Source organism: Malaclemys terrapin, chromosome 1, assembly GCF_027887155.1.
Source record: "Malaclemys terrapin pileata isolate rMalTer1 chromosome 1, rMalTer1.hap1, whole genome shotgun sequence".
Taxonomy (NCBI): Eukaryota; Metazoa; Chordata; order Testudines; family Emydidae; genus Malaclemys; species Malaclemys terrapin.
In genome coordinates, this window is record NC_071505.1 from 338,486,470 (window position 1) to 338,630,648 (window position 144,179).

Below are 144,179 nucleotides of genomic sequence, written 5' to 3' on the forward strand. Positions count from 1 at the left end.
TGTGGGCAAGAGTCTCCAGCCTGACCCATGTTAGTCATTATACTATTTACCTGCTATTGCTCGGTATTCCCCACCAATTATGTTTTACCATTAAACCATTCCCTCCATAAACGTATCTAATTTAATCTTAAAACCAGACAGGTCCCTCGCCCCCACCGTTTCCCTCGGAAGGCCGTTCCAATATTTCACCCCTCTGACGGTCAGAAACCTTCGTCTAATTTCAAGCCTAAACTTCCCCACTGCCAGTTTATATCCATTCGTTCTCGTGTCCACATTAGTACTAAGCTGGAATAATTCCTCTCCCTCCCTGGGATTTATCCCTCTGATATATTTAAAGAGAGCAATCATATCCCCCCTCAGCCTTCGTTTTGTCAGACTAAACAGTCCGAGCTCCTCTAGTCTCCTTTCATACGACAGGTTTTCCATTCCTCTGATCATCCTAGTGGCCCTTCTCTGCACCCGTTCCAATTTGAGTTCATCTTTTTTAAACATGGGAGACCAGGACTGCACACAGTACTCCAAACGAGGTCTCACCAGCGCCTTGTACAACGGAAGCAGAACCTCCTTATCCCTAACTAGATATACCTCGCCTAATGCATCCCAAGACCGCATTGGCTTTTTTCACCGCCACGTCACATTGTCGACTCATAGTCATCCTTCGGTCTACAAGAACCCCTAGGTCCTTCTCCTCTTCCGTTACTTCTAACCAATGCGTCCCCAGCTTGTAACTAAAAGTGTTGTTAGTCATCCCTAAATGTATCACCTTACACTTTTCACTATTAAATTTCATCCTATTTCTGATACTCCAATTCACAAGCTCATTCAAGTCTCCTTGCAGAATATCCCTATCCTCCTCCGAATTGGCAACGCCTCCCACCTTCGTATCATCCGCAAACTTTATCAGTCCACTGCTGCAATTGGTTCCGAGGTCAGTTATAAATAGATTAAATAAAATGGGTCCCAAAACCGAACCCTGAGGAACTCCATTGGTAACCTCCCTCCAACCTGACAGTTCACCCTTCAATACGACCCGCTGCATTCTGCCCATTAACCAATTCCTTATCCACCTCTGGATTTTCATATCGATCCCCATCTTTTCCAGCTTAACCAATAATTCCTCATGGGGTACAGTATCAAACGCTTTACTGAAATCCAGGTATATTAGGTCCACCGCATTTCCCTTATCTAATAAGTCCGTTACTTGCTCGAAGGAGATCAGATTCGTTTGGCACGATCTGCCCTTCGTAAAACCATGTTGTAAATTATCGCACTTGCCATTAACCTCAAGGTCCTCAACTAGTTTCTCTTTCAGAATTTTCTCCAGCAAAAAATTATGCCCAGGCTGTTCCGAGCCAGCCAACCCTAACTCCATCAGGGCATGGGGCTCTGAGTGAGACAGGCATGTTGGGTCCCCTATCACTCCAAGAATCTGCAACTCTGCCACAAAACAGCCTGACCAGGAGAGACAGATCAGATCAGGGTGAGACTCTAAGGATGAGGATGACTTCATCTAGCAGGCCCAGGGAATAAGTCCTTGGGCAATGCAGGACTGCAAAGATAAATCCCTTGTGAAGCTACCAGTCTCCCCATAAGCCCTAAAATGGGTCTAGAATTCTTTGGAAAGAGAAGTAGGGGTAATAAATAGCCCTCCTCCTTCCCAATCCAAATCAGGAGACTTGAATCTTGAAGGGGAGGACACAGAGAAATGTCTAAAGGGCTTTGTGTAAGGCAAACAGCAAAAGACTGCTCTGGCCACAGCCATGTAGCCACGCCCAAAAAGCATGCCAAAAAGTAAAAAAAAAAGCCCCAAAAGAGAAAAAGGGAATGAAATAATACAAAAAATTCAGGAAGCCTCTAACTCGGACCCCTGCTCCTGTATTGAAGGAGGAGAGCTTTTGGACTCTGAATCTGAGCAGGACTTGAAAAAATCCAATACATTTTCCCCTCCTCTCCAAGATGTTTGAGGCCATGCGCAAAATGATTGTGTCCAAAATCCAGATCCAAGCTGAGCAAGCTCCTGAGGATATGCCTCAAAGCAAATATCTTCCCTCAAACTCCTCCCCTGAGGTCGTGATTCCCTTGCACTCCTCCTTAGAGGATGCGATCAGAGTAGTGGGGAAAACCCAACAAGGGTATATGCATTAACAGGCAAGACCTTAGATTCTATAAACTGCAAGAGACAAAATATAATATTACCAAAGTCCCAAAGGCTGGTTATTCCATCAGAAGGAAGAATTCTTCCTAAGAATCCAACGGACAGGAAGCTGGAAGCTACCCTAACAAAGGGACTTTGAAGCTTCATCAGCACATCTCTCACAGCCACATGCTTTGTAAGAGCTACCATATCCTGGCTGGAGTACCCTAGGAACCTGGAGGACCAAGATCACCCTAGCTTCAGCTCCATTCTTAAGAAAACTTCCCAGGCAACAGTATTCTTGGCGGATGCCTCAATGGATGCAATTTTCAGCCTTGGCTATAGCATCCTGCTCAGCAGCCATTCAACACCTATGGCTCCACCCCTGGAAGGTACATGCTCACTCCAAACAAGTCCCATGTTCCTCTAATTTCACAGGATCTCTCCTCTTTAGAGAAAAACTAGGTTACATAGTGGCAGAAAATGCTGCTAAATCTAAGCTAGGCCCTCCCCTCTCTGCTGAGTGCTCTAAGAAGAGAGTACAAACCTGCTTTTAGGCAGAGCCACTACTTTTGCCTATTCTCCTCAGAGGAGTACCAGAGGAAGAATAGCAGCTTTATCAAGGGCAAGTCTCAGAACCCAGGATTGAGGAGAAAACCCACAGTTGATCCCACAATGTCCAAGAGCCCAGCATGACGAGGAAATGTGCCTCTAGCCAAACTTGAATCTAGAAGGCAGAATTTTCCACTTTTCAGAGGAAAGGAGTAAATTGACTATAGACCAGTGGATAAGAGGGAGAGTGAATCAGGGATACTCCCATAAACTACAGGCTCCATCCCATTCCTTTTTTATCCAGTTTCCCAGCTCCAGTGACTCTGCCAAGCACAAACTGTTCCGGAATGAGATCTCCTGGACATAGCAGCACTAGAAGGAGTTCCCTTATAAGAAAGGTTTTCCGGGATCTACCTCATCATCTTTATTGTTCAGAAGTGCACTGGGGGGAGAGAAACCATTATCAGCTTCAAGAGATTCAACAAGTGGAAGACAACAAAATTCCGCAAGGAGACCCTAGAGATTCTACAGTCTCATCCCTAATTTAAGGGGACCTCCTAATCTTAGTGAACCTGGCAGATACATATCTCAGTGTTCCCATATGCCAATGCTCCACAATCTACTGAGATCTCCTTAAGGCACAGATCACTACCAGTACCGAATGCTCCCATGCAGTCTCTCATTAGCCCTGATGGTCTTCACAAAGATGCAAGTGGTGATCATAGCCGGACTCAGGTTGCAGAGTACTCACCATTACCCTTTTCTGGACAACATTCTGATCAGAGCTGTGACCCAGACTGGAGAGCACAATGCTATGATTTGGACTCGATCTCCTGTAAGTGCATGGCTTTATAATAAACATCAAGAAAAGTTCCTTGATTCCCTCAACAAGGATAACTCACCTGGGTGTGGACATAGACAGCTTGGAGGCAAAAGTCTACCCATCATTTGACAGATTCCAGTAGATCCAGTATCTCATATCTATACTGCAAAAGAGCATGAGGCCAACTAATGCTCAACTGTCCTCAGTTAGTGGGCCCCCCGGTCGCATAAATATGCATAGGGATCACCCCAAGAGTGTGATTGCACATAAAGTGTCTGACATATTACTGAAAGTATGGGACCACTCCCTGGAATGCATGATGGATCACATGCTGGTCCCAAAGCAGGTATTCAAGACCCTAAGATGATGGGCAGTCCCAAGGAATGCTCACGAGCATATTCCCATATGTCTTCCAGACCCTCTGGTTCACACAACTGATGCCAGCCTGTAGAGCTGGTGAGCACATCAGGGACCCGGAAACACTCAAAGCATCTGGAGCCGCAACAGAAAGCGACCACAGGATCAATCTCCTAGAGCTCTGCGTCTTCAGACTGCCCCTATGAAGGTGCCAGAATCATCTAGTAGAAAATCATGTCCTGGTCCAGTCAGACAACACAATTCCAGTTGCATACATAAATAGGTTATAAGGACAGGGAACTCAGCACTACATGCAGAAATAATGACAATAATGAGATGGGCAGAAAAGTCTCTCCCTTCCCTAAAAGCGATTCACACAAAAGTGGAGCTGAACCAAAAGGCAGACTGGCACAGCAGATGCAAAGTCAACAACTCAGAATGGTGTTTGAACCAGAAAGTCTTCAACTGATCTTGCAGTTGTTTGGTCTTCCAGCACCCGAATACAAAATGTCTAAAGTACTTTGCCAAGGAAGCATACCCTAAGTTCTTAGGAACACATGCCTGCAGTATTCATTCCCACCTTTCCCATTCACAGAGCAAATGATCCAAAAGATACAGTGGGAACAAGCAAAGATGACAGTGCTAGCTTTGTAGTGGCCAAGGAGACCCCAGTTTGCTGGTCTGATAGAACTGAAACTGGAATCACTGTCACGGCTACCAGCAATACCAGACTTCTTTTTCTGAGGTATATTTCCCCAACTGGACCCAGACCGTTTTCATCTAACAGCTTAGCTTTTGAAAAGAAAGCATCAGTAGCACTTGGCCTGTCTTCCAAGGTGACTGGGACTTCACTCTCATCCAGGAATCTCTACCTTAAATACCCATTCCTCCATCTGGACCAAGTTCTGTATCTGGTGCAGGCGCACACAGACCCAAGAGACCCAGGGATTCCAGCTATCCTGGGTTTTTTCCAAGAAGGTGTGGATTGATGTCTTTAACCCAGCACCATAGCACGTCAGGTATCAGTGGTTACTAGCATTCTATTCACAGGATCCTCAGGATCCTCGGTAGTGAACCCCCAGGTTTCTAGATTTTTCAGCAGTCAGACTGGCCAGACCAGCCATCAGACCAGTCTTCCTTCATTGGGATCTACCATTAGCATTAAACACCCTGACCACTCAAGCCTTTTGAGCCTCTGGCTTCAATATCAGCGTTCTTCTCTCCATCAAAACCAGTTTTCTGGTTGCCATTGCATCTGCTAGGCAAGTTTCTGAGCTGGCAGACTTACCTGTGCAGGGACATTACTGCATGTTCCACAATGACAAAGTGGTGCTGAGAACTCCAGAATCTTTTCCCCCCAAACTGAAATCTCCTTTCCATACCTCACAGGAGGTTATCCTTCATTCTGCTCAACGACCACAGCAGCTGACCAAGAAACTGTGGCACACTTGAGACATCAGGAGGGTGCTGAAGAGTTATATCTAGTATACAGAATCCACAAGGAGATCATGCACCATTTGTCTCCTTCCATCCAAAGTGTCAAGGACCCAGAGCCTCCAAGCTATCCCTCAGACTGGATCAGACTGTGCATTATTGAGGCCTACTAGGCATCAGGCATTTCGCTCCAGAAGGAATCAAGGCACATGCCACAAGACTCATGGCGACCTTGTGGGCTGAATAAGCACATTCTTTCACTGCTGAGATATGCAGAATGGTCACTTAGTGATCAGCAAACACCTTTATAAGACACTATAAAGTGGACTTCATGTCTTCTGCAGAGGCCTTCGGCAGGAAGGTGCTGCAGGTTGTGGCCCAGTAAAAGCAATCTTTATGGGGGGAGAAGGAGTGTCTCCTTACCTCATTCTGTTTCAATCTATCTTTATCCCTCCTCACTCCAGTTCACGGCTTACTACTTCCCATGCATAGCAGAATTGTGGGAGACGTTGGGCTGCACAACGGAAAATGTCTTGCCCGATAATTTCCTTTCTATTAGCAGCATCTCCCACAATTCAACCCACCGTGGATAGCTTTACAGGCAAGGGTCACCATTTTATATGGATTATTACTATGCAGGCAGTCATCTGCTGTACATAATGAATTGGCATGTTATTGTTACTAATATTCTTCTATGAGTTTTACACAGCTTTGGAATGACTAATCGGGCAGCAAGCAGAAGGAGGCATAGCCAGCAAACACTGTGCTGCAGCTTTGAACTACCGCTGGGAACTGCAGAGAGGAGGGAAACAGCCCATGGGTAGCAGAATTGTGGGAGATCCTGCTAACAGGAAGGAAATTATTTGGTAAGAAACTTTCCATTTCTCTCATTACAACACACTAATTATTAATATAAATAAAAATAAGCAATTCTACACAGCTCATTTTGAGCTATTCCATTGCGAAGACGGACAGGAAGTCAAATCTCTTCCATTTAAAGAAGATAAAACGTATCTAGGAAGAGTAAACTGAAAATAATTTCAAGCACATACCTTTGGCAGGTAGCGACAGATTGTTTGTTGAACATGGGAACTTAAAGAGTACATGTTTTATTTTAGTAGAGCTATGATAAGGATATGAAGCGTAATCACGAAAGTAAAGGAAATGTAATGGATGACAATCTACTTTCAGCTACTGTAGCTGAAACACAAAACATAGTCTGGACTTCAGGTGCAGTATCAAAAACCTATTATCTTGTAGATTTCTTTCTAATGAAACCAGTTACCAATTCCAGCATATTCACCAAAGATCATAAATCAAACAATTTAGGGCCTCAATTCACAACTGTTTTGGGAAAGGATTAGGAAAGAAGAAAATCTGAACTTAAGTTTAATGCAGAGAGGTGGGAGTTAGGATATCAGCATTCTTTTCCTATCTACCCAACAGTCTTCGTGCCTCAGTTTACCAATCTGTAAAATATTTACCTTTCATAACAGAGGTGTTGTGAGCCTTCATGTTTGTAAAGGCTCAATGAAAGGAAGTGACACTATGTAAGTGCAAAATATAATTTCACTACAGATATAACCCTTAGTTTCATGGACCTCTCTAAAAATTTCTTTGCAGCTATCTTAAAACAAGAACACCACAATATAAACTTTTCTGTCAAGAAACCAAAATTGGGCCAGAACTTAAACTGTAATATGCTATGAGTATTAAGATAAATGTAACACTTCATTTGTTTTTTTAAAATCTGTTTGTAGAAAAGAGAGCAGCCATCTAAAGTTACATAGAGATAATAAATTTAGTGGGGAGCCATACTTTATGGCAAAGTTGTAAACGTCTAATAGTGTAGCAACAGAAATACTGAAAGGGGCTTTCTTCTCTCCTCCCTTTAGCTCGGCCTATGACAGGGACATCCAATATATTGTAAGACCACGAGTGACAACAGCTTGGCACAAGCCACTGGGTTTTATCTCATCTGCATAGAATTTGAAATCCACTTTTATGAACAGTAAATATATAGACCAGCTCATACTAACCCCTTCAATGACAGATGACTAGAAAAGACAGCTTGCCTGAATCTACTAGCAATAAAATCTGCAGCTGATAAGCTTTGTTGTCATCTTTCTTGTCAAGCTTTGTTGTCACAGCCTTTGGGGGATGGCCATACTTTAAGTATCTCTGTTCTAGAAACAAACACAGCTATTAAAACTGAAATACCATCTAGAATGACTGACAATATTTCTGTATTAATTTTTAACTAGAAAAAAGGCATAAGGTATTTTCCATTTCATATATTCTCTCTTCTCTCCAACCTGAGTGCTTCTAATGTTATGTAAAATAAAGTGGAGGAATAAGTGCTTGACACAGTATTCAATGTTGTAACTTAAAGGTGATGCAGAGAAGACAATCCAATTCTTACCCAACTATGTACAGCTTTTCCATAATATTCAGGCTGAACACTTCTCTTTGCCATTTAGGCTTATAATTAACAGACAAAACAAACATAAAAATGAAAGTCACAAGGACTTTATAAATGAAGTAACTGCTAACAGAGGCTAAAAGGAGAACCAACAGCACCATCTACAGGAGACTGCAGTGTTGTTACGTACATAGATGTTCAGGACAAATATGTTCAGCTTTTTAGGTTCTGTATGTTAGTCTGATGAGCGTTTCTTCAGTTGGAATTTAAAAAACTACAATATCAACAGTAAAATCACATCTGAAAAAAGACTGACACAAAACCTGTATTATACTTTGGATGAATTATACTTACAGTAGTACTTCAGCACCAAAAAATGGGCAGTTATGCTGATAGATGTATGTACAATTGAATGAGATGTCAAAGTCTTAAAATGCTTAGTTATTTATAATGAAATCTATACAAAATGGTTAAAAAACTTTTCTATATACATTGTTTTAAAAAAAGAAAAGTATTGTCTTCATTACCAGAACGTATTAAAACGGCTTCTCGTCATTCCACCTGCACCCAAATCTCTCTCCGTGGCTTGTAACAATCATAAAAACCCAACATATTGCTTGAACAAGTCAAGTCATAAGGCTGAGGATTACCTCTGAAACATACAACTAATCAATTTAAGCTTTTAAACCCCCCAAATGGTCATTTTAAAAACAGCATGTAAGAGTAAAATATAGATTTTTAAAAGCCTCAGCTTGCATCTGAATACAGCAGGCTGAAGTTATGAGATAATGAACCAAATATTTCCAAACTCTGAACATTTGTTTTAAACCAGAATACATTTCTGCTACCCCACAGCATTAGAATGAAAACATTTGCCTGTTTAACAGGAACTAGTTAAGCAACTTGGCCTGGTTTTAAATCACTGCATTTAAATAAATTATCAGAGGTTAATTAATTAGAGTAAATGGGCATTTCATATGCTTGTGGCACAAAGAAATGTTTTGCACATTAAATTAGCATATTTCTTGTAATATAAGAAAACAAAATCCACCAAACCATGTTACCTGTTAGTGATTTTGCTTATGTTCAAACATTCACCAACAAGTAATTAAAAAAATAAACTATATTTTACGCTTATTAAAAATATGAACATTAATTGAGCTCAAGTGCAAGAAAACTAACCAATTCAGAAATTCCTGGGGCTTTTCCAGTACTGTCAGAGACACCTTTTATCTCACATGCTATTTAAAAATACAAATATCTACTAAACATTCTTTGTGATGGTGTTTTGCTCTATAGCTACAAAAAGAAAGACACAGCAAAGTAAAAGGTCCCTTTTTACTGAAAAGTTTCAGTATCTGGTCAAGAGCTTCATAGCAAGAACTTCTACTCAATCTTTTCAATTCACTATAGCTTTGCCCCCCCCCCCCCCCTTTTTTTTTTTAAGACATACATTCCACTGTCACATGTTTAATGTATCTTGGTAACCATCTTTTTTGAAACAATTTTAAGATGTCGTTTCTGCAATACTGTCTTGTTAAAACACACGGATGCTTCAAGGGTCCAATGAACAACTCTAATAGGCAAAGTGCTCTAATACATCACAATACAACGGCATCTTGGACACTCAATTGCCAAGATGAATTTAAAGTGCACTCCAGTGTCCCAATTCATTAGGATTGTTCAGCAGAACTTTGAGAGGGGCTGGGCTCAGTGCCTTCCTCAGTACTGCTGTCCACATCTTGTTCCATTGCTGTCTCCTCATCATCAAGACGTTGACTAGTAAAGTTATTGAGCTCCAGGAGCCCACTGGGTTCCACTACCACATTGGAGCTGGAGTGACAAGGGATGGAGTATTGAGGGATAGTCTAAAGGAAAGAAAAAATGAAGTTTTAATACATAGTTTTGACAGGTGAGTTAAGGATTTGTATGTTTAAATGAAAGAGATACTCATGCCTATTAAACAGTTGTAAGAATCCCAGAAACACTTTCCCAAAGTCAATAAATTTGTTTTCAACCTATTGTTACAATATTGCTAAATTAAATGTAGCATGAAAGGATCATTTTGCAGGATTTTTTCATTAAAGGATAAGTTGAAATAATTACAATTAAAGAAAGGATAGTCTTGTGGTTAAGGCTGATGGCTGGGACTCAAAAGATCTGGGATCAACTGCCAGCTCTGCCAGACTTCCTGTGTAACTTTTGACAAGTTACTTAATCTGTTTGCTATCTGGCCCATCTGTAAAATAGGGGTAACACATACTCTCACCCGCTGTATGTTCTGTCTATTTAGACTAAGTATTTTGGGGTCGAGACTTCTTACTGTTGTATGTACAACATATTGCACAGTGGGTCCCTGAAATTGGTTGGATTAATACAAAGAAAGAATAGATTTAGACTGATAAAAGTACCGCAATAACAAAGGAATACAGTAAATGACTAAATCTTTTTTTGTTTTTAATTTCTAGATCGTATGGAAAATATATCTACATTTTAATTATTAAATTGATAATCAGATAGGTATTTTGATTTTGAAATGGCCCAGATATCATAACCACACCTAAATACTATGGTGATTAGCATCATATAAATATCTATGATATACTGATTATTTTACTCTACTACATCTATCTCTTAGCCCTCACTCCTCAAGAGATGCAAAATCCTGAGTATTCCTAGAAAAACTACTTAGTTTCAAGGAAAATATTACAAAATAATTCAAAGCATTTGTAAACTTTATAAATAAATCAAAGTTAGCATATTTGTTTCCATCACAATTACACATTTTTCACCATAACAAGAGTATATAATATACAATAAAATCTCTAAGTCAAACACTGCATACAAACACAATGGCATTCTGTCCACTTCTCTGCAATGAGTCACTATCATCATAGAAGTGTAGGACTGGAAGGGACCTTGAGAGGTCATCTAGTCTAGTCCCCTGCACTTATGGCAGGATTAAGTATTATCTAGACCATCCCTGACAGGTGTTTGTCTAACCTGCTCTTAAAAATCTCCCGTGATGGAGATTCCACAACCTCCCTAGCCAATTTATTCCAGTGCTTAACTACCTTGACAGTTAGGAATTTTTTCCCTAATGTCCAACCTAAATTACCCTTGCCACTACGTAAGCCCATTGCTTCTTGTCCTATCCTCGGATGTTAAGGAAAACAATTTTTCTCCCTCCTTGTAACAACCTTTTATGTACTTATACTTATGTATAATTAGGGTTCTGTAAGTGAGATTTCAGAGGACTAAAATTTCAATGCTTTGACAATCCGTACTATGGAATACAATAATACGTTATGAAGTATCAAAATAAAACTAAATTTGAATAAATGAACATTTTCACATTTGTTCACTTAGGCCCTGATTCATCAAAGCACATAAGCATCTGCCTAATTTAAGGATGTACATAGTCCTGTTGACTTCAAATCAATGAAACTTACTCATATGCATGAAGTTAATAATGTACTCAAGTGCTTTGATGAATCTGGCCCTTATTTACTATTTTGCAAAAGGTCTCCCAGTCAGTTCGAATTAGTGAAATTCTACTAAATCTACTTTATGCTGAAGAAAGTTTTACACACTAAAAAACAGGTAAGACTGTTAGACACTGTAAAAAGACATGGCACGAATCATACCTCCATGGTAACAGCAAAAGTTGCATGTTCAAGCATTTCAGTTAGAAGGTGATTTGGAATATCTAGCAAGTTTGGTTTGTTTCCTTAATGGGAAAGCAAAGCAGAACACTTAAAATGCTCAGGAGACAGACAGTAGGAATGCAGTGACCAGCATGTTTGAGAAATTGTATTTAACAACTTATTGCCAATTTAATAAAACAAGTGCCCAACATTTTTATATTCTTAAATCACTTACTGTTTTGGGATAGAGGAGAACCAAAGTAAGAAAGGGGAAAAAAATACTTGAACATTGTTCAGATGCTATTAAGGCTTTAGACAGGCAAACCTAGAAAATATCTGCTTTCGTTTTTTTTTCCTTTATTTGCTCTGCTCTTCTCTTACCTGGATAATAATTTCAGATGAAATCTCTTCAGCTTTCTTTTGGGATATATTCTGAATGTGTATAAACTGGTTTGTTGAAGGCACTCCTTGTGCATCCACTTTCTTCTCTGTTAAAGCAGGATCAGCAGCAGGAGGACTTGAACAGGACTCTTTACATTTCAGTTGCTGAGAGATGGAAGTTGCCGTCATCCCTACTGCAGTCACCCTTGGCACCTGGATACAAGGTGATGATTCTGCTTCACTAGCGAGTTTACTAGTGGACATGGCTTTGTTTGGGGGATCCACTACCATATGTTCTATGTTTGTGTCAATCTGAGCTTCCATCATAGACATTTTCAAAATGTCTGCTACTGCTGTCTTCACAGATGCCTGCATGGGTAATAGGCTTGTAACTGGCGATGCCAGTTTGGGCACAGAATTGCCGCCTGCTACCTTTGAAACAGTAGGAGGCTGTCGCCCCTCAAAAGTTATCTTTGTAACAGTGGATCCTTGAGTTATAATTGGCTGCTGCACCTGAAAATCAAATTTTTGTTGTGCATGTTACAGCTATTTTTTTATTTAAATCTAATCAATATTTATCTGGACAATACGGCACAAACAACATACTTGCTATTAGGAAGACAGTTGAAGCTCAGTGTTTTAACAAAGGAATCAGCAGTGATACGATAACATTTAATTGAAGCCGGGGGAAGGTAGTTTTTGGACTGCTAGACAATGTTTCTAGCAGAATATCACAGCAGCCTCATTTTCCTTTGGGATTTATATCCCCATGTGATGTATATTAATCCCTTATTATTTTATATATGCTTCATGGGGCAGGGGAGTAGTAGGTTTTTGGAGTTAGTTAAAATACATATATAGTATTTCATTTTTCCTCAGTCTTTACATCTTCCCCTCCCAAGGAAAGTAAAATTGCTCCTCTGGGTGAAATTATTTAACTGAAGGGTGATGGTGATGTAAACTACCAAGGAAGACGTACAATGGAGATCCTTGGGAGACTGCAGTGTATTCATCTTTATTTCTACAGAATTTTTTAAAAATGTTACGGGAACGGAAATCAATAATATGTTATACCCAAAAAAATAAAAGAAATTAGGGGCAAATTCCATGCACTGTTGGTTGCAGAAATTCACAAAAAACTGTCCAACAAAATTGATTTGTGAGCTCTATGGATTTTTTTCCCCTATATAATAACATGTGCTTCTCTTTCCTAGTGTCAACCTTCTGATGGGGAAATTAATACCAGCGTAATGAGGAGTTCTCTCTTGCCAGGAGAAAACACGGCTACAGCAACTGGGTTGGTGTTTGGATTTTTCCTTGAACAGCGACGTTTTATTTTGCATGCTATCAATATTCTGTTACCTGGCTTGCGGGCTGTTTCTCTGAAGAGGCAGGTAGCTGCAATTGACTCTGGGGGGGTTGGGGTTGCACGTAGATTTTTTGTGCCGTTGGTGCCTGTTGCAGTTTGGGCAGCTGCTGCGTGGTTTTTACTGCAAGCACCTGTACTACAGTTTGCTGTGGCTGTGCCACTAAGGTAGGGAGTTGCCTTTCTTTGGCCATCATGTGGTGTGGGATGTGCTGTGCATCTGGTTTGGTCTGTGCTTGCTCTTGCTGAAGTGGGGTTAGCTTTTGATGCCGGATAGAAAGCTGGGGCATTTGTGGGAGTTTGTGCTGGATCTGATCAGCCTGCAGGTGGATGGTTTGCTTTTGTTTAGTCTGGAAGCACTGCAGAGTTTTCACTTGCAGTTGAGTCTGTTCCAGCTGTGGCTGACTCAGTTTCTGCTGTTTTTGTGCCTGTGACTGCGTCAGGGCAGATCTGTAAAATAGACCAGTCTGAGGATCTAGGGTATCCATCTCTTCCACTTCTCCTTCCTCAGTTCCAAGTTGTTCACTGTGTTTGGTAAATGCAGTGTGGCTGCTTAAAGCCTTAATAAAAAAAGTTACAAATGAAAAAGTAATGAGACATCATCTAATTTACTGCAGAATACACAAATCTAGTGACATTACAGAATATTTAAACTGAACTGTTTTAAAAGCAGAATAGGTCACAGGATTTCAGGCATACAACTCATGTATAAAAGTAGAAATACCCTAAGATGCTGAGTTCCCAAAGCCATAGCACTTCAATGGCTATTTCCATACCATAACAAACTAAGCCCTGGTCTGCCACCCACTACCTGCCTTTTAACTGTAGATGTCTTGCTCTCAGTGGAGCTTAGGTTGCTCTTACATTTGAAAGATTAAGATTCAGATCACCTCAAACTCCATGATGTCTGAATAGGAAATGGAAGGGATTGGCTGATCCAACAGAGATCTTAGGCTGGTGAATAGATGGTTCCTAGGTTTAACAAGAACCTCGTATCTTAAGAGATTTTGATTCTGTTTCCTAACACTGTCTCCTCGGATGCTACTTGGTGACTTCTTCTACACCACTTTTTACACCTGGAACCTGCCCCATTTCCCATGCACCAAAGCATAATCTCTCCCTCCTTTTCAGACCCAGTTCTTCCTGGGTTGATTTCCTCACCATTGCCATGTCTGTACCGTAATACGCATCAAAACTACTGTCCCATATATCACGTTTGAGTTGGACTAAGTTCCTTAGGGGGCAAGAACACTGTCTTATTACACAATCCTAAATAACTAAGTAGCCTCATTCAGCAAAATTCTACCTCTACACATGCTCTCTGCAGAGGCTTTACAACAAACCTTATTTAAATATGAAGTATATAGAAAGTGAGTGGTGTACATTTACCCAGGGGACCTCACAAAATTAGAGTAGCTTTATTTTTGTTACTGCTGAGAGATAACAGAAATGCTAATTCTTGAATTAAATAAGAAAATTAAACTATTTAAACAAGAACACACCAGAGGATACTTCCTCTTCTTTTTACTGGGTTGTCCCTTTCACTTGGGCTGTTCACCACACATTTTAAAGCAGTTGTGACTTCGCAAGTTGAGAATTTGCCAGAGGTCTCTGCAGTTTGGCACCTTACAAAGTCAAGCTTCAAATCAAAGGCATCCTGCTTCTTTATTGTCTCCAATTCTACTCCTTTTCCTTCCTCTGCTTCAAGACTAAGGTCTTGTCTATACTACAGAGTTTTGTCAACAAAAGTTATGCCGCTTTAATTAAAGCGCTGTTGTATGTCCACACTGTGCTCCTTGTGTTGGCAGAGCGCATCCACACCAGCAGCTCTCACATCAACAGAGAGAGAAGAGCACTGTGGATAGCTATCCCACTGTGCAACTGGCCACAGGGTGCTTTGGGAAGGGTTTGCAATGCCTCGTGGGGCAGGCACAGCATCATGTGATGCAGGTTTCTCAACCCCATCATTCCATGGGCATCCTACTAGATTGCCAGCTGCTTTTCAACTGAAGTGTGGGTGTGTGTCGGGGGAGAGAGAGTGTGTGTGTATTGGGGGAGTGTGTGAGTGTGGTGAGGGAGTGTGTATGTGAGAGAGACAGAGTGCGTGTTGTGGGAGAGTGAGTGTGTCAGCATGCAGTCTCCAAGTTCAGACAGCAGCTGGAAACATCCAGTCCTGAGGCACAGGGAGGGGGACACCCCTGACATCAGCCCCCACCTCTGCACAGCACTGCAGTCTCTCTCTCTCTCACACACACACACACCCCTTCCCCTGCCTGCCACTGTATTCCTAGTGCTGGGGGAGAGCAGAATTCCATGTTAATCATTTGCTTTTGCTGCTGGCATGCTCAGAACTTCCCGGAACTTTGAAAGGGGAGAGCCGCATGCCTGTGTAGTTGGAATGCAGGGCAGCCAAGTTCAAAATAGCAAGCAGAGGCGTCATGGCAGGCATTATGGGATACTGGGAGAGGCCAGTTATGGCGACATAACGAACGGCAGCATCTACACTGACGCTTTGTCACTTTAACTTTGCTGCAAAAAGCTCTATGTCTCTTGTTGAGGTGGTTTTATTTTGTCAGTAAAACAGGAGAGTTTTTCTGCCTTTTGCTGACAAAACTCTGTAGTGTAGACAAGGCCTAACATAGAACCTTTAGGGCCCTTCCCCCTTTCATTACTGTGTACGAGACAGGCAAGTCCTACACCGCTGTCAAGTGAACTCCACACAAATGGGGAGGGATCATGTAGGCTGCAACATCCTTTCAAAATGGCCAATAGCAAACATGTAGCATATATAAAACAACCCCTCTAATTACTAGACAAGGTACATGAGGTAATACCTTACTGGACCAACTTCTGTTGGTTAAAGATACAAGCTTTCAAGATAAAAGATATTACCTCACCTACCTTGTCCCATGTCCCGGGACCAACATGGCTACATCAACACTGCAATCAATTATAGAAGATGTTCTTAGATAGTCTTTTTTTTTTGTCCCACGCTCAAGGAACAGCAACTCACAATGGGCCAAATTCTGTTCTTATGCTTGGGTTTCCACTGACACAAACCAACATGACACGTGCATTCAAATCGAGACCTGGCCCTACATAATTCACATTGTCTACTTATGTTCACAGAGTGTTTGGAAAAGAAAAGGTACAACCTGCTGCATGATATGGGTAATTGCGCCTGTGGAAGATGCAGGGATAGATTTCACCACAACAGAAGTCTGTGTTGCTGTCTGCGATTGAGCCACATGCTGCAGCAGAGTCCTCTGGGGCTGGGATGACGGCTGGTGGGGCTGAGCCCGATGACTGACTGAAAGGAAAGAGGTCAATGGCATTTCCCCAGAACTAACTGTAGTAGCTGAAGCTACTGGCTTCGTTGTTTTACCTTCAAGTGAAAGCAAATATGGATGAAATAAAAATCTGAGTATGAAATAAGTCCTTTACTGTATGCTAGCTTCAATCTTAAAGTGTAGATCTACTCTGAGAAGGATCTTAAAAATAGCATCATGGTGTCTGGTGTTTGTCTGAGCAAGCGTGTGCTCCGTTTGAAAATGTCCCTCACCTCCCAAATGCTAGTCCTGCAAACTGAATTTGTGCTCACAGTCTCAAGCTGGGTTCTTTCATACATCATCAGTATGGACCATTCTGAAGTCCGAATTATGCTGTTACATTTTTGCAACTCCATTGAAGGCAATGCGGTTGCACAGACATAACTGAAAATGCCAAGATGTGATTACAGAAAGAAGGAGAGAACTTTAGGACTCTCAACCCTTACATTAAATGTACAGGGCTGGCAATTAGAAAGTGTTTACTTGTAAAGAACTTGAACAAATTTGCTCAGAAGTCAATGAGACAACAAACACGGACCCATCATACCTGTTTTTAGAGACACTTAGAGTAGAACCACATCAACTTTGGGGCTATAGTTTTGGATCCATAACTAACAAGATGGGGGGGCAGAGTGAAATAGTCCTAACGTCAGATAATGATTTATTCTATTATCTAACAAAGCAGTCAACAGCATAAGACAACAGCATCAATGGAGAACCCAAATTAGCTTATACCAACTCATACCATTAAGTAGATATTTGCTTTAATTAGCTTATTCCTAAATGCATCAGGTACTGGAAAATATGGTATGGTATTGGATGGATCAGAGGAATATAATTATATCCAGATGAAACTGACTAGAAGTCATTCTTTTCTGGGTGGTTAGAAGGGAGGCCAAAGTTTGGATGAATATGGAAACTTAACTTGCCACTCCTAGAGGGGGTTGGATAAAGTCAGCATTGCCTTTCATGCTGTACCAGCTATTAGTGGATATCCCCAACAGTTTCTACAGAATTTAAAACTTCATTTAAAAATAAAGTTTCTAACCTATATGGTTGTGAAGAAATTCTTCCGAATGTGAACCAATACAGAGTTGTCTTCCTGAGTCTGCAGACAGACAAAAAATGATAATACTAAGAGGTGTGAACTCCCCCATTCAATTCAATGGGTGTTAATACTGAAGCCCAGCAGCTATTTAGATTTATTTAAAATGTACCTAAACCTTTGCTCTAGGTGCATGTATAAAAATTCACAACATATAAATGTCAATATAGTACATTATTTCACTGCTTATCATATTAGCAGAAAATCCACCTATTCTGGGATTAGTGGCATTCTTTTTTGTTTCATATACACATTCAATGACCACCGTTCCTTAAATTCAAGTGGGAAGGAACTGGAGAAGTAACTGTAGTTGTATGCTGTTACGAAGGCTGCTGCTGTCCAACCCATGGTTGGTTGCATTTAATTGGTGGGAAAAGCAAATGACCCCAACCATGCACATTCCCTGTAATTCTGTAAATAACTTTGAGCTCTGTAAAAAAAAAACAACCAGTTTTAAGTTACTGATTATTGTAAGTTCAGGGAAGCGTTCGTTGCTGTTGTCTGGTATCCTGGATCTATAGATAAAGAGGATTTCGAACTACATGAATATTGAACGGGCATCTTTTATAAGTACTGATTTAAAATATACGTATAGTTCAACTTGACTTTTCCAGTAGATCTTGGAGGAAACTGGAGACTCGAATACAAGGTACCACACACAGTGTATGGTGATGTCAGGGAATATGACTGATCTTTAAATAACTGGTGATCAGTTTAATAATGTTATAATGTACGCTTACTTGTTATTAAATACTCATCATACTACTTGTTATCCAAACAACATTTTAATATTAAGTCAATGCTTTCCCACCAGGGATCCATGGGAGTTATGACTCTCTCACTCAGAATTGAAGCCAGATACAGTAGGCAGTATAAAAAAAAGTTCCATCCAACTTAAATCTGAATAGCAGGGGGCGAAAGTGGTGGGGAAAATTAAAAATGGAAATACCAGATTAGACGTTAACAAATACTAAAAACACTGAAATCAAATTTTAAATGTATTTTAATATAAACAAGCTTTATCCTGTTTTTAAACAGACATTAAACCACAGTTAAAACTTAATTGGGAAATGCGAAATGCAAGCATGTAGAGTATTAATTCAAATGCTGAATTTAAAAAGCTAAACATACTAACCCTTTCACACTGAATTTATTAAATGGTGCAAATGTCTAGGGGCAGATGAGTGTTCCAGTTTGTGGGAGATATAGTTTAATTAGACACATGTCCAGAGAAAAACACTGAAGGAGTGGGGCAACATGAGGACTAGAAAGATGTTTTAGACAGAGAGTAGGTCAGTTAAGGTTAGGGAAAGCTGAATCCCAATAATAAGTGTGATGTGCCAGTTTGAAGCATTAATTTGGCACTGCAAAATGAATATAGAAAACTTTATTAGCCCAAACACAAAATGTACTTGCCCACTATATCATAAGGATGGCAATTATAATGGAAAATGCCCAACTGGCCAAAAAAAGGCTACCTGCTCAGTACCGGTAAGTGAGTTGAATTCCACAAAGTTGGGTGAACTAATTCTGCAAGAAGTCTTTTACCCTTTCACAACAGATAAGTCATATAATGAGAATCCCGAGCTTCATTTTCTACCTTTCCTTCCCAAGAGTTTGCCCCAAAGACATCAACAGGGGCACTTTGCCCTTTTACCACCAGATCAGAGTATGTTTAAATGATTTAACTTGAAACAATGACCTTTTGTTTCATTTTACACCAGAAACAGATAGATGCACATTCTCTGACCTACCAGGGAAGAGCAGAAGCATCCCATGCCCCTTAATATGTCCTCAAAGTAGGGGAAGAAGACTAGCATGAATTTCCTTTACAGAAATACTATGAGGAAAGGAAGACAAAAAATACTGTTACCCTCCCCCCCCCCACCACATGCAACAATAAAAAAACAACAACAAAAAGGCTTTCCACTGAAAACCAGCCATCCTAATTCTAGTATTCATAGTATGTTTTTGTAGCCACTTACCAGTTGTGATATATTCAGCAACTAATTCTGATTCTACCACAGCAATGGAAGGGCTTTCTGGAGAATGCCTCTTCTCCTGAGTCATCTGAATAGGAACTGCCATTTGGCTCAGGTCAATGGTAGGTTGTCTTGGTTTTGATTCTAACTTCTCCTTCACTGCTTAAAGATATTTGGGCAGAGGGGGTGAGGGGAGAGAATGCACCTTTTAGTAAAATAGACTCCAACTGAAGTTAAATACACAGAATGATAAGAGAATCAAACCGCCCCAAGAAAGCGGGACATAATCAAGATATACTGTACATCCAAACTGAACACTTGCAAGAGCAAAAATACTGAATTTTCGTCTAATAAACAATGCAGTTGGCTAACATGATTCAAAGTGATCCCAAACACCCACACACCTGTTGTCTGCTGAAGTTCCAACAGTGCTTTTATTGTAGAAGTAGCTGATTGCGATTCATTGGATACATCTTGATAAATTATTGTGGGGCTGGTGTCTACAGCAATTTCATGTTCTGACCAATCCTGACTTCTAGACGCGATCACGTGAACGACAGACTGGGAATCTGTTACACAGAAGAATGAGGACAAATCAAATCAACGAACTGCAACATTTTTATTCAGTGTTTATTACAGGCGGAGCTGGTAGCAACACCTATTGTTAAGGTTGCCTAAATTTCCATTATAAAATATTATTTTCAGTTGCTTTTAACTTTGCCAAATTTTAACCATTCAAACTGAAGTTTTTCCGAGTGTCTGCCTCAAGCTGACTTTTTTTGGAAAATTTCAGCTGTTCACATATTCAAGTTATTCAGTATTCAAATATTGAACAAAACAAGCCTTAATTTCTTTAAATTTGATCACATTAAGTTCCTTGAAAACCAGGAGTTCCCAAAAAACACTATCAATGTGGAAGGAAAAGTTACTCACCTTGTGCAGTAACTGGAGCTCTTGGAGATGTGTCCCCCTGTGGGCGCTTCACTTTGGGTGCCCATGCATCCTGCACCTTTGATTGGAGATTTTTGGAGCAGTGCCTGTTTGCTCTGTGTACGTGCCCTACACATCCTAGTACCCTGTGCTGAGGCTATATGGCGAACCACTTTCAATTCCTTTTCCACCAAAGTCCCCCAAAGGAGATTCTGAAGCAGAGGTGGAGGAGGGCAAGTAGTGGAGCACCCACAGGGAGACATGTCTCAAAGAACTCCAGTTACTGCACAACGTGAGTAACCTTTCCTTTTTTGAGTAGTGTCCCTGTGGATGCTTGACCTCAGGTGACACCTAGGGAGTATCCCCTAAGGAGGCAGGAGATTCAGAGCAGAGTCCAATATAGGAGAGAGAACTGCATTGCCTACAACAGCATCTGACCTTGCAGCAGGCACCAAGGCATAGTGATTAGAAGTATGAACAGAGGATTACATTGCCGCTCTACTGATGTATACAATTGGTACATCCTTAAGTTAGGTTATAAATGCAGATAGTACATTCCACAGGAGCACTATCAGTCTCACAGGGGGCTGAACATGAGTTCGATCATAACAGATCTTAATACATTCAGAGATCCACTTTGATAACCTGTTTTGAAATTACCAAACCCTTGTTTCTGTCTGCGATGGATACAAATTGTCTAGCAGATCTTCTAAAAGGTTTGATCCTATCTAGGTAAAAAGCTAATGCCCTCCTCTCATCTAGGGTACAGAATATGGCTGTTTCATTAGACCAATGTGGTTTTGGGACAAAACATGACCTTAGTTAAAAATCTTGGATAGGCCCATAGTGATAATTTCTCTCTGGTGAACACCATAAATAGAGAGGCTCTGCCATTAACATTCCCAGTTCTCCAACCCTTCAGGCAGAAGCAATAGTCACCAGAAAGGCTGTCTTCATTGATAAAATCTAATAAAGAACATATAGCCAGTGGCTCAAAAGGATGCTTTTAAAAGGCAATTAAGGACTAGGTTTAGGTCCCAGCTAGGCACAGAATCTCTTATTTGTTGGGAGAGATTTGACAAACCTCTGGCTGGGTGAGCAAACCCTCTATGGGTGTGTGAAAAGCTGTTGTTGACACTAAAGGTATCCTAATGGAGTTCACAGAAAGACCTAATGTTTTCAATTCCAATAGGTAATCCTGTGCTAGCGGCAGCAGCGTCCTGAGCCCCGGGCCCTTTTAAATCGCCGGCGCCAGAGCAACTACTCCCTTTGGGCCCCCCTTCCCCCCCGGCCCATTGGCGGCTGCGGGGGGTGGGTGGGTTGGGGGGGGGAGGACAAAAGAGGCAGGGACATTAAATGAAACTGTGATGCCTCCACCACATTCTATGGCCAATGACTTCAAGCAGTTTCAAGAACTGATGAAGCAAATTGCTGACCTGTTACACATTCCCTTAGAGGAGGTTCAGGAGTCCAGCTATAAACTCCTAGATATTTTACACACCTCCACATCTATGAAGATTCCCATTCTGGTCAAGGAAGCTCTTATGGAGCCTGCTAAGACTTGTTTGGCAAACCCCAGCTACTGCACCACCTACCTGCAGAAGTATGGATAATAAGTATTCTGTCCCTGCCAGAGAATCAGAGCTTCTATTTTCTCACTCATCTCAAAATTCCCTGGTAGTGAAGGCCGTTAATGAGTGTGATAGACAGCAGAGCTCAAAGTCCACCTCGTATAGTAAGGACCACAAGAGGCTCAGTCTTTTTAGTTGCAATATTAGTAAGAGGTGTCACCTCTTTACCACCCTTGTTTCTTGCTCCTTAAAGATCTCCTTCTTTGACATAGATGATAGATGACGTTGAGAAGAATGGGCCCTTCTCTGCTCCCTCCAGCGGTATGGAGACATAATTGAAAATTGTCAACATCAGAATGCCTACAGGCCTCAGCAAGACCACTGAGAGGGGCCAAATGGCATAGGTAGAGGCATTCATCTGTGTTCCCGCCACGGGTGTATCATTTGAGATCTATCCTAATGAAATATGTCAGTGTAGGAGGGAGAGCGATGTGACCTAGAATACCCAGGGGAACCCAGGACCAATATTTGAGAGTCTGAGGAGTGCTCTTCCACATGCTCCAAGGGAAAGGGTGGGGAGGGGAATAGTTGTTCTGCCTGCGAAGTAGGCAAGAGTGCATATGGTACTCTAGTAGACAGAGGGGTCTGTGACTGAGAGAGTCTTGAGGCTGATAAACCCCCAGCACTCGTTAACAGAGGAGACTCTGGCTCCAAAGACATTATCAGGTCTTCAGGGTACCTAAATTTTTGCAGGACCAAAGGTATCAGATTGGGTTGAGCGAGAACCTGTGAAGGATGGCTTCAGTACCGATACAGTTGGTACCAAGTGCTTGGCATGGGACTGAATAGGCCCAATCTGTAAACAGAAAGTATATGAGCAGTCTTTGGTACCACTGACTTTCTAGTGTTATTCGGGGATGGGCTTAGCCTTTTTCCAACTGCATCTCTGCCACTCTAGGAACTCAGTACTGACTTTGGCTTAGATGATTGACTCCTCTTCACCTTTGTAGTAAAGACGCTCCCCGGGTTACGCAAATCCGGAATGGAACTCTTGCGTAATTTGGGAAGCGTCTGTCCTGGCATCACTGCATAGAACTCCCCTTGGGACCTGAGGTCTCCATAGTCATCTTGTGTGTTGGTGACAGATTTTCTTGGAGATTTATGCCTTGCCTCCTTTTGCTTAGAGGCAGATATTGAGATTAATCTCCGCTGACCAAGATCTTGATGCGGACGCTGCACCAGTGGTACACCAGGAGGTCTATGTACATAGGTTCCTCCACCCCCTGGATCCGAAGCTGATCATAAAGCTGGCTCCATTATCAGGAGCTTAAAGTTGATTTCCCAATTTTTTGGGGCTCTACCATTGAAGGAAGTGCAGATCTTGCACTTACTGGAGACATGAGCACCACCCAGACAGTGGAGGCACTGGGAATGCCAAGACACTGACTGGAGTAGCCTCACGGCAGGATAGGCACCTTTTGAATCCCTGGCAGCCCAGCATTCTTGAACAAAAACTGATCCCCTATGAAGGGGAAACATCTTAACATCTAACTATATCTATGAATAACTTGGCGCAGGGGTTGGTTTTTTTCTTTTTTTTTCAGTGAAAGGAAAAGGGGAATATCTGTTCCAACAACTAAAAACACTAAAAGGTCACAGACTATATGCTAACTAGCTAATTGTTGAATACTTGAGAGAACAAGCACAGGTAAACAAGCCATCTCATGTTGATTGTGGTTGAGAAGGAACTGAGGGGCAGTTTGCCTGTGCAGCCTCTCCTAGCCTCGGCGTGGAGCATAAACACGTGTGAGGCGCCCAGGCGAGCCCGATGGGAACCACCACCAAAAATCTCCAATCTAAGGCACAGTGGCACCTGAAGTGGAACGCCCACAGGGACACTACTCGAAGAACAACAAGTTTTAAAAAGTTATATTGAAGGGATGAATGGAAGAGGAGGGCGGCTAGGTATATGAAAAAGATAAAACGTGTTTGCAGATAAAAAATGACCATTTTGCCTTTGTCTAAAGGACATGTTTAAAAATACTTGTGTATATAGTCTCTTAATGAGTGCGCAAATCTCCTAATGTTACAATGGATGCCACTGCCCAGGTTAGCTGGGGATCAAAGGAAGACCTGAACAGTATGATTTTTTTTAAAAAGTAAATTATTTTATATTTAGGGAACTGATGATTTTGAGGTGAAAAGTAAAACATTTCTGATTAATACTACATACTTCTCCAGAATATGTCATCAACAAATCTCAAAGTGCTTTCAGAAGTTAATCCTCAACACCCCTGCAAGTAGTAATATCCTCATTTTTCAGAAGGGGAACTGAGACACGGGGTTACAGGACTCACAGAAAGTCAGTATTTAGAAGCAATTCTCAGGAGTCCTGATCTCCAGTCACCTAACCAGACCAGATGACCATGCATTTAAAACATAGTAAAGAGAAACAACAGGGGAGGATTAGCTCAGTGGTTTGAGCACTGGCCTGCTAAACCCAGGGTTGTGAGTTCAATCCTTGAGGGGGCCACTTAGGGATCTCGGGCAAAATCAGTACTTGGTCCTGCTAGTGAAGGCAGGGGGCTGGACTCGATGCCCTTTCAAGGTCCCTTCCAGTTCTAGGAGATAGGATATCTCCATTAATTTAAAATTTAACAGGTTATAAAAAAAACTAGCTTACATCTTTGGGAGAGGAAATCAAAGATTATTTAGCAAACAAAGTGATTATATTTACCCTGGGAGCTCTGGGAGGACTCTGTAGAAGAGGAGCTGCTATCAGTGTAGCTCTGTGGTTCTTCTTTCACTTCTGAGAGAGAGGCGTTTCCTGCCTCTGCCACCCTGGATGCCTGCTGCAATGTTTCAGTTACCAACTGCCTTGTCTGCTCGCTCACAACCGTAGCTTGAAATGTCACTGGCTTTGGTTTTATGAGAACCTAAAAGAAAAAACAATGTCTCTATTTACAGTAAGAGCACTCAAGAAAGGATCAAACATCTATCAAAGAGTTTCTTGAGCTTCAATTGCACACTGTCTCCTGATATGTAATCAAGACAGCATATACAACCCCTACAGAATCCTCTTTTTGTATGTTCCTGTCCATACAGAAGCATGGCAGAGTCCTACACAACCAATTAGCATCTGTGAATACTAAGAACTATATAGATCATCTAATTTAAGGTCTATTCTTAAGGTCACAAGCTCCTGATTATTATGCTATAAGGAACTAATCCAGTAAAGTACTTAAGCATGTGCTTAACACAAGTGATATATGGGATTGGGCACTAATTTATTTAGACATGCAACAGGTTTTTCTAGTCCTGACCAATTCAGATAGATTCTGAAAGCCTGTATATGAATATAACTTACTTTCTTTCATTTATCAGGGGGAGGGATAGCTCAGTGGTTTGCGCATTGGCCTGCTAAACCCAGGGTTGTGAGTTCAATCCTTGAGGGGGCCACTTAGGGATCTAGGGCAAAATCAGTACTTGGTCCTGCTAGTGAAGGCAGGGGGCTGGACTTGATGACCTTTCAAGGTCCCTTCCAGTTCTAGGAGATGGGATGGGATCCAAGATTAAACATGAACTCTGTTTAGATTTATAGAGTGCCCAGAATTAGGATAGATTCAATAACATAGGGTGCAGAGGGCTAACATACTAGTCTTTTAACTCTGCAGTCTAGAGTTTATGCCTAAAATTAGAGTATTCACTTAAAGTTGAGAAGCCCAGTGACCATATTACGTGCCTCTGTACTACAGCTGTCAATCTGTACTCAATGGCATAGGGCCAGAATAGCAGGAGCCAGGACTAAGGTTCATTAGAAGAATTGAAGTTTGCAAGGACCTTGCCTACTTTGTACTTGGCTCAAGCCACTGCTATTAAGCCATCAATTTTATGAGCACTAAATTCATACATAAACATAACAAAAAAGGCATCAAACAAAGGTATCTTCACAGGACCTAAATTCCTACATCTAATCACATCGGATTGTTTTGAACAGGTTCTGGCCGACAAAAGGAAGATAAGAATTACCATCTCAGAACAGACTAAGAGTCTAACTACTCTGATATCCTGTTGATGCCAGATGTTTCAAAGTCACTCCATAGGGCAGGATTCACCCTGTTTCTTCCCAGTCCCTCCGATTGACAGATTATGGAGAGATTCCTCCCATCTTTCATGGCCTCAAGCCCGGCTACGTATTTTCTTTAGGCTACAGTTGAAAGCAGTAGCTTCCCTTCAGGAATATGAGCAGCCCTGAAGAATGAGGTGATTTTTATTCCACACAAAATGTGTTCTTAAACGTGCCATTTTTAACCATATATGATTTCCCTTACTACTCTGAAGCAGTGAATTCCACAAGTTAGTCATACATTGCTTAATAAGTATTTCCTTTAATGTTTAAAATGTGTTGCCTTTTAATTTCATCATGCACTTCTTCTATCATAAAACACAAGACTGAAAAGTGCCTGACTGGCCTTCTCTATATATTTCTACCACATAACTATATCTCAGTCCTTTCAATCTCTCCTCACGTGAAATAACCTTCCCTTCCATACCTGTAATCCTCTCTCCTCCTCATTATAGCTTCATGCCTTATGTGATTTTGGGACCTTTGTCGCACAGAATATTTGTTCAACTATATAAATCTTCCTGAATGATTCAATCTTAATATATTTTGCTTGAGCTTTACAAATACAGTCACTGGCCTCAAAGGTGGGAGTTGGGCTTCTTCCCCTGGAAAGTAATATGCTTAGATACCCATCTAGAGTGCTAATGGAGCACCAAACTGCCAATCTATGTTAGGCTCCAGGGAGAGACTTACGTCATGAAGTGCGTAAGATACACATTTACTATAACCAGATCAAATTCACCCCACACCAAAGGCTCTGAAGCGCAAAGGACTCTCAACACCATGAAGGCTTGTTTCTCTTTTTATAGAAATCTAAGTGTGTTTCATAAGACCTAAGGAGACCTTGCTGTACCTGTGTTTTCCCTTGCTGCCCATAAACAATTTTGGTTGGGATGATTTTGGTGGCTGGCTGGACAGTAGATCCTATTCCTTTTGGCTGTGTGACGATCATTTTTGTGATGGGTCTGGTTGCAGTGATGATGGCAGGCTTTGCTCCTGCTGGCACTGCTTGAATAGTTTTCTCCCCCTGAAGTAAAGGCAAAATGTACACGTTAACTTGCAATTCAATTTCTTCAGTGATATAGAACACCCTCTTATCTAAACAGATGTAAAACTCATGTAAGAGGCAGTACAGTGGCTGCTCTGTAACATGCCAACCAATCTCTTTCATCATCAGGTTGGTTTCAAGGAGTAGGTGCATTTAATAGGAAGTAAATTCAAAAGCCAAGTACAAAAATATCTACTCATTTAACCTCACTATAATGAGGAGGCTGATGATGAAAGGACTAGTAAGAATTTATGTGGCGTTAAGAAAAAAACTCTCTTTTCTGGGAAAGTAGAATTTTACAAGATGTTTAAAGCTACACTCAAAACTTTTAAGAGTTGTTCTTTGTCAGTAGCAACATCTTAGATTATTAAAATGGACAATACTTTAATATTTTATTTACCTTTTACAATTTATGCTGTTATGAATTTATTTTGGTTTCCACAATGAAACTAGTTTGGCCAGTTTTATTTCGAATTTTCGTGTGGTTTTCTTGCGGGTGTGGTGGAGGGAAAAGGTGGCTTTCAACAGTGCCAGGGAATGTTCACTTTTAATTTGTTAAGCACATACAGATGCTATATAAGACACAGCTATCAAGATAATCTCTGCTTCAAAGAATTCACAAAACAGAAAATAGAATCCTCTGCAACTCCTTTGCAAACATGCTTTAAAAGCAAGTTAAAAAATACCAAATCTTTATTAATATTAATTTTTATAAAGAATTTTACCAAATCTAAATCTGGAGTTTACAGTGTTTTGATAGTTTGTTCCTTTAATCTATCTTATGTTATTATGCCTATCACCGGGGTATCCAGTACAGCTGGTCAGGAATTTTCCAACAAAAAAAAATTTTTTTTTAAATCAGAAAATGCCGATTTGTCAAAATTGAACCTTTTCATGGGAACGGTTCTATTTCAGCGAACTTCCAATGGACCCCAGGCAGACCAGACTCTTGTTAACTTGACAACAAAAGTCTCCTCAGTTTCACTGCTGCCATTTAGTGATTGGCAGCAGTAAAACTGTCAAGAGTCATTCAATTTTATTCAGCAGCTGCCAGGGCTTCCAGGGTCCCTGGCGCTGCTGCAGGCGATGCTGGGGAGCATATTTTGTTTTGGAACATCACATTCTGGTGTTTCCAAAATAATGCAGGATTTCAGTTTAGTGAAAATCTGAGTTTTCAGCTTTTCATCCTAATTCAGGATTGCCGTGAAAAGCTTAGAAGGAAAGGGTATACTTAACTAACAGATATACAGCCGGATATAAAATTTTACAAACGACATTAAATGTGCAGAATATTTGAAAAAGGACCCTCCCTTCACACATTGGATCAGATGAGATCCCATTCTCACATTAAAAGAACTGGTACAAGAATCCAGTTATTTTGTATGGCTCCTTCCTTTTTGGATTGGACAGCCTCTGAACCCAGAGACAGTTGGACTGGGAATTCAAAGAAGGAGAAGATATGAGGCTTTAACCCACCTTTAACAGTCCCTAGTGAGCCTCCGCTTTTGTTAACTGCTCTAGTCCCTGACCTAGGCCCACGCTACATCTGCTAGACAGCTAATGAGAGTTCTGCTAGCCAGGACCACTATATGAAACTAAGTTTATTACAAACAGAGAAAGGCAGAAGGCAACACACACTCTTACTTGGTCTATGGATTCTAGACTTAAAACTCTTGCTTACCCCAGCATTTAACAATGTTGTAACAACATTTTTGCCTGGAAGTCCTTGAATAGTTGTTCCTTTTCCAGTAGTCTTTTGCACAACAATCACATTGGGCTTGGATGTCATTGGGATTGTTGTAATTTTGGTTGTAGTTCCTTAAAGCAAGTGGGAAGAAGAGAGGCTTGGGTTAAAAGTGATGATGCTCATTTATTTTTATGTATACTCTAGAATCTTTATAAAAACGCTTTGGGTACAGCATAAGGAAGATAATTAGGGCTTCTGATTTTCAGTTTTAATCAGTAAACACCAATAAAACACCCCGGATACAAAAAAATAAAATAAAAATGAAAACAGTGTTTATCCAATAAACACTGGAAAAACACCAGAAATGGATACTTGTATATAAGGGCTTGTTTATATAGAGCAGTAATACGGACAAGGGATGTGACTTCGAAAGCATGCTAATATGTTGCACATTATGTGGTCCGGGTAGACCCTGCTGGTGCGCACTAAAGGTTCCCTAATGTGCTTTAATATAGTGCTACTATGTTAAAGCACACTAGGGGACATTACAAAGAGATTCATTACTCATTACAATATGTACAAAGAGAAAGTCCTGAACCTCCCCGATTTTTGGAAAGCTATATAAAACTTGAAAATTGCTAAACAAACCCTGAAAAATGAAATTGATATAAACTGAAAAACAGAAGCCCTAAAGATAATCCTACCATCATGGCAGGTTTAAATACAACTGAAAAAAGTTAAACTGCTAAAGAGATGACATTTAATGCGTGACCTGAAGCCAAGCATGTAGGGTGCACAATAACTGCAGATCCTGTATGGGGAGCACAGAGCTGAACAGTTTTTATGGTTGATACAAACCAAAGGACAATTTCTGAACAGCTATCATGGAAGGTACAGGTACAAATATTATGGTTGTGTGCATTTTTCTTTGACGTATTCTGTAAATATACACATTAGCTCCGCTCTCAGTGTTGCAAATTTTGGGCATCCCTGTGCTAAAAGAAAGTTGTCTACCAAATAAATTACTTCAAATAGAAATAAAGATTGAGAATTGTAGATCAAGCAATTCTATCTGTAGCAGATTTTGCAAGAGAAAAATCTGAGAGTTTACATCTTATAAAATGGAGGTTTCCCATTCAGGAGAAAGCTGTTCATATGCTGAGAACACCTTAACACTATTTTCTCTCTTTTCCATCAAGGGAGGCCAGGTTTTTACTATGGATAATGTATGGGAATACAGAATTCTGTTACTGGAATTATAAGACAAACTTTTGGTTTCTTTCACAGCATTTTTTTTTTAAATGCTTTCCTTTTGAACCCCAGAGTTCAGAAGACATTTTTCTACTGATGAACTTCTTGTTCTTCTTCCCTCCTACCATATACTAACTTGCCTTTAGTGGCTTCTTGTTTATTTAGAATGACCCTTTCTGAACAGCTTCTCACAATGGCTAACAGAACATACAAGTCACCAGTGGTATCAATCTGCCCATTTTAGTAATTACTTTTCTGCTCAGATAACTACCACTTCTGTTTTTCCCTAAAAATAGTTCCAACTCTCTGGAAATACATCACACCTAGCTGCTGAAGTGCGTGCCAACAAAGAATCCTGGTCATCAACTTCAACCCATCATTGATACCTGGCAGCTACTTCATAACACATTCCAGATTTAAAAATACATTTAATTTGTACCAATTTTGAGAAAGGGAAATAATTCTAAGATGGTGAAAGTAGGGTTTCTCTCAATTCTAACCTGTTATGAACCTATGAAACCCCTAGTGAATGCTCCACTTAGATGCCCTGCTCAAAACCTGCATTATTTTCAGCACCTCATGTACTATGCTCCCTTGGAATAAAGGCCAACTACTGATCTCAAGGGCACAGGTTGGTATCAAAGGACAGTGGTGCATATGCCATTCTATGAAACCTCCACTAGATCTAGAAATCTCATCAATACTCTGCAGAGATGCTCTCTGCAGGCTACAAAAAAAAACTAATTTTTTTTACTCCACCTGCATTTCCAAAGGAGCTGATATAACCCTCCCTGCCTTCTACAATGTATCACTAATCGTTTTTCCACTCATCAAGATTTCTTCTGACTTCCCAGGATCCTCTTACATTAAGATGCTAAAAATTTGCTTCCTTCCTAAATCTAAGGCATGCCCTAACCCCTGACAATATCTCCTTCCATTCTTCAACACCTTCACCTTCCTTCTCGTTCCTCTCTTATCAATCAGCCATTTCTGATATGTCTAAAGGAGAATAACTCTTTTACAATAATTGGTCCTAAATGCAAGATATTTTCAAACATGTACCAAAACTATTTGTCTGTGTACCCACAGAGATAAATCAAACGTGAGGCCTAAAGTATTTGCGTGTCTCTAGAAGTTTTGTATCTCAGATAAGGCTTTATATCAATACACCTACCAGAAACAATATTACTGCTTATAATCTTGCCTCCCAGTGTAGCCAGCGATTTTGGCACTACAGTAATAATGCTGCCACTGGTTGTTTTCACATAAGTGGCAGCGCCTGGAGTTCCAGCCATCCGAGCCCCAATAGAGGGGCTTACCGTTGGACGAGTATATGTTGCTTGTGTCCCTATTTCAAAGGGAAACAATAAAAACAGGCTTGCAATTAAAATATGAAACACTATGAGTATTGCAAATTGTGAAAGAAGGTTTAGATCAAAGAGAAGTATTTAGTTCCACTATAAGAAATTGAACATAGGGACAGAGGAGAGGAAGGGACCTCTCCTGGGTCATCAAGTCCAGTCCATTGCTATCACAGGCAAACTCTCCATACAATCCTATTAATAAATTTATCATGCTCCATTTTAAAACACTAGTTAGGTTGTTCGCCCCCACTACTCCTATTCGGAGGTTGTTCCAGAACCTCACTCTTCTGATGGTTAGAAATCATCTTCTAATTTCCAGTCTAAATTTATTCATGGCCAGTTTATACCCATTTGTTCTTGTGCCAACATTGTCCTTTAGCTTCAACAGCTCTTCTCTCTCCCTGCCATTACCCCTCTGATGTATTCATAGAGAGCAACCATATCCCCCTTCAGCCTTTGACTGGATACAGTGCTATTTATCATTACCCTTTAAGATCCTCCAGCTAGTTTTCAGTCTGCGTCACAATGTTCAGATACATGCTAATTTAAATTAAATGAAAGATTTCATAAAGCACTGTCGCAAACGTTTTGTCTATCACATTTCAAGTTAAAACTATTCTAGTTGGTAATGGATTTGCTCTTTATAAACTAATGACCTTTATGTTAATGGCTCTGTTGTTCACAAGGTGTTTAGATTCTCTCTCAATATTTGTCCTTTATTTTATTATGGGCCAAAGTGAGGATGGAATTTGCTAGAACTGATCTCTTCCTCTTTAAGAAGAGTGGGGAGAGAGAGCATATAAACCAATAGAAGTGGCTTAAAAGAATTGATGTCCAGCCTAAATTTCACTTTGTGAAAGTTATACCAACATTCTTTACAATACAATAATTACTACAATAATAAATACAACTATACATTTTAGAAGTATTTATGAATTCAAGCTAATCTTCTCACTACCCAACAGATAGATAGACCTGGTGTCTGTTTCCTTTCTCCTATTAACTTCAATGGGAGCAATACAGGGCCCACAGAGTTAAGGAACTCACTCAAAGTCACAGAGTGAGTCGGGGGAGAGGTAGAATATGAACTCAATTCCTCACTACCAGTCCCATGCTCAGTCCTCTCAACCACTACGATTAACAGGTATTAGTTATACTTCTGCACATATCTATGATTCTATGATATTGCAGACTAAACATTGCAGACCTCTTCTTTGTATAATAACTTTTAGCAACAAAACAGCTAGATTTAATTGGGAAACCTAATATTCAAAACTGGTCTGAAGAGAGAAAACAAATGGCCTATTCAAGATTTACCAATTAAAAATGAAAAAAACCTCACAAAAAGTTATATTCCAAACACTCGCTTTCACTTGTTTAAAATATATCAGGATAATGTTTTATCTGGGTAAAGAATTTAAAGGTGAACTAAAAAGCTAGACTAAAAATTGAGTTAAGCACAGATTTATACCACCTATCCCAACATGTGTGGCGCACTTAGCAAAGAAATTAATTTTGACCAAACTTTAAAGAAAGTCAGCCTTGCCCCTAAATCTTCTTCATACATCCAACACTACCCTAACACATCAGTCTGTAACATTGCTGATATAGAAAGGAAGTGTCTCTACTGGTGAATACACAGAATAGAATTGGGGGATCTGGGTTCTATTCCTGGCTCCCCTATGGACTTACTGTGAGACCCTGAGCAAGTCAACTGTCTCTCAAATCCCCCATCAATAAGACAGGAATAATGATATTTACCTACCTTAAAGGAATGTTGAGAGGCTTAATTCATTTGTTTGACATCCTCTAATACAAGGTGCTACAGAAGTGCAAAGTATCATCATCATCATCATCGGTTTCAGTGACATTTCTCTCTCAACCAGTGGGAAAGGAATGATTATACTTATGTGTGCCAAGTCAAAGAGAGTACAAGAGAGATAAAAGACCACTCAATGGTAAACTTGAGAGTTTATAATACAGTATTTTAGTATGACAAGGATAAATGTCCTAACCTAGTATGTGACTATCAAAAGGTTTACAAATTTGCTGTTATACCCTTTTTTTAAAATAAACAATGAACAAAATGCTATTTAACCATGCTAAACAGGGTTTATTATCGGTATTGCTGGGTTTACCCTCCCTTACCTTCTAAGAACAGTAACTTACCAGTGGGAGTAGTGACCAGTTTAGTTGTCATGATAGTCCCATTACTGCTAACCACCATAATAGGTGAATTGCTACTGCTGGGCAAAGTCGCTGTAACTGGTTTGGGTAGGATTTTACTGGGTTGCACCTGTTGAGTGATAATTTTAACACCTAGGAAAGGAGAAAAGTCACTGTTAATATACAGGCACAAAAAGTTACTTGCTGAAATTTTTCCCCAGACCATACCCTAATGGGCAAGTAGCTGCACAAGGCTTTCATTTTTGAGCCAATATATTCCTAAGCCTAAAAATAATATTTAGATTTTTTGCTAGTACCAAGACAACCACCACCTTCACCTTTCTTAACTACTCCGATCACCACCGGTGCTTGTGGCACCATTAAGTCATGTGATCTAGTGCAGAGGTTTTTAACCTTCTTTGGTCCATGACCAAATTTATCTCCCCAGGACCCACTATGTTAATCAATATCAAGTTGGTCCCAAACCAATGAAATATCTAAAAAATGCATCCATATATTTGTCAGTTTAAGTCTCTTCATTATCATATACTTTATTAAGAATTGTTAAGTTTCATTTTGATAGCAATCAAAAATATGTAGAAATGAGAGTGCTGTTGGGAGCAAGGGTGACACTGGATTCAGGCGCTCAGGGTGAGGAGGCTTCTCCCTCCCACTCTGAACTCGTCTCTTGAGCTAGTGCTGCCTTGGAGCTGCAGCGGAATTGGGATGAGGACAGGGGCTGACCACAGACAAAGAGTGAGGGAGTGAGCAAGTCGCTCCTCTCCCCTTCTAATGGACCATATTGTCTAGGAGGATTTGTCTTCTCTTCCCCACTCCTAACCTGTGGGGCATGACCCAGCAAACACCTCTTTGAGATACACTTTTGGGTTGCAACCAAAGGTTTCAAGTAGTCATGATCTAGAAGTCAGAGCAAGAGTTTATCCAGGCCAAGTGGGTCCTGAGTTCTACTCTATGCTAAATAGACGCACTGATTTGTTGGCTGAGTTATTTGACCCTCATTGAGTCAATACAGAGGGAATACTAGATAAAAAGCAAAATCTCAGTTAAAACATCTGACCTAAGCTTTCCACAGCAAATACGTATTAGAAGGTAGGCTAAAGGTGACTTTATGTGAGTGATTTTAAAAGGTGATAACATCTTGAGTTTAAAAGCATAGTAAAAGACAAAGAATGAAGCAAGACAATGCAGCTATTTTAAATTTGAACTTCTTTTGTGCTTGCTACTCCTGTACCAGTTCTTTGTATGGAGCAGACACAAAAATTATAGTTACTGATTAAGTGGTGAGCAATGACTGTGGAGTGGAGGCATTTTATAGTGTTCATTAATGGACTTTTTATCTAAGCTATGGTCTCATAATCCACGGGACATTTTATCATAGATTCCCACCACCACCCTGCGGTCCTAACTTTTTTAGTTACTCTGACCTAAAGGGTCTTGAACTGAAAAAAAATATATGTTCCCTTACTACAGTGCTGATTTCACGTGCATTAATATAAACCAAACAAGGACTGAATAATACTTTGCACTTTTATAGCACTTTTCCTTAAAAATTTCTAAGAGCTTTACAAATATTACTTTGCAACACCCCATGAGGTAGGTATTAGTAAACTATTTTACAAACAGATCGAACTGATGCAGAGAGACTAAGTCACTTGCCCAAAGTCAACTGTATTAACCAGAGCTAGAACCAGAATTGGATATATCAAAGGAATCAGTGTTAGAAACAGAATCCAGTCCAACTTTCAGTTCTAAGTACTGCATTTGCTATGACAAAAGTCAATGTAACTTTTTGGTTTTTGAACCCAATAGTAGCAGTAAGAGATGGGTGGATGGATTACCTTTAAGCTTAAGTGATACAGCTGAAAAGCTGTTTGCTCAAATGTTTAAATCTTCAGAAAACTGCCATCTTCCAGGTTGCCCACCAAACTATTGTTTACAAGAGCATGCGTATACCTTTATAATCTCTAAAGGTAGAAAGAAAACTTCCTACTTAATAAGAGATTCATTCTCTTTTGTACCAGAGGGAACAGAAAAGCACTGAAGCACTTTTCCACAAAGGTAAACTAAAATTATTACCTACACATGCTCTGTTAACCACCTTTTCCAGTTTCAGAGCCAAATTCTGCCCTGAGGTGCCTCCCAGTGACGTCGAGAGCTGCCTGTGCACATTCCAGGGCAGAATTTAGCCCTTTTAGTTCTTGTATGGTAGTCAGACTTCACTCATTACTAATATTGCCCAAGTTTAATTCCAACTACCTGATTCTTGTTTGATCTGAATGGTGGGCTTGATGCCAGGTGGCAACTGACATTGTTGTGATTGCTGCTGATGTGCTACAGGAGAAGACTGTGACAGCTGCTGCTGGGTCTGTTGTATTTGATGCAGCTGCTGTTTTGGGGTCTGCTGATGCTGTTTGGGAAACTGTGTTAGAATCTGGGTTGGGGTCCCCACCAAGCTTTTTGGGGAAGGTAGTCTGGTGGATGCAACTTTAATCGCCGACGTGGACACACCTGTGAAAGAGCAAACAAATGTGGATTTAACAATGAACCAAGTGAACAAATTTCTGTTCTTTAAATGCAACATAGCCACTTTTCCATTGCCTTTAATACTGTGAAAAGCACATGTAAGCATGCACAGGATCTGACAAGATGCAATGCCATCTTTCAATTCCAAAGTACCCGAATTTAGAGACAAAGAAAACTTTACGCAAGTTATCAATGTGTCAGCACAACAGGGTAAGATGGTTCTCAACTAGGGGTACGCATACCCCTAGGGGTATGCAGAGGTCTTCCACGGGATACAGCAACTCATCTAGATATTTGCCTAATTTTAACAACAGGTTACATAAAAAGCACTAGCAAAGTCAGGGCAAACTAAACTTTTCTACAGATGACATTTATACTGTTCTATATACTATATACTGAAGTGTAAGTACAATATTTATATTGATTTATTTTATAATTATATGGTAAAAATGAGAAAGTGAGCAATTTTTCAGTAACAGTGTGGCTGTGACACTTTTTATTTTTAGGTCTGATTTTGTAAGCAAGTAGTTTTTAAGTGAGGTGTAACTTGGGCTATGCAAGACAACTCAGACTCCTGAAGGAGGTACAGTAGTCTGGAAAAATTGAGAGCCACTGAGATAGTTAATGTAGGATCATGCTCCAAAGAGCTTGCAGTCTACTCTGTGCTTTTTGAAGTATAATTAACATAACCTCTCCCTTTCAAGGTTGACCTTTTTTAAACTGCAAGACAATAAAACATTTACAGTGCAATAAAAACTGTTAGAGGTTGAAAGAAAATATGGGGCCATCAAGAGCATTAACACTAACCGAGAATGTTTGTCAATGTGAGTGGTAGTCTTAGGAAGGATAACCAGCTAACGCCCTCTATTTCACAGTATGTGTTTAATACATAACGTGGAAATCAGAAGCAGTCTTGAACAAGGTAAGCAAATCCAAGTCTACTTATCTAGGTATAACAATCCTGTATAGTAATAACAACAAAGAGTCTGGTGGCACCTTAAAGACTAACAGATTTATTTGGGCATAAGCTTTCGTGAGTATAAACCTCACTTCTTCAGATGCATAGAGTGAAAGCTACAGATGCAGGCATTATATACAGACACATGGAGAGCAGGGAGTTACTTCACAAGTGGTGAACCAGTGTTGACAAGGCCAATTCAATCAGGGTGGATGTAGTCCACTCCCAATAATAGATGAGGAGGTGTCAATTCCAGGAGAGGAAAAGCTGCTTCTGTAGTGAGCCAGCCACTCCCAATCCCTATTCAAGCCCAGATTAATGGTGTTGAATTTGCAAATGAATTTTAGTTCTGCTGTTTCTCTTTGAAGTCTGTTTCTGAAGTTTTTTTGTTCATTGACAGTGACTTTTAAATCTGTGATAGAATGACCAGGGAGATTGAAGTGTTCACTTACTGGCTTGTGTATGTTACCATTCCTGATGTCCGATTTGTGTCCATTTATTCTTTTGCGGAGGGACTGTCCGGTTTGGCCAATGTACATGGCAGAGGGGCATTGCTGGCACATGATGGCATATATGACATTAGTGGATGTGCAGGTGAATGAGCCCCTGATGGTGTGGCTGATGTGGTTGGGTCCTCTGATGCTGTTGCCAGAGTAGACATGGGGACAGAGTAGGCAACGAGGTTTGCTACAGGGATAGGTTCCTGGGTTGGTGTTTCTGTGGTGTGGTGTGTAGTTGCTGGTGAGTATTTGCTTCAGGTTGGGGGGTTGTCTGTAAGCAAGGACTGGCCTGCCTCCCAAGGTCTGTGAGAGTGAGGGATCATTTTCCAGGATAGGTTGTAGGTCGTGGATAATGCGCTGGAGAGGTTTTAGCTGGGGGCTGTATGTGATGGCCAGTGGTGTTCTGTTATTGTCCTTGTTGGGCCTGTCCTGTAGTAGGTGATTTCTGGGTACCCGTCTTGCTCTGTCAATCTGTTTCCTCACTTCCCCAGGTGGGTATTGTAGTTTTACGAATGCTTGATAAAGATCTTGTAGGTGTTTGTCTCTGTCTGAGGGGTTGGAGCAAATTCGGTTGTATCTTAGGGCTTGGCTGTAGACAATGGATCGTATGATGTGTCTTGGATGGAAGCTGGAGGCATGTAGGTACGTATAGCGGTCAGTAGGTTTCCGGTATAGGGTGGTGTTTATGTGACCATCACTTATTTGTACTGTAGTGTCCAGGAAGTGGATCTCTTGTGTGGACTGGTCCAGGCTGAGGTTGATGGTGGGGTGGAAATTGTTGAAGTCCAGGTGGAATTCTTCAAGGGCCTCCTTTCCGTGGGTCCATATGATGAAGATGTCATCAATGTAGCGCAAGTAGAGGAGGGGCACTAGGGGCCGAGAGCTGAGGAAGCGTTGTTCTAAGTCAGCCATAAAAATGTTGGCATACTGTGGGGCCATGCGGGTACCCATAGCAGTGCCACTGACTTGAAGGTATAAGTTGTCCCCAAATCTGAAGTGGTTGTGGGTGAGGACAAAGTCACAAAGCTCAGCCACCAGGCTTGCTGTGGCCTCATCAGGGATACTGTTCCTGACAGCTTGTAGTCCATCCTCATGTGGAATATTGGTATAAAGTGCTTCTACATCCATGGTGGCCAGGATGGTGTTTTCAGGAAGAACGTCAATGCACTGTAGTTTCCTCAGGAAGTCGGTGGTGTCTCGAAGATAGCTGGGAGTGCTGGTAGCATAGGGTCTGAGGAGAGTGTCCAAATAGCCAGATAATCCTGCTGTCAGAGTACCAATGCCTGAGATGATGGGGCGTCCAGGGTTTCCGGGTTTATGGATCTTGGGTAGCAGATAGAATACCCCTGGTCGGGGTTCTGGGGGTGTGTCCATGTAGATTTGTTCCCGTACTGTAGCTGGGAGTTTCTTGAGCAGATGGTGTAGTTTCTTTTGGTATTCCTCAGTAGGATCAGAGGATAGTGGCCTGTAGAATGTGGTCTTGGAGAGTTGCCTGGCAGCCTCCTGTTCATAATCTGACCTGTTCATTATGACTACAGCACCTCCTTTGTCAGCCCCTTTGATGATAATGTCAGAGTTGTTTCTGAGGCTGTGGATGGCATTGCGTTCTGTACGGCTGAGGTTATGGGACAAGTGATGTTGTTTGTCCACAATTTCAGCCTGTGCACGTCTGCGGAAACACTCTATGTAGAGGTCCAGTCTGTCATTTCGACCATCAGGAGGAGTCCACGCAGAGTTCCTCTTCTTGTAGTGTTGGTAGGAAGGTTCCTGTGGGTCAGTGCACTGTTCAGTGGTGCGTTGAAAATATTCCTTGAGTCGGAGACGACGAAAGTAGGCTTCCAAATCACCGCAGAACTGTATCATGTTCGTGGGGATGGTGGGACAGAAAGAGAGTCCCCGAGATAGGACAGACTCTTCTGCTGGGCTAAGTGTGTGGTTGGAAAGATTGACAATGTTGTTAGATGAGTTGAGGGTACCATTGTTATAGCCCCCAGTGGCAGGTATTAGTTTAAATGTGCATTGTAAATGGCTTGTCTCATTTTTGTAAAGTCCAGCCACGTTGGAGTTTGTGTAGAAGGCTGGTATTGTATGAGAGTCTCCAGTTCTGAGAGCTCATTCTTGATCTTCTCCTGTCTGCTGTACAGGATGCTGATCAGGTGGTTCCTCAGTTTCTTTGAGAGTGTGTGGCACAGTCTCTCACCATACTCAGTGTAGTATGTTGATTGCAATGGATTTTTTACCTTCAGTCCTTTTGGTATGATGTCCATCTGTAGTAATAGTGATTCAGACTACATTTTAGGCATGGGTATTTTTAGTAAAAGTCATGGACAGGTCATGGGCAGTAAAGAAAAATTCACAGTCCATGACCGGTCCATGACTTGTACTATATACCCCTGACTGAATCTTGAGTGCTGGGGGGGGAAAGGGGGTCAGGGCACCATGGGTGCTCGAGGAGGGAGGGCGGAGGGGGGGGGTTGGGGAGGAGGGCAATGCATGGCCTGGGACCCCCGCAGCAGGGGGGCTGGCAGACTCCCTTCCTGGCTCCATGCGGCTCCCCCTAAGCGGCAACATGTCCCTCGGCTCCTAGGCGGAGGGGCAGTAAGGGGGCTCTGCATGCTGCCTCCACCCCAAGCGCTAGCTCCACAGCTCCCATTGGCCAGGAACCACAGCTAATGGGAGCTGCGGGGGCGGCACCTGCAGGCAGAGCCCGTGTACAGAGCTGCCTGGCCGCGCCTCTGTCTGGGAGCCAAGGGACATGTCACTGCTGTCCGGGGAGCCCCCCGAGTTAAGTGCTCCCGGGATCCCTCACCCCCTCCCGTGACCCAAACCCCTTCGCTGAACCCCCTCCCATACCCGAACTCCTGCTACTGCTGGGGGTGGGGCGCGGTGGCCCGAGACGGCTGGTGTGACTGGCCATGGGGCTGCCTGGGCTGCTCAGGTGGCCTCTGCGCCAGCTGTACCGGACGCTGCAGAAGTCACGGAAATCCCGGGAAGTCATGGAATCCATGACTTCTGTGACAGACTCGCAGCCTTAATAGTGATTAAAAGAAAGCCTGCAATAAGAACTCCACCTTCCAATTTGAAGCCATCACTTTAAAGTATTTCCATTCCTCCCTCCGACCAGGTTTCCAGTAGAATCTGGCTCAATCTATAATTCTAAAGACCACTTCCACTGGGCAACACATTTTTGCCAGCCCTTTGGGAGGTCACCGGACATTTTTACTTTGCCATGCAGAAAGTGGAGTGTGAAAGTTATCTTCCTGCTTCAAGGAGTTAAAATAATAAACGCAAAGGTTTCCTCAGAAATACTGTAATGGAAAAAAATGCCTCGCATCACTATTTTCTGAACTCCTCTGACCAAAATTAAGAATGCAGACAAACTATAGAAAAACCTATATCAAATCATCCTATACCAAAAGAAAAGTTCATGGCAATACAGGAAAAGACAGGGTGGGAAATGCAGGGAAACAGTAGGGGAATCCTTTGGGTTCCAAAAGGGGCTGTGAACACTCTTAGGAGAGAAGGAGGAAGGGGAAGAAAATGAAGACTATGGGCCTTGAAGAAGTACTTTATGACAGCCAGCGTGATCTAGCATATTTAGTTATGACTAGAAGCTAGTAACTCCTGATTTCAAATCCCAGCTCCGACAGATTCCCTCTGACCTTGGGTAACCCATTCTCTATTCAGTTTCCCTAACTCTAAAATGGGGATAAAATTTATAAATACTTCTCCACCTCACAGAAACGTTATGAGGATTAATTGGTAAATACTCAAAAAGTGATCTGAAGACTAGATATGCCAAGTATTATGATTTATCTATTTTTGGGTTTCATTTTATGAGCCTGTCTAAACAAAAAGAAATTTCCCCAAAAGATTACCCCCAGAAAACGTAGTTATTTTTCATATCTGGGATGGGTAGGGGGAGTGTCAAGGCTGATTCCCCACTCTGGCACTTCAAGTGCTGAAGGTGGGGGCCCACAAAGATTCTAAAAATTATACTGGCCACTCCAAGCTTGTATTAAACTTCCAAGGTTACAGCTTCTCTCTGACCTTGAATGGGTAGATGCTGCCACCACCCAAATGCAAAACCTCTTGGAACTCAGGAAGGGGCACTTGGGAATTCCTTCCTGTGGGGTACCCTTAAGCCCTTTCACCCCACCTCTGGGGAACAGTTGAGAAAGAAAAACAAATAAATCAGCTGTTGCCACCAGCTAACTAAAAAACATGTGCACCAACCTCTTAAGACACAAAAATCCAAATCCTGTTCTTAAAAAAGGTAAATTTTATTAAAAAGAAAAAGAAAGAAAATACATCTGAAAACTTAGGCTATTGCTAGATTTTTAAAAGAATAATTCCAAAAATTAAGCACACAAAATATTTTTTGGGGGGTTCAGCTTAAAGGTTACAAGCAACAAAAGCATCTGGGGTTAGCACAGAGGAATCCACAAGCCATAAGAAATAAACAAAATAAACCTAATCACGTCTTTCTACACATTTTCTGATCTACTTACATATCTGGGTTCCAAATAAACAATTCTAGGTATGATTCTGATGATTTTCATACCTGGCCTTCAGCTTCTCACAGCATAACTGCTGCCCTGTTCCCCTCTTCCCCGGAGAACAACAACAGACACAAAGGGAAAGTTTTTTCCCAATTTTAAAAAGTTCTAGCCTTCCCATTGGCTTTTTTGGTCAGGTGCCTTCCTTTACCTGTGAACTTCTTTTTAACCCTTTACAGGCAAAGCAAGTAGAGAACAGCTACTAACAGGGATTTTATAGCTAATTGGCTGGCTGGGTGTCCATAAAAGCGAGCTACTCCCCCGCCCCCTTCATTTATCACAGGGAGTGTTTTAAAGATTAATACAAGTCAGTTTGCGGTTACAAGTTTTTAATACTGCAGTTAAGTCACATTCACAGTGGAAAGCTGTATACTATTTTCTGGCAAGATTCTCTTTGGAACTATACGATTTGCATATATTAATTTTTGAGGGGAAGAGAAGAAATCTGGATTAAGGATTTGGTTATAGAATACAGTGGACTGGCTGCATTGAGAATCAGATGCATACATATTGTTTTCCATGTTCCATGCACTTTACAAAGTATATGTACTGAGATTAGCGGCAAACAAGTCTGTCTCAAACAAAGGAATGTGTACTCTGCTTAATTAACATTTAAGCAGTAAACAGAATCATCAAGCAGGCAGGGAAATAAAGGAAGCTCAAACAAGGACTACTATACCAGTAAAAGTTTTGATAAACAACAACTGTCATACCTTGTGCTACCGTTGACATAACCACTGATGGTGTTGATGACACCACAGCAGTCACAGCAATGGTATTTGGAGTGGAAGAAGGAGTGGAACAGTTGCTGCCGCTACTGCTGCTACTGACCAAAGAGGACTGAGAAGCTGTTATAACCACTGGTTGCTTCTGAGTAGTTGAGGCAATGACAGATGTTGGAACAAGTTTAGTGACTGCTGCGTAGTTGTGAGACTTGGAGAGAATGTTGGGTACAAATGTTGAACTTGGAGAGGTGGTTACTATGATCACCTGAAACAACAAAAATTAATTAATCACTCACATGTGTTTAGAAGTTTTATAGCAACTTTGTAATAAACTAAATACCAGTGTGTGTATTGTTAGTGCTCTTAGTTTAGAGTTCATTTGCAGATCTGAATACACTTGCCAGCAGCAAATAAAAAGTTTCTCTTGGTTGGAGGCAGGGCAGCTAATCCATCAGTTTCTGAAGTATTTTCATTTAAAATGGATACGTTTTTTCTTTTTGGTTATGAAGAAAACAGTATGTATGTGACTAAAGTAGTGTTATCTGATGTTGCTGACAAATTGAAACAAGACAGGTGTTTCAGTTCATCTCACTGGGGCACAAAGTCTGAAGCCTGACTGTCACCATCACTCAAAACTGCTCCATGTCTGGAATTTCAGGAGGGTTTGTCACATATGTAAAGATGATAAAATGAATCTAGTGAGGAATACTGAAATTGTATAGCATCCTTTCACTGATAAAAGGTTATTTGATTAGCTGACCGACAGTACGTTATTCAGATTTTTAAGAGGAACATCTGTTTATTTTGTTAAAGACATTCATTGAAAATATACTGAAGCTAATCTTGGCCGTTTTGAGAAATGCCAAAAATTTGGTCCTCTAATCACTTTGTCAAGAGGTATTGAAAAAAGATGCGAGGGTAACAGTTGCCACTAGACTTGACTAGTAAGAGTAGTTACTAGATTGTCCTCTTTTGTATAAAGCTTTATGCAATAGAAAAATGGAAGAGCATTGACATCTTTCAGTGGGATCTATGAATTTTCCTCCAACCTACTGAAATATCACCACAATCCTGAAAACTGGTATAAAAGAATTCAAGAACCACATTCAACATCACTTATTGTTTAAAGAACTGCATATCAAATTCAAGCCTAATCCCAAACCTCAATAATCCTTTAAAATTACTAAAGCAGCATTATCGCTTTGGTTGGAAAGTATGATATACAAACTCAATTTAAAAGAGTATCACGATAACAAATTATGCAATACACAAAAACTACTACACTTCCTATTAGAACAAGTTTAGATCTTGTCATCGTGTATTAGCATGGGACCTGAGTGAGATTTCACTTATAAACTGAAGTGTGCATATAAAGCAAAATGAGAAATATTATCTGTTGGAAGGTTTTTGAGAACAAGTGACAAATACCTTTCCGTAAAGGCCTGCGTGAAAGAAGATAAAATTAACAGTATTTCCATTTTCAAAAAGATGGCATCTATTGTTCCATTCAGAAAGGACAGTGAATCATCAGATCTTAATAGCTTAATATCCTATCTTGTGCCTGTACCTTTCCTTTGCAGGTCTATTTCATCTTGAACGACTACATCCTCCTTTATAATCTATGCTTTTCAATTTCATTTTGAATATAGACGATACTAAAGCACAGGCTAAAACTTTATTTACAGAGTTCAAAGCACCTGCTCTGAAAAAAGAATAAGATGTATAAGTAGTATGGATAATGAATATATCTTGGATAATGATATGTAGATGAGTACACCAAGCCCCCCACTTTTCTTCAAGTTAGTTATATTTAGTACAAACAATAAATTACTCCAACTTGTGTTCATCCAGACAAATGTTCTGTCGCTGGTTAAACCAGACTTTAATCCAAATAATATTTGCTGCATGGAAAGCAAGACCTTATTATTTGATGCGCTTGTGCTCATTTGCATACCATTAACCAGAATGCATTTCCAGCAGACATTTGTTTGAGCAGTGATACTTCTGGACTTCAGGGAACTAAATGAAAGCATCCCCTACTTTACACAACTGAACAGACATTATGAAAGGCCAGGAATAAACGCACTGCATACTAAAATGTAGGAAGTTAGTCCATTGAACTAAACATCCAAAATCAGGACATGGGAAGTGTGCTAATCCACATAAAGTTAGAAATTAAATCTGAGGCTAACACAAAGATTATGGTGTGGAGGTTGGGCTCAAAAGTCAAGAATCGCTCATTATTTGAAAAATACTTTCTAGAGGCCAATCTAAATCAATACTCTCTGTGTCAAGGTCAAATTAATCTCTCATGTAAATCTACTGAAATCAATAGATACGCCAAAGATGAATTTGGTTTGCAGTGTTTCCACTGTCACTATTGTGTTTAAATTTAAACAGGATTTATTTATTTTAGTTAATTAAAATACATCCAGCCAATACTCTGGACCCACAAAATCAAAAACAAAATGTCATTTGGGACCAGTCCAAAATCTAAAACCCTCCCGAAAAGCCTGAGAGAACAAGTAGGTCTTGCAGCATGATCTGGAAATCAACAAATGCAGAACACATTTTAGAAACATTCTATAGCTGAGGACTGCTTGCCTCCAGCCCCATTATGGTCAAACATGGGCACTGTTAGTTTGAGTACCTCAGCTGATCTCAACTGCCACAATACTATGTAAAGGGAGTAGAATGAAAAGGAAAATAACATCCCCACAATCTCTGTTCAGATCTAGCAACAAGTCCTGCTGGGGTCAAAGAGAGATCTCATGCCTCCCGGAGGCATGATCTCCTACACAAAGTAGAGTGGGCCATTGAAAGACCAAACCCAGTTTCCTGGGGTCTTACTACTGCAAAAATAGAATAATTTTAATTAAGGAAAAGAGAAATAAGAAAGATTACCTTTGACCAAAAGTTGTTACCATCTGATGGCTGCTCATTGGCCTATGTGATCCAGTTCTCAGTGGACTAGTGCCCATATCACAAAACCCAACACCACAAAAGGTACTAACTGGAAACTTGTTGGCAGTCTCACCAGAGAGGCCAATAATTGAATGAGCATGGAGACTAAATTCCCTCTCATCCCTAGAAGGGATCCCTTCAGGTCAGGGTTGATGCACATTGGTGGGGCAGTGTGGGGGAAGCTTGCACTCCCACTGCCTGTGCTGTACCTGTTCTGTGGATAAAAAGAGGGCTTCAGTCTCCAGGACTGTCAATCCAGGTCCCTTCACACAAAGGTGCACTAAATTCACACAGATTTTTGTTTTAAAAAGATGGATTATCTTACCCAAAGAACAATCCTTAAAATATAGCTTGACACTTTTGTAGAGCGGAAAAAGCTAAATATCATGTCTTATTCATTGATGGAAATACAATTATGTAATGCTTGGCGGATTCCCCCACGTACCTTCTGTGTTGTGGTGTTTGTCGTCTGTGTTGAGGGTTTAGTGAACGTTATTTTCACAGGAGACATGTGTGGCGGTAAGGAGTTGGCAATGCTCTGCATGATATTACTCATCTTGGGGCTGCCACTTACAGGCACCGTGATAGTTTTAGTGACAGGAGTGACAGCCTTCGGGACTTCTTTCAGAAGAACAGGGGAGGAACTAGAAGAGTTAGTTCGTCGCCTTTTACGGGGCTTTTCATCATCATCTGAGCAGCTGACACCTGGAAGAACAGGACTTTTCAATTATATAGCGCTTTTCATCTGACCATCGCTCACTGCTTTCTAACAACATTAAGCTTGTTAAGTCCTACATCCATTTTCAAATGGGAAAACACAAGGCAGAGAGAAGATAAAACCTTCCAAAGGTCACAGCAAGTCCATGACAGACCTGAGAACAGAATCAGCTGTTCCAATTCCCTCCCACAGATCACACTTGTTCTCATAATACTGAATTTCTCTTAAAAATAAACAACCAAGGGTATTGAGTAATTTTGCAGTTTAATTCTGGATAAGAAATTAAAAGAATGTAACAGCCAGTGTTGGGGTTTTGCTATTCTGTGTAAAAATGGCAGAAGTTACACCAATGAGACTGCATATGTGTGAGGGGGATGGGAAGACATTTTTCAAGTGCATTCCTGTTCAGAACTCCACATTCAGCTTTTCCAGCAGTTTTCATCTATGGCAATTATACACATGTAACTAAAATTTCCCATTTGCTTCGTCACACCATGCACCCCTTGCCCCTTGTGCCTTCTTTATTGCAACCCAGTACACTTGCAGCAGCATCCCTTTCTCCTTCAAATAGCTTCTGAAGATCTATTTATCATATGATGCAGTCCTGCTGCCAAGACCACATCCCACTTTGCAGTGACTATTTCAGCACATTTTACTCACTGTATGTCAAAAAGCAAAACTTTTACCAATATGCAATCGTGCAAAAGAAACTTTTTGCCTCAAACAAGTTTCTTCACCCCCACAATCACCCACCTCAAGGGCAGAAAATCTATGTTTCAACACTCTGCTGAATCACTGACTTTCAGATCCTCATCTTGCAAAAGAAGAATTAAATCTGCTCTCAGCAAAAATTCAAATGCAAAAAAGTGAGGGATTGGCTGATTTAGGGGATTGATGAGATTTTTTATCCCTGGATTCAAACAAATGATACAGACCAGTCTTATAGTCATTACTAAGGCTACAATTTTGTCATGGACATTTTTAGTAAAAGTCAGGGACAGGTCATGGGCAATAAACAAAAATTCACTTAAGCTGTGACCTGTCCCTGACTTTTACTAAAAATGTCCATGACAAAATGGGGAGGAAGAAGGGTCCAGCACCCTGCCCTGCTGTGGCTGGGAACTGCGGCCTCTGACCTGCCCAGTGGCTGGGAGCAGGGAGGGACACTCACTCGCAGCGGCTGAGGAGCTGCGGGGGATTCCCCCGCCGTCCATGTGTAGGCTGGGGAGCTGCGGGGGATTTCCCGGCCAGCAGCGGCAGCTGAGGAGCTGCCAGGGATCCCTCCCCCTTCCCATCCTGTCTGCGGGAACTGGGGACCTCTTGGTTATTCCCCCCCACACAACTGTGGGGGCTGGGGAGCTGCAGGGTCCCCGCCACTCCAGGCGGTGGGGGTACCCTGCAGCTCCCGGCCACCATGGGCAGTGGGGGTGCCCTGCAGCTCCCAGACACTGCAGGCTGAAGTCATGGAGGTCTGTGGAAGTCACAGATTCTGTGACTTCCGTGACCTTCGCGATCAAATCGTAAGCTGTCCTTACTATGTGATAGCATTTTTTTAAGGTTTAGATTTCAGTTGTTTGAGCTAAGAGAATATCAGTTTTTCTAGATCTTACATCTGAAACAATGTACCTTTCTATAGTAGGTAGGGCAGATTGATTTAAATCCAAGTGATTTATAACTGCAAGTAGGAAACCTTGATTTAAATAATCAGTTTTAATCTCCATTTGCATTTGTACTTCAATTATTTTTCTAAAGAAAGGTTTATTCTCATTGATTGATACAAGCATTAAATTTGGTATTTCTTTTTGCTAACCAGGAGGATATACTATATCTGTACATTTATTTTAGTATTCATATAGCTTGACATACATTTATTCAAATTCTTAATTTTAATATTTTTTTTAAATGTTAGAAATTGATGCCATTCTTATGTATTAGGTGGTCATTTCTACCTGGCATTTGTGTCAAGCAGCTCTTGAATGGAATTTGGAATTAAACTGAACAAAAGCAGCATTTTTAAATTGTTTCTTCATTAAATAAAATTACCTTAAATGTGTTGGATACATAAAAAAACAAGTTTACCAAAACATGTTTTGCATTTTAAACTGATTTATTAAGCAAAGGAAGTATTAATTGTAGTTAGTGAATTGGTTTGTTTCTGGTCACCGTGGGCAAAATATTGCAAAGATGTATAGATGCCTTTCTAAGGTGATTTCGGTAAGAGTTAGCTGCCTAACCTGCTTAGGCATTTTTGAATATCCCAGCAGACACTTACCTGCATCTTCAGATACCTAAATACCTTTGAAAATCTGACCTCATATCCTTCAAGTATTTAGAATTAATCTTATCATCTCCCACCTGGTTTTTATTCTTAGACAAACTTTCCTCCTTTTTCAACTCCCAGTTTCTCAATTTTGACTGAACTAGTCAAAATGAAGAAAAGATTCTCTCTGCACCTGCTAATTACTTTTGGTTTCAGTTTAGTTACAGCAAAAGCTTTTCTGGAAAATGTAAATTGCATTCATTCCATTATAAACACTGAAAATAACAACAGATAATTACTTAATTACATTACATTGTGAATTTATAAAGCTTGAGTTGACCTCAAAAGTTGTTTCCTCTCTGATTCTGTATGTAATTAAAAGCAGAATAAAAATTTGAGGAGGGCTCATTGATGTAGCATATTTTTTTATTTAAATTATTTCAGTAGATTATAGCCCATTTACGCCTTAACACAGGTTATCAATTTCAAATTTAATTTTAGATAGGAAAACTATATTATTTTAAATTTATATTCTTTTGGTAATATCCACAAAGGGTCAAATCCTTAGCTGATTTACATCAGGTAAGGATTTGGCCCTTTACCTTGACATGCCATATCACTTGCTGCTTTAGGGCACATGAGTGCTTGTAGGAAAATGATATTCCTAGAAATTCTCCTGCTTATCTGAGAAGGGAAAAAGGGTTTCTCTTCCTTCCAACTCCCTCAAATGATAAATGACTGCACTGTAGGCTAGGTGCATACTTTGGGGAAGAGGTGGAAGGGAAACCTTCCTCTGAAGCATTAGGTATGACCACATCAGAGGCAAAATTCCAAACTAGATGGACAAATGATCCACTACTGCATGGCAATTCCTAGGTTTTATTTTTCACACTTTGTACTTCTGTTATCCCAGATATCAAAATCTCAGAGTATTTTTCAATCAATGAATTGAGCCTCAACATACCCTCATGAGGAAGGGAAGTATTAGTCCCACTTTAACATCTTTGTGCCGTAGTGTATTTATCAGTAAAGTGACTTGTCCAAAGTCACACAGTAAGTTTGAGGCAGAGCTGGGTTTAGAACCCAGATTATCTAACTCAGAGTCCTGTGCTTTAACCACAAGACCATCCCCTTCCTGTTTTGTTAATCAAAGTTACTGGTATCACTTACTTTTGACGTAAACAGTACTTCCACTTGGCAAGACGACTACATTGGAGGCTGGACTGGCAGGTCTGGGGGACTTCACTGTTGCTACACTGCCACTTGGAACAGGGGTAGATGTTGGGGTTGAAGTGGTACTTGTGTAGGAATAGCAAACCACCACTGAAGAGGAGAGAAGACACCTTCCACATAACTAAAGTAAAGAATTTCATTATCCTAGCACTATTTTGACGGCTTTGAAGATAAATTAAAGCCTAAGGCTTATTGGGTCACTATCCACATCCTTGCCTCTGCGGTCCTGCTACTGTGGAGTGCTGGCCGCTCTGACCCAAGAACGACCATAGAATTAGCTGCTTTCGAAGTAGATTTTAAAACATTTTTATTTGAGAAGACCTTAAAGACACCATTGATATTATTTTCTTCTCTACCGATTGTGTGTTTTACATTATAGTTTATCTTGTATGTGTTTAGTATTTTAATTAACTTTGTTTTAATGTGCTTAGGACTCTTGCGTAGATCAGTGATATAAATATAAAATTGTTATTGCATTGTGCTCAGTGGCATGTCAGTCCTAGAATCAATCTGAAAACCCTCTTTAAATTAAGACAGATAGATGTCCTTTAAAATGGTTTTCCTTGTTTAATTGCTGTAACATTGATGTTTACAAGGAGTAGTAAGAGAAAGCAAGTGGTATAATGTTTCCCAAATCTGTCAGAAAAAATACTAATTTGAGAAGTGTTAGGTTTTCTGTAACTGTGTAAATATACTGTAACTAAACCCCTAAAACAAAGTAAAATAAAACGTTGCAGCTTAGCTGGAGTTTGTAGGGGGTAAGGGGAGGATGGGGGAGGCATCTTTTGACTTGGTAATTTAGTACATTTGATCTGGAGTGACAAAATAAGAATGGATATCCACGTCATTTTTACAAAGTCACTTTTCTGAATATCACTATACCTTAAAGGGACCTGTAACAACTTCTTTATTTCTTTCATTTTTAGTAATTTAACAACCAAAATTACTACACGACCCAGGAAGGGGGACTGAAGTCTGAGTCTGCCTGAGCCTCGATGCCCTGGGTGGGGGGGGCCAAAGCTGAAACCCAAGGGCTTCAGCCCCTGGCAGGGGGCCTGTAACCTGAGCTGTGCCACCCAGGGCTGAAGCCCTTGGGCTTCGGCCCCAGGTGGCGGGGCTCAGGCTTCAGCCCCGGATCCCAGCAAGTCTAAGCTAGCCTGGCGACCCCATTAAAATATGGTCGCAACCCACTTTGGGGTTCCGATCCAGTTTGAGAACCACTGCACTAGCACAATACTACATTTAGGTTGCAAAAACTCCAAAAGGGACTGCAAATCCAATCAGATTTCATGAAAACATTTCTATTAATATTGTATGAAAATGAAGGAACAGGGTTTTTGTTTGTTTGTTTTAAATATAACCTACACACTTTGGATCTAAGCTAGCTGACGGTGTCCCTTTAAAATGTATAATTATTCTTCTCACATCGTCACTACTTGCAGTAAGATACTGGGATTCCCTCACCTTCTTTGTTCCCAGTTTCTGCAGGAACTGGAAGAGATGAATTGTGCTGAATAGCTGCATTGGCAACAGCATTAGCTGTTACAGTAAAGGCTGTTTGTGGAACCAGCCGTGGCATCAGCGGCACCAGTCGACGACCTTCTATAGACCATTCTGAAGAGCTGTTCGGTCCAGACATACTAAACAGAAATGCATATTATGTGAAAGTGTTCTCTTATCCAGCACATTTACTGACTAAATATGCTTTTCCAATAGAGAAAAGCTACTAGATAACAGGATTTTTCTTCTAGTGACAGCCTAGAATATGTACAGTAAATCATAATTAAAAAGGCAGTCTTGCAAATGAGTGCGTATTATACTCCTCAAACTAACTAAAAAATCAGAAGCACAACGTTCATGAAACAGCCATCAAACTAAGAGTGCTATAGAAATAATTGTTTCTAAGGCAGATCTCGATCTACTTAATTAAAAAAATTCTAAGCCCCATCACAATAGCCCAAACAAGATTGCAACATGTCAAATGACTCAGCCCGTGCATTTCCCTTAACAGAGGCCAACCACCTGGTCTTAACTTCTAATTAGTCTCAATGTTTGAAGACAAAATAGAATGCTTAAGAATCATGTTATCCCCTTTTTCTGGTGGGCAAAATTGATTCTGTTTTGTATGACCATTTCACTGAATCAATGAAGCCAGAACTGTAGACTATAGTTTTCAATTAGAGTTTCATTTGATTTATTACTACATACTGAAAAACTACTTTTAACTCTGGCTAACAGTACTAAGTAACTAGTAAAAAGATTAGCACTAATTAGTCCATCTATTTCTCAGTTAGACCCAGATTTGTTTCAGCATCTTCCATAAATTTTCTTACAGTACTTACTGATTAGCATCAGTTGAGGTAAAATTTAATTTTTTTGTTGAAAATAACTGCAAACATGAGTTTATATTAAGAGTGCTAACTCCAATATATCTAATGGTAATACTGCACTTTCCTAGCATCATTAAGAATTAATCCACATAAGCCAAATGAGCTCTCTGCTACATTATTTCTCAGTGTGAAAGACAGGAAAGAGATTTTTAAAAAGATATGGCATTCCATAAACTAGCACCTCCTTTGGGTTTCCTACCGTGTGTTCTAGATTTTAATCCCCTTGAGGCAGAAACTGCATGAGTTTTGCAAACGGCTGACATCATCATCAGCATTTAACAGGAAATTCAATTTAAGAAATCAATCCTGATTGTTTTCATACGTAAGCTATTCCTTATTCACTTTTTCTTTTTAAAGAAAAAAAATCTAAACTGTTATGCTATGTAGTTGTCTAATAGGACACACTATTTCCAAGCCTTTAAACCTGAAACTTTTAAATGACAGTTTACAAAAGAATATGCCACTTTTGGTGAGTCTCAGTTCAAAATATTGCTAACTGATATGATAGGCTCCTTATACATGATTGTTTTATTGTTTTTTCCCCGATAATTTCAGAGTTGTAAGATTCACACTTAAAATCTATAGCTGTTTTAATTATGTTAACTTATGAAAATAAAGAGAAATTCTTATACTCTAGCTGGACATTAAATAATGTAAGGCATTTCTTTCCCCCTTAAAATAAAATAAAAAGTCTCTCAAGCCATTTATTTCATTCTGAAAACTACTTTTAGATACTAAGAGTACTAAGTATTTCACTTAAAGATAAGTGAGCACCATTTTCTCCCCCAATCATGTGGTCTTTGGGGGAAAAAACTGTAGGGAGCCAGCTAGAGACTGAAACTGGCACAACAGCTGCAGAAAGCAGTTCAACCATGTCCTGCTGAACTGGGGGATAAATATGGGCCAGCCAGGCCACACTTCCCTCCAGAACTCAGAACTGAGACCACTCCCCTCCCCACAGGGAACTAGGACCCAGGGGGCATCCCCTTCTCCACAGCAATTGTGGGCTTTGGGAAAGAAAACGCAGGGAGGAGCCAGCCAAAACTGAAACTGCCACAGCAGCTGCACAGGGCAGTTCAAGCAGGGACCAATGGGCAGTGATGATGACAGACTGCTTTCTGAAATTTTCATTCCAAACATTTTCCCCAGTGCTGACTGGCTGTTTGCTCCACCCTCTCTGACCCCCTCCCTCAAGGTCACCAAAGATCCTTTATCCTTCCATTTAGCTAATCCCCTCCTAACGTAACCCCACCAAAAGGATTTAAACAAAACTAAAATCATGGCACAAACCTGAAGTTTGCAGCCATCATATTGTTCACTCTCCATATACATTATGTCAGTTTCCCAACCTTCTGTTTGGTCTTATCTATTTAGACTGTAAGCTCTTCAAGGCAGGAACTCTCTCTTATACTATGTTTATATACAACACAATGGGGCCCCATTTTCAGCTGGCTCCTAACCACTTCATGAACAAAACACTGACTTGTTAACTACAGATTTAAACAACTTCCACACATTTTCCTGTAGTACATACTACAGAGCTGCAACAGTTGAGGGTATAGTTACATGTACTACTTCAATTGTCAGCTGTGTTATCCCTTCAAGGTTGCTAGTGGTTTAAAATCTAGTATTTGGTTTAAAAGATAAAGGCCTGTCCAATGGGAAGACTATTTGGTGCCTTATGGAAGTCATGTGCAGTATGACTAATAGCTTACTTATGCGCAATAGTTGTTAGCCGTTCATCATTTACGGCTCTCCGAACTTCAGCACGATGGCGCTCAGTTGAAATGCTGTCAAAAAAGAAAGCAGCCAATATATTTTAGATATGGAAAGACAAATATATTTATCTGATCCTGTTAGCGAAAATGAAAATGTTAGAAACAGCTCCACTCTGGTGGATGGAAGGGTCAGCATTTACATTTTAGAGATTGCCACTTGCTTATCTCCCCTGTGGCAGCGAAAATAAAGTCTTTTATTATTCAGAAGGTAAAAAAAATAATTCTCTGGCCTAGAGAACAGAAAGGATTTCACCACAGTTACTAGAGATTACATTAGCGGCTACATGGCAGGATTTCCAATTCTGGGTTGCAATCTTACAAGGATCGAAGTGAAGAAAAAAATTTCATTTGCAAGATAAGCAAATGTAACCAGGAATCTTTGAAAGAAAAATAAATATGGAATTCCCATTATATTGTTTCTGGAGTCTCCTTTCTGATTATTAATTCATTTTAAGAACAGAAGATGCCCCTGGTAGGAAGTGTGTGCAATGCTTTTAAAAGAAAACAGGCCATAAACCAATTATATATTCACCACATTTACCATAAGTAGAGTGAGGTTTACCTAAGCACTTTGGAGAGTTCTCCAAGAAGGTCTTTCTTATCCTTGGTAAGGTCCCCCTGTGCACGCAAGGCACTGATAACTCCAGCATATGCCTCCAGTTCTAAGGAAATATAGAAATATGATTAGCTCTTAACCATTAACAGCAAAAAGGGAAAAATAAAATCATGGGTTTAAATACAATAGATTTGCTATTAATATATTAACATCTTATTTAAAAAAGGAGTATGTTACTCCTTCAAAAATGCAGTGTTCTCTATGAGAGACTGATGATTCAGAACTATTTCAGCAAGTTACTCTGCCGTGTACAGTTGTTATATGCAGCATATTTTGTTGTGATTTCACAGCAGATTCTCTAGAAAGCAGTTTAAAAGACTATGACCAGGTGCCACAAAGACCAACCCTGCAAGCCTTCCGCACAGAGTGCTCCTACTGATGCCAGTATGAGTGCCACACGCAGAGGGACTTGAAAGATCAGGCCCTATTTTTGTAAAGTACTATGTAATTTTCCAGGAGTAAATGAAATATTCATAAGATCTTTAACAAAACTCCATAGGAAAGATGAGGTTTTAGTTGGGATTATGTTTTCAAATGAGCATTACTTTGTATTTATCGACATTGAATTTCATCTGCCATTTTGTTGCCCAATCACCTAGTTTTGGGAGATCCTTTTGTAACTCTTCACAGTCTGGGACTGGAATAGTTTTGTATCATCTGCAAATTTTGCCACCTCACTGTTTACCCCTTTTTCCATATCATTCATGAATATGTTGAATAGGACTGGTCCCAGTACAGACCCCTGGGGGATACCACTATTTACCTCTCTCCATTCTGAAAACTGACTTTACTCATGAAAAAGTTACTGCTATCAAAAGAAAAACTAATCTTCCCTCTAACATTCCTCTTTAATGAGGGGATGACAGCTTTTTAGACTGTCGTATAAATTTTCTTGTCAATGTGTCTTGCTTAATTTCCATAACATATGTAACTATTTAAAGCAGAAAAGAATGCTAACACATTGAAGCAACAAGAAACACTCAGATCTCTAATGTGCAACCAATACATCAAAGACAATGAACTGATTGAACACTGAAAAATGATTAACATTATTCTTTAGCTTACAGAAAACGCTGAAGAGCAGAACATGGAAATACCACTCAGTCAAAATATATAATCCTAATATCATGGGGCACATTATTTGAACATTTCACAAAAAAAAAGTGTGACTGAAAGCCTCGTTTTAAATTAGCAATCTAAACCCTTTCCACACTATACATAGCTATATAGACCAACAAAATCAAATCCCAGTTAACATAAAAATAAGTATTAGTAGGGACAGAAACAATAACAAAAAAGACTGACTAGAGCACAAATAGCAGTCAGATAATAGCTGCCAAAATAAGCAAGACTTATTATTTGTATATTGTTTACAAAAGCTGTCAGCGAGTGAATCCAGTGGACCCAATTTACACAACCAGAGAACCATGTCCAAAACAATTCCTACACCCACCCCAGTTCCGACTAAACCTAGGGGGAAACAGAAAAGTCACACTTTGGTCAACCATAACCCCCAAACCAGGGCATTGGGCAGACAATGACTGCTTAAGTATTTAAGGCTCGGATGAAGAAGCATTTTATATACCAGTCCAATTGTTGTCTTTAAAGTCAACATTTGCTAAGGTACCAAATGGTAATATGAGAGATACTACAGTATTTTTCTGTGTTTAGACTATGAAGTTACTTTACCCAGTAATCACTCAATGTCTGAGTTAAGGTTGGTTTTGTTTTATGGAGAGCCACTACATTAAGACCTTTAAATTTATGTTTTAGCATCTTGGCAGACAGTGAAGATCATAGGACAGATGTAAAGTAATGCACATTGGAAAACATAATCCCAACTATACATATAAAATGATGGGGTCTAAATTGGCTGTTACCACTCAAGAAAGATCTTGGAGTAATTGTGGATAGCTCCTTGAAAACATCCATTCAATGTGCAGCGGCAGACAAAAAAGCTAACAGAATGTTGGGAATCATTAAGAAAGGGATAGATAAGAAGAAAGAAAATATCATATTGCCTCTATATAAATCCACAGTACACCCACATCTTGAATATTGCGTGCAGATGTGGTCGCTCCATCTCAAAAGTGATGTATTGAACTTGGAAAAGGTTCAGAAAAGGGCAACAAAAATGATTAAGGGTATGGAACCGCTGCCGTATGAGGAGACTTTTCAGCTTAGAAAAGAGACAACTACGGGGGATATGATAGAGGACTATAAAATCATGACTGGTGTGGATAAAGTAAATAAGGAAGTGTTATTTACTCCATCTCATAACACAAGAACTAGGGGTCACCAAATGAAATGAATAGGTAGCAGGTTTAAAAAACACAAAAGGAAGTATTTTTTCACACAACGCATAGTCAACCTGTGGAATTGTTTGCCAGAGGATGTTGTGAAGGCCAAGACTATAACACGGTTCAAAAAAGAACTAGCTATGTACTGCAAAGGTCTCAGGGCAGTGCTAGATATCACACTAAGATATGATTTAAGTATTGACACATTTTTCTAAAATCTGCTATGGTGTTTAATTTACTATGGAGTATCTGAGCCTTGCAGAGTGGTCTAACGGATAGAGCGCTGGCCTGGAAGTCAGGAAACATGGGCTATATGCTTTGCTTTATCACTGACCTGCTTTGTGACCTTGCTACAGGGCAAGTCACTTCACCTCTCTGTGCTTCCATTTCCACTCCCTTGTCTATCTTGTCTATTTAGACAAAGTTCTTTCCGATAGTATAAGCCTCTGTCTGTTTGTACACTTGCAATCTCAGTTAGGGCCTCTAGGTGCTATCACAATACAAGTAATACATTTTTAAATAATAAAAATAATGGTTCAGATTCTATACTCAATGTGCTGTCTCTTAAAAACAGAACCCCCTCCCCCAGATAACCGAACAAGATGAGAGAAAATAGTTTCACCCCTTTCTCTCAGCTAATAATAATAGTTTTATAGCATAATCAGGGGACCTCAAAGTGCTTTACAAACATTAACCTTCATGCCTCTGATGCAAGGTATGTAGTACAGTACTTCACTTTTTTTACAGATGGGTAAAATAAAGCCCAGAGAGGTTAAGTGATTTGCCCAAGTGATTTTCACATAGGAAGTCCGTAGAAAATCTCAAATATCTAATCTCAACTCCCTCTACTGTGTTCAACCACTAGACTATGTTGCCTAAATGAAAGTCTGAAAAGAAAACTAAGATTTTTCTTCTTCCAATACTAAAATGCTATTAAAAGCTATTAAGTATAGTTGCCTTACTACATATGCATGTTATTACAGATATAACACCCAGAAACCTTCTTACTGATAGCCCTTTTCATTTGGGCAAAGCATCCAGAATTCGATGCATGGCTACAGCAATTCAATAGGCTCCTAATGTTATGACCATTAAACTAATTGAGGAGATTGTTTTCACATCTCACAGCCAATTCCTGTCGTCCTGTAATTGAAGATTGGAAATATTGTATTGTGGGACATTTTCTTTCATGGAGAATCTGCATTACAGTAGTTTTACTGATGTAACTCAAAACACTGACACAACTAAACATGGGTAGCATTGCAAGATTCATTTTGACCTTCATATGTTTTCTCTATATAAAACCAAAAAGGCAGGTAGGAAATTAATCAGATATGTGGAAATAGCAAACTGAGGAGTTACTCATTTTTGACAGAAATGTCTCCTATTACACATTAATGTGCATGAAAACATCATAATTTGCAGTGTAGGTACCATCCAATTAAAATGATTCTATGAAATTAGGTGTATAACCAGCTCTATTCATTGAATCCATAAAGAGCATCCAACACTACCAAATACTATCAAAGCAAGAGCTGTGAAAACAGTGACACCTACTGATCACTTTCTGTATCTTATAAATTGATTGCAAACATATGAAAGTGTTTAATGAAGACAGTGGGCTGGTGATTCTTTAAACAGAGATAGATACACAAAGTCCTAGCAGCCAGTGGGATAGAGGAAGCAGAGACCCACAAATTGCATCTCACTGTACCCAGTTTGCGAAGAATCCTCTTGCATTCATCCCTGCTGAGATCCAGAAGGGTTGGCCACACAACAGGCATTCTTTTTCTGTCTTTGTGCTCCCACAGAGCTCAACCTCCCTGAAAAAGAATACAAATACTGTAAATACAAGTCCATGCTCTACATCTCGCAATGTGATTAGTGCAACCTCTCCCTTCCTCCAGCCTGCTCAGAACTTCACCAAGGTCATCTTCCTTTCCAGCCACGTATTCCCCTGCCTGAACCCCTGCAAAAGGCTTGCCATTTCACTATAACAGAATTCTGCAACTTCACACCAGTCAATGACTTCCGATAGCCATTTCCTCAGCCTAGGTCTACACTTGAAAATTATACTGGAATAGCTACGTCAGTCAGAGGTCTGAATAAACCACTCCGCTGACCACTGTAGCTATGCCAACATAACCTCCATGTAGACACAGCTATGTCGATGGAAGAGTGCTTCCACTGAGGGAGCTAATGTTCAGGGAAATGATGTTCCTACACTGACAGAAAAACCTCTTCTGTCAGTGTAGGTTGCATCTACATTGTGGGGCTATGCCAGCATAGCTCTACCAGAGTAGCTATGCTAGTATAGTCTCTTTTGTGTAGACACACCTGAAGGTCATCCTAGCCTCTCTCCCGAGCTGCCTATATCTTTCTCAGACCTTCTTTCGTGCCGTGCTCTCCCTTACATCTAGAACTCTCTCTGAATTGATGTACAAGTCCCCTCCCTCTCCTTATGCACAGAGCATCTATTATAGGAAGTCTTCCAGTTAGTGACTATACAACCCATGGGACTGTATTTGGCATTTGTCTGTTATGTTGCAGAGTGGCAAAAGCATCATGTCCAGGCACAATACACCTCTACCTCGACATAACGTGACCCGATATAATACGAATTCGGATAGAACGTGGTAAAGCAGTGCTCCGGGGGAGAGGGGGGGCTGCGCACTCCAGCAGATCAAAGCAAGTTCGATAGAATGCGGTTTCACCTATTTTTTGGCTCCCGAGGACAGCATGATATCGAGGTAGAGGTGTATAGGCACAGTATCTAACTTGTCCAACCACATCTTGACAATGATGAAAACCACACATTAGAATGATTTTATCCACCCACTAAAAAAATTACTTGCCAGAGGCAAACAGGTTAATAGACTTGTGCAAGACCGTGACAATACTTGTAGTGCACTTGGGCCGTTAGACTGAAGCGCCACAGAGCAGTGATTACGGGTCTGTGTTTTAGCAACATGAACAAAAACAAAGCATAGATCGCATCCTACACATTGCACGAGATGATCTCTCAGAGCACACACAGGAAACTGTGACAGCAGGACCAGGATGCACCTACCCCCACTCCCGAATTCATTGTGCCGATTATCACTATCCTGTAATTGTTGGCTTTAGTGAAAACAAATGATCCCATACACAAACAACAAGACGTGATGGTCAGGGGTGGGTGGGAGCTTAGTTACCCCCAGTACAAGCCCCACAAGATGGAGGAAGTGAAATGCCTCCTCTGACCTCCATACACTGGGGGAAGGGACAGGAATAGCTCCTTCTACCCCCAGCTGACAGAGCTGCTGCCGCTTTCCTCAGCCCAAGGGGGGGGACCGGCGGAGTGGGGGAGGGGTGGAGCACACAGCACCTTCAGGCGACGGGGTGGCGGGGAGAGACACACTATCGCCCCCTCTTCTCTCAGCTGGGCTGGGGGCTGTGTGTGTGGGAGAGCACAGCTCCCTCCTCCCTCAGCCGAGAGACGGGTGTTGTGTGTGTGTGGGGGGGGGGGGCACAACTCCCTCCTCCCTCAGCCACAGCCAGGGGGTGTTGTGAGGGTGTGGGGGGGCACAGCTCCCTGCTCCCTCAGCCAGGGGGTGGTGTGTGTGTGGTGGGGCCCACAGCTCAGCCAGGGGGTGTTGTGGGGGGGGCACAGCTCAGCCAGGAGGTGGTATGTGTGTATGGGGGGGGCACAGCTCAGCCAGGAGGTGGTGTGTGTGTGTAGGGGGGGGGGCACAGCTCAGCCAGGAGGTGGTGTGTGTGTGTAGGGGGGGGGGGCACAGCTCAGCCAGGGGGTGGTGTGTGTGTGTATGGGGGGGGGCACAGCTCAGCCAGGAGGTGGTGTGTGTGTGTGTGTGTATGGGGGGGGGGGCACAGCTCAGCCAGGAGGTGGTATGTGTGTGTATGGGGGGGGGGGGGGGGGCACAGCTCAGCCAGGAGGTGGTGTGTGTGTGTAGGGGGGGGGGGCACAGCTCAGCCAGGGGGTGGTGTGTGTGTGTATGGGGGGGGGCACAGCTCAGCCAGGAGGTGGTGTGTGTGTGTATGGGGGGGGGGCACAGCTCAGCCAGGAGGTGGTATGTGTGTGTATGGGGGGGGGGGGGGCACAGCTCAGCCAGGAGGTGGTGTGTGTGTGTATGGGGGGGGGGCACAGCTCAGCCAGGAGGTGGTGTGTGTGTGTATGGGGGGGGGGGCACAGCTCAGCCAGGAGGTGGTGTGTGTGTATGGGGGGGCACAGCTCAGCCAGGAGGTGTTGTGGGGGGGCACAGCTCAGCCAGGGGGTGTTGTGTGTGTGTGTGTGTATGGGGGGGGCACAGCTCAGCCAGGAGGTGTTGTGTGTGTGTGTAGGGGGGGGGCACAGCTCAGCCAGGGGGTGTTGTGTGTGTGTGTGTATGGGGGGGGGCACAGCTCAGCCAGGAGGTGTTGTGTGTGTGTGTAGGGGGGGGGGCACAGCTCAGCCAGGGGGTGTTGTGTGTGTGTGTAGGGGGGGGGGCACAGCTCAGCCAGGGGGTGTTGTGTGTGTGTGTGTATGGGGGGGGCACAGCTCAGCCAGGAGGTGTTGTGTGTGTGTGTAGGGGGGGGGGCACAGCTCAGCCAGGGGGTGTTGTGTGTGTGTGTAGGGGGGGGGCACAGCTCAGCCAGGGGGTGTTGTGTGTGTGTGTGTATGGGGGGGGCACAGCTCAGCCAGGAGGTGTTGTGTGTGTGTGTAGGGGGGGGGCACAGCTCAGCCAGGGGGTGTTGGGGGGACGGGGACACAGCTCCCTCCTCCCCCAGCCAGGGGGCCGGACGGAAGCCTCTCGCTCAGCCCGGGAAAGGGCAGGCTCAGCCCGGTGAGAGGACGCTGCGCTCTCCGCCTACCGGGCGGGGGGGAGCGGGAGCTGCCCACTCCTGCGCCTTTCACTGACGTGGACACGGCACCAAACAAGCCCACGGAGGGGGAGTCGCCCTCCCGCCCCCGCCCCCGGGCGGAGGGGACCCACCTGCCCGGCCGTTCCGGGAACATCTAAAGGCTCCTCAGCGGCAGAGCCCGGGAAGCTTCGGGTTTGTTTAGTGGCGGCGGCAGGCAGCTCCGTCCAGCCAAGATGGCGGCAAAACAGCAGCTCGCATGCGCGGCCGCGCGGGGCAGCGTGGGAATTGTAGTTTCCCCTCATCGGTGCCCTGCCCACGGCCCGCTTCAGACGTCACGACGTCCATCCGCCCGTTGCGCGAGACCAGGGGCGGGTCAGGCAATCAAACCAACGCTCCCAAGATGGTGGCCGAGGGCGGCGCGCGGGGCCCGCCTGGGAAGTGTAGTCCCTTTGTGTTTGACAACGGAGCGACGAGAGGAGCCTTCCGCCACGCCCACAGACTTGGCACGCACTACGGAGAGCGAGAGGGGGCAGACATCATCCTGTTCGCGTTTCGCGGCTCGGCGCAGGCCGGAGGGAGCTCCGAAGCGAGTTGCAACGTATTTGCTCTGCACCCAGCGCCATTGTCAGGGGCTCCACTTGGCACCCAGGGGCGAAGCACACCCCAGGGCTAGCCAAAGCCCTGCATAACCCAGAGAGGGGCTGCGTTCCCGGGGGACACTGACAGGCTGTCAGACTGCATGGGGGGAATACGTGCACTGCAGTGTTGCCAACTCTTGGTTGTGTCCCAAGTCTTGTGACAGTTGTGTGCCTTAAACCCTCAGCTCCTGGAGTCATGATGCGTCTCCGCTTTCTTTCTTTCTTTCTTTCTTTTTTTTTTTAAAAGTCCTCATCGCTAAAGAGGAAAACTCCACAACCAGAAGCAAATAAAAAGAACTCTGGATGTATTTTTTAAAATCTCGAGATTTTTAAGTCAGTCTCATGATTTTGGGTGGGCCTGACTTGTGGGTTTTGAAACTTTGGGGCTCGCACTACTGCTTTGGTCATACGGTTTTTCCTTTATCTCCGTGTTAATAGGTTTTAGGTTCATGGGAAATTTTGGGTACTTCTCACAACTTTACACTATTTATGATAAAATGTGAGTTCTGTGAATGTTGAATCACCCTCAGTTGTGTAAGTGATATGGGCAAAAAGTCTGCACATACCTCTCTCCTATGCAAACAATAAGATAAAACAATTTTTTCCCCTCCCACCAAAAAAACAGATCCAGATGTGCCCCTTCTATGGTCCCCATGTGCTGATCAGCTGTGAGTACAGTGATCATGTAATCCCAAAAGCCAGGAATGTTGTTTTCAGACCCTCATCCCAGATATGGAGTGACCCAGGCCTCAGCTAGGGGCTATGCCTACGGTGGGGAGATGCAGAGGCAAACCAATACAATGGAGATAATTTAAAACTTTATAAAGGAAAAACCCAGAAATTAGGCAGGAACAATAATATAATATACATAATAGAATTATATAAAATAAAATACTTGCTTAGGAGAATAAACTATAAATTACCATCATTATAAAAGAAGTTTTTTCTCAAACATTCTGAGTCACCCCAAGGAAATCAACTCCTCTCCCTGGCTACAAAGTCCAGCTTCACCCCTGCTGTCCTGCTTCCACCTCTATCTGGCTTATGATGCTCCTTTGCTTTGACCCTGTGATGACCAGACCTTTATCGAACAGGTCCACCTGTGAACTACAGCCCTTGACCTGGAGGGCCACACCCATTCTCCAAGCACCCAAACTGTATTTCCCTTTGTCAGCATCCCAACGGTCAACCTCACTGGTCACAGTTCTTCTCTAACCAGTTCCAACTACCCCCTCCTTGGGGCAGATTCCAAGCTCCTCTCGTTGGCTATTTCTTTCCCCAAAACAGCATTCCAGGCTGCTGTACCATAGCTGCAGCAGGTGCGAATGCCAAAGCCAGAGTTACTACACTTACTTTAAAAATAACGTTTTCTTGGTTTTGTAACTTCCTACAGGCTGGCCACGTGGAGGAGCAGCTGCAGGGTCACTTGATATGCTTCAGAATACTGCCAGAAAAGATACTCAGGTGGAATGGCCAGAAGAAAAACATTATCTACAGAAAAATGTTACAGACAGAGAAAAAAGAAGTAAATCGTATTAGAAAAGAAAAAGTCTCCAGAAGGGGTGACTGTAGCTCAGTTTGTGCTTGCATTTTATAGCAAGAAAGAAAAAAAAATCTCATTTCATATTTGGCTTCCAGAATGTAAGAAACAATTGGAAATTTTCTGAGGTGAAGACAAGGTGGAGAATGTGCTTTGATTTGATACATCTATTTCCAGTTCAGTTAGTGCTATTATTTTCACCTCAAGGTAGCAGAGACACTTGGATCTCATCTATGGGGTCTAATATTCCATAGTGGATCACAAGCTAAATATAAGTCAACAGTATAATGCTGTTGCACAAAAAAAAGCAAACATTCTGGGATGTATTAGCAGAAGTGTTATAAGTAAGACTCAAGAAGTATTTCTTCTGCTCTACTCTGCGCTGATTAGGCCTCAACTGGAGTATTGTCACCAGTTCTGAGCACGACATTTCAGGAATGATGTGGACAAATTGGAGAAAATCCAGAGAAGAGCAAGAAAAATGATCAAAGGTTTAGAAAACATGACCTATGAGGGAAGATTGAAAAAAGTGGGTTTGTTTAGTGTGGAGAAGAGAAGACTGAGGGGGCATATGATAATAGTTTTCAAGTACATAAAAGGTTGTTACGAGAAGGAGGGAGAAAAATTGTTCTCTTTAACCTCCGAGTATAGGACAAGAAGCAACAGGCTTAAATTGCAGCAAAGGTGATTTAGGTTGGACATTAGGGAAAACTTCTTGTCAGGGTAGTTAAGCACTGGAATAAATTAGCTAGGGACTTTATGGAATCTCCTTCATTGGAGATTTTTAAGAACAGGCTAGACAAACACCTGTCAGGGATGGTCTAGATCAGGGGTAGGCAACCTATGGCACGCGTGCTGAAGGCAGTACACAAGCTGATTTTCAGTGGCACTCACACTGCCCGGGTCCTGGCCACCGGTCCGGGGGGGGGCTCTGCATTTTAATTTATTTTAAATGAAGCTTTTAAACATTTTAAAAACCTTATTTACTTGACATACAACAATAGTTTAGTTATATATTATAGATTTATAGAAAGAGACCTTCTAAAAACTTTAAAATGTATGACTGGCACGCAAAACCTTAAATTAGAGTGAATAAATGAAGACTTGGCACATTGCTTCTGAAAGGTTGCTGACCCCTGGTCTAGATAATACTTAGTCCTGCCTTGAGTGCAGGAAACTGTACTAGAAAACCTCTCAAGGCCCTTCCAGTCCTATGATAATATGATTATTAAATACCAGATCCTCACCTGCAATTTCATATTGTTCTCTCCAAGTTATGAACCTCTTGGAGTCTAAAAATCAATCATTTTGGACAACAAAATGCTGTAGGTCTAACAGAAGACTTTGCCTTTCTGTTTCTTGTTAATGACCACTTCTCAAGAGCCAAAGTGAAGGCAAGTAGAGCCACCTGTACACATTACCTGAAAGAAGAATTTGGCTTTAAATGTTGCACAAATTCAGTTAGATTCAGCAAAACTAGTGCAGGGAGGTATAAATTGCACTTCCCTTTGCCAACACTACCCTTCCCTGGCAAACTTTGGGCCAGATGTTGCCAATCATCATTTGTGATGTCAGTGAGACAATTTGGCAAGATGAGGCCCAAAACTTCCTATGAAGAATATGGTGGAGGACAACCTTTTGTGGTTCATTCAGTGACAGCAAGGATTTTCCATAATGCATTTGTGTAAAAAAATGTATTTGGCACTTTCTCCCCAAAAATTGTTTTATAAAAAAGAAAGATACTGAAATATGTTCTTTCTGAAGCTGCAGCTGCTGTCTTCCTGCTGATGTTGTAAAATGATGTCCAAGAATGTAATGCAGCTGCAAAAAGGGATAAAATCATGGGGTATATTAACAGGAGTGTTGTATGTAAGACACAGGAGGAAATTCTCCCACTCTGCTCAGCGCTAGTGAGGCCTCCACTGATGCAATGTCCAATTCTGGGCACCATACTTTATGAAAGATGTGGACAAACTGAAGAGAGTCCAGATGACAGCAACAAAAAACGATAAAGCGTCTAGAAAACCAGACCTCTGATGAAAGACTATAAAAACTGGGAATGTTTAATCTTAAGAAAAGGAGACTGAAGGGAGGACCTGTGAAGTCTTCAAATACGTTAAGCGCCGGTATAAAGAGGATGGTGATCAATTGTCCTCTATGTCCATGGAAGGTAGGACAAGAAGTAATGGGTTTAATCTGCAGCATGAAAGATCTAGATTAGATATTAGGAAAAAGTTTCCAACTATAAGAGTAGTTAAACTCTGGACTAGTCTTCCAAGGGAGGTTGGAGAATCCCCATCACTGCAGGTATTTAAGAACAGGTTGGATAAACACCTGTCAGGGATGCTCTAGGTTTACTTGGTTCTACCTCAGCGCAGAGGGCAAGACTTGATGACCTCTTGAGGTCCCTTCCAGCGCTACATTTCTATGATTCTATCTATGCAACTAGTTTGGAAGTTTAACTCTCCTCTCCCACGTTTATATATGCCGTATCCTTTTGCTTTCGTGGTGTCACCAGAATCACGGTCAACCAACAGAGGTCAGGGTCTGTTGATTTTTGTCTGCCACCACACATTTTAGCACATCTTAAAAGGGATACTGTTCTGGAAGTGCACTCCTTTGCAGTTTAACTTGCTCCCCTTTTTCTCCTTGCACACTGATGAGAATTTCTCCCTTTTATGTGTCGGGAGATAAATAATGATTAGCAATAAAGCTACTAAAAGCTTTCTTATGATTTCCAATTTCCTCTTGCAAATACGCGTTGCATTTTAATAGCAGGAAACCTGCATAATTTATTGTACTTAAACAGTATAATTTAAAAAAAAACAACCAGGCTAGATTTCACTCAAAGATATGAAGGACAGCCAGATCATTTCCCATAAAATGCATTTAAAGTATTATCTTGCAACCATTAGTAAGTGGTAGAGAGATCTTGAAAGTGAAATAATGCTGACCTTAGACATGTTAGAAAACTCAAGAATGGTAACATAATTAAGAATTCCGCACACACAATTTCATTAATAAAAGGTTTTTAAAAAGGATAAAGAGATAGTGTCATATGTACAGTAACATGACCGAAACAGTCCCTACTAAACATAAATGGAATGTGGACACATCTGTAAAAGCCTTTTTGAACAACATATTTTGAGTAAGTCTTATAATGTTAATTGTTAAAATAGAAGAGCAATCATACTAAAAGTACTTAGAGGGTTTATAAAGTTTTTTTTTCTCATTTATTATACAGCATACATATACTATAAATGCCTCATTACTAGAAACAAATATCTTTAATGGGCTATATACATTCTGCACTCTCCCTCTTTTCAAGAAATTCACATCTGAAAGCCATCATACTAATAAATAGTAGAATTTGGCCCAAGCCTGTTACAAAAGATATTTTCATATTTTTTCCAAGTTGTGGTGAAAAGAAATGTTTCTGATCATCTTGACAGGTTTTGAAAACAATCAGGACTTTAAAAATTGATCTACCTTTCCATTTAATAGAAAGAGATGCATTAAAAATAACTACAACTTGATGAGCATCCCAATCCTGAAAATATGCATATGTTTAACTTTATGCACATGAATAGTTTGTTTGATTTCAATGGGACTCCTCATACCTAAAGTTAAGCTTGTGCATAAAAAGTGTTGGCACGATCAGAGCCTTAGTGTTCACTTAAGGTCTGTTCCTGCACCACTAAAATCAATGGGAGCTTTGACTTGACTTGAATGGTTGCAGGACCAGAGCCTTAGCCTACGTCTACACTGCATGTGTCTTTCAGTGGGGCATGTACGTGTGTAGTGCCCCAGCACGGGTTTAAGTAGCAGTCTACATGGTGAGGCGCAGCTTACTACAGACATGCCTAATGGGTGTGGGTATATACACAAGCATATACCCTACTCGGCTTTCTACTCACCCAAGCCATGTTTTCCCGTCTGTAATGCTATTTTTAATTGTGGCGTGTCCTGGTGTCTCCCAGCTGATGGAGCCTTTCCCTGCTGCAGCAAAAGGTTCCATCAGCTGGGAGACAGAAGGACACTCCATGGCTCTGACAGCTGGGAAAGGCTCCACCAGCTCCCTGCTGCTGCAGTCCTCCCTGCCATAGATAAGGACTGAGGCAATGGGGAAAGGCTCAGAGTTCCCCCTTCCCAGAGCCTTTCACTGACACTTGCAGCTACACACAGTAACAGTCCATGCTGTCTGGACACAGCTTGCTTTTCACTGCGACATACCCTCTGAGCTGCCAAAAGTGGCATGTAGCATAGATGTAGCCTTAAAAGTAAATGCTATTGTTAGTTACTTTAGTTCTCATCCACAAAAGTATTTGGTGCCTAAGGCCCAGACTTAGGTGCCAGGTCTTGGGTTTAGATGCCTAAGATCATAGTTTTAGCCTCCACTGTGATCCCCAAAACTCCCGCTGAACGCTGTAGGTGCCTAAACTCACTCAGCGTCTAAGTTTTCAGGGTAAAAGTTTCTGCCTCTGGGCATTTGCTCTGCAGCATCACTCTAGGTGTCCAAACCCCTATCTCCCACCTGAGCCCCAGAATGATCCATGAACCAAAGGAAGATAGGCAGCAAATACCTATCTCGTGTGCAGGGCCCAAACAGTTAGGCATGCTCAGAGCCCACTACTGGATCAGGTTCCATTCAAAATCCAGCCTGAGGAGGAGGAGAAAGATGTTAATGCCCACCTTATAACGTTGAGCCCAGTGATTAGCGTATTCACCTAGGATAAAAATTACCATATTGGATCAGACCAATAGTCCATCTAACCCAGTAGCCTGTCTTCCAACAGCAGCCAGTGCCAGATGCTTCAGACGAACGAATAGAACAGGGAAATTTTGACTGATCAATCCTGTAATCCACTCCCAGTTTCTTGCAGTTGAAGGTTTCGGGACACCAAGAGCATAGGTTGTGTCCCTGACCATCTTGGCTAATAGCCATTGATGGACCTATCCTCCATGAACTTATCTCAATCTTTTATCTATACTTTAGGCCTTCACAGTGTCCCCAAGCAACAAGTTCCACAGGTTGACTGTGCGTTCTGTGTGAAGAAGTACTTCCTTACGATTGTTTTAAACCTGCTGCCCATTAATTTCATCGGGTGACCCTAGTTCTTGTATTTTGTTTGTTTGTTTGTGAAAGGGTAAATAACACATCCCTATTCACTTTTTCTATATCATTAATGATTTTATAAATCTCTATTACACCCCACATAAGTTGTCACTTTTCTAAGCAGCACAGTCCATCTTTTTAATCTTTCCTCATATGGAAGCTATTCCATACTCCTAATCATTTTTGTTGCCTTTCTCTGTACCTTTGCTGATTCTAATCTATCTTTTTTTTAAACGGGGCAACCAAAACTGCATGCTGTAAAGGTCCAGGGACTAGAACCCAGGTGTGCAGAGCCTGGAACAGCTAACAGTCTCATAGTGCCACTAGAAGGCAATACAAAGCTTCCCCCAGGAAGCTCTGTAGAGAGTAGGCACCACAGGAAGTCTCACCCAAGAAAACCAGAGTGACAATGCCTTGCGGCCTTCTGATTGGCCAGGCGCCCTATTTAATCTTGGAGAGTTGCCCCAAGAACTTGTTTGGACAACCACACACATTTCAGGCCTTTGGTGGCTCCAGACCATACTATGCCTCATGATCTCCAGTCTCTGATCCCAACCTAACTCTTGCCTCCTAAATCCAGGGTGATACTATCCCTGACTCTGACTCTAATTCTTGCTTATTGAATCCAGCTCTAAAGAGTCCTCTGATTCCCAGGTCTGGGGTCTTAGGCTGGGGAGCTGGGGGTATTTTGGCTTCGCTATTGTGGGTTCATGAGTGGCTGGCCAGAGCATTCATGAACACAGCTGGGTGTGATCCCTGCCTGTGGATGTTGGTGTGAATGCAAGCTTGCAGGGCTTTGCAGCTTGTCACAGTGCAAGAGGGACCCCAGACTGGTGAAAAAGGGCTCAACTGTACCTCAGTTCTTGGCGGGACCCATCACCACCATCTTCATGCACAAGGCTTGTCGCCTGTCAAAGAAAACTATTAGGTTGGTTTGACACAACTTGTTCTTGACGTATCCATGCTGACTGTTATTTATCACCTTATTAACTTGTTTGCAAATTGATTGCTTAATTATTTGCTCCATTATCTTTCCAGCTACTGAAGTTAAGATGATTGGTCTGTAATTCCCCAGGTTGTCCTTATTCCCCTTTTCAGTCATTAGAAGAGGGCAAATATAATACCAGTCTTCTGGAATCTCTTCCATGACTTTTTGAAGATAATCACTAATGGCTCAGATACTTCCTCAGTCAGCAACTTGAGTATTCTAGGATGTATTTCATCAGGCCCTGGTGACTTGAAGACATTTAACTCGTCTAAGTAATTTTTAACTTGTTCTTTCTCTGTTTTAGCCTCTGATCCTAACTCATTTTCACTGGCATTCACTACATTAGACATCCAATTGCTATTAACCTTTTTGGTGAAAACTGAAACAAAAACATCATTTAGCACTTTTGCCATTTCCACATTTTCTGTTGTTTTCCTCCCCTCATTGAGTAATGGGCCTACCCTGCCCATGATCTTCCTCTTGCTTCTAATGTATTTGTAGAATGTTTTCTTATTACTCTTTGTCTAGTTTAATCTCGTTTTGTGCCTTGGCCTAACTTTTTTCCTACGTACTTGTTATTTGTTTATTTTCATCCTTTGTAATTTGTTTTTTTCACTTTTTGTAGGTTTTTGTGTGTGTGTGTGTGTTTGACAGTTTTGTGCAGAGCAAGGCAGTTGCCTAATTCCTGCAAAAAGGAGTTTAGATGCATAAGCTGTTGAGGGTATGTCTACCCTATGAAATTAGGTCGAATTTATAGAAGTCGTTTTTTCAGAAATTGTTTTTATACAGTCGATTGTGTGTGTCCCCACAAAAAATGCTCTAAGTGCATTGAGTCGGCAGACTGCATCCATAGTACCGAGGCTAGCATCGACTTCCGTAGCGTTGCACTGTGGGTAGCTGTGGGTAGCTATCCCACAGTTCCCGCAGTCTCTGCCGCCCATTGGAATTCCACGTTGAGATTCCAATGCCTGATGGGGCAAAAACAGTGTCGCGGGTGATTCTGGGTACATGTTGTCAGCCTCCACCCCCCCCACACCTCCCGCCGCCCTCCGTGAAAGCAACGATAGACAATCTTTTCGCACCTGTTTTCCTGGGTTACCTGTGCAGACACCAAACCATGGCAAGCATGGAGCCCGCTCAGCTCACCGTCGCCCTATGTCTCCTGGGTGCTGATATGGGACTGCATTGCTACACAGCAGCAGCTCATTGCCTTTTGGCAGCAGAGGGTGTGTTATGACTGGTAGCTCCTGGGTGCTTTTATCCGACCTCAGTGAGTTCAGTCAGGGGTGCCTGGGCAGACATGGGAGTGACTCAGCCAGGTCATTGCCATCTTCTGCCGAGCACCCAGGAGATGACGATGGTTAGCAGTCGTATTGCACTGTTTGCTGCCAGCCTAAAGATGTAAAAGATAGATGGAGTGGATCAAAACAAGAAATAGACCTGATTTGTTTTGTATTCATTTGCTTCCTCCCTCCCTCCCTCCCTCCGTGAAATCAACGGCCTGCTAAACCGAGGGTTTTCAGTTCAATCCTTGAGGGGGCCATTCTGTGTGACAGTTGTTTGTGTTTCTCCTTGATGCAAAGCCACCCCCTTTGTGGACTTTAATTCCCTGTAAGCCATGTCGTCAGTCGCCCCTCCCTCCGTCAGAGCAGACAATCGTTTCGTGCCTTTTTTCAGCCCAGACGCCATAGCACTGGGATCATGGAGCCCACTCAGATCACTGCGGCAATTATGAGCACTGTAAACACCACGCGCATTATCCTGGAGTACATGCAGAACCAGAACCTGCCAAAGCAAAACCAGGCAAGGAGGCGACGGCAGCGCGGTGACGAGAGTGATGAGGACATAGACATGGACATAGACTTCTCACAAAGTATGGGCCCCAGCAGTGTGCGCATCATGGTGTTAATGGGGCAGGTTCATGCTGTGGAACACCGATTCTGGGCCCGGGAAACAAGCACAGACTAGTGGGACCACATAGTGTTGCAGGTGTGGGATGATTCCCAGAGGCTGCGAAACTTTCACATGCATAAGGGCACTTTCATGGAACTTTGTGACTTGCTTTCCCCGCCCTGAAGCGCCAGAATACCAAGATGAGAGCAGCCCTCACAGTTGAGAAGCGAGTGGCAATAGCTCCGTGGAAGCTTGCAACGCCAGACAGCTACCAGTCAGTCGGGCATCAATTTGGAGTGGGCAAATCTACTGTGGGGGCCGCTGTGATCCAAATAGCCAACGCAATCAAAGAGCTGCTGATGTCAAGGGTAGTGACTCTGGGAAATGTGCAGGTCATAGTGGATGGCTTTGCTGAAATGGGATTCTCTAACCGTGGTGGGGCGATAGATGGAACCCATATCCCTATCTTGACACTGGAGCACCAAGCCAGCGAGTACATAAACTGAAAGGGGGACTTTTCAATGCTGTTGCAAGCACTGGTGGATCACAAGGGACATTTCACCAACATCAACATGGGATGGCCGGGAAAGGTACATGACGCTCGTGTCTTCAGGAACTCTGGTCTGTTTCAAAAGCTGCAGGAAGGGACTTTCTTCCTAAACCAGAAAATAACTGTTGGGGATGTTGAAATGCCTATAGTTATCCTTGGGGACCCAGCCTACCCCTTAATGCCCTGGCTCATGAAGCCGTACACAGGCAGCCTGGACAGTAGTCAGGAGCTGTTCAGCTATAGGCTGAGCAAGTGCAGAATGGTGGTAGAATGTGCATTTAGATATTTAAAAGCGCGCTGGCGCAGTTTACTGACTCGGATAGACCTCAGCGAAACCAATATTCCCATTACTACTGCTTGCTGTACGCTCCACAATATCTGTGAAAGTAAGGAGGAGACATTTATGGTGGGGTGGGAGGTTGAGACAAATCGCCAGGCCGCTGATTATGCGCAGCCAGACACCAGGGCAGTTAGAAGAGTACAGGAGGACGGGGTGCGCATCAGAGAAGCTTTGAAAATCAGTTTCATGACTGGCCAGGCTACGGTGTGAAAGTTCTGTTTGTTTCTCCTTGATGAACCCCCCTCCTCTCCTTGGTTCACTCTACTTCCCTGTAAACTAGCCACCCTCCCCGCCCCCCTTTGATCACCGCTTGCAGAGGCAATAAAGTCATTGTTGCTTCACATTCATGCATTCTTTATTAATTCATCTCACAAATAGGGGGATAACTGCCAAGGTAGCCCGGGAGGGAAGGGAGAGGAGGGAAGGACAAGGCCACACTGCACTTTAAAACTTATTGAAGGCCAGCCTTCTGTTGCTTGGGCAATCCTCTGGGGTGGAGTGGCTGGGTGGCCGGAGGCCCCCACACCATGTTCTTGGGCGTCTGGGTGAGGAGGCTATGGAACTTGGGGAGGAGGGCTGTTGGTTACACAGGGGCTGTAGCGGCGGTCTGTGCTCCTGCTGCCTTTCCTGCAGCTCAACCATACACTGGAGCATATGAGTTTGATCTTCCAGCAGCCTGAGCATCGACTCTTGCCTTCTGTCAGCAAGCTGACGCCACCTATCATCTTCAGCCCGCCACCTCTCCTTGCGTTCATATTGCTTTCCTGCACTCTGACACTGTCTGCCTCCATGCATTCTGCTGTGCTCTGTCAGTGTGGGAGGACAGCAGGAGCTCAGAGAACATTTCATCCTGAGTGTGTTTTTTTCGCCTTCTAATCTTCACTAGCCTCTGCAAAGGAGAAACATTTGTAGCTGGTGGAGGAAAAGGGAGAGTGGTAGTTAAAAAGACACATTTTAGAGAAAAATGGGTACACTCTTTCACGTTAAACCTTGCTGTTCACATTACACAGCACATGTGCTTTCGTTACAAGGTTGCATTTTTCCTCCTGTATTGGGGGCCTGCTGGTTTGGTGTGAGAGATCATTCACGCTTCACTCCCCCCCCCCCCCCCACTGCGTGGCTAACAGCGGGGAACATTTCTGTTCAGCCACAGCCAAACAGCCAAGCAGGATCGGGCACCTCTGAATGTCCCCTTAAGAAAAGCACCCTATTTCAACCAGGTGACCATGAATGATATCACTCTCCTGAGGATAACACAGCGAGATAAAGAACGGATGTTGTTTGAATGCCAGCAAACACCAGGACCATATGCTGCCATGCTTTGTTATGCAATGATTCCCGACTATGTGCTACTTGCCTGGCGTGGTAAAGTGTCCTACCATGGCGGACGGTATAAGGCCGCCCTCCCCAGAAACCTTTTGCAAAGACTTTGGGAGTACATCCAGGAGAGCTTTATGGAGATGTTCTTGGAGAATTTCTGTTCCATCCCCATACACGTTAACAGACTTTTCCAGTAGTGGTATTGGCCGCGAATGCCAGGGCAAATTAATCATTAAACACGCTTGCTTTTAAACCATGTGTAATATTTACAAAGGTACACTTGCCAGAGGTCCCTTCTCCGCCTTCAGGGTCCGGGAGCATGCCTTGGGTGGGTCCGGGAGTTACTGGCTCCAGGTCCAAGGTGAAAAACATATCTTGGCTGTTGGGGAAAACGGTTTCTCCGCTTCCTTGCTGTGAGCTATCATCTTCCTCGTCCTCAAAACCTGCTTTTGTGGTGCGTGATTCTCCATTGATGGAGTCAAAGCACAGGGTTGGGGTAGTGGTGGCTGCACCCCCTAGCATGGCATGCAGCTCATCATCGAAGCGGCATGTTCAGGGCTCTGATCCAGAGCGGCCGTTTGCCTGTCTGTTTTTTTGGCAGGCTTGCCTTAGCTCCTTAATTTTCACACGGCACTGCTTTACGTCCCTGTTATGGCCTCTGTACTTCATGCCCTTTGATACTTTTTCTAATGTTTTGGCATTTCATTTACTGGAACGGAGTTCAGCTAGCACGGATTCGTCTCCCCATATGGCGAGCAGATCCCATACCTCCCGTTCGGTCCATGCTGGAGCTCTTTTGCAATCCTGGGACTCCATCATGGTCACCTCTGCTGATGAGATCTGCACCCACCTGCACCTTGCCACGCTGGCCAAACAGGAAGTGAGATTCAAAAGTTCGCAGACCTTTTCCTGTCTACTTGGCCAGTGCATCTGAGTCGAGAGCGCTGTCCAGAGTGGTCACAATGGAGCACTCTGGGATAGCTCCCGGACGCCAATACCGTCGAATTGCGTCCACACTACCCCAAATTCGACCCAGCAAGGCCGATTTCAGCCCTAATCCCCTCGTCGGTGGTGGAGTAAAGAAATCGATTTAAAGAGCCCCGTAAATCGAAAAAAAGGGCTTTCGTCGTTGTGACAATGCGGTTCTGGTGGAACCCAACTGAGAGTGCCAACTCAGGACAAATTGCTCAAATAGGGCAGTTACAGCCCAAGACTGGGGGTTTTTCCACCTTTAAGGCAAACCAAACCAGCCAGACTAGGAGGACTTCGGTCTCACCCCCCCTGGCTAACCGCAAGTCTCACAAGCAATCTCCTTAGACACTCCAGTTTCCCAGTATTACCATCAGTGCCACTCGTTATGGGGACAAATGGTTATGAAAACCAATACCCCAGTAAAAGAAAAAGGTTCTCCTGATCCCAAAGGACCAAGCCCCAGACCCAGGTCAATATACAAATCAGATCTTACCCACAAATCACGCTGTTGCCAATCCTTTAGAATCTAAAATTTAAAGGTTTATTCATAAAAGGAAAAAGATAGAGATGAGAGTTAGAATTGGTTAAATGGAATCAATTACATACAGTAATGGCAAAGTTCTTGGTTCAGGCTTGCAGCAGCGATGGAATAAACTGCAGGTTCAAGTCAAGTCTCTGGAATACATCCCCCGCTGGGATGGGTCCTCAGTCCTTTGTTCAAAGCTTCAGCTTGTAGCAAAGTTCCTCCAGAGGTATGAAGCAGGATTGAAGACAAGATGGAGATGAGGCATCAGCCTTATATAGTCTTTTCCAGGTGTAAGAACACCTTTGTTCTTACCGTGGAAAATTACAGCAAAATGGAGTCTGGAGTCACATGGGCCAGTCCCTGCATACTTTGCTGAGTTACAAGGCGTATCTGCCTTCTCTCAATGGGTCCATTGTATAGCTGATGGTCCTTAATGGGCCATCAAGCAGGCTAGGCAGAGCTAACACCATTTTGTCTGGGATGTCACCCAGCAGCATAGCATAAGTTTGAAATACAGATTTAAATTTTATTAGAGAATATTTAGAAAAAAAAAATAAACGATACAGAAAATTTGAAGCGTTAGTTATTGGTCATTGGGGGTAACATACAGAGTATAGGGGTATGTTGGTGTTTTGGGGCTGGGCAGCACACATAGTATATACACACTGCAATGTCCCCAATGAGGGGTGGGTAACCGGTGGGCGGGATCAGGAAACAGTCGATAAGCGGTGAGGGTCTAACACCCATACGTGAAGTAGAGACAGTCATGGGTATAAGTAAGCGGACTGCTCATAACTTCAACTACAAAATTGATACACACATATAGACAGCATAATTATAACCAGTAAACCATAACCTTGTCTTAGACACCCCATTTGACCCCTTTTATACAAGATCTGGGTGCCACTACAGGACTTTGGTTGCAACAATGATCTATATGGTCCCAGAGTATATCAATAACGTCACAGTCGTGTGGACGGGTCCAGGCTTTAATCAAGGTAAAGCTGCTAAAGTCGACCTAAAATCGTAGTGTAGACCAGGCCTGACTCAGGAGACAGGCTCCCATTCATGGATCACTTAGCAGAGATAGACACTTCCCTGCATCCCCGAATTAGGTGCCTTGCTTCAGGAGAGGGGTAGGGCTTAGCACACTGTCCTCTCATTGGCAGTCCCATTGGTTAGTTTAGGCAGCTCCCCACCTAACATGCCGGCTTTTGTGAATTGCATTGTAGTGTGCTGGTCTTTCCCTCTTCACTGTACAGAGAACCTAGGCACCTAACTCAGGCTTTGTGGGTTGCAGTTTTGTTCCTTTCTAAGTGCCTAAAAGTTAGGTGCAGTGGCACTGATCATTGCAATGCTTACATCCCATTGGATAACGGCCTTTGAAAGTTCCATATAAATATCTGTTTTCACATATCCACACCTACTGAAAAGTACTTACATCAAACAAGGACAATGTCATTCAGAATTGCCCTATAGGGAAATACACATATTCTTAATTTTCAGCAAAAATATATCTACCCAGTTGGAGTTATTGGCCGGGGGGGGGGGGGGGTTTAAAGGCTTTTTTTGAATCTATCTAGTAGTTAAAAGTGATAGAACTTCACAAGATTAAAGATTTGGGATGGTTACTCCTCACTGAAACCTAAACTCAATTCCTGGACTGTGTCTGAGCCGAGCTTTGTAGCTCAGAATGTGCAGTAAGAAGCAAAGGTGGCTTTTGCCCCCACAAGTTTGGGCTTCTTCTGCCAGTGATCACTTGACTGTAAGAATGCCAGTCATGCACTGGCAAGGAAGACTGGCACAAGAAGCATTATAGCAGCTTTGCATCACCTGGAAATTGTCCCATGGGTGGGGAATACAGAACGGCCTGATTCACAAGTTTTCTGGCTACTTTGTGCCATCAGTGCAGTACAAACTAGCTAGAGCAGAGCCAAGGCTATGAAGTTATGGCCTCTAGCATTTGAGCCAATTTGTAAAACTAATATTAAATTATAAATAAATCATTGCTAACAAAAAAAAAAAAAAAAGTGTTACATATACCCAGTAAAGATTTTCAATAAAATGTGGTTTATAATACAGCATTGGGACTATGAAATAAAATAAATGCATATCAATGTTATGAGGTAGGTGCAAGTTTGAGTTACATAGATGCATGTCTTTTTTATGATTGTACGAGGGTGGAAGTACATAATGAGCTAGGTAGACAGATTAAAAGATTTAAATATTTTCACTTAAAACAGTATAATTTAATACAAACATTTAGATATCCACAAGTTATGATTTTCACAGTAACCTTAATCCACATTGCACATATGGGGAAAAATCCTGCAGATGCTAGTTGGTCAAAACTTTCATTGACTACACTACACACTGGGTCTGAGGGCTTGTCTTCACTACGGGGGTAAGTCGACCTAAGTTATGCTACTCCAGCTACACGAATAACGTAGCTGGAGTCGACATAGCTTAGGTCAACTTACCCCGGAGTCATCACTGCGCTGTGCCGTTGGGAGATGCTCTCCGGTCGACTTATCTTACTCTTTTCATACCGGGGTCGATGGGAGAGCGCTCTGCCATCGATTTAGCGGGTCTTCAGTAGACCCAATATATCGACCCCTGCTGCATTGAGTGCAGCAGCGACGATCTCCCCATAGTGAAGACCAGCCCTGATTCTCCACTGTCCTGAACTTTATGTAGTCATTTATACGTGTGCAATGTGAGTGCAAACTGGATGTAAAATGCTATCATTTTTTTTAGGTATTATTTTATACCCAATATGCATTCACTCTGGGCAAGTGTAAATAAATGCACCAGTTGCAAGGCAGTGGAGAATCAAATCCAGTGGTCGCTTGGTCATGCATAAAATATGTCTGCTGTTTTTTCCCCCTTAATTTCTTGACAACATGATGGTTGATTTATAATAGATGATAGCTAGCTAGATGATCCAGAAAACATTCCCCATCAAACTACAGCAATTTTAAGAGTGAGTACAGTTTTGTGCATAAACAACTCTTCAGCACCCCATTAATTCACTTGTAGGCTCTAGCCTATTAAAATGGAATTTCTTTGCATTCATTATATTAAGATTTATTATGATTTAAAGTCTTCTGGATAGACGCTAGCATCATATACTATCATTATGCTAAAAGGTGCTATTGGATGCTATCAAATGAGTCTAAGTGTAGACCACGCCTCAAACATTAGATTGACCTAGTTGTGTTGCTCAGGGCTATGAAAAATTTTGCAGAGTGCCATAGTTAGGTTGATTTAACCAAGACTGTAGATGGTAGATTGAACTACATTGATGGAAAAACCTCTTCCATGGATGTAGGAAGCATTAGCTGCAGCACCATGGCTGTGTTGCTGTCCTGGCTGTAGTGTAGACACAGCCTGAACCAAAGACTATCAAAGAGTTGTTAAAAATCGATGTGTGTACCAGGCACTCTTGAAGAGTGTATTTTTACAGTGAGACAATGTGTGTAGCTATTCTCATAGTAAAATTCTAGCGGAGACACGTTACCACAATGAAACTAAGCAAGGTCAAATCCAAATGTGGGGTATAGTGTTGACTTCTGCTAGCTACACTGCAGTAAAAATTGCCTGTGCCTTGGCTCCACTAGGATTTTACAGGCAAATAGCTAGTAGGTGTCAGTTATCTCTATAAAAATCTACATTTTTTGGCTGTGAAGACAGCTCCAGACTCTATGGAAGAAGTAACTCCACTAGAGACAGTTATTAATAATGAAGGGACTGCCAAGGCACAGGGCAAGTCAGAGTGGAGCTGTATGGGCTGAGGGCTTTCCCTGACTGCAAACAGAGGGTCTGGGATACTGGTTTTGCAGCCTGTGTGCGCGCTACAGGCAAAAAGCCAGGAGAAGCAGTTGTGAGCAGGATCCTGAGAAGAAGCAGAGAGATAGCTTCTTGGACATTTAGCTTGCTGGTGTGGCAGAAATGAAGATTTCTGAGCAAGAAAACTGCCTGCTATTATTTATGTCTACCATGTTCATGGAAGTGAGACTTTGATGCAATCTTATTTACAAAAATGAACACAAAGACCATAACCTGGCTCATATTGTTGATTTTTTCCCCCCTCCTAACAGAAACAGCCCTTCAACGCCCCAGGTATTAGCTGCTTGGGCCAAAGGACACAACACTATATTACACATTTTTAGTGTAAAAAAACATAATTTATAACTGAAGCTCATTCTTATATCTATCCTACAACAAGTATATACAAGCAAGGCTAGATTTTACATAATACAGTTTTACCTTTCCAAAATACCAGAAAACTAGTTTTGTGGGGATTTTTACTATGAGCCTGACTCTGTGAGCTCAACTCCTTCAACTCCCACTGCAGTCAATGCTTGCAAGATCAGATCATATGTAATTAAGCATCTTATGCTATCTGCAAACTGTACCTCAAGTCAAAATTTACTTCTGTTTTCCTAATTTAGCTCCCTAACTTTCCCCTTTTCTCTTTCTCTCTCTCTCACACACAATGTGTGTGTCCCAAATCCCTTTTTTCCTGTCTTTGTTATTACATTGACTTACTCTCGCTATTGGAACTAAACACATATCACACTAGAAAATCCACAAGGGAAAGAGGTAGAGGAGGTAATACAATTAAGTTTTGGCCCTGATCTCAGATATCCATAGCAGCATCTTGTAAAAGTGTCTGTTACATGAACACAGTAGTTAATTTTGCAAGTTACATGGCAATGCATGACCCTTTGTCTCTGCGGCTAAGATCAAATTCTTAGGCAGCAGTAACAACAAAATAATGTAAATCCTTCAGATAGCAATTTCCCTCAGTATAGGAAAGAACACAGCTGCATATCCTGAGTGCAGGGATTGGCCAGAAAGCAAGGCTGAAACAACTGTGATGAACTAAATAATTCCCATGGTCAGCACACTGTAAGAGGCACATGCTCTAAGGCAGGGGTTTTCAACCTTTTTCTTTCTGAGCCCCCCCCCCCCCCCCCCCCCGCAACATGCTGTAAAAACTCCAGGGCCCACCTGTGCCACAACAACTGTTTTGCTGCAAATAAAAGCCAGGGCTGGCGTTAGGGGGTAGCAAGCAGGGCAGTTGCCTGGGGCCCAACACCACAGGGGCCCCTGTGAAGCTAAGTTGCTCAGGCTTCTGCTTCGGCCCCCTGAAACCCACTTGCAGGCCCTGGTTGAGAACCACGGCTCTAAGGAATATGATTTAGAGGGCAGTAGGCCCAGATCCTCAAAGGTATTTAGGCTCTTAACTTCCATCAGATCCCTTAGGCTCCTAAATATCTTTAAGGATCTGGGCCTAGAAGTCAAAGCTTCTTCGTAAGGAATGTTACTATGAAGAAACAACTTTTTGATCCACTCACACTTTGGCTTTTTGGTTGTTTATTAGAAACCAGTATAAAGGAAGCTTAATTAATTCTTTATTTTTAAAGGAAAAACACACTTTAAAATGTTTCAAACAATGAAGCTTTTTTCATACTTCTTGGAAGACTCTTCCACAGACCAACCGATTTCCAAGTCCGGACATTGGTCTGATGTTCAGTCTAAATCTCTCTTATCTTCAGTTCATTACACCTGCAGCACCCTGAACAATCCGTGTCCTTCATTGGTATTTACACCTGTCAAATGCTATGGTCACCATGCAGAGGTGAATATAAGCTCCCAGTTCAATGAGCAATGGGGCACCAACCACCTGCAGCAGCACTTTCCCTCTTGGCACCACAACCCCGATCCCAGCATCGTGCTGAAAGGAGGCCTGGGGAGGAAGGGCTGCAGAGTGAGCCCTCACCGCATTTACCCCACAGTGGCGGCGCCTGTCCTGCTGGGCTGGGCCTGGCGCTCCCCACTCCAGGCATGGGGACTCTGATGGAAGATCGGTTGGGCCAAACCTGAGTGGTGTTGCAACTGCAGGAACCAGGTTGCAATGCCCAGAGCAGGGAGCCAAGCCCAGCCCAACTGGACAAGAGCCACTGCTGCAGGGTTTGCTCTCCAGCATCCCCTTCGGCCCAGGGCCCCCCTCCTCACTGGATTTGGGGCTGTGGTGTACATGGTACCACTGTGGTGATCAGTGCACCCAGAGCTGGGCCCAGACCCATGGGGTGGGAGTCGCCACTGCAGGATTTCTGTGGGCGCCATTGCATGTTAGCATCTTAACAGAGCTAAAGCCGCCTGTTACCATGTCTGTTGACTTCAGATCATTATTTAGCTGAGCTAAACATATCATCTCATCCGTCCACATAATCAAATCTTCCCCCTTGTCTTTTTTGTTACTTTTCTCTAAATTCTCTCCATTTTGTTTCTGACAAGAAGCCCAGATCTGAAATCTGTATTACACATGTAGTCTCAAGAAGAACAGAGGGATTTACCTCTTTGCTGTGTGATGTGATGCCTCTATTTATTAAGTCCAAAATTACACAGCTGTTTGTGCACACTGTGTTGCATTGCTTACTCAGACATTAGGCACTGTTAGGGCTACTTGATCTCTTGGGAGTTGATGCATGAAACTACCCACCAAGGCTCAACTCTCAGTAATTTGCAGTTCAAGGAGACAGTAATGATCTTTAATAACCTGAACAGTCTGGAATCCTATTAGCCGAGGACTGTCCCGCTCTCTCACCTCATCACCTTGGTCACTCTTGCAAATAGCCCTACAGTAGAAGTCTCCAGGAATAGCAGCAGTTTTTTCACTACTTTGGAATTCACTCCCTTTAATGGGCTAACAAAATGAGAAGTGAAACTTAAGGCATAGCATAGGAATAATTTTTCTTTTGACTTTTTTTTTTTTTTTAATTTTAAACAGGAAAAAAAGGCAAAGCCCATTACATTTGATGGTGGCAAATTTATAACACCGGGAGTTACTTTCAAGGGAGAACTCCAAATTTAAACTCAGCGGGTTACTTGTCCAAATCAAGTTCCTAAAACACACAGGTGATACTTGTAACAGTGGGTGGTAGGGCCAAGGGAGAGCGGCGCTTAGACCCCCCAGTGACCCATGGAGAACACAGGTAGCTAAGGCATCAGCTGTGGCAGAGGATACGTAGTTATAGCTCCTCTGCCTCCAGCATGGGCCTCAGCCCCACTCTAGGGCTAGCTGCATTCTCCAGGCTCAGCCCATCTCCTGCCCATCTAAACCTGGCCCTCTGGACTAGGCAGCTGCTGCCCGGCTGAGAGGCTGCGCTCCTCTAGCAGCCTGCCTCGGCCAGGTCCTAGCATCTTGCTACCCTCCCATCAGTGACTTCTGCGCATGCGCGTCCTTCTTCTCGCTGCACCAGGCGCATGCGCACTGCCAGCTGGGTGGCGGGAACCCAGGCGCGCTTTTCCAACGCTTGTTCTCTTTAAAAACAACCCCACCCTCAAAAAAAAAACAACCACGCATGCGCACCCTGCATCTCCTCCGGGTCGCCCGTCCGGCTTGCGGCGCATGCGCGCTACCGCGCTGTCTGGCGTGGTGCACGGTGGGAAGGAGGCGGCTCTGTCCCGGCGGAGGGTGGCGGTGAATCCTCCCGGCCGCTCACAGCAGTGTAGAGCCGCTTCCCCCCCCCGCCCGGAGGGAGCGCGGATTTAAAGGGGCAGAGACCCCGGCACGGGGACCATGCCGAACTTCTGCGCGGCTCCCAACTGCACCCGCAAGAGCACCCAGTCCGACCTGGCCTTCTTCCGCTTCCCGCGGGACCCGGTCAGGTGAGAGCCACGGGCACCCCGCTCCGGCCCGGCGGGAGCAGACCCCGGGAGCGCCCGGCCTGAGCGGCCTCCCTCCCGCTCTGGGGCCGCTCCTCACCTGGGGCCGGGCCGGGCCTCCCCGCCAGGGGCTGAGTGGGGCGGGCCGGGCTGGCGCCTTCCCCGCCCGCAGAGGCGACCCGCTCGCCTGAGGACTCAGGCGGCCTCGCGCGCTGCTCCCGCGGGGCGGGGCTCCCGGCCACCCTCGGCCGGCCTGTGGCTGGGGGCGGCCGGGCGGCTGCGCAGACACGGCCCAGGGCCGTGGGGGCGGGGCGGGGCGGGGCGGGGGGAGAGCGCGGGTCGGCAAGAGCCTGGCTGGGGGGTGGAGGGGGGGGCAGTGCCAGGGATCTGGGAGGGGGCAGGAGAGTGAGACAGGAGGGGGAAGGCGACAGTCATGAGCTCCCAGGTGAAAGAGGTAGACACCGGCTCATTGGTGAAACCCAGATACAGGCTCCACAAAAAGCATTTAACTCCCTAGTAGTGTATGTTGGTACCAGTGAGCTGTGCACGGCAAAGGCCGATGTTCATTTTCTCTAGTCTAACAAGTAATGCTGGCCAATATTTTCACGGATTTGGGTTGTCTCTCTTCTTGGTTGTTTGCTTGGGCCTTATTTTCAGAGGAGTTGCAACTCTAGATGATTTCAGTGGGAATGATGGATGCTCAGCCCTTCTGAAAATCGGTCCCAGACTGTCCCAAGCTGAGCACTTCATAACTCAAGTACTTGATGGCAATGGCTGCTTTTGAAAATGTGGTTGTAAGACCTGGTCCCCACTAACCCCCCACTTCGGACTAAGGTACACAAATTCAGCTACGTTAATAACGTAGCTGAATTCGAAGTACCTTAGTCCGAACTTACCGCAGGTCCAGACGCGGCAGGGAGGCTGCCCCGTCGATGCCGCGTACTCCTCTCGCCGAGCTGGAGTACCGGCGTCAACGGCGAGCACTTCCGGGATCGATCCCAGAACATCGATTGCCTGCCGCCGGACCCTCCGGTAAGTGTAGACGTGCCCTAAGAGAGGTTGTCAAACTTGCCCAGTTGAATATGATGCCATCTACTTAAACTAGGGTGATCAAAGTGCGTTCCACTCGCTGTATACAGTCTGCAGAATTCTGTAATGCAATCTGTGGCAAATCTACCCTTTACTATACTGGAAGAGTTGGCTCCTTGAATCAACAGTCCTCTGCCTACTGAGGGCGCACCATCTCTACAGTCTGCCTCTTGAATCAAGATGGAATAGTGCTTCCTGAGACCCATCATCTCTGTGGACTACACTTTCCTACAAAATTACGAAGTTGGCTGCAATTTCTGCAAAATGGAAGAGATTTGGTGCTGTCTGTTGAGTTGCAGTGTTAATTTGCCAGGAGCCATTGTTGCAAGGTCTGGATGATGACAGGTTGAAAAAGCACATGTGCAATACAGATAGATAGATAGATATGTATCTTCCCCAAATTCACTAAATCATACACATTTTTTGACTGCTGGCTATTGAGTGGCAGTTTGATATAGATACTCTCTGTGTTGGCAGTATAGGCGTTTTTGAAAAACATACAGTTTACCGTAGATAGTATGCCTGTTAGAAAGTAGTATATATTAATGTGTTTGAATATATTTCAAATTAACAACACTATCCTTTGCAAAAACAACAAGGAGTCCTTGTGGGACCTAAGAGATTAACAAATTTATTTGGGCATAATCTTTCGTGGGCTAGAACCCACTTCATCAGATGCATGGAGTGGAAAAGGCAGTAGCAGGTGTGTATATATACATAGTACAAGAAAAATTACCATGTATATATACCTGTTACTGCATTTTCCACTCCATGCATCTGATGAAGTGGATTCTAGTCCATGAAAGCTTATGCCCAAATAAATTTGTTAGTCTCTAAGGTGCCACAAGGACTCCTCATTGTTTTTGCTGATACAGACCAACATGGCTACCACTCTGAAACTACCCTTTGCAGTTTTTCATTCCACGTGAAAGTTATCAGTTGTTTGAAGACCCTTAGAAACATACAGGTCTGTTGCATCTTACGCACATTTAACATGCGCGATTTCAGCTTCACACGGTCGGCAAAAACAAAAAAAAGAGAAAAATAACAATTTTAATACTGTACCTGTAGGGAGGGCAATTCCGCCCGCCATTACACTCAATGTAACTTTGACTATACGCGATTTTCGCTTTACGCGCTGACTGCGGAACGTAACCCCAGCGTAAGATGCGACAGACCTGTAAACAATATTGTATCTCAACTGTAATGTATCCCAATATCTGCTCCTGAAAGCAGACACTTGTATAAACATTAAATGCATTAGTTTGCTTTTAAGTTGAATGCGTTGTTATGTATATCTTGGTTGCTGCACTTACAGCCTTTTTGTACTCAGGTGTAGTGTAATCGTTATACATATGAACGTAACTGCATGTATTTTTGCACATTCTGTCTTTAGTGCCATAAACTCACTACTAACTACATTTTATTGCAAATCTGTTTATTCTAAAATAGCTGATCTTCATGATTTATGCCTGTTCATCTTGGGTTGTTGTACTGTGCCTAGCCTAGCCTGGGCATGAACAGTTTTTGGTAAATTTTCCATGTCTTCAGTCTCTTAATCTTTATTAGCATAAATATTTAATATACCCGAAGAAAGAAGAATGAGGACAGCTGTCCTCCCATTGTGCACAATTATAAGAAAAGGGGCTAAATATTATAGTGATGGGGGGTGAGGCAGGGCAGGAAAGCATTTCCTTAGAGAACTGTGATCTTTGGAAACAAATGTAGTAATATAGGCCCCAAATCTGCAAAAACTCAGGCATGTGCTTAACTTGACACACTGTATAATCCCACTGAGGTCAAGAAGACTACTTGCTTTGTGTAAAATTAAGCAAATATATACGTTTTTTGCATCATCAGGATTATAATTATTTGCACTGAATCTTGATAGTTTTACTGAAAATTGGTACGAAGAGGCTGGAAAAGAATTTTAATCTAATACATTAAAATGACATGGAGTTACTTTACCATATTTTTAATGGAGTGTCTATAATTATCCCCTTCATAAGAATATTTGTTTTGTGCTTAAAATTTTCCTCTTATCTTCCACTCAATACTTTAGCACTTATGAAAAGCGTACAACAATTATGTGACCCACTCAGAAAACTGGGAGGTAGATAGCATGTCATGCAAGTATTACACAGAGGAAGCTCTCAACAGTTTTTATTTTTTCTGAAACCTATATAGTTCTGCTTTGGTCACATTTTTCATTTTAATTATATTTAACATTTATATAGTGCTTCCAAGTCATGAAATCCTAGAAATGTAGGGATGGAAGGGACCTAGAGAGGTCATCTATAGCCCTTTCCTGAGGAAGGACCAAGTATACCCAGACCGTTCCTCCCTTGGAAGTCCTTTTATAATTATCAAGTAATTAGAATAAATTCATTTTGTTTTATCACTCTCTCTTTTATTGCTAAAGCAACTTTGTTCAGAGGTTCCCAGATTGAAAACCACTGCTCTAAAGACCAAACTTTTTGGGGGGAGACCCAGTTGAAGAAAATTGTTGATGTTTGCGACCCAACGGAGCTGAGGCAGAGGGTTGGAATGTGGGGGTGAGGGCTGTGGGGTGGGGCTGGGAATGAGGGGTTCAGGATGTGGGAGGGAGCTCTGGGTTGGGGCAGCCATTTGAGGTGCGGGAGGGAGTCAGGATTCTGGACTGGGAGTACAGGGTCTGGGGTGAGGCTGGGGATGAGGGGTTTGGGGTCAAGGAAAAGGTTCCGGGTTTGGGGGCTCAGCCGGGGATTGGGGCACCTACTTACCTTCAGTGACTCCCAGTCAGTGGCGCAGCTGGGGTGCAGAGGCAGGCTCTGGAAGTGGCCAGCAGCAGGTCCGACTATGAGGCAGAGGCATGTGACTCTTGCCTGCAGGCACCGCCCTGACCAGCTCCCATTGGCCGCTGCTCAGGGTGGGGGCAGTGTACGGTGTCCTGTGGCCCCTCCTGCCTAGGAGCTGGACTTGCTGCTGGCCACTTCCAGGGTGCAGCACGGTGTCGGAACAGGTAGGCACTAGCCTGCCTTAGCTTTTAACGTCCCGGTTGGCAATGCTGACCAGAGCCGCTAGGGTCCCTGGGTGCTGAGGAAGGCAACCCAGTGTCTTACATGCTGTGACCCAGTACTGGGTCGCAACCCAACCTTTGAAAAACACTGCTTTAGAGCACTTATTGGCCTCTGGCGGGGTGGTTAAAAATCAATGATTTTTTTTTTTTTTTTAAAGAAAAAGGTTTTTTGATTATTTAAATTTATAATTTATTCCTTTAAACCTGTTCAAAATGAAATTTGAATTTAATACAAAATATGTTAAGGCCTAGACTTGTATTCTCTCAAAACATTTAAATAAAAAATAAATCAGTTGAATCCATGAACCTCTATCCAAAACCTTTGAGTTAACAGGTGCTTTTCTATATAAAGAAAGAACGGGGAAAAACATTTAACTTTTGAGGTTGAGCTTTATAAATGCATTCTATTAAGGGCTTGTTTTGTTTTAATAAAAATCTGATATGCTATTTTGTGTTTATTTAAATTTCAGTTACCATCCTAATGCAGCTTGACACAAATTATGAGTCATGCTACGAGTTTGTCATGGATTTCGTGCCCTCTGTGACTTCTGCAGCGGCCAGTGCGATTGGTTTCAGGGCTGCCCAAGCAGCTCAGGCAGCCGCATGGTCAGTCGCACTGGCCGCTGCTGGGGCAGTCTCAGACCACTGCCTCCCCTCCTCCCCCCTTCCTCTCCCCCACCCCCAACAGCAGTGGGAGGAGTCTGGTACCAGGTGCTTTAAGCAAATATGTATAACTTAAACCATATCCATTAAATAAAAATGGCGTTTAATAGATTATGGTAAATTAAGTCATGAGCAGGTTGTTACAATTTTAAATTTAAATCAGTTTTAAAAGAAAATTGTTTTAAATCTGATTTTTTTATCATTGATTTTTATCCACCCTGTAGAGAAGTAATTTATACTTCAGCCGTCAATAGAATGTTTCCTAAATAAAGTGGTCTTTCACCCTTTTATGAGATGTCATCAGATGTTTAAAAAGAATCCTTTTAAACATCCATGATTGAAGAAGAGGCTTTCAAATCCTAGAGCTAAAAAGAGTGGTAATCAAAACAGCAGTGTAAACTCTTGTGGTAAGACTGGTCTTGTTCTGTGCCAATGAAGCACTTACAAAACAAATGCTGCATGATTACAGATGTACCAGTGACCATCTGTATTTATTTGCTGCATGAACTGTCTGGTACCACTTGGTTTAACAGATTTCTGTACTAAGGCCTGGTTTACACTACGGGGTTAGGTCAAATTTAGCCGCGTTAGGTTGATTTAAAAATGACTGCGTCCACACAACAAACCCTGTTCCGTCGACCTAAAGGGCTCTTAAAATCGACTTCTGTACTCCTAGTAGTGCTAAAATTGACCGTGCTGGGTCGAATTTGGGGTAGTGTGGACGCAAATCAACAGTATTGGCCTCCGGGAGCTATCCCAGAGTGCTCCATTGTGACCGCTCTGGACAGCACTTTGAACTCCGATGCACTAGCCAGGTACACAGGAAAAGCCCCGGGAACTTTTGAATTTCATTTCCTGTTTGGTCAGCGTGGTGAGCTCAGCAGCGCTCAGCAGCACAGGTGATCGCATATGCAGTTCCCCCACAATCGCAAACGAGCTCCAGCATGGACCGAAAGGGAGACACTGGATCTGATTGCTGTATGGGGAGAAGCATCTGTGCAGGCCAAACTCCGATCAAAAAGAAGAAATGCAAATATATTTGCCAAAATCTCACAGGGCATGTTGGACAGAGGACACACAGCAGTGCCGCATGAAAGTTAAGGAGCTCAGGCAAGCCTACCAAAAGACAAAGGAGGCAAACGGTCGCTCCGGGTCAGAGCCCCATACATGCCGCTTCTATGGTCAGCTGCATGGCATTCTAGGGGGGGACCCTACCACTCTCCCACCACTGTCCGTGGACACCTGCAAGGGGGGAGTCACACAACAAGGAGGAAGATTTTGTGGAGGAGGAGAATGCGCAGCAGGCAAGTGGAGAATCCGTTCTCCCCGGCAGCCAGGACCTTTTCATCACCCTGGAACCAATACCCTCCCAAGGCGGGATCCCCGACCCTGAAGCCAGAGAAAGCAGCTCTGGTGAGTGCACATTTGTAACTACACTACAGGGGTTAAAAGCAGTAGTGTTTAATGTTTGATTTGCCCTGAAGAATTGGGATGCATTCACAGCTAGTACAGCTACAGGAAAAGTCTGTTAATGTGTCTGGGGATGGAGCGGGAATCCTCCGGGGACATGTCCATGAAGCTCTCCTGGAGGTACTCTGAAAGCCTTTGCAGAAGGTTTCTGGGGAGGGCTGCCTTATTTCGTCCCCCACGGTAGGACACTTTACCACGCCAAGCCAGTAGCAACTAGTCTGGAATCATTGCAGCACAAAGCATGGCAGCGAATGGTCCTGGGTTTTGGTCGCATTCAAGCAACATTCAATCTATATCTTTCTGTGTTAGCCTTAGTAGAGTGATATCATTCATGGTCACCTGGTTGAAATAGGGGAATTTTTGTAAGAGAATAGTAAAAGGATTCCGTTCATGTTGGGCTGTTTGCACTTGGCTAAAAGGGATCATCCCAGAGAATTGCCACGCAGTAGGGTGGGGGTAGGTGTGTGCCGCACATCTACCCAAAAACCGCAGCCCCTCCTTTTAAATGTGAAACCCAACTCATTGCTTGCTCTGGGAAAGGAGGGCGCTGCAGTTTGAAAACATTCCCACATGTTATGAAGGCGTAAGAAGCCAACCCTGCGTACCAAAAGGCTTACCATGGCTGCCTGGAAACCGAATTCTGTTGCCTAGCCGTGTGTGATGTGTCACCATACTGGCAGGCGCTCAATATAAAAGGCGAAATACGACCTTCTACCTAAAGCACATGTGCTGTCTGCTGTGAATTGCTTGATTCACTGTGAAAGAGTCTCCCTTTTGTTCTCAGAAATGTCATCTTAAATTTTACTCTCCCTTTTTATCTCCCCCCAGGTGCAAATGTTTCTATGCTCCCCCTATCATCTCCGTCCCTGAGGTTATCGCAGATTAGAAAGTGAAAAAAACGCACTTGCGATGATATGTTTTCCGAGCTCATGCAGTCCTCCCGCACTGATAGGGCACAGCTTAATGCATGGAGGCATTCAGTGGCAGAGGCCAGGAAAGAATTAAGTGAACGCGAAGAGCGGAGGCAGGACACGATGCTGAGGCTAATGGGGGAGCAAACGGATGTGATGAAGCGTCTGTTGGGGGAGCAAACGGACATGATGAAGCATCTGTTGGAGTTGCAGGAAAGCCAACAAGAGCACAGACCCCCGCTGCATCCATTGTATAACCGCATGCCCTCCTCCCCAAGTTCCATATCCACCTCACCCCGATGCCCAAGAACATACGGGGGGAGGGCTCCAGGCACCCAGCCACTCCACTTAGGAGGATGGCCCAAGCAGCAGAAGACTGTCATTCAAACAGTTTGATTTTTAGTGTGGCTACAGTAAACAATGTGGCCTTGTCCTTCCCTTCTCACCCACCCCACCCTGGCTACCTTGTCCATTATCTCTTTTTTTTTTTTTTTTTTTTTCTTTAATTAATAAAGAAAGGATGCATGGTTTCAAAACGATAGTTACTTTATTTCGAAGGGGGGAGGGTGGTTGGCTTACAGGGAATTAAAATCAACAAATGGGTTGGGTTTGCATCAAGGAGAAACACACACAACTGTCGCACCGAAGCCTGGCCAGTCATGAAACTGGTTTTCAAAGTTTCTCTGATGCGCAGCGCGCCTTGCTGTGCTCTTCTAATCGCTCTGGTGTCTGGGTGCTCAAAATCAGACGCTAGGCGATTTGCCTCAACCTCCCACCCTGCCATAAATGTCTCCCCCTTACTCTCACAGATATTATGGAGCACACAGCAAGCAGCAATAACAATGGGAAAGTTGGTTGCGCTGAGCTCTGACCTAGTCAGCAAACCACACCAACGAGCTTTTAAACGTCCAAAGGCACATTCTACCACCGTTCTGCACTTGCGCAGCCTATAGTTGAACTGCTCCTTACTACTGTCCAGGCTGCCTGTGTAAGGCTTCATGAGCCATGGGAGCAAGGGATAGGCTGGATCCCCAAGGATAACTATTGGCATTTCAACATCCCCAACAGTAAATTTCTGGTCTGGAAAGTAAGTCCCTGCTTGCAGCTGCTCGAACTGCCTGGAGTTCCTAAAGATGTGAGCGTCATGCACCTTTCCCGGCCATCCTATGTTGATGTCGGTGAAACGTCCCTTGTGATCCACCAGTGCTTGCAACACCATTGAGAAGTATCCCTTGTGGCTCACGTACTGGTTGGCAAGGTGGTCCAGTGCCAAGATGGGGATATGCGTTCCGTCTATCGCCCCACCACTGTTAGGGAACCCCATTGCAGCAAAGCCATACAATATGACCTGAACGTTTCCCAGAGTCACTACCCTTGATAACAGAACATCAGTGATTGCATTGGTTACTTGGATCACAGCAGCCCCCACAGTAGACTTGCCCACTCCAAATTGATTCCCGAGTGACCAGTAGCAGTCAGGCTTTGCAAGCTTCCCTAAGGCTATCGCCACTCGCTTCTCAACTGTCAGGGCAGCTCTCATATTGGTAGTCCTGTGCTTCAGGGTGGAGGAAAGCAACTCACAGAGTTCAAGAAAAGTGGCCTTACGCATGCGAAAGTTTTGCAGCCACTGTGAATCATCCCATAGCTGCAACACTATGCGGTCCCACCAGTCTGTACTTGTTTGCCGGGCCCAGAATCAGCGTTCCACTGTATCAACCAGCCCCACTGCCACTATCATGTCCCAGTTGCCACAGCCCGTGCTTTCAGGAACGTCGGTGTCCATGTCCTCATCAAAATCCTCCTCGTGCTGGCGTCTCTTAGCCCGATTCTGCATATAGTCCAGGATAATGCGCGAGGTGTTTACAGTGCTCACAACAGCAGCGGTGACGGTGAGCTGAGCGGGCTCCATGCTTGCCGTGTTATGGCATCTGCATGGGTAACCCAGGAAAAAAGGCGCAGAACGATTGTCTGCCGTTGCTTTCACGGAGGGAGAGGCGACTGACGACGTACCCCAAACCACCCGTGACAATGTTTTTCCCCATCATGCATTGGGGGCTTAACCCAGAATTCCAATGGGCAACGGAGACTGCGGGAACTGTGGGATAGCTACCCACAGTGCACCGCTTTGTAAGTCGATGCTAGTCGCGGTAGTGAGGATGCACTCCACCGACTTAATATGCTTAGTTGGGACATACGCAATCGACTGTATAAAATCGATTTCTAAAAATCGACTTCTATAAAATCGACCTAATTTCATAGTGTAGACATCCCCTTAGTTACTGATTGCTTTCTTTTGAACTTGAAAGAAGGTTTTGCATTTTCTGGCATTACCAAAAATGTTTGGTTTTGCCATGTTTCCACTGTGGTATATAAATGAGCTACTTACTGAAAGTATCAGTATAAAATGTCTCCATTCTTCTAAAATAAGCATATTTTTTTAATTAATTGGTGTTTGGAAGATACACTGTCACAGGTCTGTTGTGTAGTTACTGGGTGTTTGAGTTCTAGGCTCCTGCTGCTGTATTTTTCCTGCTTTGGTCCCTCAGAGTTAGCCTATATCATTCTTCTGACTGAATACAGGACTGGAACAGGATACATTATTGCTGAAGTGAAAGTAGGCAGTGACTGCAGGATCTGCCAATCTGCCAATTCTGCTTCTCTTCGCCCCTATACCTCCTGCAAGTCAGTTTATTAAAAGTAGTGTATAACCCCATAGATTGCACATAACATTCCTTTCACATTCTTTACACCTTCCACTGGTATGTCACCAGTCTATTGCACCTACAGCATGTATGAATCTTGAAACTGCTACAGACGTTGTGGTCCAAAAAGAGTGCAAGCCTAGTTGTCTTTCTCATTCAGCCTAATACACCTAAGTCTTTTGGGCTCAGTGACTGAAACTTCACATTTCACTTGCACCAAACAGCCAAACTTTTGGGACTCTCATTCTGTAGTTTATAAAGTAGAGTGAGGGTGGAAGGATGAATTGATTGAATCTGGGAGGGTCCTGAGGATAAGAGAAGTCAGCAGAGTTAAGGATATTTTTCATTGCACTTTGAACTAGCGATCCTTAGCTTGTGCGGTATGCCATTTTTTTTATTAGTTATCTTCATTTATTTGCAACATGTTTGTTAATATTTTCCCCTCCTTTCCCCCAATTTTGCAAAAATTACACTTTTCTTAACAAGGACTCTGTATTTACTTTTTGAAATTGTCAATTGTAAGTGCAAAACAAGGATCTGAGGGGATTTTGTTTTGTCTTTAAAATGGACTGAAGATTTTTTTTTTTATTTTTTTTTTTTAATAGCTGAATGGATTTCAATAGTGAATAGACTGAGGTAGGATGTAATGAATTTTAGTAAAATGGTACACCTCTACCTCGATATAACGCTGTCCTTGGGAGCCAAAAAATCTTACCACGTTATAGGTGAAACCGCATTACATTGAACTTGCTTTGATCCACCGGAGTGCGCAGCCCCGGCCCCCCGGAGCACTGCTTTGACGCATTATATTCGAATTCGTTCTATATCGGGTCGCGTTATATCGAAGTAGAGGTGTATATATTTTGTTTGTAAATCTCTCCATACCTTTCCTATAACTTTTTGGAGAAGGGAATGTGTCTTCTATGTTTGTAGGAGGGGCAGTCCCATGACCACTGGGAGCCCTACCAGAATACAAACAATAACTTTTAAAAAAAGTGAAAAATTTGAGCTCCGCTTAGAACTTTTGGGGAGTGGCTAGAAGTTGGATCAGTTGAAGTAAAATTGTCACTGAAAATGGGAGTTATAATGAGAGTTCCTTCTGAGTTACTGCTATAGTGTCCATCATAATGCTGTAATTCTATATAGTCATCTGTGGTCCTCTTTGACTTTGTTTAGGTTGGGGCATATGTCAAGGAGGAGCTGGTGGATATAGAACAGCTAATTATATGATTATGATAGTGACCGAGTCATTACTCTTGTATGGGAGTTGTGTAGGTTTTCAGGCATCATATTGTATCTTAAAGACTGAAGATAAGAATGGCCATACTGGGTCAGACGAGTGGTCCATTTAGCCCAGTATCCTGTCTTCCGATAGTGGCCAATGCCAGGTGCTTCAGAGGGAATGAACAGGTAATCATCAAGTGATCCATTCCCAGCTTCTGGCAAACAGAGGCCAGGTAACTTCAGAGCAGGGGTGGCTAACCTGAGCCTGAGAAGGAGCTAGAATTTACCAGTGTACATTGCCAAAGAGCCACAGTAATACATTAGCAGCCTGCCATCACCACCCCTTCCTGCCCCCAGCACCTCCCACCCGCCAGCAGCCCCGCCGATCAGCACCTCGCCTCCCTCCCCGCGCCTCCTACCCACTATAATCAGCTGTTTCATGGCATGCAGGAGGCTGTGGGGGGGGAAAGGGGGAAGAACTGGGACCTGACAGACTCGGGGAAGGGGCAGGGGCCTTGGGGAAGGGGTGGAATGGGGATAGGGCCTGGGGCAGAGCCAGGGGTTGAGCAGTGAGCACCCTCCGGCACATTGGAAAGTTGGCACCTATAGCCCAGCCCCAGAGTTGGCGCCTATACAAGGAGCCACATATTAACTTCCTAAGAGCCACAGGTTGGCCACCCCTGCTTCAGGTATGTTTTGCATGCCTGACTAAACTGGCTAATAGCCACTGATGGACCTATCCTCCAGGAACTTACTTAGTTCTTTTTTGAACCCTGTTATAGTCTTAACTTATATAGCATACTCTGGCAAAGAGTTCCACAGGTTGGCTGTGCGTTGTGTGAAATAATACTTCCTTTTGTTCGTTTTAAATATGGTGCCTATTAATTTCATTTGGTGACCCCTAGTTCTTGTGTTATGAGAAGGAGTAAATAACACTTACTTTCTTCCCACCAGTCATGATTTTATAGACCTCTATCATCTCCACCCTTAGTCGTCTCTTTTCCAAGCTGAAAAGTCCGAGTCTTCTTAATCTCTCCTGATATGAAAGCTGTTCCATACCCCTAATAATGTTTGTTGCCCTTCTCTGTACTTTTTCCAGTACATCTTTTTTGAGATGGGGTGACCAAATCTGCACTCAGTATTCAAGATGTGGGCGTACCATGGATTTATATAGAGCAGTAGTTCTCAACTACTAGGTCTGGTGCCCCCTAGGGGGCCTCCAAGCAGGGCCCGCATTAGACTTGCTGGGGCCCAGGGCAGAAAGCTGAAGTCCCTTTGCATGGGGCTGAAGCTCAGGTCCCTGAGTCCCCCACCTCTTCAGGTTGAAGCAGAAGCCTGAGCAGTGTAGCTTCATGGGGGCTACTGTGGTGTGGGGCCCCAGGCAATTGCCCGGCTTGCTACCTCCTAATGCCACCCTGGCTTTTATATGCAGAAAACCAGTTGTTGGGGCACAGGTAGGCCATGGAGTTTTTATGGCATGTTGGGGTAGCCTTAGAAAGCAAAACGTTGAGAACCCCTGATATAGAGGCAATACGATAGTTGCTGTCATCTTATCTGTCCCTTTCCTAATGATTTCCAACATTCTGTTAGATTTTTTGACTGCTGCTGCACATTGAGTGCATGTTTTTAGAGATCTATCCACAATGACTCCAAGATCTCTTTCTTGAGTGGTAACAGCTAATTCAGACACCCATCATTTTATATGTATAGTTGGGATTATTTTTTCCAACAGCTAATTTAGACCCCCATCATTTTATATGTATAGTTGGGATTATTTTTTGTTTAATGCATTCAATGCATTTATTAACATTGAATTTAATTTGCCATTTTGTTGTCCAGTCACCCAGTTTTGTGAGATCCCTTTGTATCTTCGCCATCTGCTTTGGACTTAATTATGTTGAGTAGTTTTGTATCATCTGCAAATTTTGCCACCTCACTGTTTACCCCTTTTTCCATTTCACTTATGAATATGTTGAACAGTACTGATCCCAGTACAGACCCCTGGGGGACACCACTATTTACCTCTCTCCATTCTGAAAACTGACCATTTATTCCTACCCTTTGTTTCCTATATTTTAAGCAGTTACTGATCCATGAGCAGACCTTCCCTCTTATCCCATGACATCTTATTTTGCTGAAGAGCCTTTGGTGAGGGACCTTGTCAACGGCCTTCTGAAAATCTAAGTACACTATATCCACTGGATGACCCGTGTCCCCCTCAAAGAATTCTAGTAGATTGACAAGGCATGATTTCCCTTTACAAAAACCATGTTGACTCTTCCCCAACAAATTATGTTCATCTATGCGCCTGACCATTCTGTTCTTTACTATAGTTTCAACCAATTTGCCTGGTAGTGATAATTGGCTTCTGTGATGTCATGTAGTGAAGACTTCATAATACCAATTATCATATATCTACAGATAATACTCCTTCCAGAGAATTCTATTTGTTGGTAGAGTCAATTTTTTGGAAAATAATAAGGTATTATAATAGCTGCCAGAAACTTACAGATTAATGACATTTTTTCTGAGGGACATGCACAAATGAAATAGCAGATCAGCTTCATTATAGTAATTTTGCATCAGTCTTGTGCATGTGCTGGCTCAAAATGTCCTTGGCAAAGACTTGATTAAATATATCCATTGGATAAATGGAAAGCCAACTAATAAGTTTATATCATTTGCTCTTTAACATGTCTTATGCACAAGAGAAAATACTTCCAGATTTAAAAGGGGTCTTATTAAGAGCAAGACTTCTTTCAAGCCCTATGGTATCTGACACAAAAGTAAGCAAGGTTCTTGAGATGGCACAAAACCAAACGTTTTATAATATATATAGTGTATGTCTATTGAAGATTTATTTCAAACTGAGATGATTTCTCTGGATTGCCTGTCTTCTACTTGACATTTTTTTACTTTAGTGTTCAAAGATCCATTGTAAATGTATAGCTTTGCCCTTGGAAATCACCAACAAGAAAAATACTCAAAATTGTATTTTGTGTCAAAAAATCTACTCTTTTAAAACTTGTCAGATTTATTAAGGGAGGAGGGAAATGGTTTTTCTTCAGGAATAAAATGTTAGCATGTCTTCACTCACGAACAACTGCACAACAAACCATTGTGCTTCTGAGGTGTAGTTAGAAAAATGTTGCTTAGAGGAAAAGTTTGAAATATTTAAGCATCTGAGGTTGCGTTAAACTGAGTAAAAAGAGAAAAGCAAAAATTTTAAATGGTTCAAACAGGAACATGTTTGGGTGTGTCCCTCCTGCCCCTTTTTCCTTGTAATTTGACTATAAGCTCCCAACCCCCCACCTGAAAATGAATAAAAAGGCTTATTTCAAACATTAATGTAAAAAAATGTTGTTTATGGTGACTGTCTTAGAAATTATAGCGGGCTTTTTTGTTTAAACTTAAACTATTAAAGTAACTAAAGTTTGTGTTTTACATGCAGATGTCAGAGGTGGGTGGAGAACTGTCGAAGGGCAGATTTAGAAGATAAAACTCCAGATCAGCTGAACAAGCACTACAGATTATGTGCCAAACACTTTGAGACCTCTATGATATGTAGAAGCGTAAGTAAAGGCAACTAAACATCTATTTCACATTGTGTAAAATGTACCTAAGTTCATTTTCCTGCTTAAAACATTAACCTTAGGATCAAGAAGTCTTTTTCTACTTTTTTAAAATAGAGATGTCTTATCAAAGATAAATTTTTAAAGTGAAGATAACTGTTTCACTCCTATTTTTATGTAGTATCTTTAGCTAATGGAGTGACATCTTAACTGTTCCCATGACAGTGGGAAATAGGATCGTGGGATTTACAGCAAACTTAAATTTGTGGGCAGAATACTATTTCTTGATTTTAATGTGCATGACTCCTATGTTTTAAATGGTCTTTCAACCACATAATGTTACTTAATATAAAAATATGCAGGGCAGCGTTTTAGCTCTGGGAGTCAGAAAAAAAACTATTTTAGGGACTAATATGTAATCAAAATTGGAATTTCATGAAGTTTAGTTTGGCTTGAGATGATTTTTTTAAGCAATAATACATATTTGAGAATGATCAGCTGAATCCTGTTGCTAGTAGAATATAATCAGCTTTGCTGGCTTATGTTTTCGCTATATAGAAAACAGTACTTAAAGAGCATCTGATGCCTTATGCAAAACTATGAAATATATTCTATATAGGAAATGTGAGCATAAAGTTTTTCTTAGCAGAGACATTTGTATGAAAACACTATGTAGAAGGCTTCTGCTACTGCTTGTTCTGCAATTAAAATCATAATTATCCATCTGATATTTTAAAGTAGTTATGTCACAAGTGGACACTCTGACTTGAGATGCAGGAGTAGATGAACTTTTACATGGAGAGAGAATATTTGTTTAATTGTCCCTAGTGAAAATAAGTAATGAAGAAGGAAACATGATAGAAGCAGAATTTCCTCTTCATAAAATGGTTTCTTAATGATGCATGGTGGGGTCTTTCTTTCAGAATAATTGGTTTTAAATGTGCAATAGTTAAAGTAAAAGCATTGTATTGGGGGAAGATGGTGTGATCTAAAGATAAAAAATAGATTTAAGAGACCTTTATATAATAAGTGGTGATTATGGGTGCCACTTTTTTGTTAAAATATTCCACTACAGCATCAAACAATCAAAGTGAAACTATCTGGAAACAGACCAGCCTAGCTTTAATGCCCATGTAAAGTTCAAAATGACAGACTTCCAAATATAAATGGTAAAATGTAAGCCTAAGCTTTGAAATTGTTATGTTTAATAATTTCTGTACTGAGACACAGAACGTTTTTAAAGGAAATTTCTGATCTAGACATCTTTCTCTTTACAGAGTCCTTACAGAACAGTTTTACGAGATAATGCTGTGCCAACTATATTTGACCTTACAAGTCACTTGAACAATCCACACAGCAGGCACAGAAAGAGAATAAAAGAGTTGGTATGTTTAAATTTAATCTTCCTGTACTAAGGCAGTAAAAGCAAGCAAATAGAATTTGTGTAGAGATGCCCAGATAACCGTAATACCTTGCACTTGTGTATCCTTCTGAGTGTCATTATGAAGAAAATATCATAGTAGGCATTATTGGAAAATTTAAATATTAAAATCTTTATCTAATAGAATTGGGGAATATCTAAGGAAATGAAAATGATAAAGAAGTGTTGCTCAGAGCTGGTTTAGAAGAGACTTGATACAGATTATGGGTGCACTTTATAGATTTTCCACTGAAAATCTTGCTGTATGTGGATTTGCATGATCACCGTTTTACTGTCTAACGTTTTGAACTAGGCAGAATTCCAGAGTTGGTTTGTTTTGTTTTTAGTTCATTGTTGAATGATAGTGACCACCTTTTAAAATGTTTGTAATCAGAAGTAAGCAGCTTCTGCTGAAATAGCAGATTGCCAGTGGCTCCATTGTATGTTTCACAGAGACCCTGCCTGCAGGTTTTGTATGGTCTAAATGTTTATGTATGACGGAAATTAGGGGCTATAACATTTCATAATTATAGTGGCATTTGCAAAACATTACAGATTTCTAAAAACTTCTTTATAGTTTTGATAAGCCTACGTAATGATGATCAAATCCTAACAATTAGAATTGAAAAAATTCTGCTAGTTTACTTAGTACATCTCCCTGCCAGAACAAAATTCTTCCATAAAATTAATTATCTAGTGCTTTCAAAATTAAAACTGTACAATGTTCTTAATGACAGGGCTCCCTCCCACTTACTTTAGGGTACTGTTCCACTATGTGATAGATCAACACATCTTCAGATAGACTTGACATTATTGCTGTACCCTCACTGAGATATATCTGAAAACATTCAGATTCTTCTGAATGCATAGCATCTGTCTAATAAGTATTAGAACTCCAAAAACAGCTTTATTTAGAATTTTAATAGCTAGTCTTGAAGTTCTTCAGCAATTTGAGACCATATGCCAGACAGTATCATAACTTTTTTTTCTTCCCCAAGAGTGAAGATGAAATAAGAACATTGAAGCAGCAAAAGAGTAAGTGGCCAATAAATTTAAGTTTGAGTTTGTAGTTATGAATAGATTTTTAGGTATAGCACTAGTTTAGGCAAATAAGGCAGTATGAAATACTGTATATACTCGATCATAAGCCAGTTTGTTTATAAGCCGACCCCCTTAAGATGGATAAGTAAAAATTGAAAATTTTTATAACCCGTTCATAAGGTGACCCTATAATTCAGGGGTCTGCAAATTTTGGCTCCTGGGCCATCAGGATGAGCCGCTGGTGGTCCGAGATGGTTTGTTTACCTCGAGCGTCTGCAGGCATGGAGGTAAACCTAAGTAAACAAAGTGTCCCGGCACGCCAGCTGCTTACCCTGACGGGCCGGGTCAGCAAGTGGTGGGGAAATTTTTTGGGGGGGAGAAGCTGGGAGTCAGGGGAGTAACCCCTGTGACCAACCCCCACATGACCCCACCCCTAGCCTGGGACCCCCACACTCTCCCCATCCCATCCCTTCCCACCTTATCTGGGGAGGGCCAGGGGAGGATGTCTGTGGCCTGGCTGGAGCTGCTCCGGCAGGCTGGGCAGTGCGGCCGCAGCCTGCTCCAGCGGGCCAGACCGGGCGGCGTGGCCGCAGTATGTTCCAACGGGCTGGGCCGGGCGACACGGCCGCAGCGTGCTCCGGTGGGCTGGGCGGCGAAGCCACAGCCTGCCCCGGAGCTGCAGCTGCTTCGGAGGCTGGGGGGAGAGCTGCGTGGCCAGAAGCGGAGAGACTCTGGCCCCGCCTCTTCCCTTCTGGCTCTGCTGGCTGTGCTGTCTCTCCTTGTTCCTTCTGTTGGGAGGAGGGGCTATGTCCCACCTCTCCCTCTCTATACCTGTTCATAAGCCAACCCCCTTCTCTGGTGCTTCCCTTTTTTACCAAAAAAAATTCGGCTTATGAACGAGTATATGCAGTACATTATTGTTAATTTGTACAGTAAGGTTAGATAGAGCAATGCCCCTCTGCCATGTACATTGGCCAAACCGGACAGTCTCTACGCAAAAGAATGAATGGAGACAGATCTGACATCAGGAGTCATAACATTCAAAAACCAGTGGGAGAACACTTTAATCTGTCTGGTCATTCAATGACAGACCTGCAGGTGGCAATTTTGCAACAAAAAAGCTTCAAAAACAGACTCCAACGAGAAACTGCTGAGCTTGAATTGGTATGCAAATTAGATACAATCAATTTAGGCTTAAATAGAGACTGGGAATGGCTGAGCCATTACAAACATTGAATCTATCTCCCTATGTAAGTACTCTCACACTTCTTATCAAACTGTCTGTACTGGGCTATCTTGATTATCACTTCAAAAGTTTTTTTTCCTCTTACTTAATTGGTCTTTCAGAGTTGGTAAGACAACTCCCACCTTTTCATGCTCTCTGTATGTGTATATATATATATCTCCTCACTATATGTTCCATTCTATGCATCCGAAGAAGTGGGCTGTAACCCACGAAAGCTTATGCTCAAATAAATGTGTTAGTCTCTAAGGTGCCAGAAGTACTCCCGTTCTTTTTGCGGATACAGACTAACACGGCTGCTACTCTGAAACCACTTTAATTCTGTCCAATAATATTACAAATAGTGCCCCACACTGACACTGTTTAATTAAATTGTAAATACTATGTATTTTCCAGTTGGCAATTGTATAAATATAGTTGTAGTGGGGGAAGTAAATGCAGCAAACTTTCTATATGAAGAAGTCTTAGGCTTGTGATGTCTTTTTATTTTGTAGTTGATGAAGCCTTTGAACGGGAACAGGCAAATCAAGAGTTGAATGAGAGCAGTGCTCAGAACACTGTTTCAGAAGAAGGAGGAGAAGAGCAAGAAGAGGAAGTTGTTCCTTTAACGCTGGAAGAGAGGGAAAACAAAGATTACCTTAAATCTTTATTTGAAATTTTGATCCTCATGGGCAAACAAAATATTCCTTTGGACGGCCATAATGCTAATGAACTTCCAGAAGGTATCTTCACCCCAGATAATTTTCAAGCTTTGTTGGAATGCAGAATAAATGCTGGAGATGAGGTTCTGAGAAAACGATTTGAGATGGCTGCAGTAAACCTGGAGTATTGTTCTAAAACGCAACAGAAACAGATGCTTGAGATCTGTGAGAGCTGTGTAAGAGAAGAGACGCTCCGGGAAGTAAGAGACTCCCACTTCTTTTCCATTGTCACTGATGAGGTAGTAGATATAGCAGGTGAGGAGCACTTACCAGTGTTGGTCAGGTTTGTTGATGAGTCCCACAATCTGAGAGAAGAATTTGTAGGGTTTTTGCCTTATGAGGCAGATGCTGAAATTTTAGCTGTTAAGTTCCATACAACTATTATTGAAAAATGGGGTCTAAACATGGAGTACTGTCGAGGTCAAGCCTATATTGTCTCCAGTGGATTTGCTTCAAAAATGAAAATTGTAGCTACAAGACTCTTGGAAAAGTATCCACAAGCTGTGTACACGCTCTGTTCCTCTTGTGCTCTAAATGTATGGTTGGCAAAATCCGTCCCTGTTGTTGGCGTTTCTATCGCTTTAGGGACGATAGAAGAAGTTTGTTCATTTTTTAATCAGTCACCACAGTTGTTAGTAGAACTGGACAACATAATCTCTGTTCTTTTTCAGAACAGTGAGGAAAAGAGTAATGAACTGAAAGAGATTTGCCATTCTCAGTGGACAGGTAGACATGATACTTTTGAGATTTTAGTGGACCTAATGCAAGCACTGGTACTGTGCTTGGATGGTATAAGCAGTGATGTGTCTGTCAGGTGGAGTAACTTCGTTGTTGGACGAGCATTTGTACTTTCAAGTGCATTAACAGATTTTGACTTCATCGTCACTGTTGTAGTTCTGAAAAACGTTCTGTCTTTTACAAGAGCCTTTGGAAAAAATCTCCAAGGCCAAACATCAGATGTGTTCTTTGCAGCCAGCAGCTTAACAGCAGTGTTGCATTCGCTGAATGAAGTGATGGAGAATATTGAAGTTTATCATGAATTTTGGTTTGAAGAAGCAACAAATTTGGCCACAAAGCTAGATGTACAAATTAAACTCCCTGGAAAATTTCGCAGGGCACAGCAAGGTAGTTTGGACTCTGATGTAACATCAGAAAATTACTACAAAGAAGCACTTAGTGTTCCAACTGTAGAGCACATTATTCAGGAATTAAAAGATATATTCTCAGAACAACACCTAAGAGCTCTTAAATGTTTATCTTTAGTGCCCTCAGTCATGGGACAACTAAAATTTAATACGTCTGAGGAACATCATGCTGATATGTACAAAAATGACCTACCTAATCCAGATACACTCTGTGCAGAACTTCATTGTTGGAGAATCAAATGGAAGCATAGAGGAAAAGATATTGAGCTTCCAGCTACCATTTATGAAGCACTTCATTTGCCTGACATAAAGTTTTTCCCTAATGTGTATGCATTGCTTAAAGTTCTGTGCATCCTTCCAGTGATGAAAGTGGAGAATGAGAAATATGAAGTAGGACGAAAGCGCTTGAAGGCGTACCTGAAAAACACCTTGACAGAACAGAGGTCAAGTAACTTAGCTTTGCTTAATATAAACTTTGATATAAAACATGACTTGGATTTAATGGTGGACACCTACATCAAACTCTATCCAGACAAAGTAGAATTTCAAGAAGACTTTCTTCCCTCAAACAATTCAGAAGTAACTGAAGATGCTTAGAAAAAAATCTTTAATCTGTTTGTTGAAACAGTTTTTCTATTCAGACTTTAACATCAAGAGGAAAACTATAAAATGTATGTAATCTACTTAATCATTACAATTGTATTTCCATTTTAGACCTCAGATTGAAGAAGCAGTGGCCAGTAACACAAGTTATGTTCTGTTGATCCACATTAAATTACTATTATGTGAACAAAAACACCTTTGAAAATAAACAAGTGTGCTTCACAAAGACAGTTCTCAAACGCTTCATCTGATTGGCATGACTAGGTGCTCATTTTTGTTGTGTCATTTTGGAAAAGTAATTTATGATCACTGTGGATCCTATGGAGTTGTTTCATACTTATGTATAAAAAAATGCAGGAAAACAAGGTAGAATGAAATCCATTGCTTACCAGTTACTACTAGGATTTGTGGTTTATTTGGAAACTGTTTAAAAAATAAGGAAATGGTATATTTGAATAACTGAGTGGAGAGTGAATTCTTCTATCACAGTCATCACACTGTGGACTGTGTTCTCCACATCAAGTGAATATCAGTGAGTGTGAAGGTACGTTAAGGTTTCAATGGAAGAGCTAGCCTTTCTCAATCACCTGATTGTATTGTTTACATTCCTTTGTGTGAGCCGCACAACTATTTTTTCTTTTTAAGCTTTTAACAGGTATGAATTGAATATTAAATCTAAAATCCTGAAAGATCCTGACTGTAAAATGTATTCCATAAGCATCTAAAATTATTTGGTTTTGTCTTTACTGTTACACAAAAGTGTATCTATTGCCTCCCATCTTTATTTGTAAACATACCCTGGAAAAATTAGAAATAAGTTTGTTGTTTGTCCAGAAGTGACTTGGAAAATATTGCTGTTATTTTTGGCACAAAGTAAACAATTTTGTATAGTTTTATTTCAATCTAAAATAAAATGTGAATTTGCTTTTTTTTTTTTTAGTAGTACTGATATTTATTAGTAAAGCAATGCTTCCTGAGGGGGCAGAGTGTTTTTTATGAAGTGATTTTTGGCTTATATTGTTCATACAGTTCCATCCAGTGGCATTACATTAAAATGTTAGATGGGAGTAAATTTCCATTTCTCGTTAGTTTGGGAATGATACATGTAATATCACCTTTCATGTATATGGTATACTTACATTGTGTAAGAGTTTTTAAAAATTTCTTGTAGCATAGCTTTAAATACAACATTCTTCAAGATAAAAATACTTTATTTGAATGGGACGTAGTCATCTTTAAACATTTATTAAAATGTATCTTTAGTTACTACACCTGAGTTCCCCTGGCCAGTTTTTGTAGGTTTTTTTTACTTATGGTCACACTTAATTTCTTTTTAAAAAGAAATAAAAATGTTTCTCTCCCAAATTGCAGTGGGAAAGATTCCCACAAACAGGAAAAACTAACTATACATGAAAAAGTGTGACACAATGTACATAGTGCTGTAAAACATACAAAGTGAAAAACATGGAGAAAGTAGCATTTTTCCCATCTTAATCATTGTTCTAGGAATCTTAAATCTCTCAAATCAATGTCAATACCATTGTTCCCAGTTTTGGCGGGCATTGCACTTGCCAACATCAGGTGAGACACTGCTGTGATCTGGGAGTACAAGATCCTGGCTGCTCCGGACCTGCTGATACACCAAGACCTCAATTCACTGCCACTCTCCCATCTCAAATCCAGAAAGCCTTTCTGGCTTCATGTGTCAATGCAACAGGTCAACGTATAGGATGTTAGCACTTGCTGGCTTGAATCATGGGCTGCTTGTGATGTCCCAAACAAAGACTTGATTGAAGATCCAACGAAAAGTCCCAGGATTCTGCCTTCCTCATAGGCAGTGGACTACACTCAACTGCATTCAGACAGCATATGGAAGGTATCTCTTCCACAAATGGAAAATCAGAGAATCACTAAATTGTGACTGTGGTGGGGTACAAACCATGCGACACATCATGGACAGCTGCCCCCGTTCACACTTACAGTGGTGGCACAGGTGCCTTTTTGGTTGGTTGTTTTGTTTGTGTATTTTGCCACTGATACTACTTATGAATTGGAACTTGCACAGAAAATCATGACACATTTTTGAAAACCTGTTGAACTTGGACTATCCCTGGTCTGACCTTCCTCCTTTTTATTGATATGGGAAGGCCAAAATGGTGATGTCCCACAGGATGAACACCCCAAACTGACATCTTAATTTCCTTTAGCGAGCATTCCCAATTTTGGTTATTTGGTAAAAACTTATGAGCATTGTTTCATTTATTTTTCAATGTAGAAATGTAGCTATCTAACAAACTGAAGTGCAATTCTGGTGACATTTATTGAATTCCCTGATGCACAACATCAGGCAAAGTTGTTTTGGTGGGATATTTTTTAATGCACTGTGTGTATATATTCATGTTAATAGAATGCTGCTAACACCACATAATTTATGACCAATAGTGAGCTGGAGACAGCAACTTACAGGCCCCTTAAAAAAGAATTTTAGGAGGAAAACTGAGACGAAGGATTAGTGAGCAGAAGGGGGAAATAAGTGACCTGCTCCCTCTGAGCCACTGAAAGAGTTTATATAAAGTAATGGCAAAAGACAAGAGGTAGAGGAATGAGGAAATGGCAAATTGCTGTGGTAGGCCTCCTAACTTGGAAGACTTGGGTGGAAATCTACATAGTAACTTAATGGAAGTAGGAATAACTTCCAAATTCACCTCTATGGCTTCTGGAAAAAGGGAGTTAAGATGCAACTGCAGTGAGATTGGCCAGTGATATCATAGCTTCAAAGAGAGCTTTACTGCCACCATAAGGCCGATAGTAGTAGAGGGGAAAGTAATTGACAAGGTTTGTGCCCTCCTTTTCTCATGGATCCTTGGGATCCATGCAGTTTGCAATTCTGCAGACTTCCCCTTCTTCAGGGGAATTTGCATTTCCAAAGTGAATCTGAATTTGTTTTTGTTTTTTTTGTTTTTCTGCATAATCAAATGACCTGCCCATTTAAATCAATTTAAATATAAATACTTTAATAGTCTGCTTTCACTGAAATATAGAGGATGAATGTCCTAACTTCGCTAGTTCTAGCTGGTTGACTTCTGTTAATGACAATAATTCTTGTCTTAAGAATATGCTGCTTTTATTTCCTTTTTCTATACCCATATCAAATACTTCACCACAGCAGAGAACTCCCATTACAATTCACTGTTCTTTAAAAAATAGCATGGAGATTTTTATCTCCTGGAACACACTTTCTAACACTGACTGTAGAAAACCTTTCACTTCTTGTTTGGCTGCCAAAGCACGGCTGCAAAGGAACAGAGAACCAGAACTACTTAATGATTCTGGATGCAGCTGCCCTGTTGTCATTGCACTCAAAAGTTGCTGTGAATACCAGACCAGAGTTGCCAGAAACAGCCAAATTACTTTAATAGAGATGAAAATAAATCTCTTTACTGGATCAGTTTCAAAAAGCAATTACTAACTTAAAAATAACAATAAGTGTGATCCCCAAGTAGGCTTTACATTAGATAATTTCCAGACCTTTAATACTCCCTCCTTCCCCCCCAAGGAAAGAGGTCTTACAGTATGCACATTATAAGTCCATATGTCTTCCCTGTGAAAGTAGCAAGACATCAGAAAGAATTAGAGTTAGTAGATATATTTATAATTTTTTAAAATTATTTTAAAGTATTTGATACAACTTTTTTAAAAGTTTCTAGATACTTGCAGTATTTAAGAGAACATACATATTGCATGGTTAAGCACTCAGTACAATAAATGCAACCTGAATGTTGTCCTGTTTTGTATATTCATTACAACAGTCTTTTTAATTACATGATTACATTATTATCAAGTAGAAAAATTTGTATAATACTTTATCATATATACACACATATCCTAATGAAATATTTTTGTTTTTACACTTGTGTTAATTGTATTGCCGTAAGGGTCCAGTATATCTTTGATTTAGACTTTTTGGGGTAAGTTCTCTTCTCTAAGGTCAGTGTCACGTTTCCCCTTTTTCTTCAACGAGCAGCACAGTTGTCTTAAAATGTAATGTAAGGGACAAGGCCGGTAACTGTAGAACTCATTAGCGAGACTGAGGAGGAGGAAAGCCATGGAGATGCTTATTTTTTCTGTCCCCAGTATTAGCAGCAGCCATTGGAGGATAGGAGTGGGAGTGCTGGACCCCATGCTTCACCCTGTTAGGATTTGCTGTGCAGGTGTATGCAACTTTTGGGGGGTACTTTTTGAGCTGTGGGGAAAAAATTCTACTTTATACTTACTATGAGATTTTCAATGGCAAATACTTTGGACAAATTGAGCCAGTTTATTTCAGAACAGTGAAAGGCATTGCTTCTTAGTAAAGGGTCAGGACTATTTTTTCTATGCTGTATTTCACCTTCCACACTTTAGCCATTTTGTCCATGTAGGGCTCGTCCTAAAAATAAAGTAAATGGGAAGCGTTGGGTTTCTTCTGCCTTCTCCTTCCCCTCCCCCACTGTCTTAGAACTCCATAATTGCGATACCATTTTTGTTCAGACTCCCCCTCATTTTTATATAGAAATTCACGTTGGGGCAGAGGTCAAGCCTGGAAAAATTTAGCTCAATAGTTGAAAAGTTTTAGAAAGTTATGAATGACTGAGCACAGGAGGCTAGAAGATAAATTGTTATGCAACCTTAACTACAGGGGTTAAGGCAAATGAATAAGGGCCAGAAATTGTCATAATTAAATCAGAAATGTCTGAAGCTATTTCATAAATGTCTTCTGAATGGTTGCTGTTGGATTTCTTCCAAATGTAATAATATTTTCATTTTAATGAGCTGTTTTATTATGGGCACCTCTTCTGACTTGTACAAGTGGTTGTATTGATATAGCAGTATGGGTAAAAAACGAACAATCCCACCTATCTTCCCAAATTTGAACCTTCCCACTGGATTCACCATAACATAAGAAATGGCAAACTTAATACAGCATTTATCTAATTTGGGTAATTTTAGGCCAAATCAATGGGAGTTTCATTAATCTGACAGAATTGAAGATATTGGTGGTTTAATGGAGCATATTGTTTGTTAATACAACCTTATTATAGTAGCACCTAGCTAGGATTGGGGCCTCGTCGTGTTAGACGCTATACAAACATGCTAAAGGACGGTCCATATCCTGAAGAGCATCTTCCTGGTGTATATATTGTAAATACTTTTACTGTAGATTAGTACCCCTTCCCCAATCATTAAGGGGCTCCCTTCGCCCCTGGGGCCAGGCATGTCCCAGTCCGTGGGCTTCAAATCTTGTGCCTCCTGTGGCAAGCCTATGCCCATGAACGACCCACACTCTAGTTGTCTGAAGTGTCTGGGAGAATCTTACATGAAAGACTGCTACCAAATTTGTTGGGACTTTGAACTTTGCACAAAGGACAAAGTAGTCAGACTTAAGGCTATCTTAATGGGAGCTGCTCTTAGACTGGCTTCGGAACCAAGCCACTCGGCTTCAACACAGAGCACTTAAGCCTCAGTGTGAAGCATATCTCTGGTGCCGAAAGAGAAATACAAAAAGGGAAGGCAGTGGAGTGCAACCTGCATTGGGTCACTCCTCCACCCCGGTCCCATGGCGACACCATCGACCACTGAGATCGTTGAGTCCAGTGTGGGACCTAACATTGGAAAATCATGGTGGCACCAGTGGAATTGTGATGCCTTTAACCTCAGAGGCCTTTGCAATGGCCAGACACTTGTTGTCACTCCCAGTCCCACTGACCCTGATAGGTCAGCCACCGGCTTCGTCATCCTTGAGCAGGAGAGAGCATGGTGCCCTGAGCTCCTTCCTGTTACCAGGCCTACCAGCTCCTTCTAGTGGCAAGCCGACTCTTCTGTCCTCTGTGAGGTCATCCCTGGCCTGCTATCCGTCACAGGACCCTCAGCAATGATCAGAGGCAGCGAGAGGTACCGCTCTTCTGTGGTCACCTAGGGAGGATTCTTCATCTGAGTCTGACGTGGAGCCCTGTGTTCAACCTAAGGGTCACTGGTACCCATCCTACATGCCGCTGGACCTTGGTGTGGATCCCCCCGCTGGTACCTGGCCAGGAGGACAGTGGCCTTTGCAGTAGCCATTCTGGAACCCTTGGGGGTTTCCCCCTGGAACCAGGTCCACCCTCCCACTGTTCATACTTGGTTGCTTCCAAGAGGCAGGCTCCCGCTCTGCCACAATCAGCACCGGACCCTAACTCCAGTACCGACCCTGCTACTGACTTACAGGACATGGCACCTATAAAGGTTATTGAGGCTGAAGAAGAAGAAGAAGCTCCTCCTCCTCTTCAGACTGTCTCGGGACCAAGCAGCTTGTTTCCCCAAGATGACTTTAGGGCTCATCGAGAGATACAGCAGATACAGCTAACCTGGGGCTTGAGATTGAGGAGCTCAAAGAATCATTTCACAGCCCCACTGACATTCTGGCTGCAACAGCTCCATCTAAAGTGGCATGACCCATTAATGAGGCAGTAATGGGTCTGATCAGAGCCCTGGCTGACCCCATCTTCTTTGCCTCCTACTTTGAAGAGGGCAGAGAAGAAATATGTGCAAACCAGTGGGTATGAGTATCTGTACTTTCACCATCCTCTGGGGTCCCTCGTGTATCGGTGGCTAATGAAAGGGACAGAGTGTCAGTCAAGCACCCCCAAACAGAAGGATGCAAAGAAACTTGTTCTGTTTGGGAAGCAAGTTTATTTGACAGTGGTCTACAGCTACTTATCTCAAACCAGCAAGCCTTACTGGGGAGCTACAACTACCGTTTGTGGGACTCCTTGTCCAAATTGAAGGACTCCAGGCCCCAAGACTTAAGGCAGGAATTCTCAGCCCTCTTAGTAGCAGGAAAGAATGTTGCCAGAGATTCTCTACAGGCAGCACTGGACTCAACAGACATGGTGGCCTCCACTGTCACCATGAGATGATGCTGTTAGCTGCAGTCCTTGGGATTCCCTCAGGAGGTCCAGCAGTCTATCCAGGACCTTCCTTTCAAAGGCTCCTCGCGATTTTCAGAGCAGACGGACATGAGACTACACAGCCTTAAGGACTCCAGGGTTACTCTCAGGTCCCTGGGCCTCTATGCTCCGTCCACTTCGAGGAAGCACTTCAGGCCCCAATAGCCGCCACGCTTCTCCGCTCTGCCTCCAAGCCAGGACCCGTATAAGAGAAAAGGGAGGGGTTACAAGAGCCATCAACCGCTTCTGTCCACCTCAGCCTCCCAGCCGTGGTCACATAGGTGCTACGGTGGGCCCAAGCAGACCTTTTGAAGGTGCACCTGAGGGTACTTGCTTCAAATCCTGCCTCCCCTTTTATTTTTGCACCGACTATCCCACTTCAGCCTGGCATGGTCTTGCATAACATTGGACCGCTGGGTGCTAAATACTGTGGCGATCAATTATACCCTGCAGTTTTCATCCACACCTCCCTCCCACCCTTGTCCCTCTTCAGGGACCCTTCTTGTGAGTAACTCCTTGCTCAGGAGGTGCAGACTCCCCTACGGTTGGGGATTGTGGAGGAGGTACCTTGAAACATGAGAAGGAAGGGGTTTTACTCTAGTTATTTCCTAATCCCAAAGGCCAAAGGGTGCCTTTGTCCCCTCCTGGACCTGTGTCACCTCAACAGATATCTCAAGAAACTGAGGTGCCACATGGTCTCCCTGTCTTCTATCATTCCCTCCCTGGATTCAGGGGACTGGTATGCCGCCCTCAATTTGAAGGATGCTTATTTCACATTTCTATCTTCCATGGCTGCAGAAGATTTCTCACGTTTATTGTAAACCAGGCTCATTACCAATTCACTGATCTTCCCTTCGGCCTGTTTGCAGCCCCCAGGGTTTTCATGAAGCGCATGGTGGTGGTAGCTGCCTTTCTCTGAGGGTGAGGCATTCAGGTCTATCCGTACCTTGACGATTGGCTGATCAAGGGTCGTTCAGAGGCTCAAGTAAAGAACAGCATTAACCTGGGCCAAGCCGCCTTTCAAGCACAGGGCCTATTGATAAATGAGCAAAAGTCGACTCTTACTCCAATTCAGAGAATAGAGTTTATCGGGGCAGTGCTCGATTCAATCCAAGCCAGAGCCATCCTTTCTTCCGGAGGCCCAGTTCCAGACTGTGTCGGATTTGATATCCAAGGTCATGGTGCACTCAATCACAACAGCCCAGGTTTGCCTCAAGCTACTGGGACACACCACGTGCACGTACGTGGTCCAGCACGCAAGGCTATACCTCAGGCCTCTGCAGACCTGGCTAGCTTCAGTTTACTCTCTGAACAGACACCACTTGGGACTCTGTGCTTACTGTTCCAATCCTGGTCCTCACCTCCCTCGACTGGTGGAAGGACCCAGGGTCGATGATGATGGGAGTCCCCTTTGTTGCTGCCCCTCCTCACCCTCCTTCCCAGCCATCAGTGTCCCTAGTCTCAGATGCATTGGACCTGGGTTGGGGAGCGCACCTTGACAGCCTCAGGACTCAAGGCCTGTGGTCCCAGGAAAAAAACACCCTGCATATAAACATCAGGGAGCTCAGAGTGTTCTGCTTGGCTTGCCAAGTGTTCCTTCCCCGGATGACAAGCAAGGTCGTGCAAGTTCTGATGGACAACACCGCAACCATCTTCTATATCAACAAGCAGGGAGGTGCTTGTTCCTCCGCCCTTTGTCAGGAAGCTGTCCGTCTATGGGACTTGTGCATGAAGCACTCCATCCACCTTGAGGCTTCATACCTTCCGGGAGCCCAGAATGCATTGGCGGATCACCTCAGCAGATTCTTCTCTTCTCACCATGAGTGGTCCCTTTGTTACCCCTTTTTGCTTAATATGGGGGTGGAAGGGGTTGATCAGGTCTCAGGCCTACACTTTCACCCAGAGGTCACCAAGGTTATCTTCCAAAGGTGGGAGTCTCCCCAGGTGGACCTGTTCGCAGAACAGGAAATGCCATCAGTTTTGCTCACTGAGAAGGCACAGCCAGGCCTTCCTCTCCGATGCCTTCCTGCTTCCTTAGACAGAACTCCTATTGTATGCATTGCCCCCAGTTCTTCTGGTTCACAAGGTCCTCCTGAAATTCAAACGCAACAAGGCGAGAGTTATTCGTAGAGCCCCGGGGTGGCCGCACCAACACTGGTTCGGCACACTGCTAGATCTATCAGTAGCAACCCCACTTCCGCTCCTGCTCCATCCGGATTTGATCTCTCAAGACCACAGTCGGTTACTCCACCCAAACCTCGGCTCCCTTCACCTAACTGCATGGATGTTATATGGCTGAACCCGGAGGAGCAACCTTGTTTGGAACAAGTTTGACGGGTCTTGCTGGGTAGTAGGTAGCCCTAGTGGATGGCTTCCTACTTCGCCAAATGGAAGCGTTTTTTGATATAGGCATCCCAGTGAGACTTCTCTCTGACTCGGTCTTCCCTTCAATCTATCATGGACTACTTGCTCCATCTTAAGCAACAAGGTCTGGCCCTTGCATCTATCAAGGTGCATTTAGCAGCAATTTCAGCTTTTCACCCACAGGTGAACGGCAGGTCAGTGTTCTCTGACGAAATTACAGTCTGCTTTCTTAAAGTCCTGGAGAAATTTTATCCTCAGGTCGGCGAGCCAATCATCCCCCCCCTTCCCTCCATGGAAATGTGTTGAGGTTCACGGGTCCTCCCTTTGAGCCATTGGCATCGTGCACTCTACTGCTTCTCTCTTGGAAGGTCGCCTTCCTGGTAGCAATCACCTCAGCCAGAAGGGTCTCTGAAATCAAGGCGCTTACACCAGAGTCACCGTACCCAGTGTACTTCAAGGACAAGGTCCAACTGCGGCTCCACCAGGCCTTCCTACTAAAGGTGGTTTCGCAGTTCCATAGCCACCAGGCCGTTTTCCTGCCAGTCTTCTTCCCGAAGCCTCACAAGAATTCAGAAGAGTGGTGACCTCACTCATTGGATGCAAGGTGCGCCCTTGCCCTCTACATCATGAGAACTAAACCCTTTCGCAGATCTACAGAACTCTTTGTGGCAGTAGCAGAAAGGATGTCAGCGCAGAGAATCTCATCCTGGGTAACGTCCTGTGTTCAGGCATGCTATGAGCAAGTGAATGTCCCACCTTTACCTGTTATGATGGCTCACTGTACGAGAGTTCAGGCCTCTTCAGCAGTGTTCCTCGCCCAGGTTCTGATCCAAGACCTCTGCAGGGCCGCAGCCTGGTCGTCAGTGCATAACCTGTCGTCCCGCTATGCCATCACCCAACAGGCTTGAGACTGATGCCAGGTTTGGGACAGCTGGGTTTCAGTCCCCATGTTCATGAACTCTGAGCCCACCTCTGGGTACTGCTTGAGAGTCACTTAACATGGAAAAAATCATTGCTAACCTTTCCGTAACTGTTGTTCTTTGAGTTGTGTTCCTCATGTCTGTTCCATGACCCACTCTCCTACCCCTCTGTGGGAGCTGACTGGCAAGAAGGAACTGAGAGGGTGTGGGGCCAGTGGCGCCCTTTATACCAGCACATAAGCGCGCGGCACCATAGGACGCTAGAGCCAGCCCAATGAATACTACTGGTAGAAAAATCTCCAGCAACAGTGCATGCAGCGCACACAGACACCTAACCTGGAATGAACATGAGCAACCCATCTCAAAGAACAACAGTTTAGGAAAGGTTAGTAATCATTTTATTTAAAGAAGTTACATATTTTGCTTGCAGATGTCAACTTTGGTTAGTGACTCTTTAATTAAAAAGGAGTAGGTTTATGTGGAATATACACAGCTTGTTCCTAAGAAATTTAAAGCATACTATGCAGGCCCTTCTGTACTCCTTTTTACTGAAGAGCTGAGATCTCAGCATTGTTATGCTAGCACAACACATCAGTAGAAAAACATGGCATTTATTAGATTGTTTCTGCTTCATAGTACTGAAAGATGGTGTAAGTATGCAGTCGAGCATTGCTTTTAAGACTTTCAGCAAGTACATGATACAGAACTATAGATCCCACATCAGTGTCATACATAATACGGGGTACCCTGGTCAGTTTCAGAAATGATTGTGGAAAGCTTGAAAGAATTACTTCTTAGCAGGTGAGCAGAGTTCTCTCCATTTAGTTGTTGTAAATTTTAATCCCGTAAGTATATCAGCTTTATAGAAGAGATATTTACTGAGAAATCTGTGGTTAGAGTAGAGACCTTGGCATATGATAAAGTGCCATTTCCTGTTACTGTAAAAGCTTGGTTTGGCAAGTACGTGGTATGTGTACAGTTTAACTTTATATATTCTAGTCTTTCCATAGTATTTCACATCTCATACTAACAAAATGGCTGTTGGGTCAGATTCTCCAGTATGATCCAACCTCTACACCTCTCAGGCAGCAAGAAGAAGCCAGAGTCTGGATGTAACTGGCTGGCTGCGATTTCCCCCACCATTGGGGATCTCTCAGCAGGAATAAAGCCTGCAGAGCCAGCTCTGGCTCTCCGTTGGGGTGTTTGGATGTTGATGCTCAGCTGCCATATGGTCCCTGAAGGCTGACCATAGCTCCATCGAGCTTGGTAGCGTGTTTCCCAACCGTGCCCTGTATCTTCAAAGAAGGTGAATTTTCCTCAATGTATTGGGCCCATTTTGTAGGACTGGGTGGAACTTTCCTGATCCTCATTGATTTATGCCTACAGTAATGTCCCGTAAGGTCAAGATTTTGAAAAGTGGTTAATAATGATTTTGGGGTACCTGACTTGAGACTCCATAAAGGGGCCTGACTTTCAAAAAGTGCTGAGCACACTCCCTTAAAGATATGTCAAACTGGCCATCCAAAATCAGAGACACTGAAATCACTAATCACTTTCTAAAATCTTGGCCTAAATTGTTAATTCAGCTAGTGAAGTTGTAAATGTTTTGCCTATTCATTTAAAACATTAAATATTTTTAGCACCCAATCTTGCAAAGGTCAACATGTGCCTAACTTTACTTTGACAAATGGGACTACTCACAGTAAGTAAAGCTAAATGTGTGTAAATCTTTGCAGGATCAGGGCTGTATTTTGCTTAACTACCTGAATATTATTTGAATTGCACAGGTTGGTTATAGCATGTATTTTGATGATGAAACCTCTTTAATCTTTTTTAAACTTGCTGCCTTGAATGTCAAATGTCTCCTCTTATTCTCTTTTTATGTAAGAACATATCTTCTCTTCCCTCCCTCTTAATACTCTAATTCAGGGGTTCTGAAACTGGGACCTCTCAGGGGGTCAAGAGGGGGGTTGCGAGCTGTCAGCCTCCTCCCCAAATCCCGCTTTGCCTCCAGCATGTATAATGGTATTAATTATTTTAAAAAGTGTTTTTAATTTATAAAGGGGGTCGCATTCAGAGGCTTGCTATGTGAAAGGGGTCACCAGTTCAAAAGTTTGAGAACCACTGCTCTAATCTTTCCTGTTAGCCTTCACTGAAGCTTTCCTATTTTGATTGACCAGTCTGAGAGACGGTGACCACTGTAGCAACTGCAGGAAGTATGCGAGGGCACGAATTCTTTAATACAATTATAATTGTTTCTGCATAGATAGCCTTTGTTTTCTTAGCATAACAGTCTTATTTCTGGCTGCTTAAAAGCAGATGCTACATAACCCTGAAGAAATTCTCATGGGATCAGTGGCTAATAGGAAGACAGGTGTAGTAACCCACCTCCTGGCAGGGATGCAGCAGTACACAATGCTGTCCTGGGGAGAAAAATGGCCAATGAGAAGGGAGCTTGAGCTGGGGCCAGGGGCTTGGAATCCGCCTGAAGGAGCAGTTGGAAAAAGCTGTTAGAGGAGGTGAAGAATTGAGATGCTGAGCTAGCGGATGAACCAGAGCCTGGGTAGGAGGTGAGGGGATACAATAAAAAGAAGAACAGGAGGATAAAAGTAGGGGACTGGGAAGTGAGAAGGAGGAAAGAAGGAAAATAGGAAAGATTTCACGTCAGGATAAGCCAAAAGAAAAAAAAAATAGACCTGGATACATGAGCAGACACTGTTAGAGAAGAAGAGGGAAATAAAATCTTAAAACTTACCAGAGAGGGAGCCTCAAAGGAAAAAACTGAAAGGAAACAGAATTGGTGAAAAAGGTAATTGATCAAAAATTTGGGTTAGATGCAAACATCCTGGAAGCAATAATGAGAACCTCCCCTCCCCCACAAAGTACCTAAAGTACATGAACAGAGAGAATTACTGAACATCTGTTGATAGAATACAGTTCAAAGGTGACTGATGGACAAGTGAGAACCCAATAGGTGAAGAAACCCGTTTGTGGATAAACTCAGTGAAAAGAGGTACAGCCACAGGAACACTGAATCTAAGGAGTTCTTCAAGCTGAATAGAAGCAAAGAACAGGATAGCAAGAGTGGAGTTGGACTTACAGCAAAGGCGAGGAAAAGTTGGTTCTTTGAAGTGACATAGTGTATTGTAGAGTAATCTCTTTTGTTCTTGTTAATAACAATGCATTTGGTACTAACTGCCCACCATGTAAAAGCTCATAAAGATTAATGAGTTGGTAAACTATAGTTTATTACTATAAATCGTAAGTCTTTTGGTAATGTTCTATATTATTTATGCTTCTGGTACAATTTGGGGGTTTTCCTGTATAAAGTTCTAAAAATTTAAAATGATCCCTTCGTCTTGGTTTGCCCCTTCGCAGAGTTAGCCTAGCTTAGCCAGGTCACCACAAATTGACACACAACCCTACAACCCCTAGTCCTCCCATCAAAGAAATAGTAACATTTTAAAAAAAGAAGAAACTCTGCAAGACCTTCAAGATGTGTACATTACTAACAAAAGCAACAATAAGACCTTATCAATGTAATCCTCATAGTTTCTTTCCCCATAACTGCTCTTTGCTTTTCATGGTTAAGCCTTAATATAGAATGTGAGCTCTTTAGGGTGGAAATTATGTCTTCTGTTTCTCAAGTGTCATGCACCTTTGTGGTACTAGGTTTCACTATACAGTATTTGTCCTTTTGAACTGTGCTTTATAAAATATTGCAACCTCCCCAGAGGAGAGACTGCTACATTTCAGAATTAATTTCGCCTGCTTTTTAAGTTTGCAGTGGGTGCACCTGGTGTCTTACCAGGGTGCATGAATAAACTCTGACCTTTATGCTCAGACTTAACACCTATTGAAAACAGGGGGGAGGGATAGCTCAGTGGTTTGAGCATTAGCCTGCTAAACCCAGGGTTGTGAGTTCAATCCTTGAGGGGGCCACTTGGGAATCTGGGGCAAAATCAGTACTTGGTCCTGCTAGTGAAGGCAGGGGGCTGGACTCGACTCAATGACCTTTCAAGGTCCCTTCCAGTTCTAGGAGATGGGATATCTCCATTTCCAAAAAAAAAAAAAAAAAAAAGAAATTGTCCATACTGTCTAAGCTGGGTGTTTTTTGTAACATTCCTTTTAGCAACTGCAATTGTAGAAGATCATAGAATACTCCACAGAATCAACTCTTCAAAGTTTCTTCAAGAACCATCATCAGAGGTGAGGCAACTTTTTACTGTAATGGACTTCAGGTCTTACATAATGAAGCAAATTCTGTTGGAGGGCACTCCTACACAACGAAACATAAAACTCCCCTGACCATCAGCCTTTTTCCTGATCCTAGGTGCATTTACAATAACGAACAAAAGTTAGAATCCATAAAAAATTCCCAGGCTTGACATTGGATTGTCCCTTAAGTAAATCCTCTGCCGCAAATACAGGAAACAGTCCATAGTATGCAATTATATAGTAAGTACTCAACAATCCTATGTAGCACTTCTCCCAAAGGACACTGTTCGCCAAGTATATGAACCCACACCATTAGGATTACGTTGGAACAGCTCGTTCTTTTCCTTACTCAGATTGCTTTTCTCGGTTGATTGGCCTGTTGTTTCCATAGAAATGCATTGCCTATTATTTAAATTAAATACATGGAAAATCATCCTGAATGGCTGAAAAGTAATTGTTTCTACTTGTTATCTCCACAGCAGTCAACAATATTATGAGGCTTGGGACAGTATCAACCACTGAGGTCATATAGGCAATCAACTGCAGCGTGAGTTCAGGGGAAAGTATTACAGTGATGTGGAGCTGAGTCAGGTATTTTAACATTCAAACTCAAATTTCATTCATGAGATCTACTTCACCGCCTCTCCACATCCCCCAAATTTCTAACCTATTCTCCCCCTTTAAAATGTTGACTTTTTTATTAGCACTCTTTAACCGCTTATACTCCTGCATAAACGTATAAGCGTTGTCATGCATTATCTGTCTATGACCTATATGACTATAGTATCTGAGCGCATCACAATCTTTGATGTATTTATTCTCACAACACCCCTGAGGTGTACGGTAGTGTTGTTATCCCCAATGTGCAAATGGCAGAGTGAGGCACAGAGAGGCTAAGGCCCAGGTCGACAAAGGTATTTCAGCTCCTAACTTCCATTGGTTTCAGTAGAAGTTAGGAGCCCAAGGACATTTTGAGGACTTGAGCCTTAAAGTGACTTTTCCAGACACACAGGAAATCAGTGATGGAGCAGGGAATAGAATTCTAGTCCCAGGCCAGCACCCAAACTACTGGACCATTCGTATTATTGTAACAATACAGTTGCTCTAAACATCAGGTTTCTGTGATTCCCCTTGCCCCAATAATTCTTTAATAACATAAGAACGGCCATACTTGTCCATCTAGCCCGTATCCTGTCTTCCGACAGTGGAAAATGCCAGGTGACCCAGAGGGAATGAACAGAACAGGTAATCATCAAGTGATCCATTCCCTGTTTTCCATTCCCAGCTTCTGGCAAACAGAGGCTAGGGATACCATTCATGCCCATCCTGGCTAATAGCCATTGATGGACCTATCCTCCATGAATTTATCTAGTTCTTTTTTGAATCCTCTTATAGTCTTGGCCTTCACAACATCCTCTGGCAAAGAGTTCCACAGATTGACTGTGCCTTGTGTGGAAAACAATACTTCCTTTTGACTCCTAGTTCTTGTGTTATGAGAAGGTGTAAATAACACTTCCTTATTTACTTTCTTTACACCAGTCATGATTTTATAGACCTCTATCGTATCCTCCTTAGTCGTCTCTTTTCCAAGCTGAAAAGTCCCAGTCTTATTAATCTCTCCTCATACGGAAACCGTTCCGTACCCATAATCATTTTTGTTACCCTTCACTGAACCTTTTCCAATTCCAATGTATCTTTTTTTGAGATGGGGCAACCACATCTGCACGCAATATTCAAGATTTGGGCGTACCATGGATTTATATAGAGGCAATATGATATTTTATATCTGTAGTAAGATGAGGCCCTGAAACAAACTCTTGTGTCAGAGGCCCAGTCTGAGGCCTGAAGCCTGAACCAAAGTACTTCCAGGCATTGCTAAGCAAAAGTTGGGCTGTGAGCCAGAGGCAGGCCTCTCTCACAGAAGTTGGCGAGAAGAGGGTTGTTAGAAGCAGGTGCATTCACATATAAGTGCTAATAAGAGGAACTTGTGCCAAGATGGCACCTGGACACCCGATACAAGGACACTCCACAGACATAACAAGGAACAGGCAGGTGCATCTTAAAGACAGGGTCAAAAGGACAGCATGATGGATAGATCTGTTTGTTTGAAACAACATGATCAAAGGGGGAGACAGCACCCTAATGAGCCATGGGGCTGTACCTCAATATGTCAGTAGGGATGAGTAATCTGTCCTGTAACTGTATAAAAGTAGGTCCTGAAGTGCGCATCTTTGTTCAGCCTAGGAGGCAGTGGAAAGTCCTGCCACTGACTGAGCTGTGTCCATTGCCGGGGGCACATATTCGTAGTATGTTCTGTAGAGTCTATAGGAAACTCTTACTGTGCTTTGTTTGACAATAAACCTGGCTCGGGTTCCTTCGTACCTTACTAGAGTCTGTGGTCATTGGGGTTCTCTCGGGGTCTGTTGTGCCAGCGATCTGCGCAGAGCCGGGGCAGCACACAGAGGGAACACGCACGCTGCCGACTGTTATCATCGAATGAGAGCAGAGCACCACACGGGTAGCTACTGACAACAATATCTTATTATCTATCCCTTTCTTCATAATTCCTTACATTCTGTTTGCTTTTTTGACTGCCGCTGCACATTGAGTGGATATTTTTGGAGAACTCTCCACAATGACTCCAAGATCTTTCTTGAGTGATAACAGCTAATTTAGACCCCATTATTTTATATGTATAGTTGGGATTATGTTTTCCAATGTGCACTACTTTGCATTTATCAACATGGAATTTCATCTGCCATTTTGTTACCCAGTCATTCAGTTTTGTAGCTCTTGGCAGTCTGCCTGGGATTTAATTATCTTGAGTAGTTTTGTATCATCTGCAAATTTTGCCACCTCACTGTTTACCCCTTTTTCCAGATCATGTATGAATATGTTGAATAGGACCGGTCCCAGTACAGATCCCTGGGGGACACCATTATTTACCTCTCTTCATTCTGAAAACTGACCATTTATTCCTACCCTTTGTTTCCTATCTTTTAACCAGTTACCAATCCATGAGAGAACCTTCCCTCTTTCCCATGACAGCTTACTTTGCTTAAAAGCCTTTGGTGAGGGACCTTGTCAAAGGCTTTCTGAAAATTTAAGTACACTCTATTCACTGGATCCCCCTCAAAGAATTCTAGTAGACTGGTGAGGCATGATTTCCCTTTACAAAAACCATGTTGACTCTTCCCCAACAAGATATGTTAATCTATGTGTTTGACAATTTTGTTCTTTACTATAGTTTCAACCAGTTTGCCTGGTACTGAAGTCAAGCTTACTGGCCTGTAATTGCCGGGATCACCTCTAGAGCCCGTTTTAAAAATTGGCATCACATTAGCTATCCTCCAGTTATTTGGTACAGAAGTTGATTTAAATGATATGTTACAGACTACAATTAGTAGTTCTGTAGTTTCACATTTAAGTTCCTTCAGAACTCTTGGGTGAATGCCATCTGGTCCTGGGGACTTGTTACTGTTTAGTTTATCAAATTGTTCCAAAACCTCCTCTAATGACACTTCAATCTGGGACAGTTCCTCAGATTTGTCACCTAAAAAGAATGGCTCAAGTTTGGGAATCTCCCTCACATTTTCAACCATGAAAACCGATGCAAAGAATTCATTTAGTTTCTCTGCAATGGCCTTATCATCCTTGAGTGCTCCTTGAGCATCTCGATTGTCCAGTGGCCTCACTGGTTGTTTAGCAGGCTTCCTGCTTCTGATGCACTTAAATAAAATTTTGCTATTACTTTTTGAGTCTTTGGTTAGCTGTTCTTCTTCAAATTCTTTTTTGGCCTTCCTAATTATATTTTTACACTTCATTTGCCAGAATTTAAACTCTTTTCTATTTTCCTCACTAGGATTTAACTTCCACTTTTTAAAGGATGCCTTTTTGCCTCTCATTGCTTCTTTTACTTCGTTGCTTAGCCATGGTGGCTCTTTTTTGGTTCTCTTACTATGTTTTTTTAATTTGGGGTATACATTTAAGTTGAGCCTCTATTACGGTGTCTTTAAAAAGTTTCCATGCAGCTTGCAGGGATTTTACTTTTGGTGCTGTACTTTGTAATTTCTGTTTAACTAACCTCATTTTTGTGCAGTTCCCTTTTCCTGAAATTAAATGCTACAGTGTTGGGCCTTTGTGGTGGTTTCCCTGCCACAGGGATGTTAAATTTAATTATATTATTGTCACTATTACCAAGTGGTCCAGCTATATTCACCTCTTGGACCTGATCCTATGCTCGTTTTAGGACTAAATGAAGAATTGCCTCTCCTCTTGTGAGTTCCCAGACTAGCTGCTCCAAGAAGCAGTCATTTAAGAAACTTTATCTCTGCAGTCCGTCCTGAGGTGACATATACCCAGTTAATATGGGGATTGTTGAAATCTCCCATTATTATTGAGTTTTTTTTATTTTAATAGCCTCTCTAATCTGCTTGAGCATTTCACAGTCACCATCACCATCGTGGTCAGGTGGTCTTACCCAGCGGCCTAAATTTGGCCTCCAGGACCTCTCTCCTATCCTTCTCTATGTCAATGGTACCTACATGTAGCACAACCACCGGCTCCTCCCCAGCAGCAGCACTACACAGAAGTCTATCTAGATGTCTCGAGAGATCCGCAACCTTTGCACCAGGCAGGCAAGTCGCCATGCGGTTCTCTGTCATTGCAAACCCAGCTATCTATGTTTCTAATGATCAAATCGCCCATTGCTAATACCTGTCTCTTCCTAATAACTGGAGTTCCCTCCCCCGGAGAGGTACCCTCAGTGCAAGAGGATACCACATCATCATCTGGAAGGAAGGCCCTAACTATGGGATTATTTCCCTCTGCTCCAGTTGGATGTTCTCCTTCCCTGAGACTTTCATCCTCCTCAACAGCATAGAAGCTGTCAGACTGGGGGTGGGACCGTTCTACTGTGTCCTGGAAAGTCTTGTCTATGTACCTCTCTGTCTCCCTTAGCTCCTTCAGTTCAGCCACTCTGGTCTCCAAAGCCCGTACACAGTCTCGGAGGGCCAGGAGCTCCTTGCACCGAATGCACACATACGCCACCTGCCCATAGGGCAGGTAATCATGCATACTGCATTAGGTGCAATAAACTGGGAAGCCCCCACTCTGTTGCTGGACTTCTACATGCATTATCTTTTTACTCCTACAGCTCGTTCCTTTTGTTGATGTTTTGTTTTTATCAGGGTGTGGATTTTGGCTTTAAGTTTAAAGAAGTTTAAGGAATGTTAAGTGTATGTAACATCTCCCCCCTCCCCACACGCACACACTTCTCCTGGAGAACTCCCTTGCAAAACTCCCCTGTTAGCCGTTCCTGTTGGCTAGCTCCTCTGGGAGCGGGCTTTTTAAAGCCCTGGTCTTCCTGAGTAGCCCCGCCCACTGGTTAAGGGTTGATGGGTGCTAAAGAGCTTAGGGATTAAAGCCTTGTTAAGAAGCTCTCAGCCTTGCCTAGCAGGTCACTAGGCTCAGCACCCACATGGTTCCCCAAACAAACAGACCACACGGTATATTTCAGTGCAGCAGCAAGCACACCATTCTTTAATATCTGGAATGCAGACGGATGCCATGAAAAGGTGGTCTCCTCTTCATATGAGGACTGTAATAATTTACATTCAAGAGATTCACATGCCTAAAGCTGCATAACTGCACCATCGCATTCCGTAACCCTTGTTCTTTTTCCTCCATTCTCTCTCCTGTTGCGTCTCTTTGCTTTTTACTGTCACTCATTGTGTCATATCTGGAAGCTGTTTCGGCCAGCAACCTGGTCTTCCTATTTGTTATATAAAGTTTGGCCCTCTTCTGGGTGCCATAGAAGTAATATAATACTTGTTTAAATTAGTTGTGTATGGCATGCTGATTTATATTAGCGAGCCCAAGAATCAGACATATCATATGCTTGCCACATATGCGAGAGTCTGTTCCATCAGCTCCCATGGCTCCTGATGCATCAATATCTAATGTTCAGAGCCTCTTCTCAAGCTGAAACAATTCAAACAATACATGACATTACCTGGGTATTCCCGAGTGATCTACATTGATTCAGGGCAGATTTGATTGGCGCTTTCTGTAATAGTTGGCATCACTGTTATCCCTTGCATTTAATTTAATCTTGGCCAGTCCTCTTTCACTAACGTTGATCTGCTTACAAACATTTTGAACAGTGTATTTTTGTCCTTGGAACTCTCTTGAAAGGAACTGATTTGCTGGGTTGTACTTCCTCTGATTCCTGTTTCTAGCCTAGCAACTTAAACACTTCTATGAGCATGTCATGAATTATCTGATATTGTCTAGTCTGGATATAGAATACTGGCTTAGATGGTGTGATCTGATATGGTAATTTCAGAGTTCACCAGGATGCTACTGGGTTCTGTTCAGTGTGGCTTAATCAGCTTCCCAGCACCTTGGTTTTTCTGTTCTTTAGTCATCTGCCTACACAGACTTCCCTCCCCTTGCAATTATCAGGAGTTCACTAATTATTCCAGTTTTAACATTCAACCTTTTGTCTCTGCCATCCTAAGACTGAGTAAGATCCACTAGTACAGTGGTACTCGAGCTTTTTTCATTTGCAGACCCTTAGAATATTTTGAATGGAGGTGCAGCCCCTTTTGGAAATCTCAAATGGAGGTGTGGACCCTTTTGGAAATCTGTTGTCTATGTATATAGTTGAATTCTGTTCAGTCAGTTTTCAGTCTGTCTTTCACAGACCCCTTAGACATAGTCTGTGGATCCCCGAGGGTTTGCAGACCACAGGTTGTGAACCACTGCACTACTACATTCATAGATTTGCTTGTTTAGTCTGCTTGGTCATCCCCACTAAATCATGAAAGAGAATCTGATTTATTCATGTCATCAGCAACTAGCTTCTGCTTTCCTTGAGCATGTCCCAAGGCTTCCAGCTACAAGACATTGTGAAGTCACCAGCATGGACTGGGAGCAGGAAGTGGATTGTGTTGAAAAGGCAGTGAGAATCCCTTAAGAACATAAGAACAGCCCTACTGGGTCAGACCAAAGGTCCATCTAGCCCAGTATCCTGTCTTCTGACAGTGGCCAATGCCATGTACCCAAGAGGGAATGAACAGAACAGGTAATCACCAAGTGATCCATCTCCTGTCACTTATTCCCAGCTTCTGGCAAACAGAGGCTAGGGACACCATCCCTGCCCATCCTGGCTAATAGCCATTGATGGACCTACCCTCCATGAATTTATCTGGTTCTTTTTTGAAACCTGTTATGATCTTGGGGGTCTTAAAAGCTGGCAGCTCAGAGTGGGTATGTTAACTATACAGGAAGGAAGGGCTGTCTTGTTTAGGAAAGGTTGGCTGCATCCAGGACAGCACTGTGATTTGATACCATCAGCAAAATATAGGTGCCTGTGACGCAAAAGCTGTGAATGAGCCTCTGGGGAGGTAGGAGCAGGAGTGCTGGGAAATAATGTGTGCAGATGTCGTCGCCCCATCTCAAAAAAGATATTGGAATTGGAAAAGATTCAGAAAAGGGCAACAAAAATTATTAGGGTTATGAAACGGCTTCTGTATGAGGAGAGATTAATAAGACTGGAACTTTTCAGCTTGAAAAGAGATGACTAAAGGGGATATGATAGAGGTCTATAAAATCATAACTGGTGTGAAGAAAGTAAATAAGGAAGTATTATTTACACCTTCTCATAACACAAGAACTAGGGGTCACCAAATAGGCAGCAGGTTTAAAACAAACAAAAGGAAGTATTTTTTCACACAATGCACAGTCAACCTGTGGAACTCTTTGCCAGAGGATGTTGTGAAGGCCAAGACTATAAGAGGATTCAAAAAAGAACTAGATAAATTCATGGAGGATAGGTCCATCAATGGCTATTAGCCAGAATGGGCAGGGATGGTTTGCCAGAAGCTGGGAATGGGCAACAGGGAATGGATCATTTGATGATTACCTATTCTGTTCATTCCCTCTGGGGCACCTGGCACTGGCCACTGTTGGAAGACAGGATACTGGGCTAGATGGACCTTTGGTCTGACCCAGTATGGCCGTTCTTATGTTCTAATTTAAGTTGGTAACATTAATTTAGGATATTAAATCTTGACCACTAAATCAGAAACCCATCGTCCTATGTTTATCCAGTTACAAACATTAATACAGTCACTTCATAATTTTCAACAAATCAGTGTTTCCTGCAGGATCATGACATTTTCCCTGAGCTAAGCATAACTCCACTAGCATTTTAATTTACAGACATTCTTAAAACCAAACTGGTAATATCTTATTACACATAAGGATTGTCCTAGCTTAGATAAAAATGTGTCTTGGATTTTTCTAGCTATGCTCAGAGATTTTACACAGTAGATACACTGAATATGCCAGCGTATCAAAGAACTGTAAGGAAACTAGCATTAAAAAGCAGCTTACTTCATTTTTTAAAGATATCTGATTATAACGCAAGTAATGATATAGTAACAGCAAGTAGCCACTCCTAGGGCTTTCTGGCAGAGCACACGGGAATTGTTCGACTGCTCAAAGCTAACAAAATCCAGCCTGTTTCCTTCAGCTATTTTTTATCTTATTACAGTGTTGTTTGTGTGTAATGAGTAAGTTTGTTGGGCTCAGAATTTTTATTTGCTTGACACAATGTTTACAAGAATGTGTGTTGCTCAGGTGGAAGGAAATGTTTAGTGTTTCTTTTAACTCTGGGAGAGAGAGCTTTGTGGTGAAGCAGGGAAGGATCAGCATGGACTTTCTTTCTTTCTTTCTTTTCTTTTCTTTTCTTTCTGAAGAGGCTGCATCAGTTCCATAGAAATGAATGTGGAAGCAGCATTCCTCTCACCAGTAATGTAATGCAGGTGGATAGTTCTGTTTCCAGCTCAGGTGAAGCCTCTCTTGCAAGATCTTGAAATACATTTGAGGAATATTTTCTGATTATCTGTGTGTGCAAATTTCCTGGCATTTCTGAGCTCAATTCTGTAAAGGACTCTCCAGATGCTATAGTTGGACCCTGAGGAACTGTAACTGTAACTGTAACTGTAAGGTTATCCTATATTTAAGATTCTGAATGGAATGCAACACAGGCAGACCTAATTAAGGAATATCAGGCTTCTATAAACCCATCAGTAATTTATTTTCCAAGCTTCCATCAAACAAATGTTGAAATGCAGCTCACTATTATTGTGCATAATATGTACATTTGATATTAATCTGTTGGATTACTTCATTATCATTTACTAATTCACTTCACTTAAGTCATTCGGCGCATATTTAGCTAATTACATGTCTGAATATGTAGATTCATGTGATGTTGGTCAGCTATTTAAATGAAAGCCTCAGTGTGTTAGAAAATAAAATCTAATGGCCAAGAAGAGTAAATCACTAATTGTTTTTGAAGGGTCTTACCCTTATTTTGCAGCAGTGCCCAAAATGTGCCAGACACAACACAGTACAAACATATGGCAACAGAAAGGCAAAGTGACCAGCGTTACGCTAGGCACACGTCTTTTTAGTTCCCATTTGGTTTTGAAGAATTTTCTTGTGGTTTTGTTGCTTTTATGTATAAACTATCTCCAATTACGTATGAGATAATGCCCCTGAACCCAATCATAGCTAACATGTGTGAGCTATCCTGCGGTAAAAACACAGAGAAGACAAAGCATTTTAGTTTCATGAGGTAAACTTGCCAAGATAAACTCCAGGTGGGAGAATAGGACTGACCGTGGTGAGTTCACCTCATGGTAAAACGAAAGCGCCTTGTCTTCACTTACCCCGAGGTAAAAACTGCTTTTTTAGCAGTGAAGACAAGCCCTTTCTGGGATGTGTCTCTCTGCAGAGATTGGTTCTCACTACCTGGGCCAGCAGAGGATTGTGAAGTGTTTCATGTTCTCAAGCTATCTCCATCCCTGTCCAGCACTTGGGGCAACACTCACAAGTTTCAAAGGGAACAACAATTCTTCCTAGACAAATGAGAGAATTGGTCTGAAATCAACAAGATGAAATTCAATAAAGTGTAAGCGACACTTAGGAAGGAAAAATCAAATGCACAACTACAAAATGGGGAATAATTGGCTAGGCAATAGTACTGCTGAAAAGGATCTCAGGGTTATAGTGGATTACAAATTGAATATGAGCCAACAGTGTGATGTAGTTGTGAAAAAAGCTAATATTCTGGGGCCCATTAGTAGGACTGTTGTATGTCAAAGGTAGGTATGGGAGGTAATTGTCCTGCTCCACTCTGCACTGGTGAGGCCTCAGCTGGAGCATTGTGTCCAGTTTTGGAAGTCAGGCTTTAAGAAAGATGACAAATTGGAGAGAGTCCAGACTAGAGCAACAAAAATGATAAAAAGTTTACAAAACCTGACCTATGAAGAAAGAATCTGGGCATGCTTAGCCTTTATAAAAGAAGACTGAGTAGAGTCTTGATAAGTCTTCAAATATGTTAAGGCTGTTATAAAAAGGCTGGTGATTGTTCTCTAGGTGTCCACTGAAGGGAGGAAAAGAAGTAATGGGCTTAATTTGCAGCAAGGGAGATTTAGCTAGATATTAGGAATAACTTCCATAGTTAAACACTAGAATAGGCTTCCAGGGAGGTTGTGGAATCCCTTTCATTGGAGGTTTTTCAGAATAGGTTAGACAAACACCTGTCACAGATGATCCAAGTTTACCTGGTCCTGCCTCAGTGCAGGAGGCTGGACTAGATGACCTCTCAAGGTTCCTTCCAGCCCTACATTTCTATGATTCTAACAACCAGTTCTAATTTAGTAAGGAGAGGATTGCTAAAGATGTGTAAGTGGGTGAGAGGGAGCAGGAGACAAGGAAGTGAAAGAAATTAAGGGTTATTCCAAAGGGGGCACAGATTCTCCCTCGCTGGAGGCATGGGTCTAGACATGGAGACAGTTCATTATTCACTAAGCACTGTCACAGAAGACTCTTTAGTTCCCTGAGTCCCCTTAGTCCTGGTAGCATGGTCCTTAGATCCCTACTTCTCTTCCACCATTCTTCCACCTTTTCCTTCCCAAAGGTAATGTAAGGCAAGCACCTAGTAAATGCAGAAGCTTAAAACTGCCCATTGCAATTTTAACTGCCATGGAAAATTCCATCAGACACTTTGCTAGTGTGGAGGGAGATGTTGCTGTATACAATAGCTATTGTCAATCTCCACCAAGTTCACACCGAAAACTTCTGGAGTTCTAAGTGTGTGGTTTTGTCAGGATCCAAGGAAGGGAGAAGAGGAAAGAGAACGATGCTTTTAGGACCATTTTTCTCCCCTCATATGTTTGTCTGTTATCCTTTCTATGCAAAAAGCTGGGGAGGAGATATGTGGCTAGATCCTCAACTGCTGTAAATAAGCCTAGTTCCACTGACGTAAATAGCAGCAGCTCTGTTGAAACCAGTTGAGGGTCTGGCCCATGGTCATTAAGCGTCCCTCCTATATACCATAATTCATACATGCAAGTAGCCCATAAAATTAGCTCAGCTGTGGAAAAGCCATTGTGGTGAAGCCACAGATAAAAGTCTATCTATGAAACCTGGAATAGTTTCACTGTGAAAACTTTTTTCCAAATCACAGCTTGCTTGAAGCGTCGTTTGGTAAGAAAGAGTGTGTCCTCTACAGTAAAAGAATTAGTAAACCACTTTATAGCTTGTCATATTTATTGAGTTTGAGCAAATGTACTTACACCCTGCCTACTGGGCTTCTTAAAGCCTTGGTGTAAAAGGAGAGAGGGAAAGTGTTCCCTCACATAGGTCTTTGCACATAGCTGGGAAAAGCTTGAGAGGGCTTGATATTTTCAGTGGTACCCGTAACTACCATTTTGAAATGCCTGGCTGTAGGGATATTGAAAGGCGAGCTAATGGGAATGTTCATGACAGATGTCTTAGCTTGGAGAAATGTAGCCCTCAAAATCCAGTCATAGAGTAGCAGTTTAAAATAAAAAAGAAAATATCTAGAATGGAGCTATTTGAGAACATGGAGTAATACTCCTCCTTGCTTAATCAGAGAAGAAAATCAATTGCAGTGCCATGACTACAGCAAAGAGGAGAACTGAAAAATTTGCATCTGAACATAAAAGAACCATTTTGATGAGTATACGAAGCATCTAACGCTGTTTCTGGATTGCAACCTAGTTTTATGGTAACACTACTGGGTTTTATGGTAACAATACTGTGTTGCATAGAACTATATATAAACTGTGTGACAGACCCAGACCAGTGGGGTACAGGAGTCTGGTAGAGGGCAAATATACAGGTCACTGGATGAGTAGTTTTTTGTTCCCTGAGTGACCAGAGCAGGGGCTGCAGTAGAGTAATCAGGAACCTGCTAGAACCAGTTAAGGCAGGCAGACTAATTAGGACACCTGGAGCCAATTAAGAAGAAGCTGCTAGAATCAATTAAGGCAGGCTAATCAGAGCACCTGGGTTTTAAAAGGAGCTCACTTCAGTTTGTGGTGGGAGTGTGAGGAGCTGGGAGCAAGAGGCACAAGGAGCTGAGAGTGAGAGGGTGTGCTGCTGGAGGACTGAGGAGCACAAGCGTTATCAGACACCAGGAGGAAGGTCCTGTGGTGAGAATAAGGAAGGTGTTTGGAGGAGGCCATGGGGAAGTAGCCCTGGGAGTTGTAGCTGTCGTACAGCTGTTACAGGAGGCACTATAGACAGCTGCAGTCCACAGGGCACTGGGCTGAAACCCGGAGTAGAGGGCGGGCCTGGGTTCCCCCCAAACCTCCCAATTGACCTGGACTGTGCATTCTTCCAGAGGGGAAGGTCTCTGGGCTGTTCCCCAACCCACATGGTGAATCTCTGAGGCAAGAAAATCCGCCAATAAGTGCAGAACCCACCAAGATAGAGGAGGAACTTTGTCACAATTGGTATATGAATATTCTTTTCATTTTTAAATGCAATACCCATAATGGCATTGGAAAACCCAGTAGGAGCTATTTGTAAACTTGATTATTCCCAGTAGGCCGCTCAAATTGAATGAGTACATCTGGTCTAAAGGACTCAGACTTACAATCAAGTTGTGCAGGAGTCTCTTCAGCATGATTGAATTATTCTGGCATATTGGTGTTTGTCTCTCTCTGATTGCTTCAAATTCATCCTTGACAACAATATTCCAGAAAGTCTCAGAATGCTGACAGTGCTTATCAACCCCAGCTGCTGAAGAAGAACATTGAGTGTAGCCAGCCTACAGTATGTCATGGAGAAAACATTTCCTTATTCTGTGCTTTCCAAGTCACTGATGCTGCTTCTATAAAAAACAGACAATGGTTACTTCATGTTTGGCAGCCTCAGACGTGACAAAAGAGTACTCTGTAAATCAGCTTTATAAGGTTGTTACCCTTCTCTAAATATATTACCCTTCCTTTCCTTTATACAGTTAATCTCAAACACTACAGAAATGAGGTTTCTTTTCTCTTAAATCAGTCAAGAAGCAATGCTTTGATCACAGATTAATTTGCCTCAGTTTAAACACCAAGATTTTCAAAAGTGACTAGTGATTATGGGTCCTCCATTTTTGACTGCTAAATTTGATTCCTGAAAGGAGCCTGATTTTCAGCAGTTGAGTCTTAGCTCTTCCTGAAAATGGGTCCCCTTTAAAGTGTCTCATTTTGGGCACTCAAAAATGTAGGCACCCACATCACTGGTCACTTTTGAAAATATCACTAAAGCAAGAATCCACTTAGCCAAGGGCGCCTTGAAATTTTTATAGTGAGGTGCCTTTGATCAATTAATAAACAAAACAAAGAAGCATACTAATAATAAACACCCTGCATCACATTTAGGTGCCTAAGGTTATGCACTTAAATTCATATTTAAGCACCTAAATAAGTGGCCTGGTTTTTGGAGGTGCTGAGAAAATTAGGGGCCTATGGATTAAGATGCACAACTTTAGGCACTCAAGTGTGAAACTCTGGGCCTAAATCAATAAGTGGCTTAATGGCATGTGACTTTTTTCCTTAACATATATCTCAAATTTCCTGAGTTTAAAGAAACACTGGGAAACGTATCCTTGTTTTAGCTCAATATTGTAGTTTATTATTTGTATTTTGGTAGAGGTCCCAATCAGGGAGTAGGGCTCCATTGTTCTAGGTGCTGTATGCAAACATAGCAAAAAGTTGATCCTTGTCCCAAACATCTTACAATCTATGTATATGAAGAGATGCATCAAATGGAGGCAGCAGAGAGTAACAGCAAGATGATTATTATTGGCATAATAAGAAACAGTCATTGTGATTAAGTGGGCTTGTGCTGAAGGTCTTTTACTTTTCCTTTACTTATGAAGAGGGGGCCTGCATGGATTGATGGTTTTCGTACAGAACAGCACTCCAGATGGGGCTTGAACACTGAACTCAGAAACAGTCCACCTGTCTAGCTTCTTTACTGAGTTTTCAGAATGACAAACTTAATTATAAAAATAATGCTAATAAATTGAAAGAATAGGTTGAAAGACAACCTCGTAAACCTGGGAGGCTCCCACACTTTAGCCAAGAGTTTCCCAACATCTCATGGATCTAAGCCACAAGCGCATGTGCAATAACATGTGGGAGAAGGGCAGGAGGGCAGGGCCAGCTCTAGCTTTTTTGCTGCCCCAGACTGGCGGCCGGACTGCCGAAGCAAAAAAAAAAAAAAAAAAAAAAGCAGCTGCAGGGAGCGTGTGGAGGGTGGTCAAGGTGACTCGCAGGCGGGTGAAGGGCGGCACCCGCCCGCTCCCTCCGCCCGTGGGCAGCCAGGTGCTGCAGCCTGCTCGCAGCCGGGCGAGAGGGGCTTCCCCCTCCGGCCTTGGGGTGGCTCTCCCAGCCGGGCAGGCGGAGCCCCTGGGGGCTGCAGGAGGTGCTGGCTCAGCCACTCCTTTAAAGGCGGCTCGGCCGGGCTCAAAGCAGCGCAGGTGGCGGAGGCCGGTGCAGGCGGCAGGGAGTGGTGTGTCCCGGGGAGCCCGGTGGCACGGTGAGCGTCGGGGATTGCTAGTTCCTGCCCCCTCGGGCCGGGGTCCGTGCCCCTGCAGGGCCCCAAGATTGGCCGGAATGTCGCCCCTTACAATGTGCCACCCCAGGCACGTGCTTTCTCGTCTGGTGCCTGGAGCTGGTCCTGGAGAAGGGAGAGGAGGATTCTGGGAACAGTAGCTGGGGCTGTCCATTGAACACCTTTATTTAGGGCCTGATCCTGTGAGGCATTGAGATCTCTTACCTCCTATTGAAATAATGATTTTAATGACAAGCACTGCATTTGCTGGGAGTTGATGATGCTCAGTAACTCACTAAATCAGGCCCTTAACGCACATTATGCAAAGACAGTTCTGAAAAAGTATAATCTGCACTCTTCTCTCCAGACTGATGGTTACAATTAGAAATAGACTTGAACCAAAAGCCCAGATTTGAGCATATCATACTCTGGGGGAGTCTGGATCAAGATCTTAACTTGGTGGCTGGTCTTTCTCCCTATAATGGGCCCAAACAAAACCCTGCCCGTGGACATCCTGATTTTTTTAAGTTCAGTTCCACATTTTGCATCTCAGGTCCATCTCTGTTTCAAGGCTTTAGTTGCCTCGTTCCTTCTTAGCTTTCCTGCTCTTCCCTCCTCTTTTCTACATGCCATGCTAGCTGTCAAGCAGTTGCAAGGTGAAATATATTGGGAGCAAAGGGAAATCTCCCTTAGGATTTTCTTAGCCGAAGGTTCCCACCTCCAGTGTTTTGAAGCTAAAATACTTGACAGGTGGGAGAGGAATATTTTGCTATATAGAGACTGCATTCAGAAAGCACAAAGCCAGTCTTAGCTCTGAACAAAGGGTCTCTAGCTCATACTTGTTTTATCTGAGTAAGGCTGCAGGATTTCTCCCTTTATTTGGGATTCCCCTCAATGTCCCTACCAAAGGCATGTATGTAGCTGGGGCATCCATCCAAATCCTGTCACTGCACAAAGGACAAAAAACTGCAGTGTGGAGACAATATTAAGGTGTGCTCGGAGTGTGACCTCCTTGATGCTGGAAGTGTTGATGGTGGCTTTGCATTACCATGACTCCCCTTCCCTGAAGGCATTTAAACATACTTATAGACAATTATTACCTCATCCATGGAAGAAGTATTAAAAGCCTAGTTAATCTATAAAATACAATACAGCTTTAAGGCCCAGTCCCGTAAGCCATAACTGACTAGTCCTTACTCATGTGAGTAGTCTTACTGAAGTCATTACTCATGAAAGTCAGAGCTATAAGCAAGGGCTCTCAGAACTGGGCCCATATTTAATGCAAACCCCCCTGTAACTAGGAACTCTCCTTTCACTGAGAGAGGTGCTAATTTTGTATCTTTGAGGGCAAACCTGATCTATCTGCATAGCATATGTCACCTGTAGCTATGCTCAGCCTGCTGCAGGTAAATGGCTCTTCAGCCTGACTCCACCTTTTCCTGTTTTGCCTGACACTCTAGATTTTATTTTGTGGAGGGAAATTAAATCTTTGGGTCAAGCCCACTTTTGCTTTCTCTTGGATTCTATTCTCCATACAGAATCCACTCAACCACTTCCCTCTTGGGTATCTGGCAGTGGTGCCTGGCACAGCACTGTTGTATGACACTTTGTACTGTGATTTATTTGTTCTTTTCTAATCACTTCTGAGCATAATTTCATCCAATAGCCTTTGTTAGGTACATTTCAGTTAAATTCAAGGCTTTGCTGTGTAGGTCACGTGTCTTGTCTAGGCTGGTCATTGAAAGCTTGGGTGATGAAGACCTTGTAAAGCAAAAATAGGTAAGGGAACATTGTAGAAATCAGCAGGCCTGGATCTAATCTATTTTCAGGTTCCAAGAGAATATGTTTACTGGACGACCAACACTTATTTTTTTAAAGAAGGGAGTGTTGATTAGTTTTTAAAGCACTTCTAGGTTCATTTCCCAACTCCAGCATTGGGTCATATGTGATTTTGGGCAAGTTATTTAGGCTCAAATTCTCATTGGGTAGAGGTCTACTTGAGTGTAATTGCATGTCTACATTTGTGGGGACAATTGCACACAAAAAATGAGTGATAGAAGAGCCGACTTCCCTTTGCATGTACATTTGCAGTAATTGTGCACACAATTAATTACAGCAGCTACATACAGAAATGCATATATGTAACAGACATGTAACTGTGGGCTAAATGTTTAGTTTTCGAGACTGTTTTCCACTTCCCAAGATATTTAAAACATTAGATAATCTTTCTTCTAGGCATGAATGGATTATATCCTTGGTGGCCCACAAACCATTTACAATCCAATTTAAGACAAGAAGGACATAGGCATTGCCACACTAGATCCGACCCATGCCTAGTATTTTGCATTAGAGAATGGCCAGCACTAGATGCTTCAGAGGAAATTGCAAAAAACTCTGTAGCAGGCAGTTATGAGAGAACCTGCCTGGACAGAAAGTTTCATCCTGACCCACAGGAGTTTGAGGTTGGCTCATGTCCTGCAGCATGAGGATTTATAGTCTTTCTTGAATTTAATATGGACTGTAATAACTCTGGATAATTTTGTTATCCGTATACATGTCTAATCTTTTTTGACTCCTGCTAAGCTGTTGTCCTCAGTGATATCCTGTGGCAATGAGTTTCAGTTTAACTGAATGGCCCCTTAATTACCCACACAGGGAGAAGATACTTGATATTAGAAGGCTCTTTAACAGAAAAAATGCACAACAAGATCCAGTGGCTGGAAGTTTGAAGTCAGCAAAGTTGAAGATGGAAACTTTTTAACAGTGAGGGTAATTAACTTTTGGAACAGATCAGCCAGGGGTGTGGTGGATGCTTCATCACTTGGCGCCTTAAAATCTAGATTGGATGTTTTCCTAAGAGATGTGTTCTACCTCAGTCAGTTTGCAGAGCTAGCTGCAGGAATCACTGGGTGAAATTCTGTGTCCCATGACGTACAAGAGGTCAGAACAGATGATCACAATGGCCCCTTATGGCCATCTTAAAATCGATGAATAAATGTCATTGCATGTCCTTTTCTTTTTGTGGTCTGACAGGGTGAATAGAAGTTCTTCGAGTGCTTGCTCATGTCAATTCCATTCTAGGTGTGCGCACAGCCATCGGAGATTTATGCCTTGGCGGTACCCATAGGGCCAGCTGTGGCGTCCCCTAGAGTGTTGCGCTCATGCCGCAGTATATCAGGCGTCACCGGCCCACATCCTCTCAGTTCCTTCTTACCGCCTATGGTGGTCAGTCAGAGCATCTCTCTTGCTTGGCAAGAGCTAGCAATTTTTTTCTTCCCTTGGACGTCATGCCTTCAGGCTTTTGTACATTGCTGATAGTGTTAAGTAGTTGTTAAGAATTAGTTAGTTAATAGTTAAAGTCCCAGCGGGGACTTTGCCCCAGGCAGGGCATTCCCCGGGCTCCCAGGTTTAAGCCCTGCTCGGACTGCAGCAGGCCTATGCCTGTGAGTGACTCCCATAACAGCTGCCTTAAGTGCCTGGGGGAGTCATACGTCAAGGAGCATTGCCAGAGCTGCAAGAACTTTTGGCCCTGCACCTAAAAAGAGAGGGATATTCGCCTCAGGGCTCTCCTGATGGAGTCCGCCCTCTGCCAGCTTCCGAGCCTTCCACGCAGGCCTCACCAAGCGCCTCGGCCTCTGTGCGCAGCACGCCGCCAGCACCTGGCTCTTCCGGGCACCATTTACTGTTGCCGGTACCAAAGAAGAAGGCTAAAAAGCGCTCTCTGGCACCAAGCAAGAAGGCCCAGAGGTCATCCAGCAAAGGATCCGGGCCTGCCCGCCAGTTTTCTCCGGAGCCGCGTGAACGTGCCTCCACATCTAGGACTCTTACCCCCTTAAAGTTCTGCCACCAACTCCTGGGAGTGGTATGGGACCCACAATCCTGCCTGCACCATCGTCATCCCAAGCCCAGGCGCAGAGTGAGCACAGATCTCCACCTGCTCCTATGACGTCTTCAGTGACGCAGGAATAAGCTAAGGCTCCCCGAGAGGGCAAGCCCACCGTTAAGACCCCTCAGGGGGTGAGAGAGCGCTGCTGGTCGCCAGACAAGAAACGCTGATCTCCACTGTGCATAGGATCCAAAGGCAGGTCCCAATTACATAGTCAGTCAACCGGGCACTCCTGCCGGTCTCCTCAGCGCTACACTCTGGCACGGGGTTGATGCTCCCCATACTATGACCAGTGTTGTTCACCCTCTCACTGTTCTGCCTCCAGACATTGGTCCTGATCGCCAGCAGCATGGAAACACTCTGCATCTTACTGCCGGTCTCCATGGCACCAGTCTCCCTGGCACCGGGAACACTCTCCCTGGTACAGTCACTGGTCAGTTACACCTGGCAAGCGATCACCAGTAGCCACGACCAGTAAACAGACTCAAGCGTTGACTGCTCTTCCCTGGTTGCTAGAAGGTGGTTCCTCTGGCATGGAGGCCCAGTTCAGTCCATCGCCCCAGTCTCAGTGACGAGATTGGGCACTGGAGCTTCCTCAGTCATCTATGGCACCGCAGTGGCAGCACAGCCAGTGGCCAATGCAGTGGCCGTATTGGGGAGCATGAGGCATTCTGGTGATGATGCCCCCTTCACATTGCTCCTCGGTGGCCGCATCGGAGCAACAGTCGGCGGCACCACGGGCACTGGGCCCAGTACCAGAAGCCTGTTCTGAGGTCAGGGTAGAGGATCCCGTACCCACCCCTAAACCTCCCTCTCCAGCGGCGGCCACGCCCTCAGCACCTCCACCAGCGGCCAAGTCTTCCTCATCTTCCTCAGACAAGGCGGTCACAGGACCTTCCAAGGCCAGCGCCCCGGATGACTTTAGGGAGCATCAAGCCCTTCTCCGGTGGGTGGCCAAGAACTTGGGGCTCGAGGTGCTGGAGATGGCAGAGCAAGAGGACACCCTCTTCAATGACCTCTTGGCCTCCACGCCCACCTGTGTCACCTTGTCCATACATGACAGGGTCCTCAAGATTGCCAAGTTTCAGAGTAGCAGCCGTGTTAGTCTGTATCCGCAAAAAGAACAGGAGTACTTGTGGCACCTTAGAGACTAACAAATTTGTTAGTCTCCAAGATTGCCAAGTCACTATGGCAGACCCCATCCTCCATCCCATCCACCTCGAAATAGGCCAAGAAAAAAATACTTCGTGCCAGCCAAAAGTTTTGAGTACCTATATAGCCACCCACCCTCAGGCTTGCTGGTTGTGTCTGCGGCCATTGAAAAGGACAAACAGGTCCCCACCGCCTTTGTTCCCAAAAATAAAGAAGCCAAAAAACCTCGATTTATGTAGCAGAAAAATGTATTCAACAGTCTGCATCCACTACTGCTACAAGCTGGCAAAGGTGCCCCCACCAGCAATCGTGATGGCTCATTCTACTAGAGCGCAGGCATACTTGGCAGCCTTCCTCGCTCAGGTGCCGATCCAAGAGATTTGTTGGGCCGCCACCTGGTCGTCCATTCATACGTTGGCGTCGCACTACGCGCTGACCCAGCAGGCTCGTGATGACGCTGGCTTTGGCAGAGCAGTGCTGCAAGCTGCATGATAGTGAACTCTGAGCCCACCTCCATTGATACTGCTTGCAAGTCACCTAGAATGGAATTGACATGAGCAAGCACTTGAAGAAGAAAAAACGGTTACCTACCTTTCGTAACTGTTGTTCTTCAAGATGTGTTGCTCAAGTCCATTCCATGACCCGCCCTCCTGCCCCTCTGTGGGAGTTGTCGGCAAAAAGGAACTGAGAGGGCGTGGGCCGGCGGCACCTGTATACCGCAGCAGAAGCATGGCACTCTAGAGGGCACCACAGCCGGCCCTATGGGTACTGCTAAGGCAAAAATCTCCAACGGCCGCGCACGTGGGCACGCGCACACCTAGAATGGAATGGACACAAGCAACGCATCTCAAAGAACAACAGATATGAAAGTGGGGAAAAAACAGTTACCTAAATCTACCTTCTCCAGACCAGTCGTTGTTTTGTACACTTTTCTCATGTTCCCTCTCATGCGTCTCCTCTTTAAGGTAAACTGTCTCAATCTTTTCAGTCAGCTGAGAGTTTTTCTGTGCTCTTAATGATTCTCACCAACAAAAGTATGTAACAAAAGGAAGGAAAGGAGCAAAGAGGATAACAGTGAGAGGAACACAGTGCTCTGAAGATTAGCTACAATAACTCCTCACTTAACGTTGTAGTTATGTTCCTGAAAAATGCGACTTTAAGCGAAACTATGTTAAGCAAATCCAATTTCCCCATAAGAATTAATGTAAATGGGGGGGGGGGGGGGTAGGTTCCAGGGATTTTTTTTTTTTTTTTTTTTTTGCCAGACAAAAGGCATTATATACACTTTAAACAAGCAATTTAATACAGGTATTAAACAGGGTGGCAGCCCCCTCCTCCCCCCCCGCAGCGCTTCCTGCCCGCTGGCGGACCCTGCAGAACAGCACCTTCCCTCTGCTCCCCCCGCCTCCTGCCTGCAGCAATCAGCTGTCTTGTGGCATTCAGGAGGTTTGGGGGAGGAGCACGGCAATCAGGAAGGCGCTGATCCGTGGGGTCCACCGGTGGGCGGGAGGCACTGTGGGGGGGGGGGGAGGGGGCAGGTAGGGGGTTGCCAGCTGTGGACAAAGCAGGCGGCCAAACGACATTCTAGGGGAGGATTGTACAACTTTAAACAAGCATGTTCTGTAATGGAGCAGGGACATAACATCCCTGGGAGGGATAGCTCAGTGGTTTGAGCATTGGCCTGCTAAACCCAGGATTGTGAGTTCAATCCTTGAGGGGGCCACTTGGGGATCTGGGGCAAAAATCAGTACTTGGTCCTGCTAGTGAAGGCAGGGGGCTGGACTTGATGACCTTTCAAGGTCCCTTCCAGTTCTAGGAGAGAGAGGATATCGAAACAGGACGTTAAATGAGGAGTTACTGTAGGTGCAACATCTTACCGGTTTCAAATCATTTAAAGCTGTTTTTTTCCCATTATTATTAGCTAAACAAATCTGTTTAATGTCCATGGGCCTCACCTGTAAATAAAGTTTTTATTTTACTTACAGCTTAATATCAGTTGGAGTGAGGCCAAATGCTACCAAAATAGAAGGAAAAACTTTGAGAACCATAAATAGGATTTTAAAAAACCCTAATTTTGCCTCTATTCTCCATCAAAGCCTTTATCTTTCTAATATTTTACAGCAGTCACAGCTATCAAATAACCTGTCTGGTCAGGACTTATTTAGAGGCTTATAACTGACTCTTCGCTTTTTCTTGCCTGAGCCACTTTCATGCTGATATAGCAACCGTGCCGTTGTGGGCCAAATCCTCAGCTGGCATGAACTGGCACAGCTCCACTGACCTCAAAGGAGTTATGCCAGTTCATACCAGCTGAGGATCCAGCCCTTAGTTCAATAGACACAGAGACAGCTTTTATTTTCTTGTCATAGCAATAATACGAAAGCTCTACCTAGAGCAGGCTTGGAATGAATTGTTGGACCATTAATTTTGCAATGTTAAACATCTCAGGCCAAATTTTGCTGTCACTAATGTTGGGGTAAATCCAGGGCACCTGCGCTGAATCTAATGGAGATATTCCAGATTTACTCCAGTGTAATTGGCAATAGAACCTGTCTCTCTCTGAGGTTACATTTTGTAGTTGTTTTGTTGAGTTCTTAAGAAGATTAATTTTTGATAGCTGCCAAAGCCAAATAGAATCAGGTTTGTATCCAGTAAAGAATAGAAATAAATGGAACAAGCTGCATGAAGATGTTCAGCATAACAGGTAACTTGAGTCTTGCAGACAAAAATTCAGTGCCATCAAAGCCAAATCTGAAAAGCCCTTAACAGAAACCATATTTGTGAAGATCACATGGGAAAAATGCTGTTCTGAGCTGTATAACAATATCCCATCAATCAACTCAACAGCAATAGCATCTATGAACCATCATGCATATCCAAATGCATAACCAGAAACAGGCATAATACAGACAGCTACAAACTCCTCAGTCTGAGATCTAGGAAAGTGGTTCTCAAACTCGGGCCGCCGCTTGTTCAGGGAAAGCCCCTGGCGGGCCGGGCCAGTTTGTTTACCTGCCGCGTCCGCAGGTTCAGCCGATCGCAGCTCCCACTGGCCGTGGTTCGCTGCTCCAGGCCAATGGGGGTTGTGGGAAGCGGCGACCAGCACATCCTTTGGCCCGCGCTGCTTCCCGCAGTCCCCATTGGCCTGGAGCGGCGAACCGCGGCCAGTGGGAGCCGCGATCGACCAAACCTGTAGACACGGCAGGTAAACAAACCGGCCTGGCCCGCCAGGAGCTTTCCCTGAACAAGTGGCGGCCCGAGTTTTGAGAACCACTGATTTAGGAGACATATTGGTAGGAGGTGGTGTTGTGTTTTTTATCTCCAGCCTCAGAGTATGTGAGAACTAGAAATGCATCATTCTAATACTGCATTTTACAACAATTCAGTTAAAAATATCACTGAGTTTCCACATAGTCTTTTTTAGTATGTACTAAAAAGCTCATGGTAGCAGAACTGTCCTTAAGATTAAATGGGTATTATAATGGTATGTTTATTGGCAGTATATTATTTTGCCACTAGATGTCTCAATTTGCTAAGTAGTGTTCCCTGGTAAACAAGGGAGACAAAGCTGGAATGCACACTGTGAGGAAGCCTGGTTTTGCCTGTGGTTTGTAGTTGTTTTCTTCAGTAATATACACCTCCCGTATAAGACAGACTGTGATTCAATATGTCATTATAGGTGCTTTCCCTGTGCATCCCTGTGGTCATTCACCAACATTCCAGTCCCAAATCACTCATCACCAGCCGTGTCGTTTCAGCTCACCCAGTTCTCCACTCCAAAAGGGTGTCTCTCTGTTTATTTTTGGGTAGTAGACCTATTTATATACAAGATGCACCCCAGCATCCTTTGCAATAACTGTTGTAGCAGTTCCTTTAAATCAGCAGCGCTGCAGCTGCAAAGCATTCGGGGACATCTTGGGTAGCTAAAGGTGCCCAGTCTCTATGGCTAGGCAGAAACTGGCAGCATTCTAGGGTGAAGCAATGACACAGAAAAGGGATTGGATGGAGGAATGCCACAGTAAGTGAGTTAATGATGGGAGTCCCAAATCCCATTTTTATCAATGTCAGCAAGTCTTCAGCCAATGTATTGCCATGTGTGAACAGCACAGTTTGTTGAAAGTAACAGCTACACAATGCTGCTAGAATTTTCATAAGAATTCTCTAAAGTAACAAACTAACTCCCAGTTAATGAGCTCATTCATTCTGGGAGATGGTAGATGAAGAGTTTTCACTGTTGTGTGCTGACTTCCCAGCTGTAAGCACTGGAAGTCATGCAGCTCAGTTTTGCTTCACCTGAATGGCAATGCAGATTATAGCATATCCGGGTATGTTTTCCTAAAGTGTCTTGGTAGTAAATTATGTTTCAAGCTACTAGGCTCTCTGGATCTCAAACAAAAGTAACTTTTAGCCACTACCAGCATTAACACTAGTTAGTGTCTTTGTTTCACGGTGGTGGAAGTGGACACAGGGACTTGGAGACAAAATGCTAAATCCTGGTGCAGTGGGAGGTTTTCCATTTCCTTCAATACGGGGGCCCGACCCCCAGATATCTTCTCTCCTCCAGTGCAGGGCTCAGGCACATTGGTTGGGCTTTTGCGGGAAGCTTCCACACCCCACGGTTGTCAAGCCAGCCCCTCACTCAGCACCTAAGCCATTCAAGAATATCAAGAAATTAAGAAACTTTGTTTCTTTAAGGGTTTGATTCTGCCTCCCAAACCTCCCAGTGATCGCGTGGAAGCAATACAGGGTCAGACCATACAGTAATATTAGTCAGGTGATTGGCAAAACATTAACGCTTTGTGAACAAATCAGTGTTTGAGCTCTGTGCCATTGCAGCAAAGAGGTAAACTTTGCAAATAACTGTACAAATCCAGTTATTCCTTTCCTTCTGCAGGGCCGCCCAGAGGGGAGGGCAAGTGGGGCAATTTGCCCCCAGCCCCGCAGGGGCCCCCATGAGACTTTTCAATGGGTCTTTGGCGGCAGGTCCTTCAGTGCCGCCGAACACACCTGGAGCAAGTGAAGGACCCGCTGCCAAAGACCCGGAGCTTCTTCCGCTCCGGGTCTTCAGCAGCGAGGGCTCCTTCCGCTCCGGGTCTTCGGCGGCAGGGGCTTCTTCCGCTCTGGGACCCGCCGCCAAAGGGCCCCGAAGACCCGGAGTGGAAGGACCCCTGCCGCCGAAGACCCCAGGCCCCCTGAATCCTCTGGGCGGCCCTGTCCTTCTGAAGATCACCTTTCAGTGATTCCTTTTATTTCTTTCTCAGAACAAGCCTGGGAAGGGC

The 144,179-nt window shown here is 42.9% G+C and overlaps 2 protein-coding genes across 5 annotated transcripts; one reads left to right on the forward strand and one right to left on the reverse strand.

The window, feature by feature from the left end:
• Positions 1-7,813: 7,813 nt before the first annotated feature.
• On the reverse strand, positions 7,814-63,006 carry EMSY (EMSY transcriptional repressor, BRCA2 interacting). Of its 4 annotated transcripts, XM_054015828.1 has the most exons (21): positions 62,194-63,002; positions 58,935-59,043; positions 54,867-54,966; positions 54,242-54,316; positions 51,601-51,776; positions 50,074-50,226; positions 46,371-46,630; positions 42,950-43,226; positions 35,953-36,204; positions 33,679-33,828; positions 31,320-31,493; positions 28,889-29,025; positions 27,013-27,186; positions 24,771-24,969; positions 19,937-20,101; positions 19,536-19,691; positions 17,494-17,553; positions 16,272-16,426; positions 13,113-13,676; positions 11,751-12,263; positions 7,814-9,590 (listed from the first exon to the last, which is right to left on the reverse strand). In XM_054015828.1, exons 2-21 carry the CDS (start codon positions 59,002-59,004, stop codon positions 9,396-9,398), a joined length of 4,005 nt encoding a protein of 1,334 aa, XP_053871803.1. In that variant the 5' UTR covers positions 59,005-59,043; positions 62,194-63,002; the 3' UTR covers positions 7,814-9,395. The 4 variants fall into 4 exon arrangements, with proteins under 4 accessions (XP_053871803.1, XP_053871805.1, XP_053871804.1 ...); XM_054015830.1 differs by lacking the exon at positions 17,494-17,553; XM_054015829.1 differs by lacking the exon at positions 17,494-17,553 and having other exon boundaries at positions 19,536-19,694.
• An 18,293-nt stretch (positions 63,007-81,299) lies between these two features.
• On the forward strand, positions 81,300-105,389 carry THAP12 (THAP domain containing 12). Its single transcript, XM_054015832.1, has 5 exons — positions 81,300-83,625; positions 98,191-98,311; positions 99,589-99,696; positions 100,730-100,766; positions 102,510-105,389. Exons 1-5 carry the CDS (start codon positions 83,537-83,539, stop codon positions 104,456-104,458), a joined length of 2,304 nt encoding a protein of 767 aa, XP_053871807.1. The 5' UTR covers positions 81,300-83,536; the 3' UTR covers positions 104,459-105,389.
• The last annotated feature ends 38,790 nt before the right edge of the window (positions 105,390-144,179 follow it).

Bases quoted from the DNA above. Each gene is read 5' to 3' on its own strand.
- EMSY (XM_054015828.1), bottom strand. From the start codon at position 59,004: ATGCCTGTTGTGTGGCCAACCCTTCTGGATCTCAGCAGGGATGAATGC. The intron at 43,227-46,370 runs GTACGTGGGGGA...TTGTTGTTTCAG, and splicing joins CAAACACCACAACACAGAAG to GTGATCATAGTAACCACCTC. The intron at 16,427-17,493 runs GTTAGAAACTTT...CTTTCCTTTCAG, and splicing joins ATTTCTTCACAACCATATAG to TCAGTCATCGGGCTCAGCCC.
- THAP12 (XM_054015832.1), top strand. From the start codon at position 83,537: ATGCCGAACTTCTGCGCGGCTCCCAACTGCACCCGCAAGAGCACCCAG. The intron at 83,626-98,190 runs GTGAGAGCCACG...TTTTACATGCAG, and splicing joins TTCCCGCGGGACCCGGTCAG to ATGTCAGAGGTGGGTGGAGA. The intron at 98,312-99,588 runs GTAAGTAAAGGC...TTCTCTTTACAG, and splicing joins CCTCTATGATATGTAGAAGC to AGTCCTTACAGAACAGTTTT.